The sequence below is a fragment of the Capricornis sumatraensis genome, chromosome 10 (genome assembly GCF_032405125.1).
Source record: "Capricornis sumatraensis isolate serow.1 chromosome 10, serow.2, whole genome shotgun sequence".
NCBI lineage: Eukaryota > Metazoa > Chordata > Mammalia > Artiodactyla > Bovidae > Capricornis > Capricornis sumatraensis.
In genome coordinates this window covers 103,525,329-103,667,673 of record NC_091078.1, presented here as the reverse complement: position 1 = coordinate 103,667,673, position 142,345 = coordinate 103,525,329, and the positions used below count along the sequence as shown (strand labels likewise).

General features: G+C 53.6%; 2 protein-coding genes and 1 pseudogene across 2 annotated transcripts; 1 reads left to right on the top strand and 2 right to left on the bottom strand.

Annotated features, from left to right (window-relative positions):
• Positions 1-31,797: 31,797 nt before the first annotated feature.
• WNT7A (Wnt family member 7A) lies at positions 31,798-95,907 on the bottom strand. The gene is made up of 4 exons (XM_068982875.1): positions 95,837-95,907; positions 91,023-91,249; positions 74,205-74,476; positions 31,798-32,277 (listed from the first exon to the last, which is right to left on the bottom strand). Exons 1-4 carry the CDS (start codon positions 95,905-95,907, stop codon positions 31,798-31,800), a joined length of 1,050 nt encoding a protein of 349 aa, XP_068838976.1.
• Positions 95,908-121,477: 25,570 nt separating this feature from the next.
• Positions 121,478-122,404, bottom strand: LOC138086977 (vomeronasal type-1 receptor 90-like). Its single transcript, XM_068981709.1, has one exon. It carries the CDS (start codon positions 122,402-122,404, stop codon positions 121,478-121,480), a length of 927 nt encoding a protein of 308 aa, XP_068837810.1.
• Positions 122,405-136,846: 14,442 nt separating this feature from the next.
• Positions 136,847-138,170, top strand: LOC138087813 (vomeronasal type-1 receptor 90-like; annotated as a pseudogene).
• The last annotated feature ends 4,175 nt before the right edge of the window (positions 138,171-142,345 follow it).

The following is a 142,345-nucleotide window of genomic DNA, read 5'->3' as shown; positions in this document are numbered from 1 at the left end:
CAAGTGCTCCCGGAGGCTGCGTGTGGGTCCTCTCTTCTCGGACAGAGGGGTGTCGGACCCGGGGGCTCTGTGGCCTCAGGGTACGTCCCCTTCCTTCTGGGGTGTGTGTGGGGGGTCACTCCATCCACCCTTGGGGACTCGCGGGGCCTTCCACCAGGCCAGCAGCATCACGGCCCCTCTCAGGGCGGGCGCCCCCCACCCCAGCCCATCCCACCCCACTCCGGCCGTGTAACCAGAGCCGCAGTGCAGGGAGCCTGGCCCGGGCCGGATCGCACAGGTATCAGCTCACCGCCTGGGTCCCGTTTCCCTTCACACGAGGGCGGCTAACAATGGCCGACAGTCCCCACAGGGGGCCCGGCCCCCCGCCCAGGGAGAGGCCCTGGAGAGCTATCGGGCCACACGATCTCGCCCCTTGGAGAGGCGGCCCTCCCCTGCCGACAGGGCGCACAAACGGGGCCTTCAGCGGCTGCCAGCGCCCGGGGAGCGGCCGGAACCGGCCCCCGTGCCAGCCAGGCCGCGCGGCTGCCTCTTCCCCTCCGTGTGAACCTGCCCCCCCACACCTGGGCCTGGGTTTCACCCCGTGAAAGCCCTTTGTTCCCAGACCTGGACGAAACTGGGCCCTGCCGGGCGAGGGGCTGCCCGCCTCTGCCCACGGAGCCCCCGAGGGCCCTCGGACCTCAGCCGGCGGGCTGGGGCAGCAGGCCCAGGAGGCAGGCGGGCTCAGGGCTGGGGGTACTGCTGGGCGAGGGGGCGAGCCTGCTGTCGCCTCAGGTGGCCTTGATTTTGTTGTCTCTTTCCTGCCCCCCAGACGCCGGGCTCCTTTGCTCTAGAAGTTTCTCAGCAGCGGTGCACAGGAGGCCGGGACTCGTGGTCCAGCCGGGCAGGCCCAGGCCTTCCTGGGGGACCCGGGAGCCTCTCTGACCCTGGCGGAGCCCTCTCGACTCTTCACCTGCGGATCCAGCTGATGGCGGCTGCTGGCCCCGTTGCTGCAGGCTGTGGTTTGCTGCAGGCACGCTGGCAGTTGTGACCTCAGGAAGAACTGTAGCCAGGTGTGAGGGGGTCCCCACGGGGACACGCAGAGGCCAGGCTCCCCTGAGACCTTCCCAGCCACACCTTTCAGGGGCGTGGGGAAGCACCCTGAAGACACCGGTTGCAGGCTGAGACTCAGGGTTCTTTTTGTTTTAATATTTGCTTGTCTGCACGGGTCTTCATTGCGGCACGTGGGGTCTTGGGTCTTGGCTGTGCTATCTTCTAAGTTATGGCTTGCGAACTCTTAGTTGTGGCACGCGGAAGCTAGTTCCCTGAGCGGGGATTGAACTGGGCCCCTCCCCCGCCAGGGGGAGCATGGAATCTTGGCTTCTGAGCCACTAGGAAAGTCCCAGGACTTGGGGCTCTTGAGGGAATTCAGCCCACGCAGTGGCCTGTCCCCCCAAAAGAACAGGCTGTGGGTCTGGGCGGTCCAGGTGCTGGGTGAGCTGGACGGTCCATGCAGTAGCCGCTTGCCCTATACGGCGACTCACATTTGAGAAAGAGGAAATAGTGTTTCCTCCATCGCACTGGCGGTGTTTCACGCGCTCCTGGCCGGTGTGTCCATGGCTGCCACAGTGTTCCACGTGGAATAGTCTCTGGGTGGCGTGGCCATCGAACCTGGGGGCAGTGGGCTAACACACACCTGCTGGGCACCTGCCATGTGCCAGGCCCCACCCTGGCTGTCTGCAAACCGGCAGGTCAGAGGCACCCTCTGAGCCTCGCTGCTCGCTCTCCCCACGTGTGTGTGTGCGGTGTGCACACTGCTGGCACCAGAGAGAGCAAGGCCCCAGCCAAGCTCCCAGCACACGGCAGAGGCACGTGGGGTAACACAGCCCTGGGGGTGATGACCCCCCAAGGGAGGCTCAGGCCAGGTGCTGGGAGCTGGTGTAGAGGAGTCCCCACAACCCTGGACGGGGGCAAGGGATGCTTCTGTTTCTCCGCCCCAAAAAGTGCAGGCTGGGCTGAGTGAGTGCCAGGGTTTCAGGTGTGAGGTGAGCACCCACGACTCTCACCACCAGTGTTCTGTGTGGGCCCGAGATGTGCTCCGTGCACCCGGGGACGGGGCGGCCACTACCTCCTCATTAGCAAGACGCAGCCCAGCCTGTTCATGGCTGTGGCAGGCGGGATAACGGCCCCCCGAATCAGCTGTGTCCTGGTTCCTGGAGCCTGAGTGTGTTAACCTCGAGTGGCAGAAGAGCTTTGAATGCGCGGATAAATCTAGGGTCTCGAGATGGGGGATGAGCCTCAGTTGCACAGATGGCCTGATGTCATCATCATGGCTTCATGAGGAAGGCAGGGGTTGAGGGGCCCCGAAGACGGAGGAAGGGGCCAGGAGCCAAGGAGCGCAGGTGGCAGCCAGAAGCTGAAAAGGGCAAAGGTCCTCCTCTCAGAGGCCCCAGAAGGGGCCAACCCAGCCAGCACCTGCCTCCAGCCCAGGGAAAGTGACTGCTGACTTCTGACCTCCAGACCTGGAAGCGGGTAAGTCCCCACTGTTTTCAGCCACTCAGTTTGTGGTTGTTTGGTACAGCAGCAAGAGGAGTGTGATACACGAGCATAGTGGTCAGCGTCACGGGTTTCAGCCCGGGCGGAAACAGGTGTGAGCGCCTTTTCTAAGTGTGTAATCTTGGGCAAATGGCTCTCTTTCTCTGTGCCTCAGTTTACGTTAGCTGGAAAATGGGTCTCCCAGTGATGCCCACCTAATAGGGTTCAGTGCAAGCAGGTTGTTCAGAAAATGCTCCCTGTTGGCATCGTCAGAATCTCTTGAAAGGCAGCGTGTGGTTTGTGATGGTGTGGTATCCAGAACAGGACCATCTGGGCTGTAGAAGTACTCTGTCTTGCCTCAATGTGTTTATCCGTGAAACTGAAGTAGTGACACGATACTGTGAAGACTGAATGAAATGCTCTGCATACCTCACTAGCGTAGAGGCCGGCCCCTGGTCAGCATTTTGTCGTTCAGTCTCCAAGCCACGTCTGACTCTTTGCAACCCCATGGGCTGCAGCACGCCGGACTCCTCTGTCTTCCACTGTCACCTGGAGTTCACTCAAATTCATGTCCATTGAGTCGGTGAAACGAGCCCCTTCATGGATCAGTGCCTTGTTGTGGTGAAGGGGCCGCTGTAACTCAATGAAGCTAGGAGCCATGCCACGCAGGGGCATCCGGCACGGACGGGTCACAGTGAGCAGTTCTGACCCAGCATGGTCCACTGCGGGAGGAAGTAGCAGCCCTCTCCAGTGCCCTTGACTGGAGAAGCCCGTGAACAGTAGGGAAAGGCAAAAAGACACGACACAGGAAGATGAAGCCCCCCGACCCCCAGCCCAGGTCTCCTCTTGGTAAGTGTTTAATCAATGCTAATTATTTTTATGGGTTTCCCTGGTAGCTTGGTTGGTAAAGAATCTGCCTGCAATGCAGGAGACTCAGGTTCAATTCCTGGGTCAGGAAGATCCCCTGGAGAAGGAAATGGAGAAGAAAATTATTATTATTATTATTGATGTCATTGGACACCCGGCCCCAGCGCCCCATCCTGGGAGCCCTGCAGGCCGGGCTGAGCATGTAACCAGGAAGACTGCCCGAGGTGCCCAGCCCGGGGCGGGGGCAGGGCAGGGCTGTGCTGGCTGGCTGGGCCTGGCTCTCTGCATCTCCACTTGCTCTGCACCCGTGCCCCTCAAGCTGTCCAAACACAGGCCGGGCGCCCCAGGAGGACCCCCAAGCAGCAGCCCTGGGAAAGGCTGGCGTCCGCAGTGTGCGGCTAGAGGAAGAGGAAGCGGCCCTTGTTTGCTCTCTCGCAGCCCCTGGAGCTCCCTTCCCTCTGCGTGTTTGCTTAGCTTCCCAGCAGCTGTCGGCTGTGGAGGGCTGGCCGCCCGGTGGACCCAGGCCCCAGAGCTCAGTCCTCGACTTTAGCTTCCAGACTCATCTCTTGTCCCCCTGCCTATCGAGAGTCATTGAGGAGCGGCCGAAGCCAGCGTTGCCGAGCACCCACTGTGAGCCTGGCCCCTTTCGCCGTGGCCCACGGAGGTCGGTTCCTCAAACCTTCCTTGGGACACTTTGAGCTGGTACCTTCTCTCTCTCCTCATCGACCAGCCAGGAAACTGAGGCACAGAGCCGCCAGGTAGAGCCCCAAGTTCTCACCACTCCTGGGGGTTAGATCTGATCTCCAGGAACCTCAGCCCAAAGCCGCCTGCTCTGTGTGGCCCCCTCTGAAGCTGTCACATAGAATCAGGGGCTCAGAATCATGTGATGGAGCATTTTAAAGCAGAGTTGGATACAGGAAACCGAAGACAGAAATTCTCAATGGCGCTATGAGATCTTAGAGGGAAACCAGAGATCTTTTACTGTCAGGCTCCTTAAGTCTCACTGCCGGGAGCCCCTGAATGTCCTGGGGTCCCCCACCTGTTCAGTCCTTCCTAGGAGGCCGGGAAAGACTGAAGGCAAACAGAGAAGGGGGCAGCAGAGCCCGAGATGGTTGGATGGCATCACCGACGCAACGGACAGGAGTTTGAGCAAGCTCCGGGAGTTGGTGATGGACAGGGAAGCCCGGCGTGCTGCAGTCCCTGGGGTCCCAGAGTCGGACACGACTGACCACTGACCAGCAACAAACACAGTGCATTTCCTCGCCCGGGCCCAGCATGGGGCTCTCTTGCCTCTCTAGCCCGCGCATCCTCCTCCTCAAAGCCCCCTTCCCACTTGTCTGCATAAATTAGCACCCCCGCCTCAGAGCATCTGGTGACAAAGAGTGCAGTGATTCCGCAAGGCGGTGCGGGCTTCCTGTGGATTTCACGGCTGTCCCGGAGTGGGAGGGGGGGCGGTGGGGGGGTGGAGGACTGTCAACCCCAGGCGTGGGCAGCTCGAGTTCCCTCAGCAGACAGCCCCCTCCCCACCTTGGCTGCGAAGGGACCTCATGCAGGTCTCACCTGGGAGGTGGGGGTGGCTTAAAAATCCCTTGAATTCCTCCAACAAAGGGCAGCTCACTTCCTCAGCGGCTCTCCAGGGCTGAGCCAGAGTCATCCTGGGGGAAGACCACCCCCCTTTTGGTGGTCCCATGAGAGTGTAAAAGCCACTACCGTTTGACCCAGAACCCCCACTTTTAGGAGGCAGGAAAGCTATGACCAACCTAGACAGTGTATTAGAAAAGCAGAGACGTCACTTTGCCGGCAAAAGTCCATCTAGTCAAAGCTGTGTCTTTTCTAGTAGTCACGTGCTGGAATGTGAGAGTTGGACCATAAAGAAGGTTGAGCGCCGAAGAATGGGTGCTTTGGAACTCTGGTGCTGGAGAAGACTCTAGAGGGTCCCTTGGACTGCAAGGAGATCACTTCTCTTTTCACAGAGGCTGCCCCCTGCTTCATGCAACTGAGGCCAGCTCCTTGCTTTTCCTGAGTCTGAAGAAGCCTCATGGTGGGGAAGGCGGGGGCAGCCTCTGTGGGCAGGAACCGGCCCAGAGGGAGCGACAGGCCGAGTCCTCAGGGTGGGGATGAGCGTGGCAGGTCAAACCAGCCTGGAAGCCCCAGCTTAGGCAGGCGGCTGGCCGGCCAGGAGAGGTGGGCTGCAGCAGGAGCCCAGCCCGGGGGCCCCTCTGGGCATGGTAAGGAGTTTGAATTTATTCCATTTTGATGACAAACCGTCACAGTGGCTGAAGGAAGGACCCAGAGGAGCAGGCAGGGGTGAGAATGCGGCCCGTCCCAGCAGGGAGAGCCGAGCGCAGCCAACCACCCGAGTCCAGACGCCCCGCGAACGTGGGACCCCTGCCTGCTTCCTAAGGAGACGATGCCTTGGCCCAGGGAGGCTGGTCAGGCCGGGGGCTCGGGAGGGTTTTCTGACCCTGAGGCAGCTGTCGTGTGTCTTGAGCTCCCGACCCAGTTCCCATCACAGGGGCGGATTCTGCACGGACGGTGGCTGAGAAGCGGGCAGGAGGTGGGCGTGCAGGCTACACTCTGTCCGTCATCAGGAGAAGGGGGCAGCAGAGGATGAGATGGTTGGGTGGCATCACCGACACAATGGACATGAGTTCAAGCAAGCTCCGGGAGCTGATGATGGACAGGGAAGCCCAGCGTGCTGCAGTCCATGGGGTCGCAAAGAGTCGGCCACGACTGAGCGAGGGAACAGGATCCCGGCATGAGGCTGGGCTCTGCCACTCAGCAGCCCTACGACTTCAGATCGGCCGCCCTTTTGCTCAGCATCCTCCAGCTTCCCATCTGTGAGATGGGCACTAGGCACCCACCTCAGCGGCCTTAGTGAGGTCTCCTGGGCCAACCCCTGACACAACTCTTTCTTCTCCTCCTCCCCACTCCGGGCACGTGGGAGAACTCTCCCATCACCACTGAAAATTCAATAAGGAAGGCTTCTCAGAGGGGCGGGGGTCATGGAAACTGGTTTTGCAGAATCTGAATCCAGGCCGTCACTCCGGCTGCCACGCCTCCGTTAAGCAGATAGTCCAGCAGAGCCGCAGACTCTCTCTACCTGAGCAATGCTGCCTACCGGGGGCCAGGGCTCCTGGGTGCTCTGGGCGGAAGAGCCGAGGTAGGGGAGAGGCAGGCTCCCCAGGGGGGTGTGGACAAGCCTGCACCCGGACCTGGGGGCACGTTGAGGGGTTCACAGCAACCAGGGGCCCAGCCCTTCTCTGAGCAGCAGAGCCACACCCACGTGACTGCCTGGGCAAAACCCTTAAACCTTAAACCTGGCACCCTAGCTCAGCCTGGACCCAAACCGAGCAGAGAGGCCAGGTGCTGAGCCACCAGCCTTCCTCGGGGTCAAGCTGGCCGCTGGGCTGGGGCGGCTGGAACCTTCTAACCCTCAGAGGCAGGGACCAGGAACCAGTGGGGCCCAGCTCACAGCCTGCCTACCACCCGGGGCTCCCGGGCAAGTGTCCCCCCCGGGGTGCCTGGTCACCAGATTGCTGCGACCGTGCAGCGAGCTGGTCGGGGCATTAGACACACAACGCGGATAAGCCCCTGGCATTGTTATTCCTGCAGATCCTCCGGGGAGCATGAGGGCTGTGGAATCCCATTCGTCAGGACCGTCAAGTCAGGAGAGCCCAAGTTTTGCTGCAGTAACAAAAGCCCCAAATCCCCAGTGGCTTTAGTGCAACAAAAGTGTCCTTTCCACCCATTCAACATGCCCCAAACGGGCTAGCTGTGGCTTTGCTGTGTGCCGTCGAGTCAGGCTGACGGGGCAGCCGGTGTCAGGAACGCTGCCAGTCGCTCTGGCAGAGAGAAGGAAGCAGGGGCTGCTGCCAGCTCCCAGGGTGTCCGCCTGGACACGAGACGCATGACTTCCCCTTCAAACTGGCCACTGCGGGTCACAGGGCCAGCCGCAAGGCAGGAGCGAGGCCGTGGACGCGCCTGAGGGGCGGAGAGGCAGCTCATGTGTGAGCAGTGCCAGTGACCGCCTGCCTGCCCACCCGACCTCCCCTATTCTTGTTCACTCGCTCAGTTGCATCCGACTCTTTGCAGCCCCATGGGCTGCAGCACACCAGGCTCCTCTGTCCTCCACTATCTCCCAGAGTTTGCTCAAACTCATGTCCATTGAGTCGGTGATGCCATCCAACCATCTCATCCTCTGTTGTCCCCTTCTCCTCCTGCCTTCAATCTTGCCCAGCATCAGGGTCTTTTCCAGTGAGTCAGTTCTTTGCATCAGGTGGCCAAAGGATTGGAGCTTCAGCTTCAGCATCAGTCCTTCCAATGAATCTTCAGGACTGATTTCCTTTAGGATGGACTGGTTGGATCTCCTTGCAGTCCAAGGGACTCTCATGAGTCTTCTCCAGCACCACAGTTCAAAAGCATCCATTCTCCAGTGCTCAGCCTTCTTTACAGTCCAACTCTCACATCTGTACATGACTACTGGAAAACCATGGCTTTGACTAGACAGACCTTTGCTGGCAAAGGACTGTTGGCTGTATGACTGACGTCCTTCTAAAAAGAGGAAATTTGGACACAGACATGCGTTGAGGGCAGACAGTGTGGAGAGGATCATATACAAGCTGAGGAGAGAGGCCTGAGCAGACAGTCTGCCACGGCCACAGAAGGAACCTGCCTGCTGATGCCCTGATTTGGGATTTCCAGCCTCCAGAACTGAGAGGTGATAAATCTCTGTAATTTAAGCCACCGAGCCTGTGGTACTCATACCAAGGCTGATAAGAGTCCTGTCTCATATGGAGAGAAGTACATCAGAGGAGATGTGCGCAGTGCTCGGAAAAGGGCCTCACTCCATCATCGATGAGGCCCAGGGAGGCTGAGCAACTTGCCCTGGGTCACACAGCTCCTGGGCGCCTGATCTGGTGACGCTGCTGAGCTCCAGTCTGAGGTCCCCTCCCGAGGGCGCTTTGCTGGGTTCCTGTCACCCTGGGCCCTCTTTGCCCATAGCTGGGGCTCAACCACACCAATCGATCATCCTTTCAGTGGTCAAGGGAAAAAAGCAAACCACCAGAGAAGGGGGCCAGGCTGGCGGAGAAAGGCTCTTCCTCAAGGAAGTAATTAGGCGCTGAGTGGAAAAGTGCCCCAGTGGGCTTAGTGATTCAGCATCGCCGAGTCCCTGGCGGGTGTGCAGCCCCGGCTGCCTTCCACCGGCAAGCGATGCGTCAGCACGTCCACCAGTGGCCGCCTCTCTGCCACCATCCAGGTGTGCTGGCGGGTAGGGGCCAGAAGCAGGTGGACTGAAGGCCACTCCAGGCAGAAGACCTTCCCCTGGGGAGGGGCCTGGCACCAAATCAAGCACTAAGTCACGGGCCCTAAGAGTTAAGCCTCAGTTTCCTTGTCTGTAAAATGGGTATCTCTCTGATGAGGCAGCTCCAGGACCTGTGGCCTTTCAAGAACCTGTTAGCCTGTGGCCCCTCCCCAGCCACGCCCCGCGGGAGATCAGAGAGGGTCAGGGCGAGGCTGCAGAGCACACAGTCCTTCCGGGGCACCCAGGGCGGGGGCAGGGGGGTGCATTTTTAAGGCTGGTGTGAGGATTGCCTGCGATGACCTTCTAAAGCCTTCAGCTGGGGGCTGGGCGCAGGAAGAACTCAACACCTGCTCCCTGTGTGTGGCATTCGCTGAGTCTGGGTGCGCAGAGGAACTGTGATCAATCATTAGCCGCGTGGCTAAGGCAGCAAGTCTCAAACATTGGGGGTCTCAGGGCCCCTTAGCATTTGGAAAATCATTGCAGGCCCAGAGCTGTTGTGTATGTGTGTATTGACATTCACAGCGATGGAAATTAAAGCTGAGAAAAAACAGAGGTCTTTACGCCTTCGTTTCTACATGACAACGAACCCGCTGTGCTTACAGAAATGATGCACTGTTTTTAATGAAAAATAGCTCTGTCTTAAAACCAACAAAGCAGCCCAAAGAGCGCCCTTGTGTTTCACTTTGCAGGTCTCTTGAACGCGAGGTTGACACAAGGCCAGCTGGGTTCTCACACCTGCCACGGCTTTGAACCTCTCGCGAGATCACACCTCACGTAGCCTCTGGAAAACTCCGTGGAACGCCTGCCTGCGAGAAGGTGAGGGTGAAAATGCAAATCTCTTACTATCGTCAAGAAAGTGGTTTTGACCGTTTGTTCTCCGATCCCCTGAGAGGTTCCAGGACCTCGCTTTGAGAATCACTGTCTGGGACTCCTTTGGGGAAGCCGCCCCCCGCCCCGCCGCCCCCTGAGCCTCACCCAGCCGCGATGGCGGTGGGGCTGCCCCAGGCCTGGGAGTCGAGGTGGTGGCCCGGGTGCTGCGCGCTCCGGAGGGCCCTCCCAGCTGCTGCCGGCGCTGAAGGCAACGGGGTGTCCCGCCGGTGTCTGCGTGCATCCCCCCATCTCTCCAGGTAAGAGGGGGGAGCTGTGGTTGGAGGCCTGCGTCCTGGGCTGAGAGCCGGGGCTTGGTAGGGGTGAGGCGGGATGGGGAGCAGGGCTCGGGCCTCAGAGGTGGTCTCTCCTTGCGCCCATACAGACACACACGCACACACCGTGCACACACTCGCTGGGGGCCTGCACAGAGCGAGTTCCTGGGACCGCAGGTGAACGGCCTCCCAGGTGATGCTGGTTGCCTGGTCCGTGTCTGGCCTCTGGGTGGGTGTGCATCTCGTGGGTGGTCCTGGAGTCGGGGGACCTCCTGTGGGGGTCTGTCTGGGTCTGGGTGGGGCCATGTGGGTGTCTGGTCTGTCCCTTGCTGTTAGCCCTCTGGTGTGTGCAGTCCCTGTGGGTGTCTGGCTCATCCCGCGTGTGGCCGCGGGTCTGTGCATGCCTGCCCATGAGCACATGTGTGACACGTCCTTTGCGTCAGAGGCGGCTTGCTGTCCTGGGGGCTGAGCCAGGGTGACTGCAGGCTCTCCCCTTGTCTCCAGCACATCCTTCTGGGGCCAGGAGCGTCGTCCTGGCGACCAGTGGCCACCTTGTCAATGGAGCAGATGGGCCTGTGACCGCGTCCGGGGGCTCCAGCTGTCCCTGCCACCCCCCTGAGCAGCTCCCAGGAGAGGCCACCTCTGTCCCCCAGGCCTGAGCCCCAGAAGCCCACCTGGGCCTGCTGTCCCCCAGCCTCGGCCTGGGTAGGGGCCTGGCCCGTCTGGGAGTGGATGCGCGTCTTCACTCTTCCTTTGTTATTCCTGTTTTTATTTTTATTAAAAATGTGTTTTTCCTGAGACAGTTGGTAGACAATATTATGTAAGTTTCACGTGTACAACATAATGGCTCACGGTTTTTACAGGTTCCACCCCGCTTACAGCTATTATAAAACAGTGGCGGTACTCCCCGCGCTGCGCATGGTGTCTCTGTGGCTCATTTATTTCATACACAGCCCCTGTCTTGCCCTTCCCCACTTCCCTCTCCCACGAGTAGCCAATCGCTTGTTGTCTGTATGTGCGAGTCTGTTCCCTTTTTGTTACACTCACTAGCTGTATTTTTTAGATTCCACGTATGAGTGATATCGTACACTATTTGTCTCTGTCTGGCTCATTTCACTTAGGGTAATGCTCTGCAAGTCCATCCATCTGGCTCCAAATGGCAAACTTTCATTCCTCTTTATGGCTGAGTAGTATTCCTCTGTGTGTGTGTGTGTGTGAGTGTGTGAGTGTGTGTGAGTGTGTGAGTGTGTGTGAGTGTGTGAGTGTGTGTGTGTGTGTGTGCGTGTGCACGCACATAGATGTACCGTCTTCTTTTCTTTTCTTTTTTTTTTTTTAGCGTGTCTTCTTTATCCCTTCATCTACTCATGGACACTTAGGTTGCTCCATATCTTGGCAATTGTAAATAGTGTCGCTACGAACACTGGGGTGCGTGTATCTTTTTTCAATCACTGTTTTCATTTTTTTTTAGATGTGTACCCAGAAGAGGAACTGCTAGGTCATATGGTAGGTCTCTTTTTCGTTTTTTGAGAAACCACCGTATTATTTTGCAGTGTCTGCACCAATTCGCGTTCCCGCCAAGAGTACGCGAGGGCCCCGTTTTCCTGCGTCCTCACCGACGTTTGCTGTTGGCAGTCTTTTTGATGACAGCCGTTCTGACAGATATGAGGTGCTAGCTCATTGTGGTTTTAATTTGCATTTCTCTGGTGATTAATGGTCTTTCGTGTGCCTGATGGCCGTCTGTATATTTTCTTTGGAAGAATGTCTATTCAGGTCTTCTGCCTGGTTTTTTTGTTTTTTTTTTTAATGAGATCAGTTTTTTTTTTTGTCTGTTTCCAGTATAAGCTGTTTATATACTTTGGATATTAACGCCTAATCAGTCATATCTGCGAACATTTTCTCCCATTCGGCAGATTGTATTTTCATGTTGCTGATGGTTTTCTTTGCCATACAAAGGTTTTTACATTTAATTAGGTCCCATTTGTTTGTTTGCTTGCTTTAGGAGACAGATCCAAAAAAAAGGTTGCTGCCATTTATATCAAACAGTGTTCTGCCTGTGTGTTCTTCTAGGAGTTTTATGGGGTTTGGTCTTATATTTCAGTCTTTTAATCCATTTTGAGTTTCTTTCTGTATATGGTGTGAAAAAATGCCGTTTCATTCTTGTACATGTAGCGGTCCAGTTTTCCCAGCACCACGCACTGGAGAGACTTGTCTTTCCTCTGTTGTGTGTTCTTGCCTCCTTGTTGCAGGACAGTTGGCCACCAGTGTGTGGGTTTATTTCTGGGCTGTGTATTCTGTTGTGTTGATCTGCGCCAGGACCAGACAGCGTGGACTACCGTAGCTTTGTAGTATCGTCTGAAGTCAAGAAGCATGATTCCTCCTGTTCTTTCTCAGATTGTTTTGGGTACTTGGTGTCTTCTGCGTTTCCATGCAAATATTAAAATTATTTGTCCTAATTCTGTGAACCATGCCCTTGCTGTTTCGACAGGGATTGCCTTGAATCTGCAGATTGCCTTGAGTAGCGTGGTCACTTTAACACTCTGTGAATATTTTAAATGCTTGACTTTGATTGGAGTCGAGTCGGTTTACAGTGTTGTGCTGTTCTGACTGCGCAGCGCAGCGGCTCTGTTACACATGCTCCTCTCTTTGGGCTTCCCTGGTGGCTGAGCGGTAAAGAGAACCTGCCTGCAATTCAGGAGACTTGCAGGGGAGGCAGGCCTGATCCCTGGGTGGGAAAGATCCCCTGGAGAAGACAGTGGCAACCCACTCCAGTAGTCTTGGCCTGGAGAGCCGCATAGAGCCTGGAGGCCTACAGTCCATGGCGTCGCAGAGTCGGACGCAGCTGAGCAGCTAAGCAACACCTCCGGATACACGTGCTCGTTATTTTCAAGATTCTCTGCACATCTCGGTTGTCACGGAACACTGAGGCGCGTTCCTGGCTGGCTTCCTCTCTTACATGTAGGGGTGTGTGTATGTATATCCCAAGCTCCTGGCTTTTCCCCTCCACCACATTTCCCCTTTGGTAACCATAAGTGTGTCTCCTCTCTCTTGAAGTCTGTTTCTGTTTAATAAACAAGTTCAGTGGTGTCTCTCTTTAAAAAATCGTGTTCCACATATGAGTGATAGCGTGTGGCACTCTAACAATATTAGCCCTTCCAGCCTAAAATGTGCCCTCTTTCGTCTGTGTGTCTCCAGTTTTTTCATCAGGCTCTCACAATCTCCTGAGTACAGGCCTTTTGCCTCCGTGGGTAGGTCTATTGCCCGGGGCTTTAACCTTTTTGATGCAGTGGTAAATGGGATTGTTTCCTTAAATTCTTCCTATAGCTTGTTGTTAGTGTCTAGAAATGCCACCGATTCCTGTGTGTTAACTTTGTATCCTGCAGCTTTGCTGAATTCACTGATTAGCTCTAGTAGTTTTCTGGTGGCGTCTTCAGGATTTTTCTATGTATAGGATCATGTCATCTGCAAACAGTGAACATTTTACTTCTTTCCCAACTTGAATTTCTGTTCTCTTTCTTCTCTGAATGTCATGGCTAGGACCTCCAGAACTATGCTGAGTAAAAGTGGTGGGAGTGGGTGGGCGTGCCCGTCTTGTCTCTGCTCTTAGAGGAGGCTCCTTCGGGTTTTCAACACCGAGAACGCCGTTTGCTGTGGGTCTGTCATATATGGTCTTTATCATGTTGAGGGCGGTGGTGATGGACAGGGAGGCCTGGCGTGCTGCAGTTCATGGGGTTGCAAAGAGTCGGACACGACTGAGCGACTGAACTGAGCTGATGTTATTTCTATACCCGCTTTCTGAAGGGTTTCTTTTTTAATCATAAATGGATGTTGAGCTTTGTCACAGCCTTTTCTGCATGTAGTAAGATGACCACGTGACTAATTCAGTTCGTCGGTGTGCTGTGTCACGCTGATCGGTCTGTGGATCCTGAAAAAGCCTGGCGTCCCTGGGATAAGTCCTGCTTGACCACGGTGTCTGACCCTTCATTGTCCGATCCCGTCTGCCACTCTTTTGTTGAGGATTTTTGCGTCTGTGTTCATCAGTGACATTGGCCTGTAATTTTATTTTTGCGAGATCTTTGTCTGGCTTGGGTGTCAGGGTAAGGCTGGCCTTCGAGAATAAGCTTGGAAGTGTTCCTTCCTCTGTGATTTTTTTTTTTTCAATAGTTTGAGGAGGATAGGTGTTCACTCTTCTCTAAGGGTTTGGTAGAATTCACCTCTGCAGCCATCTAGTCCTGGACTTTTGTCTTTTGGGGAGTTTTAAAATTACTGATTCAATTTCGTTACTGGTAATTTGTATGTTTATACTTTCTGTTTCTTCCTGACTCAGTCTTGGGAGATGGTACATTTTTAGGAATTTGTCCATTTCTCCTAGGTGGTCCATTTTATCAGCATTCTTTCTTAGTTAACAAATATTAACCCTGAGCTCCGTGCTGGGCACTGGAGACCAGTGCCATAAAGACGAAGGCCTGCCCTCAGGAAGTTTGACAGCATGTTAATTAGACCCCCTGCTTCCTCAGTCCTTACGATGCACTAGGCCCTGTGTTTTGCAATTTACATGCATTAGTTCAATCACTGCGATAATTCTGTCACCGCTCCCACTTTATAAACAGAGACAGGCAGGCACAGAGAGGTTATGTCGCTTGCCCTAAGTGAGTGAAGTCGCTCAGTCGTGTCCAACTCTTTGCGACCCCATGGGCTGTAGCCTACCAGGCTCCTCTGCCCATGGGATTTTCCAGGCAATAGTACTGGAGTGGATTGCCATTTCCTTCTCCAGGGGATCTTCCCGGCCCAGGGATTGAACCCAGGTCTCCTGCATTGTAGACAGATGCTTTACTGTCTGAGCCACCAGGGAAGGCCCTAAACCACACAGCAATAAACGGCAGAGGCAGGCTTGAACACAGGGTATCTGCTCCAGAGTCCGTGCTTTTAACCACCACTATACTGCACAGCCTCTAGGAAATGAGAAGTAACGTTTCAGATAGGGTACACGCCATAACGAGACAAAAATGGAGGATGAGGGGTGCTGGAAGCCAGGGTGCTTGGCGCTGTGTCCTTGAAGTGTTGGCATTTGAACTGAGTCTTATGAACCCAAAAGAGCCAGCCACGCGGAAGTCAGAGGGACAAGCATGTGCAAAGGCCCAGAAGCAGAGCAGAGCACGGCCTGCTGGGGATGGACTCGCCTGGCTGTAGCTGGGAGGCTGGCTTGACAGAGCCTGGGTGGAGGCAGAAAGGCCTGGGAGGAGGCTGTGACTTCCTCAGGGGAGAGATGACGGCAGCTCAGTGAAGAGGGTGGGCAGACAGAGGGGCTCCCCAGGGAAGCAGGGCCGGAGCTTGGTGACGTGTCGGAGGCGCCTGCTAAGGTGGCTGGAGGAAGTTCACGGCACTCTGTGCCTGGCGTCAGCGCCCTGACCTGAATCCACTCTCTCTTCCTTGAGCCTCCGTGGAGCCGGTGGAGGCTCGGGACCCCATGTGTGGCTGACGTGGGACAGCCTCGACCAGATCCCTCGTTCATTCTCCTCCTGGTGGGGGGGCTGGTCCTTGAAGCTGTCAATTCTTTTTCCCCTGAGACTGTCTTCCTCTGAACCTGGGGATGAGCAACCTCCTAGGGGCTCAGGGAACATGTCGCGATCTCTTCTGAAGCTGGAGGGCTCGGCTGCAACCCAGGTGGATAAAAGGATTCCCCTGACCCGGGTCTCGCTGAGGGCGTCCCTTGAGTGGGGGGGCAGGGAGTCTACGAGGATTGGGGTCCCTGGGCCTTCTGCTGGGCACAGCCCATTCCCGTGAGGCCTCGGGAAGGCCCAGTTCCTGCCCCGGGGAACCTTAATTGCAGAAGACACGTGAGTGCGTGCACACAGACGTGTGCTCACGTATGTACATCTGGACGACACATGGGAACTTGATCCTCCCAACCCGCGTGCGGATGACCCTGCCGCCTCTGGGGTGCCCTGTGACGGGAAAGGGCTCCCCCAGGAGGTGTGAGTCCTGGCCTTGACGGTCCCTCTGCTGTGTGGTCTGGGGTAGAAGCCCACACCTCTCTGGACCTCAGTCTCTGTCTTGAAAACAGGAGATTTGGTGCACATCCTAGGCCAGGTGCTGCTTGCACGAGTGCCACGCTCAGCTGCAGTCAGGCTTTGCGCCTTCTGCGTGGTGCTTGTCAACATGCAGAAAAAGGAGGAGGCTTTACCCTGAAAACCTGCATACTCAGCCCTTCTAGAAAAACCGCACGGTCTGGCCACAGGGTGGCCCACGTCCCCACGGGGCCGCAGTGGGCCCGTGCTGAGCCGCTCACCTCCTGCAGTTTGTTACACGCGGACCCTCAACACCAAAGTCCTGGACTTCCTAATTCTTGATTTGGCCTCTTAGGATTTGCACCTATTTAAAGTCTGTTTTGTTGAAGAGCCACTTTAGAAATAAACCAAAGAGGGGAAAAATACCTTTGCCCAACACGGAGCCAAATACTGATTATCGTATGCCGTGTTGGAGGAACCTCATCCTTGTGGGGAGAATGTCAGTAACAGTAGCAGTGGGGTTTTTAGATTTTCACTGGAGTGTAGGGGCTTTACAATGCCGTGTTGATCTCTGCCGTACAGCAAAGCGAATCAGCCGTGGGTATCCATGTATCCCGTTTTGGATTTCCTTCCCGTCTAGACCCCCACAGGGCACTGAGTCGAGTCCTCTGTGCCACGCAGCGCGTTCTCCTTAGGACCTGTTTTGTGTGCAGGCGTGCTAATGTGCTAACCCTAAGCTCCGCCCACTGCACCTCCCCGTCCTCCCTTGCTGTCCATGTTTGCTCGCTAACTCCGTGTCTATTTCTGCTTTGCATGTATGTTCATCTGTTCCGCTGTTGTAGATGTAACGTACATATACGTGTGTGTGCGCTGATATACGGTGTTTGTTTCTCTTTCTCACTGAACTTCACTTTGTCTGACAGTGTCTAGGTTCATGCATGGCTCTGAAAGTTGACCAGCTGCGTCCCTTGTTAAGGCTGAGTCATATCCCGTTGTATTAGGTGCCCCATCGTGATTGTCCATTCATCTGCTGATGGGCATTTGCGGTCCTTGCACGTCCTGGCTATCGTAAAGAGCGCTGCATGAACACTGGGCTTCGTGTGTCTTTTTGAATGACGGGTTTCTCAGGGTATAACCATCCAGTAGTGGGATTGCTGAGTCAATGGTAGCTTTATTTTAAATTTTTTCTGGAACCTCCACACTGTTCCCCATAGTGGCTGTCTCAGTTTACATTTCCACCGGCAGGGAAAGAGGGTTCCCTTTTTCTCCAGTAAATCCTCTCCAGCATTTGTTGTTCATAGAATTTTGGGCGATGGCCATTCTGGCTGGGGTGAGGTGGTACCTCATTGTGGTTTTGATTTGCGCGTCTCTAGTAATGAGCAGTGTTGAGCATCTTTTCCTGTATTTGTTGCCCGTCTCTGTGTTTTCTTTAGAGAAATGTCTGTTTAGGTCTTCGGCCCAATTTTTGACTCTGTTGTTTGTTTGTTTGATATTGAGCTGCATGAGCTGTTTGTACTTTCTGGAGATCCAGTTCAGTTCAGTTCAGTCGCTCAGTGGTGTCCGACTCTCCGCGACCCCATGAACCGCAGCATGCCAGGCCTTCCTGTCCATCACCAACTCCTGGAGATGAATCTGTGTCAGTTGCTTCATTTGAAAATATTTTCTCCCATTCTGATGGTTGTCTTTTCATCTCTTTTTTAATATAAAATATATTGATTGCTGTCTTTTAAAAAATAATTTTATCTAGTTACTTTTGGCTGTGCTGGGTCTGCATCACTGCACATGGGCCTTTTCTAGTTGCAGCGAGAGCAGGAGCTAGTCTCCAGTGGCGATGCGTGGACTCCTCGGTGCAGTGGCTCCTGTGGAGCGCGGCTGCGGGGTCCTGTGGAGCGCGGCTGTGGGGTCCTGTGGGGCGCGGCTGTGGGTCCTGTGGAGCGGTGCTGCGGGGTCCCGTGGAGCGCGGCTGTGGGGTCCCGTGGAGTGTGGCTGTGGGGTGCTGTGGGGTCCCGTGGAGCACGGCTGTGGGGGGCTGTGGGTCCCGTGGAGCGGTGCTGCGGGGTCCCGTGGAGCGCGTCTGTGGGGCTCCTGTGGAGTGGTGCTGTGGGGTCCCATGGAGTGTGGCTGCGGGGTCCCGTGGAGCGCGGCTGTGGGGTCCCGTGGAGCACGGATGTGGGGGGCTGTGGGTCCCGTGGAGCGGTGCTGCGGGGTTCCGTGGAGCGCGTCTGTGGGGCTCCTGTGGAGTGGCGCTGTGGGGTCCCATGGAGCGCGGCTGCGGGGTCCCGTGGAGCGCGGCTGCGGGGTCCCGTGGAGCGCGGCTGTGGGGTCCCGTGGAGCACGGATGTGGGGGGCCGTGGGTCCTGTGGAGCGCAGCTGCGGGGTCCCGTGGAGCGCGGCTGCGGGGTCCCATGGAGTGTGGCTGTGGGGTGCTGTGGGTCCCGTGGAGTGTGGCTGTGGGGTGCTGTGGGTCCTGTGGAGTGTGGCTGTGGGGTGCTGTGGGTCCTGTGGAGTGTGGCTGTGGGGTGCTGTGGGTCCCATGGAGCGCGGCTGCAGGGTCCCATGGAGCGCGGCTGCGGGGTCCCGTGGAGCGCGGCTGAGGGGTCCCGTGGAGCACGGATGTGGGGGGCTGTGGGTCCCGTGGAGCGCAGCTGTGGGGTCCTGTGGAGCGCGGCTGCGGGGTCCTGTGGAGTGTGGCTGTGGGGTGCTGTGGGTCCTGTGGAGCGCGGCTGCGGGGTCCTGTGGAGTGTGGCTGTGGGGTGCTGTGGGTCCTGTGGAGCGCGGCTGCGGGGTCCCGTGCAGCGCGGCTGTGGGGTCCCATGGAGCGCTGCTGCGGGGTCCCGTGGAGCGCAGCTGTGGCTCCCGTGGAGCGCGGCTGCGGGCGCACAGGCCTCACTAGTTACGGCTCTAGAGCGCGGGCTCAGTCGTGGCACAGGGGCTTCGTTGCTCTGCGGCGTGTGGGATCTTCCCAGACCAGGGATCGAGCTGGTGTCCCCTGCATTGCAAGGCAGACTCTTCAACTGCTGGACCACTAGGGAAGCCCTATTGCCTTTTACAGTGTCGTGTTCATTTCTGCTGTACAATGTATGAAGCAGCTGCATGAATACATATGTCCCCTCCCTTGGGAGCCTCCCGCCCACCACCTCATCTCCCTCCTCTCAGTCATCACAGAGATGACCTCCCTGTGTTATACAGCAGTTTCCCACTCAGCTCAGTCGTGTCCGACTCTGCGCCCCCATGCGCTGCAGCCCTGTCCATCACCAACTCTCCCGGGGCTTACTCAACTCATGTCCACCGAGTCGGTGATGCCATCCAACCATCTCATCCTCTGTCGCCCCTTTCTCCTCCTGCCTTCAGTCTTTCCCAGCATCAGGGTCTTTTCCAATGAGTCGGTTCTTTGCATCAAGTGGCCAAAGTTTTGGAGTTTCAGCTTTAGCATCAGTCCTTCCAATGAACACCCAGGACTGATCTCCTTTAGGATGGACTGGTCGGATCTCCTTGCAGTCCAAGGGACTCTCAAGAGTCTTCTCCAACACCACAGTTCAAAAGCATCAGTTCTTCAGTGCTCAGCTTTCTTTATAGTGCAAACTCTCACATCCATATGTGACTACTGGAAAAACCATAGCTTTGACTAGATGGACCTTTGTTGGCAAAGTAATGTCTCTGCTTTTCAATATGCTGTCTAGGTTGGCCATAGCTTTTCTTCCAAGGCTGCAGTCGCCATCTGCAGTGATTTTGGAGACCGAAATATAAAGTCTCTCACTGTTTCCATTGTTTCTCCATCTATTTGCCATGAAGTGATGGGACCAGATGTCATGATCTTAGTTTTCTGAATGTTGAGTTCAGAGTGTGAACTCAAAAAGCCAACTTTTTCACTCTCCTCTTTCACTTTCATCAAGAGGCTCTTCAGTTCCTCTTCACTTTCTGCCATAAGAGTGGTGTCATCTGCATATCTGAGGTTATTGCTATTTCTCCCGGCAATCTTGACTCCAGCTTGTACTTTATCCAGCCCAGCGTTTCTCATGATGTATTCTGCATATAAGTTTAATAAGCAGGGTGACAGCATTGACATACTCCTTTCCTCATCTGCGGGCAATGCCAGACACCTGGGTTTGATCCCTGGGTCAGGCAGATCCCCTGGAGGAGGAAATGGCAATCCTCTCACAGTGGATTCACGCATAGTCACCGTGCACTGTGCTCTAGAACGTGACAATGCTTTCCCACCAGCTATCTATTTCACATGTTAGTGTGTGGACCCTAGAAAAATGGTGCTGATGAAGCTATCTGCAGGGCAGGAATAGACACAGATGTAGACAGTGGACTTGAGGACCAGCGGGGAAGGAGAGGGTGGCACGAATCCAGAGACTAGTCCTGGCATGCACGCACTGACGTGTGTGAAGTATGCAAACAATAAGAAAGAGAGCACCCTGACATGAGTGAGGCGGCTAGCGAGACACTGTTGCGCACACAGGGCGTTCATCTCAGCGCTCCGTGAAGACCACAGATGACCCAGTTTGTGCCTTTTATGGCTGCGTAATATTCCACTGTGTACATTCGTCTGTTGATGGACATCCAGGTTGCTTCCGTGTCCTGGCTGTTGTGAATAGTGCTGCAATGAACCCTGGGGTACATGCGTCTTTTTCCGGTTTGCTTTCCTCAGGGTGTGTGCCTAGGAGCGGGGTTGCTGCTCATGCGGTGGTTTTATTTCTAGTTTTTTCAGGAACCTCCAGACTGTTCTCCATAGAGCTTATATCAGTTTACACTGCCGCCATCAGTGAGAGAGGTGCTCGTTTTCTCCAATAAGTGCTCGCCAGCATTTATTGTTTGTAGATTTCCAGATGACGGCCATTCTGACCAGTGTGAGGTAATATACCTCTCCATAGTTTTGATTTGTGTTCCTCTAATAATTAAGGCTGCTGCTAAGTCGCTTCAGTCATGTCCGACTCTGTGCAACCCCATAGGCGGCAGCCCACCAGGCTCCCCCGTCCCTGGGATTCTCCAGGCAAGAACACTGGAGTGGGTTGCCATTTCCTTCTCCAACGCGTGAAAGTGAAAAGTGAAAGTGAAGTCGCTCAGCCGTGTCCGACTCTTAGTGACCCATGGACTGCAGCCCACCAGGCTCCTCTGCCCATGTTTTTTTCCAGGCAAGAGTACTGGAGTGGGGTGCCATTGCCTTCTCCAAATAATACTTAAGGATGTTGAGCGTCCTTTCATCTGGCCATCTGTATGTCTTCTTTAGAGAAGAAGTTTAGGCCTTCCGCCCATTTTTCAATAGGGCTGATGGTTTTGTTTTGATACTGAGCTGCATGAACTGTCTGTGCATTTTGGAGGCTGATTCCTGTCTGTCGCTCCGTTTGCCAGTCTTTTCTCCTTTTCAGAGGAGCATGTGTCGTTCATCGTCATGGCTTTCTTTGCTGTGAGAAAGCTTTTAAGTCCCGTTTGTTTATTTTTGTCTTTATTTTCGTTACTCTGAGAGGTGGGTCAGGAAGATTTTGCTGTGATTTATGTCCAAAAGTGTTCTGTCTGTGTTTTCCTCTAAGAGTTTTATAGCGTCCAGTCTTGCATTCAGGTCTTCAGCCCACTTTCGTGTATGGTGTTAGGAGGCGTTCTTATTTCAGCCTTTTACATGTAGCTGTCGAACTTTCCCAGCACCACTTACTGAAGCGACTGTCTTTGGTCCAGTGTATATTCTAGCCTCCTTTGTCAGATTAGGTGATTAGAGCTATGTGGGCTTATCTCTGGGGTTTCTGTCCTGTTGGATTGACCTGTGTGTGAGTTTCTGTGTCACTACCAGACAGTGTTGATGACGGCAGCTTTGTAGTCTTGTCTGAAGTCAGGGAGCCTGACTCCTCCAGCTCTGCTTTTCTTTCTCAAGATTGCTTTGACTATTTGGCATCTTTTGTGTTTCCATACAAAGCGTAAATTTTAAAAATCTAATCCTGTGAAAAATGCCATTAGCAATTTCAGAGGGATTACCCTGAATCTGTAGATTGCTTTGGGTAGTATGGTCATTTTTGCAATATGGAGTCTTCCAATCCAGCAACATGGTATATCTTCCCATCTGTTTGCGTCTTCAGCAGAAGCTTATAGTTTTCCAAGTACAGGTCTTTTGCCTCCTTAGGTAGGTTTATTCCTAGGTATTTTTTTTTTTTTTTTGCAATGGTAAATGGAATTGTTTCCTTAATTCCTCTTTCTGATCTTTCATCGTTAGTGCATAGGAAAGCAGGAGATTTCTGTGCATTAATTCTGTATCCAGCAACTGTACCAGATTCATTCATTAGCATCGGTAGTTTTCTGGTAGCATCTTTAGGATTTTCTATGTAAAGTATCATGTCATCTGCAAACAGTGACAGTTTTCCTTTCCAATTTGGATTTCCTTTATTTCTTTTTCTTCTCTGATTGCCATGGCTGGCCTTCCAAAGTGATAGTGAATAATAGCGGTGAGAGTGAGCATCCTTGTCTTGTTCCTGACCTTAGAGGAAATGCTTTCAGTTTTTCACCATTGAGAGTGATGTTTGCCGTGGGCTTGTTGTATTTGGTCTTTATTATGTTGAGGTACAGGAGACAAGGATCAAGACCATCCGCAAGAAAAAGAAATGCAAAAAAGCAAAACGGCTGTCTGAGGAGGCCTTACAAATAGCTGTGGAAAGAAGAGAAGTGAAAGCAAAGGAGAAAAGGAAAGATATACCCATTTGAAGGCAGAGTTCCAAAGAATAACAAGAAGAGATAAGAAAGCCTTCCTCAGTGATCAGTGCAAAGAAATACAGGAAAAATCAATAGAAAGATCTCTTCAAGAAAATTAGAGCTACCAAGGGAATATTTCATGCAAAGATGGGTTCAATAAAGGACAGAAATGGTATGGACCTAACAGAAGCGGAAGATTTCAAGAAGAGAAGATACACAGAAGAGCTGTACAAAAAAGATCTTCATGACCCAGATAATCACGATAGTGTGATCACTCAGCTAGAACCAGACGTTCTGGAAAGTGAAGTCAACTGGGCCTTAGGAAGCATGACTAAGAACAAAGCTAGTGGAGGTGATGGAATTCCAGTGGAGCTATTTCAAATCCTAGAAGATGATGCTGTGAAAGTGCTGCACTCAATATGCCAGCAAATTTGGAAAACTCAGCAGTGGCCACAGGACTGGAAAAAGTCAGTATTCATTCCAATCCCAAAGAAAGGCAATGCCAAAGAATGCTCAAACTACTGCACAATTGCACTCATCTCACACACTAGTAGAGTAACGCTCAAAATTCTCCAAGCCAGGCTTCAGCAATATGTGAACCGTGAACTTCCAGATGTTCAAGCTGGTTTTAGAAAAGGCAGAGGAACCAGAGATCAAATTCCCAATATCCGCTGGATCATGGAAAATGGAAGAGATTTCCAGAAAAACATCTATTTCTGCTTTATTGACTGTGCCAAAGCCTTTGACTGTGTGGATCACAATAAACTGGAAAATTCTGAAAGAGATGGGAATCCCAGACCATCTGACCTGCCTTTTGAGAAATCTGTATGCAGGTCAGAAAGCAACAGTTAGAACTGGACATGGAACAACAGACTGGTTCCAAAGGAAAAGGAGTACGTCAAGGCTGTACATTGTCACCCTGCTTATTTAACTTCTATGCAGAGTACATCATGAGAAACGTTGGGCTGGAAGAAGCACATGCTGGAATCAAGATTGCTGGGAGAAATATCAATAACCTCAGATGTGCAAATGACAGCGCCCTTATGGCAGAAAGTGAAAAAGAACTAAAGAGCCTCTTGATGAAAGTGAAAGAGGAGAGTGAAAAAGTTGGCTGAAAGCTCAACATTCAGAAAACTAAGACCATGGCATCTGGTCCCATCACTTCATGGCAAATAGATGGGGAAACAGTGGCTGACTTTATTTTGGGGGGCTCCAAAATCACTGCAGATGGTGACTGCAGCCATAAAATTAAAAGACGCTTACTCCTTGGAAGGAAAGTTATGACCAACCTAGACAGCATATTCAAAAGCAGAGACATTACTTTGTCAACAAAGGTCTGTCTAGTCAAGGCTATGGTTTTTCCAGTAGTCATGTATGGATGTGAGAGTTGAACTGTGAAGAAAGCTGAGCACCAAAGAATTGATGCTTTTGAACTGTGGTGTTGGAGAAGACTCTTGAGAGTCCCTTGGACTGCAAGGAGATCCAACCAGTCCATCCTAAAGGAGACCAGTCCTGGGTATTCATTGGAGGGACTGATGTTGAAGCTGAAACTCCAATACTTTGGCCACCTGATACAAAGAGCTCATTGGAAAAGACTGTGATGCTGGGAAAGATTGAGGGCAGGAGGAGAAGGGGACGACAGAGGATGAGATGGTTGGACGGTATCACCGACTCAATGGAGATGAGTTTGGGTAGGCTCTGGGAGTTGGTAATGGACAGGGAGGCCTGGGCGTGCTGCAGTTCATGGGGTCGCAAAGAGTCGGACACGACTGAGCGACTGAACTGAACTGAACCGAATGTTGCTACTGCAGGTTCCCTCTGATTTCTGTTTGCGTGGGGTATCTTTTTTAGCCCCTCACTTTCAGTCTCTGTGTGCCCCCAGGTCTGAAGTGGGCGTCTTGTATGGGTCTTATTCTTGTATCCATTCAGCCAGTCCATGTGTTTTGGTTGGAGCATTTAATCCATTTCCATTTAAGGTAATTATTGATATGTATGTTCCTCTTACTTTTTCCTTAATTGTTTTGGGTTTGCCTTTGTAGGTCTTTTTTTTCCTTCACTTGTGGTTCCCACTTGAAGAAGTTCTTTTAGCATTTGTTGTAAAGCCAGTTTGGTGGTGCTGACTCTTTTTTAGCTTTTGCTTGTCGGTAAAGCTTTTGATTTCTCCACCAGATCTGAATGATATCCTTGCTGGGTAGAGTAACCTTTGGTTTGTCGGTTTCTCCCTTTCATCGATTTAAATATATCTGGCCACTCCCTTCTGGCCTGCAGAGTTTCTGCTGAAGAAATCAGCTGATAAACTTTGGGGGATTCCATTGTATACTATGTGTTGCTTTTCCCTTGCTACTTTTAATACTTTTTGCTTTGAATTTAGTTTTTTTAGTTTGATTAATATGTGACTCGGCGAGTTTCTCCCTGGGTTTGTCCTGTATGGGACTCACTGTGTCTCCCAGACCTGTGTGACTGCAGTGGGCCTGTGCTGAGTGACTCACTTCCCTCAGTGTTGTTACACCTGGGCCCCGACATCTGAGCATTCAACACCACAGTCCTGGATTTTCAAAGTTTTGATTCAGGTTCTTATGATTTTGGCCTTTTTAGAATCAGTTTTATTGAAAAGCCACTTTAGAAATAAACTCAAGTGGGAAAAAATACCTTTGCCCAACACAGAGCCAAATATTTATTGCTCTACACTGTATTTGAAGAGTCTCACCCTTATGGGGAGAATAGCAGTTACAGCAATAATTAATAATGCTAATATTTAGCATTGACCCATTGCTCTGCTCCTGAAATGGCCACTGTAGTTGTTACTGGGAGAGAGGACCTTCACAACAGCCCTGTGAAGTAGGGATTGTTCCCCACTTTTCAGGTGAAGAAGCTGGGGCTCAGCACAGCTGAGCTGGGCATCTTGTAGAGAAGGCAGGCCCCAGGGCTTGGGAATTAATATTATTCTAAGGTGCCACAACTATGGTGTTGGAGAAGTCTCTTGAGTGTCCCTTGCACTGCAAGGAGATCCAACCAGTCCACCCTAAAGGAGATCAGTCCTGGGTGTTCATTGGAAGGGCTGATGCTGAAGCTGAAACTCCAATACTTTGGCCACCTGATGTGAAGAGCTGACTCATTTGAAAAGACCCTGATGCTGGGAAAGACTGAAGGCAGGAAGAGAAGGGGACGACAGAGAATGAGATTGTTGGATGGCATCACCAACTCAATGGCCATGAGTTTGAGTAAACTCCAGGAGTTGGTGATGGACGGGGAGGCCTGGCGTGCTGGCCTGACCCCCTGGCATGGGGTCTCAGAGTCGGACACGACTGAGCGAGCGGACTAAACTGAACTGAAGGTGCCACATGAAGGCTGGCCTTGTTCTCAAAGGCCTGGCTGCCCTCACGCCAGGCCCATTCCTTACCTGGAGAGATGGAAGTCACGGGGTGACTTCTGATATCATGCTGTGTGATTAACATTAAGTGGTCTGGGGAGTGCGGTCAGAGCCTCCCCTTTCTCAGGCACTGTGAGACCAGGAGCAGAAGAACCACAGGACTGGGGTGCCTCTGCTCATGGTAGATGCTGTAGGTTTTCCAAGGCAGAGAGAAAACTGTGACCTGGGGTGAGGTGCAAGAAACTACCATATGTTTCCTCTCCCCAATCCCACCTATCCACCCATTCATCGATCCATCCACCTACCCTCCCACCCATCAGCTCATTCATCCACCCACACTCATTCACCCAACCATCTACCTATCCATCCATCCACACATCCATCTACCAACCCAGCCTCTTACCCCTCCATCCATTATCCAACCATCCATCCATCCACCCACCCACCCATCCATTATCCAACCATCCATCCATCCACCCACCCACCCATCCATTATCCAACCATCTATCCATCCACCCATCCACCCATCCATTATCCAACCATCTATCCATCCACCCATCCACCCATCCATTATCCATCCATCCATCCACCCACCCACCCATCCATTATCCAACCATCTATCCATCCACCCATCCATTATCCAACCATCTATCCATCCATCCATCCACCCATCCATTATCCATCCATCCATCCACCCACCCACCTACCCACCCACCCATTAACATCCATCCGTCCATCCAGTTGGGCTTCCCAGGCAGCTCAGTGGTGAAGAACACACCTGCCAAGCAGGAGGCATGGGTTCCATCCCTGGGTCCAGAAGGTCCCCTGGAGAAGGAAATGGCAACCCACTCCAGGATTCTTGGCTGGAAAATTCCATGCACAGAGGAGCCTGACAGGCTTCAGTCCACGGAGTCACAAGTTGGACATGACTTAGTGACTAGCAGCAGCAGAAGCTATTTACTTATCCAACCCCCATCTACTGACCCCTTTATCTGCCCATCCATTAGCCATCTATCTATTTGCCCATTCACTCACTCATCCATCCGTCTGCCTATCCACCCATCCATCCACCCATTCACTGACCCACCCATCCATTATCCACCCACCAATCCAGTTTACTCATCCATCCATCCATCCACACATCCACCCATCCACTTATCCATCTGCCCACCAACCCATTCACTCACCCACCCGTTATCTATCCATCTGTTCATCCACTGATCCATCCATCTACCCACCTACTTACCTGTCCATCCATTATCCATCCACTTACCCATCTTCCATCCACCCACTCATCCCTCCATCCACCTACCATTCTAGTGACCCTCCCACTTACCCACCTATCCATTAACCATCCATCTGTCCATCCACCTATCCACTCTCATCCATCCATCCATCTCCCCATCCACTCACCCACCAACTTACCCACCTATCCATTATTTATCCATCTACCCATATACCCATCTACTCACTCATCCATCCATTCATCTTTCTACCCACCCACCAACCCACTCACTTATCCAACCACCTAGCTACTAATCCATTCATTCATCTATCCACCCACTTACCTAATCATCCATTATCCATCCACTTATCCATCCACCATTCATTCACTCATCCATCCACCCATCTGTCTTCCCATGCACCCCCTACCCACTTACCCACCCACCCATTATCCATCCACCTATCCATCTACCCACTCATCCACCCATCTAGCCATCCACTGACTCACCCACCTACCCACCCATCCATCAACTTACTCATCCATCCATCCAGCTATCCATCTACCCATCCACCTACCCACCATCCTTTATCCATCCACCTACTTACCCATCCCCACCCTTCAGCTCACTCTTTGTCTACCTATTCACTCACTCATCCATCCATCCATCTACCCATCCACCAACCCACCCACTTACCCATCTGTCCATTATCCAACCATCTAATTATCCATTTATCCATCCACTCACTCATCCCTCCACCCACCCATCAATTAACATCCGTCTCTCCATCCAATTGGGCTTCCCAGGTGGCTCAGTAATAAAGAATCCACCTGCCAAGCAGGAGATGCAGGTTCAGTCCCTGGGTCTGGAAGGGTCCCTGGAGAAGGAAATGGCAGCCCCCTCCAGGATCCTTGCCTGGAGAATTCCATGCACAGAGGAGCCTGACAGGCTTCAGTCCATGGAGTCAGAGTCAGACGTGACTTGGTAACTAAAAAGCAGCAGCTTCCATCCATCCACTCATACGCCTGGTCATCAGCTCACTCACCCATCCGCCCATCTACCCACCCACCTCGTACCCACCCAGTATCCATCTATCTGTCCATCCACTCATACGCCTGGTCATCAGCTCACTCACTCATCTACCCACCTACCCATCCACCCACCCATCTCGTACCCACCCATTATCCATCTATTTGTCCATCCACTTGCCCATCTTCCATCCACTCACTCATCCATCCATATATCCATCTACCCATCCAGTGACCCACCCACGTACCTACCTATCCATTATCCATCCACTCACTCATCCATTTCCCACCCAGCCACCCACTTACCCACTTATCTATTATTTATCCATCTATCCATTCACCCCTCTACTCACTCATCCATCCATTCATCCATTTACCCATCCACCAACCCACTCACTTACCCACTCATTATCCATCCATCCATCCACTTATCCATCCTACTAGCCAATCATACATCCATCTATCCACCCACTCACTTACCTATCCATCCATTATCTATCCACTTACCCATCTTCCATCCACTCACTCATCCCTCCATCTACCTATCCATTCATCCACCTATCTATCCACCCATCCCTCTCCCCATCGAGTGGCCCACCCATGTGCCCACCTATCCATTATCTGTGCATCCACCTACCTACCCACACACTCATCCATGTACCCATCCACCTACCAACCCACCTTTTATCCATCTGTCCATCTACCCATCTCCTCACTCACCCATCCATCCGTCTACCTACCCACTTACCTACCCATCCATTATCCATCCATCTTTCTATCCACTCATCCACTCACTCATTCATCCATTCACCTATCCACCTAGTGACCCACTCACCCCCCTGCCCATTACTCACCCATCTATGCATCCACCTATCCGCTCACTCGTCCAACCCCACCCACTTACTCACCCATCCATTACCACCCACTTATTCATCTACCCACTCACCCATCCATCTAACCATTCACTGACCCACTCATCCATTACCCATCCGTCTTTCTATCCACCCATCCACTCACTCATTCATCCATTCACCTATCCACCTAGTGACCCACTCACCCCCCTACCCATTACTCACCCATCTATGCATCCACCTATCCACTCACTCGTCCAACCCCACCCACTTACTCATCTACCCACTCACCCATCCGTCTAACCATTCACTGACCCACCCACCTACCCACTCATCTATTATCCATTTATTCTTCCTTACCCACCCATCTACCTATTCACCCATCCACCTCTTCATTCACGGATCCATCCACCTACCACTGACCTCCCACCTACCCATCCATCCACTATCCATCCGTCTATCCATCCATTCACCCATCCATCTAGCTATCCATCTACCCATCCACTTACCCACTCATCCATTATCCATCCATCTTTCTATCCACCCATCCACTCACTCATTCATCCATTCACCTAGCCACCTAGTGACCCACTCACCCCCTACCCATTACTCGCCCATCTATGCATCCACCTATCCACTCACTCGTCCACCACCCACCCACTTACCCACCTATCCATTCAGTTCAGTTCAGTTCAGTTCAGTCGCTCAGTTGTGTCCAACTCTTTGTGACCCCATGAATTGCAGCACGCCAGGCCTCCCTGTCCATCACCCATCCATTACCATCCACTTATTCATCCACTCACTCAGCCATCCATCTAACCATTCACTGACCCACTCATCCATTACCCATCCGTCTCTCTATCCACCCATCCACTCACTCATCCGTCCATCCACGCATCTCTTTTCGTGCCTACACACCCAGACACCCATGTAAAGACGACAAAAAAGGTCCAAGGGAAGAAGTCAACTGTCCAGTCATTTTATTTGTCCACGCTGTGACCCAGGCCCAGCGCTAACACTGGGGGGTCTGACACCGCCTATAGACACTGAGGGGCTCCCAGTGTGTGGGGCTAGGGGACTCAGAAGTATCTGAGCTTCAACAGTGTCTGTGGGCACAGAGTTCACAGGGGCCATCTCTTCTTGGTGGCGCAACACAATCGCCAAAGATCCCAGCAACCGGCACCACACCACAAGCTCTCACCCGCAAGCAGATACCCCCGGGACCAGGTCAACAGGCACACAGCACCCTGAATCTCCCAGGCACGCGGAGAGAGAGACACAGAAAGCCATGTACACGCGGGAGCACACAAGACATATACGTCGGCACCCGGAAGGTGCTCGGAGGGGCGGTCACACGACAGTGCTGAGCATCCCTAGTGTGTGTGTGTGTGTGTGTGTGTGTGTCTCTCTCTCACACACACACACACACAGGGAAATGCAAACAGACACATTAGAACACCCACAGCCTCCTGGAGGAGAGACTTCCAGGTTGAGAGGCACTGGATGTTGGCGGACCCAGGGCAGAGGCCTCATCCACATCTTTCTGCGCCCTGGGACTATGCCACCCAGGAAGCCTTGCTGCTCGGGGGAGCCCCTCGCCTGGCTCTGCTGCCCCGTAACCGAGGACGCCCAGCAGTGGCAGGGCATCCTGAGGAGGAGCGGGCTCCCTTGGCTGACTTCTGCCAGGCAGTTATGTGTCCCTGTGACAGTCACGTGGGGCCCAGGACACGAGCCTGTGCTCCACACGTCTTTGCTCAAGGCCACCACTCAGGGGCCCTGCTCAACAGGCCAGGGCCAGGGACCTGCCTCCTTCTCGGGGAAACTGATGATAGCACAGCCCAGGCGTCTGGGGCAGCTCCTGCCCACTTGGCCAACAGGGCTGGAGAACCCAGCCGTGCAAGTCAGGGTCTCCGTGGGGCCTGACCCCACGCCCAGGCCCGGCCCCTCCTTACCCCAAAGGGAGTACCGGGATTAAGAAGAAGCACAGGCCGTGGAATGATACAGGCAGACTCAATATAAATAAAATATTCATATAAAAATAGTCTCTTAGAAAATATTCTCTCTTATCCAGTGGCTCACTTTCTAGAAGGTGGGAACTGCTGGGGGGGTTAGCATTACCTTTCCCCCCTCTCTCTCTGTTCCAAACTGGACTTTTCTAACGGGGAGGTTTGAGCTGGGGAGGACTGCAGGCTGGGAACCGTATTCTAGAAAACGTCTCCCAATTCCAGACCAGCTCAAATCTCTGGAGAATTAGCAGCAAACAGCAAAAAAAAAAATTGTGTGTGTGTGTGTGTGTGTGTGTCTATATACGTAGAAAGGATGTCTGCCCTTGCACTTGGGCATCTAGTGCGGCAAGGGGTCCTCGCGAAATCAGCTAGGAGAAAGGTCTGCCTGAAGAATCACCACGCACAGTTCTACTCCGCTCCCTGTCCTGGCGACAGAACATCCCACAGGGAGAGCCAGCGGTCCACGTTGATTGCAGAAAACGGATCCCGACGAGGTGGAAGGGTTCTTGTTTAATTAAATTAATTAATATTATTTTTTTTAATATCAGAATAAATTGTTAAATATTGCTATTACTGTTGAGGCCCCCGGGGTCCAGTGTTTCAGGCTCTGCTCCGGCCGAGGGCGGCATCTGGGTGCGGCGTGGATGATGACTTGGGGTCCGGCAGGGCCCCCCGCCTCCACCAGCCCAGCAGACAAGACGAGCTCAGCAGCGGCTACGGAGGTTGGGGCGGGGCCCGCGGCGGGGAACGCGCTGGCCCTCCGCCGCCCCGCCCCGCCCTGCGCGTAGCCCGGGGGGTCGCCGCCCCGCGCTCACTTGCACGTGTAGACCTCGGTGCGCTCGCTGCACGTGTTGCACTTGACGTAGCAGCACCAGTGGAACTCGCAGCTGCACTGCCACACGCGGGCGTACTGGTGGGTGTTGTAGCCGCGGCCGCAGCACATGAGGTCGCAGCCGCTGGCCTGGGGCGCCGTCTTGTTGCAGGCGCGGCCCTGCGTGCCCGCGCTGCCCGTCACCGGGTCCTCCTCGCAGTAGTTGGGCGACTTCTCGATGTACACCAGGTCGGTGTCCATGGGCTTGCGGTAGGACAGCGGCTTCTTGATCTTGAGGAAGGTGGGCCGCTTGTTGCGGCTGGCCCGCACGGGCTCCACGTGGACCGCCTCGTTGTACTTGTCCTTGAGCACGTAGCCCAGCTCGCGGAACTGCGGCAGCGTGGTCCAGCAGGTCTTGGTGGTGCAGGAGCCCGACACGCCGTGGCACTTGCACTCCAGCTTCATGTTCTCCTCCAGGATCTGCGGGGGCGGCGGGGAGAGCACAGCTTGTCACACAGGGCCAGGCGGGGCACCCCCGGGGCCACCCCCCACCCGCCCCGCTGCCCCGCCTGGCTGGGTCTGGCCTCTGCTTTTCTTTCTGGGGGGCTGCCCTGCTGGCTCAGCTGGTAAAGAATCCGCCCACAATGCGGGAGACCTGGGGTTGGGAAGATCCCCTGGAGATGGGCAAGGCTACCCACTCCAGTGTTCTGGCCCGGAGAATTCCATGGACTGTATAGTCCATGGGGTTGCAAAGAGGCGGACACGACTGAGCCACTTTCACTCGCTGTCCTTCTGGGGCCGGAACCTCAGACCTGGATGCAAAGCCTCCCCGGGACTCGCCTGCCCTCCCTGCTCCCGACCCCGAGGGGGCCTCACACCGCTGCTTAGATCCATGCAGGCCCATCTTGACCACACGTGGGTTCTCTCAGGGCTGCGCCGGCTTAAAATCACTTCGGAACCAACATGTGAAAGCCAGGAGGAGACTTTCAAAGACAGGCTGCCTGGTGTCCTGCCAGGCCAACAGAACAGGTACCCGGCAACTCCGAAGTGATGCTCGAAATTATTTCATAACCAGAGCAGCTGGGCGCTGACCTGCTGGCGTGGGAGCTGGCCACAGAGGCCAGCACGGCAGTCCAGCGGCGTCTGGCTCACCTTGGCCAGCTCGGCCACCCGGGCAGTGATACCTGGAACTCTGCCAGCCTCCGCCTCCCTCCCGGGCCAGCAGCCCTCAGCTCGCCCCAGTCCTTACTGCTCCCTGGAGCTGCAAGGACCGGTTTCAGTCCCAGATCTAGCATGAACCTGCTGAGCGCCCTCAGGCAGCTTGCCTGTTTCCTCGTGTGCAGAACCAGGGTGATGGCTGTACTTCATTATAACCCTCCAGTGAGATGCTGGTCAGAAAGGAGAGAGGGTGGACTTCTGAGACACACAGGAAGCTCAGCTGTCTAAGACACAATGTGGCGCGGAAGAAGCCGGGTGCAGAGAGGATCTGCCACGTGAAGGCAGCGACAGGAAGCTCCAGGACGGGCAAAGCTAACGGCTGGGCTCCGCGCCATCTCTTTCTACAGAGACAGGCTGAGACGGCCCGTGGCCTGGATGTTGCTGGCCCCTGCTGCGGACATGGCTGACTCTCTGCGACCCCACGGACTGCAGCGCACCAGGCCTCCCTGTCCTTCCCCATCTCCCGGAGATTGTTCAGACTCACGTCCATCGAGTCGGTGATGGCATCCCCCCATCTCATCCTCCGTCGCCTCCTTCCCCTCCTGCCCTCAGTCTTTCCCAGCATCAGGGCCTCTTCCAATGAGGCAGCCCAACAATTGAAGAAGACAACGTTTACCAGTAAGCCCCCCACAGGACAGGATATTTATATTGCTATCTAGGTTGGGTTTTTTTTCCCCCCAGTTTTTATCTCCTTCCCTCCCTCATTTCTGTCTGTTGTTCATTGGTTTAAACTCTGTGTGTGAAAAGGCATCTTTGGAGTTAAAGTGTCTCCTCCTTCCAGGCCATCTTCAGCCTGATGTCATCCTAACAGGCCCTTGCAGCTGTGCGCCAGGCAGGGGATGGGCATGTGCTGGTGGGCACCGTTTCTGGGTCATCACGTGTGAGCACGTTTGTGGTCCTTCATCCACACTGCCTGGCTGCCTTTGCCTGCTACGGTGCCAGACTAAGGGAGGGAGGCAGGCAGTGGCCTGGGCACACTCTGGGTCCACGCGCTTATGTTGTTTCGTTGCTAAGTCGTGTCCGACTCTTTGCAACCCCACAGACTGCAGCCCACCAGGCTCCTCTGTCCATGATTCTCCAGGCAGGAAGACTGGAGTGGGTCGCCATTCCCTTCTCCAGGGGATCTTCCCGACCCAGGGGTCAAACCTGCGTCTCCTGCACTGGCAGGTGGATTCTTTACCACTGAGCCACCAGGGACGCCTGTGCACTGGCGTCTTATTTAACTCTGTGGGGTTAGTAGGATTCCACTTAGCGAGGCAAAAACCAAGGCTCGGCTGACTCCCAGAGTGGGTCTGTGAGGTGTTTGGAGGCCAGGGTCTTGTTGTCGAGGTCGCGAGTCACGTGCTTGGTGGCTGAATACTTGCCGTGTGACCTTGGGGTTGTCATTCCCCCTCTCTGAGCCTCAGCTGCCTTCAGTGAACCTGGAGTGACGGGACCATCTTCTCAGACAAGAGTTAAGGGGGCTGGGATAGAATCTGATGTTCCCAAAGTAGCCATTAGTTCTGCCTCTGGGTTGGGCCTGTGGGGGGACACAGAGGCGACCAGGTCAGATCCCTGTCTCCAAGGACAGGCCTGTGTCCAGGGTCCTCTCGGCTCCAGACGCTCCGAGTCCAAGAGGTGATTGGTCACGATATTCAACAGAAGGGAAGCCCACGGTGTCTGCACTCAAACATGCCAGCGAGGCCGGGGCAGCAGTGTTCTGGGGCGCAGCTGAATGCCTGCTTCCAGGACACTGGCCGTGTGACCCCCACATGGTGCAGCTGGTGGGGGGCAGCCCCCAAGTCACACAGACGCCCCTGTGCTCATCAGTGAGCCGACGGTCCCCAGGTGGCACCCTTCCGTGTTGGCCTAAAAAGCAGAGGTGTCGTGTGCGTTGGGGGCAGAGTTCAGCAGGCGTTTCTGGGGCCTGATGCCCTGGCTGGTGGATCTTAGAGCATCAGAGCCTCCCACACAGATGCCTGGGGTGAGGGGCACTCAGAACAGGTTCTGACGCTGAGCAGGGGTGAGGACGCGGAGCGCCTGGCTTGGAAGTGGCCCCCTTCGAGGGGCTTGCCCTGGAAGTCGCATGCTCCCAAACAGGTTCAGGGATGTTCCTGCCAGCAGCATTCATGATGGCTTTGTGGGCACGATCTGATGTCCGTCCATGGTAAGACGGATAAACGGAGGTGAGTGGGCTCAACGGGGCCCTCGAGGGCAGGGGCCTTGAACAGCCACAGCGGCAGAGGTCAACCTCGGAACACGAGGGGGAGGGAAAGGGGCAGTCGTGGGAGCTCTGCACGGAATGACTGCGTGTGTATCAAGTCCAACGGCGGCAGAGCTCGACTGGAGAGAAAGGGTCACAGATATACCAAGACAGTGGTTGTCCCTGGGGCAGGAGGCAAGGGACTGGGGCTGGCTAGGGTCACCAGGGGGCTCCTGGGGTCCTGGCAGCTTTCTGTTCCTTGATGTGGGCGCTTTCTCTTTATTCCTTTAAACCCTCGTGGATGAGCTGAGAGCTTTTTCTTGTACGTGAGCTGCGCTTGCGATTTATAAAAATGCAGCGGGCGCAGGAGCCCGCAAGCACATGGAGAGAGAACGCACGTCAGCAGCTCTGGGGAAGCACAGGATCAGCGCCGCGGTGAGACAGCACGCACCACCCACCGGGGCGGGCGAGAGGAACGGGAGGCCTGCTGCTGCAGCCCGGTGTGCAGAAGTGGGGCCTTCACATGCTGCTGGAAGACGTGAGCGGGCGAGCCCCCGGAGACAGCCTGGCAGCTCCTCCGTGGTAAACACATGGCTACCGAGTGACCTGGGACCATGCTCCCCACACCTCATCTCACAGGCTGAAATCCTAGCCCCCGAAGGGAGGGTAGTGGGGGTCCTTTGGGAGGGTCTTCAGTCACAAGTGAAGCCCTCATGAATGCTACTGGTGCCTCGTGAAGGAAGCTCCAGAGAGCCCCTTCCAGCCCAGGAGGACAGAGAGAAGGTCCCGGCCGAGAGCCAGGACGTGGGCCCTCGCCAGGGCACAAGCCGCACCTCGGGCTCCCCACTCCCAGAACGGGGAGAAGCACGTTTCTGCTGTCTTGCTCCCATGCCGCCCAGCTGGGGCGCTCTGCTGGAGGTGCCCAGGCACCCTGAGACACCCAGCAGTTCTCCCTAGGTGTTGGGTTGGCCACAGAGGTCATTTCAGTTTTTCCGTAAGATGTTAGAGCAAGGACAATGAGACATCTGTTCATCACCTGTGCACACCTGGGTCCATGCTTTTATAGGGGGTGTCTTACTTGACTCCACGATTCCACTTCACAAAAGGCAAAATCTAAGGGTCAGCTAACTCCTAGAGCTGGTCTGTGCGGTATTTGGAGGCCACGGTCTTACTGCCGAGGGGTGCGAGTTGAGTGGTTGGTGGCTGCTTATTTGCTGTGTGACCTTGGGCTTGTCACTCCCCCTCTGAGCCTCAGCTGCCTTCAGTAAACATGGAGTGAAGGCAATTCGATCTTTTGTGCCAAAAGTTGCAGGGAGGGTGCGTGGCAGGGTGGCTGGGAGAGAATCAGATATTCCAAAAGTTGCCATTAGTTCTCTCTCTGGGCTGGGCTTCCGTGGGTGCTGGGGCCGGAGAGGTGACCAGGTCAGATCCCCATCTCCAGGGATGGGCCCGTGTCCAGGGTCCTCTTGACCCCAGATGCTCGGCCTTCAGGAGGAGGTAACCCCGGCGAGTCAACATACTCAACAGAAGGGAAGCCCCCCCACACACATCCACATAAAAAAAACGCATTTAACAGTGTGTACAGCAGCATCCTTCACAACAGCCGCAAAGTGGAAACGACCCAGACGAGCCCTGACGGGCGAAGAGAGAAAACGTGGGCTGCCCGCACAGCAGAGTGTCACCCGTGAAAAGGGACGGGGCGCCGACCCCGCCGCAATGCACCCTGGTCACGTGGCACTCAGTGACCGACGCCAGACCCACGGGACCAGGTCCGGTCTCATTGCGTTTACCGGCGACGTCCGGGAGAGGCAGCGCTGTGCAGACAGGAGGCAGGCCAGAGAGGTGGGGGGCGAGTGCTGGAGGGCGCAGGGCTCTTCTGGAGGTAAGCTGACTGCGGGGATGGCTGTGCACACATGTGACGGTACCAAACAGTGCTGAACTTGCCCTTCAGGTGAGGGCCACGCCACGGTGTGCGCAGTAGACTGTAACTAAGCTGGCTTTAAAAAAAACAAGTTCTTGGCTGGTTGTGAGGAGGCACTGGGTGACACCCAGTGTGTCCCTGGTGGTGGCCCCCCGGGCGGCGAGCCCCAGTGCCAGGGCCAGACGCCCAGGCGACCGCCGCCAGCTCACCGCCTCCCTCCTCCTCTGGGGCCACCACGGCCTGCGGCCCTGGCAGAACTTACATGGGCCCCTGATCGCATGACACGCAGCCCGTTAATTAACCCTGCAGAGTCTGCATTTTGAGAGCTCGGGGATCGCATTAAGTCTGCATTAAGCTGGGCGGAATCACAGCCGTGCGGGCCAGGACTGGTCACTCGGACGGGCACCGAGCCCTCTCCCCCAGGCCAGGGGGAGTGAGCAGAGGAAACGCCTGTGGGACAAAGCCAGGCTCAGCTGCCAGCGTCTGAGCCACCGGGGCGGGGGCCCTCTGGGGCCCTCCCGCTTGGGGCCTGGGCTGCAGATCTGGGTCAGGCAGTCACGGGTCTGTGCGCCTTCCCCGCGGCCTGACCCATGGCTGGCGCGCTCAGGAGACGGCCAGAGAGAAGCCAGCAGCAGGTGCCTTCACACCCTGGCACAGCTGGTATTCCGGGCTCGAGCACCCAGCCCGAGCGTCTGGGGTCCTGGGGGCCCTGCATCGCCAGATGGAGGGAAGGGGAGGGGCAGTGGGGGGCCTGGAGCCGCCCGAGTGGACCGCTGTCAGTATTTCTGCCCGTGGCTGCACGTCTGGGTCCTTCCTGGCTTAACGACCGGGCCCATGAGACTGCCCGGGCGATGCCGCATTGGCATCCTTGAGGCAGAGACCTCTCGGGACGAAAGGAAAGGCCACTGAGGAAGCAGATCGTGAGGCCCTCGAGCTCTCCTCCTGCCCCTCGCCCCGCCTGTCACTGCCGGTCAGGCAGGGCAGGGACTGGCCTTCATGGAAGTGGCTCGGGTGAAGAGCGGGGCCTCACCTGGTGAGTAACGTTGAGCCACAGAAGCTGTGCCCTTGCAAAGAGCACGTGGGGAAGCAGGGCGCAGGCAGCCGCCTCAAATGAGAGAGTAAGCGAGACGAAGACGGTGGAGCTGGGCCAGGGGTGCGGAGTGCGGGGACGGGGGGCAGGTGGCTGCGCGACACCACCAGGCTGGACATCCTCTCGGAAGGAGGGTCGCTCCAGCAGAGGCAGAGGCCCAGGGCAGGCCAGGGCGGGGCAGCACAGGCCCCTGAAGGACAGACACTGCGGCCAGTGGCCGGAGGGCCCGAGGCTTCCACCGAACAGGGCCAGGGCCGTGCGGAGCCCAGGAGGAGGGCCTCCCGCAGGCTCTGCTGACCACGCCAAGGAGCTGTGGCTTGGTTTTTCTGTTTTTAGTGGAATATGATGTGTGTTCCTGGTGTACAGCACCATCCATCAGCCATACGTACCGAGTGATGTGGGTGGACCTGGAGCCTGTCGCAGAGTGCAGGCCGTCAGAAAAACACACGTTTACGCACATGTGTGGAGTCTAGAAAAATGGCGCTGAAGCCCTGCGGGAGGGCAGGAGTAGAGACGCCCCTGGAAGGAACGGGCTTGTGCACGCGGTGGGGTAGAGACAGGGTGGGACGCACTTCGAGAGCAGCAATGGTGTGCACACACTGCCGTGTGCAAAGCGGGTGCCGCACAGCATGAGCGCTCTGCTCAGCACCCTGCGATGACCTAGAGGGCTGGCATGCGAGTGGGTGGGAGGGAGAGAGAGAAGCTCCAAGAAGTCCCACATTCACTGGGGAAATTTGAGAATAGTGAGGATGGCCCCAGTGCATCCTTCACCCCATTTTGCCCATGGCTAACACCTCACCTCAGTGTTCTTGCCTGGAGAATCCCAGGGACGGGGGAGCCTGGTGGGCTGCCGTCTATGGGGTCGCACAGAGTCGGACACGACTGAAGCGAGTTAGCAGCAGCAGCAGCAACACCTCACCTCAGCATGATGTACACTTATTAGCATGGTAAATTAATGAATGAGCTAAGGGTGTCCCTGGTGGCTCAGCTGGTGAAGAATCCACCTGCAATGTGGGAGACCTGGGTTCAATCCCCTGGGTTGGGAAGATCCCCTGGAGAAGGGAACAGCTACCCACTCCACTATTCTGGCCTGGAGAAATCCGTGGGACTGTATGGTCCATGAGGTTGCAAAGAGTCAGACACGACTGAGCCACTTTCTTCTTATAATGTTCGCTTATTCAGTGAAGTCCGTACTTCATTCAGATGCCCTGGGTTGGTACCTTCTGTCCCCTTCCTGTTCCAGGAGCCCATCCAGATCACCCCGTGGCCTTCAGTCCGCCTGTCTCCCTGGGCCGCGAGATGGGGTTTTGAGGACAGGACAGCCAGTGGCGGCCAGGAGCAGGATTTATGATTTGTAAAAGTCTGCTCACTGGCTATAACAAAGGCACCACTCGCTCCGGTCCCGGGCGACTGTGAGAGAGAGAGAGAGTCCAGGGGTGTCTGGGAAAGTTCTGCACCTTCTGCTCAGTTTCACTGTGAACCTAAAACTTGTCTGAAACATAGTCTTTAAAAAATCCCAGGCGAGAGGCTGTACGCAGGGAGAGTCCCTGGAGTCCGGACTCGGTTGATTCTGCTGCTGACGGGCTGGGGGACCTCCCTGGACCTGGGTTTCCCCATTTCAAAGTCAAGAGTTTGAAGTAAATGATTTCCAAGGCTGCTTCTGACCCTAAGAATCCTGACCTTGTACCAACACTGCTCTTCAACCCAAAGTGTTTTGAGGGGTCTGACGCCTGCTGAGAGATGGACACTTCCATCCCATTTCACAGGTGAGGAAACTGAGGCTCAGAGAAGGAAAGGGACTCAAGACCACAGCGCAGGCTGCATCGCCTCCATACGTCTGTCCAGAGCACTCCCCACCCTCTGCCTCCCACCCCGCCCCCCAGGAGACTGGCCCGGAAGGCTACACCCCTGAGCTGGCTCTCGCTCCTAGGGGTGAATGGTCTGGCCCCAAGCACAGCTGCCTCAGGATGAATGCAGGGGGCTCTGGCCAGTGGAGGCCCCGGAGGGAGCCCCGGGGGCAGAGCCAAGTCCTGGTTCTCATTCCTCCCGCCCCTCCCCGCCGGCCCCGTGGGGTGGCCGCGTCCCCCTAGCCAAGGTCACAGGTCGCAGCTCCCACGTGCTCTGTGCACCCACTGGGTTCCAGCAGCCCGACCCCCTGGCCCACCCGGCCTGAGGAGTAACGGCCCCCCTGCCGCCAGCCCCAGGGGCTGCACCCTCCCTCTGGGCTCCCTTGCCTGCGTCCTCTCTTCTATTCGCCTCTCACTTCCCCGCAGTGTAATGCACAAGCCACACAATCCACCTCCTAAACGTGCACACGTCAGTGGCTTCAGTACACGCAGAGCGTGCAGCCGTTACTGCTAAGCGCAGAGCGCCCCATCACCCGAGAGCGAGCCCATGCTGCGCAGCAGTAGTCACCCCAACTTCTCCCTCCTCTCGGGCCCTGGCAAGCGCTCAGCTGCTTTCCCTCTCTGTGGATTCTGTTTGCCTGTCCTGGACATTTTGTGTAAATGGGCTCATACAGCGTGTGGCCTTGTGTGTGTCTAGCTCCCTGCACTCAGCACAATCCCTTCAAGTTCAGCCCCGGTGCAGCAGCTGTCAGCACCGCATTCCTTTTCACGGCTGGATAATATTCCCTTGCAGGGCCGTGCGGCACTCGGTCCGCCCAGTCACCGGCCGTTGGTCTGCAGGCCCTCTGGTTAACGCTGTCCTGGATTTCCTAGTCAGAGCGTGCCGGCCGCCCGGCCTTGACCTGGTGCTACACCCTGGCTCCTCGTGGCAGGCCTGGGCACCTGCCGCCCCTCGACTCCCAGCCCACGCGCTCTCCCCTCCGTCCACCTCTGGGCCCTGCACCTGCCAGCCCTCATCTGGAAGGCCAATCTTTACTGCCTTTATGGAGGCTCGACCCAACAAGTCCACCGCAGAATATGTACCCTCCGGGGTAGGCGCATGCATGTGTAAAATGACAGCCTCAGAGAGGTGTTATCTGCGATATCAAAAGGCCGAAAGGCTCTCGGATCCACCAATGGGACCGGTTCTGCGAATCACGGAGCTCTGATGAACTGGAATGTCCTGAACTGCCAGAGAGGACAAGGTGGCCCTGTGCTTCCCAGAGATGCACCGGTGGAGACAGCAGGGGTGTGCAAAGCATGCGGGCACGCGCTGTTTGTGCGAGATAGACTGTGTGTGCCGGAGAGCACAGAGCGCGCGCCCCGAGGAGCAGGAGACGCTGGGAGGAGGAGCTGCCTCCGGAGAGGACACCCAGTACCCTCCTTGCCATAGGATTGTTCTTGGCGCCATCTGAATATTCTACCAGGTTGGAAAAACGTCACCTCCTCCACAGAGCCTTCCCTGATTGCCAGGACAGTCACGAACTCCCCCATGGTTTCCATCCCTGTCCTGGGTTGTTGGGTAATTTTCACTTGTCCCTCTGGTGACTGTGTGCCAGTTATTAAATAGCCTCTGGCGTCAGACCAGCAGCTCCCTGCGGTGGACACGGAGCTGTGCCACCCAGACTCCCTGCCTGTAGCGGTGTGCTGGTAAACCGGCTCCCAAGAGAAGAAGAAGCCCAGTGTGGGATAAATGCTCCCACACGGCCAATTTGAAGCTACTAGTGGTTTAGCAGTCAGCTTGCATATCTCCAATATTTAATTCGGGCGGGGTCTTGTAAGTGCCAGGAGCCAGTTCCAGCACACCACGGGACTGGGCAGCCTCCAGCTGTGAGACCCTGCAGGGTCCGTCCCAGCCCCACATACCTGCCGCCTTCCCCACAGCCGGGGACAGAGAAAGGCGGGGGTCCCACGGTCTGGCCGCTCTGGCGCTCCCACCGAGGCGCTGCAGGCACACTCGTGCCCCACCCTGTTCCTCTCCACCCCCTCTGTGTGCACGCGCTCACTTATGTCTGACTTTTCATGACCCCACGGACTGTAGCCCGCCAGGCTCCTCTGTCCATGGGATTCTCCAGGCAAGGATACTGGAGCGGGTTGCCATTTCCTCCTCCAGGGGATCTTCCCGACCCAGGGATCGAACCCGCGTCTCCTGCGTTGGCAGGCAGATTCTTTACCACTGAGCCACCTGGGACCCCCCCTTCACTGATTCCTCATGAACAGCTTGGACCAAACTCCATCTCAGCCTCTGCTCCTGGGGCTGCGAGAACGAGGAGACCCTTCCCCCAACAAGCTGTGACACTCCTAGGGGGGCTGGGGCCAGGACACGCCCCTCCACCCCCAGCCTCGGGCAGAGAGCCTGGCGCGGCGTAGGTGTCGGCGGCCGCGAGGGGAGAGGAGGACCCGCTGAGCGTCTGCTTCCGTGTGCATTCCTCATTCGTCGTGCACCGAGCACAGGCTCTCCTCTGCTGCGGAGGCCCCGGGGGTTCCGTGAGACAGACACGGGCCGTCCTGCCTTCCCTGAGCCTGAGGACCCAGACGGAGCAGCCCCGGAATTAATACCGCCCCCAGATCAAAGTCAGAGAGTGCTGTGAGGAGGGAGACAGAGAGCAAACAAGACTCGACCCGGGAGGAGCTGCTCTGTGTACAGCAAGGACCTGAAACTAAGCAGGACACGCGAGAATCCGGCCAACTCAAGGCGACACAGAGGAGGAGACACAGTCCCCCCAGCAACGTGGGACAAATGACACAGAGGAGGAGACACAGTCCCCCCAGCAATGTGGGACAAATGACACAGAGGAGGAGACACAGTCCCCCAGCGCGAGGCTCCGGGAGGACAGCAACGTGGGAAAAATGAACGCAGAACACTCTCTAACACCATGCTCTAAAGCAAACCCAAAATGGATTAAAGATCTAAACGACAGACTGGATACTATAAAAGCCTTAGAGGAAGACATGCGGAGAGCACTCTTTGACGTAAATCGCAGCCGTATCTTTCTGGATCCATCTCCTAGAGTAACAGAAATAAAACAAATGAGACCAGGCTAAACTCAAAAGCTCTTGCACAGCAAAGCAAATCACGAACAAAATGAAAAGACACAGGAAATGCAAATGAAAACTACGAGGAGGTATTACCTCGCATGGGTCAGAATGGCCATGATCCAAAACTCTACAGGAATTCCTGGAGAGGGTGTGGAGAAAAGAGAACCCTCCTGCACTGCTGCTAGGAATGTGAATGAGTGCGTCCACCATGGAGAACAGCATGGAGGTTCCTCAACAAACGGAAAATAGAACTTGCCCTATGACCCAGCAGTGCCACTGCTGGGCATATGGCCAGAGAAAACCCTAACTCCAAGAGACACACGCCCCCCAGTCTTCACTGCAGCCCTGCGTAGCTCAGGCAGGACACGGAAGCAACCCAGACGTCCATCGACAAGGACTGGATAAAGGAGGTGCAGCACGTATACACAATGGAATGTTACTCGGCCGTAAAAAGGAACAAAATCGTGCTGTTTGCAAAGACAGGGATGGACCTAGGGACTGTCGTGCAGAGTGAAGAAAAACATCGCATAGTGTCACCTATAGGTGGACAGGGAGGCCCGGCGTGCTGCGATTCATGGGGTCGCAGAGTCGGACACGACTGAGCAACTGAACTGAACTGAACTGAACTGATAGGTGGAATGTAGGAAACTGGTTCGCATGAACCTATTTGCAAAGCAGAGATAAAGACGCAGGTGCAGAGCGAATGAATGCGTACCACGCGTGCAAGATGGGGAGGGACGGACTGGGAGGTTGGAATTCACGAATACACACTGCTGCGTGTAACGTGGATGACTGATGCGAACCTGCTGTGCGGCCCAGGGAACTCCAGTCCGTGCCCTGTGGCGACCTAAACGGGAAGGAGGTCCAGAGCAGGAAGGGTCTGTGTACGTGTGGAACTGATTCACCTTGGTGTGTGCGGTAGAAATTAACACAACCCTGGAAACCAGCTATACTCCAATGAAAATTTTTTTTTTTAAACATAAGGACAATCTGCAGAATGGGAGAAAATACTTGCAAACAGTGCAGCTGACAAGGGGTCCATTTCCAGAATTTACAAACAGCGCGGGGGCTTCAATCTTAAATAAAACAACCAACGATCCCATCCAAAACTGGGCAGAGAAACCTAAATAGACCTTTCTCCACGGAAAACACACAGATGGCCAAGAGGCACATGAAAAGATGCTCAACACAGATGATTACTAAGAGAAATGCCAATCAAAACTACCCTGTGATATCACCTCACAGCAGTCAGAATGACCATCATCAAATAGTTTACAGACAGTAAATGCTGGAGAGGGTGTGGAGAGAAGGGCGCCCTCCCACACCGCCGGTGGGAGTGCACATCAGTACATCCACTGTGGAAAAAATATGGGGGTTCCTTGAGCAGCTAAAATCAGAGCTGCCCTGAGACACAGCGTCCCACTACTGGGAGTGAATCTGGATGGAGAAAACCGTAATTCCAGAAGACGTGCACCCCAGTGTGCACTGCAGCACTATTTACAGGACACGGAAGCAGCCCAGACGTCCCCCAACAGATGAATGGATAAAATAGATGGGGTACCTATACACAGCGGAATACTTCACTCGCTCAGTCGGGTCCAGCTCTTTGCGACCCCGTGGACCGCAGCACCCCAGGCCTCCCCGTCCATCACCAGCTCCCGGAGTTCACTCAGACTCTGTCCATCGAGTCGGTCATGCCATCCAACCATCTCACCCTCTGTCATCCCCTTCTCCTCCTGCCCTCAATCTTTCCCAGCATCAGAGTCTTTTCAAATGAGTCAGCTTTTCGCATCAGGTGGCCAAAGTATTGGGGTTTCACCTCCAACATCAGTCCTTCCAGTGAATATTCAGGGCTGATTTCCTTTAGGGATACTACTCGGCCATAAAAAATGAAATAATGCTATTTGCAGCAACATGGACCTGGAGATTATCGTGCTGAGTGAAGACCCACAGAGAAAGACAGAGACATACGATACTGCGTATGTGTGGAGTCTCAAATATGGCACAAATGAGCTTGTTTACAAAACAGAAGCAGAGTGGACTGATGGACACCAATGAGGGAGGGTGGGGGAGAGGCAGCCTGGGAGTCTGGGCTGGGTGTGGACACCCTGCTGTATTTAAAATAGATAACCAGCAAGGACCTGCTATATAGCACAGGGAACTCTGCTCAGTGTTCTGTAAGAACCCAAATGGGGAAAGAATCTGAAAAAAGAACGAATGTACATATACCTGAATCACTCTGCTCCACCCCCGAAGCTAACAACAGCATTGTTAATCAGCTGTACTCCAGTATAAAAAAATTTTAAAGAAAATTCACGCTTGGAATAATGTGAAAAAGTTTCTGTGGCACCTGAGAGAACGTGAAAATGCAAAGGAAAAGAAACTAAAATCTTCTCTAAATAAGTGTGTTAGTTGCTCAGACATACCGACCCTCTGCGGCCCCCTGGACTGCAGCCCGCCAGGCTCCTCTGTCCATGGGATTCTCCAGGCAAGAATCCTGGAGCGGGTTCCCATGCCCTCCTCCAGAGGATCTTCCCGACCCAGGGATCGAACCCAGGACGCCCCCCACTGCAGGCGGATTCTTTCTTTACCACCGGAATCACAAGACAAGCCCTGACATAAAAAAATAAAACTATCAAGGACTGCCCTGCAGAGCGGGGAACTCTGCTCACTATGCTCTAATAACTTAAATGGGAAAAGAATTTGAAACATAGAAACATGCCTATGTGTAGGTGGGTGATTCTGCTATATACCTGAAACTAACCCAACACTGTGAAGCAACAATATTTCAATAAAAAGTTTAAAAAAGTTGAACTTAGGGAGATGGAAGAACTGCAGTGGAAGCCAGGGAACGGCCATGCCAAGGCCCGGAGGTGGGCGGCATGCAGACAGCCCCCAGCAGGAGCGGGAGGAGACCGGGCTGTATGGTCAGGGCAGGGGCGCTCCTGATGACCTGCGGGCCCAGGGGTTCCCGGAAGGGGCCTTTCTGCAGGGAGGGATGAGGTCTGGCTGACCCCCTGAGAGACAACCCCAGAGAGGGTGGAAATGAGATCAGAGAGGCAGAGTGGAGGGCGGGGAGGCCGTCCCCATCACCCAGGCCGGAGACGCTAGAGGCCCGGACGGAGGCGGTGGCAGTGGGGGGAAGGGGAGGTGACACCCGGTGGGGGGGGGGGGCGCAGGGCCCCGGGGAGACTCACGGGCCCCTGATGGACATGGAGGCCGTGCACTGAAACCAGGGGCCAGGCCAGGAGCCGGGCTCGGGGAAGGGCACGTGTCGAGGGCGTGATGGGGACATTTCAGACTCAGTGAGTGGTCAGGAAGAGGGGCCTCTCCGGGAGCAGAAATCTGAAATCTGGCCCCGGTCAGCTTGAGCGACCACAGCGGACGATCCTGGTCAGGATCCAGTCACTTCCAAAGACTTGATAAAACGTCGATGAAAACAGCCAGAAGTAGGACACCCACCTCTATCCTTTCGAGTGTTAAAAAAGAGATTACAGAAGCAGAAGAAGCGAGAGACTGAGAAAGACGACCGCCAGCTATGAATTAAGAGGCTGCTAAAAGGGCAGCCACCCGAAGCCATATTAACAGAGGTCCAACGTTCATAACATAGGAGGAGACAGTCTGGCTGTGTGACGTTCAGAACTGGGCTATGCCCCCACCAAGGACAGACCCAGAGAGCACGCGTACATGAGGGGGCTGGAGAGTCCAGGCTGACAAGAGCTGGAACTGCCCCCCACCCCGAGAAGGCAGATTCTGGGGCCCTGGGCACTGCCCCCTACACTCTGCTGGCCTGTCCTGGGGCGGGGTGAATGGGAGGGGCTGTGTGTCCAGGGCTCAGAACCCGGAGCCCAGCTGCAAGGGGGTCGCAGGCAACAGATCCCAGCTCCGTGTGGGGCCAGGCGACCCCACCGCGCTAGCCAGCACTGGAGGGGCCACGAGAGGTGGGGACCTCTTGTCTTGGGAGGTGGGGGGGGCGGCAGCTGGGGTCTGTAGGGGGCATTCCTGAACCAGGTGGGGCGGGGCCGCTTTTAACCTGCTCTTCTGTCCCCCAGCCCAGCAACCAAACCTGTCTGGAGTAGTAGGAAGGATTTTCTGCACCGCTGGAGGGAGAGAAATCAATCTCTCCCTGACAGGTCCCCCGGGAAGTGCCAACAATGTACCAGGTGCTGCCCAGAGCCCGGAATTACCAGGGCAGGGCTCCCAGGCCTGGGAGGGGCCTCGGGAGAAACTCGCTCCAGAAAAAATTCCTGATTCATGACACCCAACAGATACTCTCGAGGCTGGCCTCCTGGGCCGGCCCAGACTTCGGGGCTGCCTGGATGATCGGGGGGTGGACTTCCTGGAGGAGGAAGGGGTGCTCCGGGGAGGGGGGGCAGGCAGTGACCGGGGGCCTCTGTCAGCCTCCACAGCATTGAGAGAGGCAGCTGAGCACTGAAACCAAAAGCTCTTGGCCAGTGTTGGGCTCCACTGCCCCCTCCACATTGCAGCCCTCGCCCAGGGAAATTCGCGGCCCAGGACGATTTCCCCACCTCGTGGTGACCGGCCCTCCTCCAGGAATGCACCTCCATTCATCCCTACGTGGCCCTGCCCAGCCCAGCCCTCCTGGGGCCTCTGCAAATGCCACCTCCTCCTCCTCCTGGGAGCGCCCTGCCCTTGCCCCACCCAGCCCAGGAGGACTCCTCCAGCACGGACCTCTCCCACTCCTGACACCCTTCTCTTTGTGCCCTTGTTTACCGCCAACCTGCGTGGCCTCCAAGCTCTGCAGACGTGGATTCCGCAGTGAGGCTTCCTCCAGCCACGGAAACTAAAGGGGCCCCAGCCAGTCCTCACTGCCACTTGCCACCAGCCATCCCTCCAGTTCCCACTGGTCACTGCTAAGTCCGGGCTTGTGACTCAGGCAGGCTGGGACCAATCAGAGGGAGTCCTCGGGGTTCAGCGAGAGACTGAGAAAGATCGACCGCTTTAGATGACCCCCAGCTCACTGTGAACTAAGAGGCTGCTGAAACGCAACCATCTGAAGCCATGTTAACACTGGTCTAACCCTCGTAACGCAGGAGGAGATGGCCTGGCCGTGTGGCTTTCAGAACAAGAGCTGTAATTTCCCACCAGAGGAGCAGGAGAGGCTACAGAGGGCAGAGCCACGGACGAGCATCTCGCAGCCACGTGGTCTAACCGGGAATGCAGAGCTGAGAAACAGAGAGAGGAGGCGGGGTGTGTGGACACGGTTCCTGGGAGTATCATTTGTACCCTGCATCAAGCTGGCCCTGAACCCGCTACCCCGGGACCAGTTGCTTCCGTGAACTAATGAGTTCCCTTTTTGTTTTTAAGCTGGCTTGAGTTGGATTTCTGTCCTTGTGGATTAAAATGTTGTACCTGGCCGAGAGGGCCTTTTGCCTGTGCAGCGCGATGCTTCACGTAAACCCCAAAGCCAGTCCCTGGTTGGCTGAAGTCACAGCAGGAAGCAGAGCTGAGAGGCTCGAACATCTCCAGCTTCAGTCCATCTGAGCCCCGCCTCGCCTGTTGGCCCACCTGGCGGCTCTGCAGGGAAAGCTCGGTTCTGGACTGTCTGTGCCCCAGCTGGTAAGCAGTGACCCAGGCAATCAGACTCAGTCTCAGCACAGCAGTACGCTGTGACGAGAGCAGCCTGAAGCAGGGAAGCAGGCGCCAGAGCGAGGCAGCCCAAGAACCTGCTGCAAATCCCACCTCCGGCCACCACACGCTGGTGGTGGCAGAAATGGCCAGACACAGGGCACGCTGCCTGCCTGTCCAGCCCCCTGACCACAGCGGGGAGAACGCTGGACCCCACCTGATAAAGAGAGACCCAAGAACGCAACTGCTGTTTTCTATCTTTGGATGCTGTGGTGTGAAAGTGTGATTGCAGGAGCTTAGGCAGCCACATTGTGACCCAAAGGCGAGAGAACCAGAGGCCAACAAGGTAACAAGGGCAGATGGAAAGATGGAAACAGCTTGGGCCTCGCAGAGTCTGCAGAGCCTCTGAAAGAAACTATCCAGACTTTCCTTTTGCAGGAAAAAGCCAACTCCTGTCTTCGAAGCCACACCTAATACGGTATTCTGGTACTTGGCACCTCACACCTTCAGCGATCTGCTCCTTGCACCTTCAGAGATCGGCTCCTTGCACCTTCAGAGATCGGCTCCTGGCACCTTCAGAGATCGGCTCCTTGCACCTTCAGAGATCGGCTCCTGGCACCTTCAGAGATCGGCTCCTTGCACCTTCAGAGATCTGCTCCTTGTCACCAAGCAGGAGCAAGTCTCTCCTCAGAGGAAAAGGTGGAGATTAAGGAGAGAAGGGCGGGGCTTCCCTGGTGGCTCCCAAGGCTGGGGGCCCTGGGTTCGATCCCTTGTGGGGGAAGTAGATCCCACAGGCAGCAACCAAGAGTTCACACGCCACAGCTGAAGATCCCTCACGCCACAGAGAAGATCAGAGATCCTGAGTGCAGCCAAATAAATATTTTTTTAAAAAACCTCTTTGAGTTTTCTTTGTTCGGCACAATGAATGCTGGGGTGAGCTGGCACGGGGTGGGGGTGGGGGGGGCAGGGTCGTGGGGTGGAGGGAGCAGGCAGGCCCAAGTCCTGGTTCTGCCCCTGCATTGCTATGTGGCTGCTGGCAAGTCCCTGTCCTTCTCTGGGCCCAGACCCCGGGCTCCTCTGCCTCCAGGACGAAGGCCCCAGAGGGAACTTCCCAAGAGAGGAGACAGGGACACAGGGACAAGACGGGCTCGTTCTCCCAGGTGTCGCTGGGGCGGGAGGCAAGCTCTGGCTGGTGCAGGAGCAGAGACAGGAGTGAGGGGGCGAACATCCCCCCCAAGGTGGGGGACACTGTGAGTGCCCACTGCGGACCGGCCCCTCCCTCCCGCACCCGGACACCTCCCCTGTCGGAACCCCACACCCAGCTCCTGCCGCCTGCCCGGGTGCATCCCACAATCGCAGCCTCCTCCCCGCGCGCCGTCTGCTCTGGCCCCTGCCTCAACCTTGCCTGTCCGTGTGGACACTGCCCTGGCCCCTGCCGCATCCTTGCCCATCATCCATGTGGACACTGCCTCCTCCCATGCTCAGACCCCAGCCACTCCCTCCCGGCAGATGACCTGGCTTTGGAACCTTCTCCAAGCCCCGCCACGGCGGCCAACCACCTGGGAGAGGCCACACCAGTCGGGGGGAGCAGAGAGCAGGGGGCAGGGGGCGGAGCTGCTGGGTGTGGAGGCCTCCTCTCCCAGGGCCGGGCTGGACCAAGGGAGGGGACGTGGGCAGGGGGATGGTCCCTGGACCCCGGCTGCCCGTCTCCAGGCAGCGTGTGACCCACACGGCCTGCTGCAGGGAGGCCAGCGCAGGCCCCTCCGCCTCTGCGTGTCACCCAAGGTGTCCCTCACTGCGCGTGCTAGGGCCACACCCTGTGCCGGGCACCCCGTGCCTACTTCCTAAGGAGCCCGACAAGGTGGGGGCCCCCGCTGGAGTCAAGGCCGAGGGCCTGGGTAGGCCGGGCACCTCTGTGCCCTCTTTATATCCCCTGAGGCCGACCTGTGTACGCTGCACCCACAGACGCCCTGTGCCCAGCCTGGGGCCAGGCCCAGTCGGGGTAACCCTAGTTGCCATCCCGGGTGCTGAGGCGCCTTGGTGCCCCCTGCGCCTGTAAGTAGCCCCTTCATTCAGTTCCCCAGTGCTTCCCCAACTGTGCTGACCACCAGGCCCCACCTCGGCTGAGACCCAGGGTGAGCCGCCCCCGCCACAGGCTTCAGTTCTGTCTCCGTGTTCGAGGGGACATGGCCCGTGGTGGCTGCGTCAGGACCGGTGACCCACGGCGGGGTGCCGGGTCCAAGGAGCCCTAGGAAGGGCAGCCGTGTGAAGGGCACCGGTCACAGGGCTGGACGGCGCAGTGGGTGCCACAGCGCCCACCCAGGCCCTGATCCAGGACCGAGCACTCACCACCAGCTGCTCAGGGTGTCAGCCTGTGAGGCCACAGCCTCCTGGAACCATCCTCCAGGAAGACCCCTGGAGGGGGGCGTGGCCACCCACTCCAGATTTGTGCCTGGAGAATCGCCTGGACGGACGAGCCTGGTGGGCTGCGGTCCACGCGGTCGCGAAGAGTCCGACACGACTGATGGGAGTCAGCACACGCAGGAGCCCCCACGCCCGAGCCCACGGCCCCTCGTCAGGGCGGCCATGGCCAGTGCCTGGTTGATGCTGGGTCCCCTGCCTCCCGCTGGGGACAACGCTAAAGGGACGCTCGGAGCCCAGAGCCACTCCCAGGACCCACTGGGGCCTCTGCAGCCATGGCATCCGTGCCTGGCTTCTCTCCCGCTTCCAGGGAAACGTGCGGCGGGTGAGGGTCCACGTCGGGGGCCCCTTCCAAGGACCCTGATCTAGGGCACTGTGGAGCCTAGGGGCAGGACGCCACCCCCCAGACACAGGAGGTGCCACGGGTGTGAGCGCCACCCTGGGAGGGGGCTGCCGGCGCCCCCGTCTCCTGCCCCCCGCCCCCCCACTCCCACTCCTTTCTCCACTGCCCCTCCTCCCCACACGTCGATCCATCATGAGCAGAAAAGCTTCACTTCACTCAGCCGCAGCTGTGTTCCTCTGGGCGACTCAGATGAAAGAGGGGGAAAGACAGCTTTTTTTTGGTAAACACGTGGAGTATTTTCTCCTTGGTCACATTCTTTGAGTCACTCTGGATGCGCTGACTCCAAGCAAGGATTCCTGCATGCCTCCGGTGGGGACGGCTGGGGAGGCCGCGTTCCACAGAGCAGGGCTGCTGGAATGCGGCCGGGTCGGCCTGGGGAGGGGCGCGGACTCCGGCCGGGGCCTCGGAACGAGCAGCGTCAGCTCTGTCCGCGAGGGAGACGCTCCCGGGTCTGGACTGGAACCTGCTGAAGTGAGTGTTGGCCGGGTGACGGCCGCTCAGACGCCACCCCTGGCTCCCTGTCGTCCTGGGGCTGAAGCCTGGGGCCTGCCAGCCTCTGCCCACGGAGGGGTCTGGGACGAACTGCTTCTCGGGGACAGACGGCCCTCATCGCAGACTCATCTCTTTCTTGACTCTCGCACACTCAGAGCACACGCGCCACCACCTCCCGTGCAAGCTTGGTGCCCTGGGGCGTGGACTGTGGCCCCAAGTGAGGCAGTCAGGTACCCCCAAGTATAGGGTGAGGGGCAAGGAGGCTGATGGGAGTGAGTGGAGCCACAGAAGCGCGCTCCTCCCGACGTCTGACACCACTGGACTGGCCTCGGCATTCATTCATTCCTTCACCCGTTGTTTAGTTGCTGAGTTGTTGTCCAACTCTTTGCGACCCCATGGATGGCACCCCGCCAGGCTCCTCTGTCCATGGGATTTTCCAGGGAAGAAGGCTGGAGTGCGTTGCCACGCCCTCCTTCAGGGATCTTCCTGACCCAGGGATGGAACCCGCATCTCCTGCAGTGCAGGCAGATTCTTTACCGCTGAGCCACCACGGAGGCCCGTCCATTCGCTCACTCACTCGCTAATTTCAACTTTCTAGCACGTGTTCATTGAATCGCTGCCCCAGGCAGGCCTGAGGTCAGTGACCGGGTGGCAGAAAGAGCCCAGGCCCCGCTCACCAGAAGCTGACGTCCTGGGCGGGGAGGTGGCCGTGCACCCGACTGTCACGTGGGCACGAGGCTGACACCGCCCTCCCCCGCTGGCAGCTCTGAAGAGGAGTGCCTGCTGGCCCCTCCTGTGCTCACGGACCCCCAGCAGCGGCCCCGGCACCCCCACGGCCCGACTGGAAAGTGCTTCCAAGAAGCTCCTGCTTCCGCGGGAGCAGCCGAGTCAGGTGGGGTGTCATGCTGTATGGAGGGGCTGTTCCGGCTGCTCCGGGTTTGGAGGGGCTTGGGGAGGACCTTGGAACAATGACGATGGCTGCTGGCCGAGTGCTGGCTCCGTGGGTTGCCGCTCCCCCTCCTGCACCCCCGCGGTCGCTGCTGCCTCTTTGGCCTCATCCGCAGCTCCTCTGTCCACCCTGATCGCCCTAGGTTCCTTGCGGCTCCTCCCGCACCCCCGGCATGCTCCTGCCTCAGGGCCTTTGCACGGCCCGCTCTCCCCGCGGCTCCCACCCCCGCTTCTTGGGGGCCTTAGGCTCAGATCTCACCTTTGCCAGGACTGTCCCTGACCCCTGCCCTGGCTCGCCTTGCTCCCCGCGGACATCGGTATCTGACATAGCACACATTGCAGGCCTCGGCTTCTCTTGTTTACCACGGGAGCGCCGCCTGCCCAAGGGCAGGGACCCAATCTGTGCACTCCTGCCGTGGCCCCGGCACCCAGCCTGCCATCCAGAGCAGGCCCGGTGCTCAGTAACTGAGTGAATGGCTGAGAGCAGGCCCGGCTGGAGTCAGGGGGTGGTGAAGAAGCGATCCCTGCGCTGACACAGGACGAGGAGGGCCAGGCTGGGCGCAGAGGACGAAAGGGCAGGCCAGGCGGAGAGAACAGCATGGGAGAAGGGAGCCGGGGAGCCCCAAGCTGGGGAGGAAGCCGGTGGTCCAGCTGCACGGCCGCCCGCCTCCCACGGGACGGGGACTTGGCATTGCAGCAGCTCCCTGAGGACACCACGTGGAGGACAGAGCCGAGCAGATAAGGGGAGGAGGAGGAGGATGCGGCTCAGCCAGGGGCAACTGCAGAGGGAAGCCAGGAAGCAGAGATGCTGGAGAACCGCTCGCCTCCCTCCAGGGGCAGCCCCCACGGACTCAGCCTGCGTCACAGCACCTGCTGGGCTGCGTGGCCCCGGCCAGCCCTGCAAAGAGGCAGGGCCAGACCACCCAGGGTGCAGGTCCTGCCTGCGTCCATCCAGACCCTCCTTCTGTCTTGACCCAGAGACCTGGGCTCCTTCAGGGATGGCTCCGAAGAGGATGGACTTCAAGGACGTGTGGTACCTGGACACAAGGACGGTGCAACACTCAGACCAGAGACGTGCGTCCTCACAAAACCTGTCCACGCGTGTTCACAGCAGCACTGCACCAGCAGCCAGAAGGTAAAACAACCCAAACGGCCAGCATCGGACAAACAGATAAACAAGACGTGGTCTGGATGGCAGGGGAGTATTACACAGCCCTAAAAAGGGACGGAGTGGAGACCTCCCTGGTGGTCCAGAGGCTGAGACTCTGAGCTCCCAAGGCAGGGGGCCTGGGTTCGATCCCTGGTCAGGGAACTAGATTTCACATGCTGCAACTAAAAGGATCCCACACGCCACAGTGAAGATCGAAGATCCGCGTGCCACCCCTAAAACCCAGCGCGGCCAAAAGAACTTAAGAACAGCTTTTCTAAAGGGGTGACGCGCCGACACCGGCTACAACATGGATGGGCCTTGACAACGTGATGCTTGGTGACAGAACCCAGGCCCCCAAGGGCACAGACTGCAACGATTCCATCTGCTCAGAAGGTCCTAAATAGGGGAATCCATAGAGACAGGAAGCAGACTGCTGGCTGCCTGGGGCTGGGGTCAGGGAGCCACCACGGACAGGCGTGGGGGCTCCTTTCGAGGCAGGAGAGAGTTCCAGAATGGACTGTGATGATGGCTGTGTGGCTCCAGGAAGCCCTCTGTGCACACTTTGCACCAGGCCGCTCTGAACCACTCCAACCCTCGGGGCTTCAGCACCTGCACTCCCCACGGCCTGCAGCACCCTTCCTCGGTTCCTCGTCTGTCCTGTTCAGGAGGCATCCAGAGGGGGCCGAGGTGTTCAGCAAGCATTTGCAGAGTGAATGAATGAATGCGCGAGTGAATGAATGCATGAGTGAATGAATGAGTGCACCAGTGAATGAATGAGTGCGTGAATGAGTGAATTAATGCATGAGTGAATGAATGAGTGCGTGAATGAGTGAATCAATGAGTGAATGAGTGAGTGCATGAATGAATGAAGGCACCCTGGCTCGGGAGCCCGGATGGCCTTTTCCTTCATGGTGGGGTCTAACAGGCCCCCGACTTGGTCCACAGAAGACCAAGCTGAAGCCCCAGGGAGCAGACTTCCCAGAGTACTGAGACAGCACCCAGGTCCTGTCTGGGACCTGGTACCCTCTGTGCCCTTGGCCACCCCCAGATGAAGGGCCTGGGCCCCTACGAGGTCCTGCCCGGGTGGCCAGGCATGGCTGAAGGCCTGTGAGTGTCCCCGTCCAACAGCGGAAGCGCCCTCTGCATCAGCATCCAGGCGAGGGTGGGCCCGGCTGCAGCCCCTGCTGCCCGGCTGCAGCCCCTGGAGCCACGGCGCAGGGACACCTCCCCTGAGATCGCCTCTTTCCTGTCCCCGCTGGAGGCAGGTTTTTTCCAGGCTGATGAGGGAAAAACACCCCGGGTTATCTCTGTTCTGGGGCAGTTTCCAGCAGCGGTGGGGGGGCTCTCCCCATGCCAGGGGCCAGGCGTGGTGCGGGGAGAGCCGGCTCCTTACTGCTCTGTGGCGCCGGGTGACCAGGCATGACTGAAGCCCCCTGAACGCCCCCGCCCCAGAGCAGAAGCTCCCTTTGTGCTGGTGTCCAGGAGGGCTGTCGGCGCAGGTGGGCGGCCCTGTGTGCCTGCTGGAGCTTGGGAGGACCAGGAGGTCCACTGAAACCATATCACACTGAGGCCCTGGTGCTCTTATAGCAGAGAGGAGAGGCATCAGTGTCCTGACTTGGAGCCCAGCTCTGCCGCATCCTGGCCGGGTGATCGGGGGACATTTAAAATCCCTGGGGGGCCTGGTTCAACGAGAAGGAACAGCAGAAGAGACCACAGCTGGGGCAGGGCCCCGAGGGGCTCACCGCAGCGGGGAGCTGGAGGAGGGGACCTCCGCACGTTTGCAGGACTATTTATTTCCTGCAGAGGATGCCAACCAGCCCGGGGATGCAGGCAGTGATGCTGGGTTCTTCCCGGTTGGCCTGGGGACAACTCCCAACTAAGAGTCTGTGGGGATGGAGTGAACGTCCAGGAGGGAGTGAGCGCCCTGTCACCAGAGGTATTCAAGCCAGACTGAGATTGTGCAGTCCAAGAGAGGAGCCCTCTGCCACACACGCCTCTGAACTGGGGCTAGTCTGACGAGATGTGCTCTGGGTGTAAAGTGATGGCCAGATTTCAAAGGCCCGTTATGGGAGGAGAGCAGGAAGGAGAGATGAGTCAGCCCTCCCCGCGTTTTCGTACTGCATGCGTGCTCAGCCACTTCAGTCATGCCTGACTCTGTGTGACCCTCTGGACTGTAGCCCGCCAGGCTCCTCTGTCCATGGCATTCTCCAGGCCAGGATGCTGGAGTGGGTTGCCATTCCCTCCTCCAGGACATCTTCCCGACCCAGGGATGGAACCCGCGTCGTCTCCTATGTGTCGAGCATTCACTGGCAGGCGAGTTCTTTACTCCTAACGCCACCTGGGAAGCCCACTTTCATATTGATTGCATGTTAAATAAATGACAGTATTTTGCACATATTAAAAATATGATAAACTTTAATGTCACCTCCTCTCACCTTTTTGATGGCGCTGCTAGAAAATTGAAATTACCTATGTGGTTCATATAAGTTTCTCTCGGACAGCACTGGTCAGAATCCCTGAGCAGTACCTTCGCACATCCCTCAGGTGATGTGTGTGCGAATGAAAATCTGAGACGCCCTGCAGGCGCCTTGACCCAGGGTCTGGGGGACTTGGCTGTGGGGGTCTGAGAACGAACAGCCTGAACTCCAGCCATGTTCCGTGGAACAGTCAATAATCGATCCCTCGGCCCCCAAGTCACACGTTTGGTCTGTAGTGTCCTTTCTGCCAGCTGGCTCTCACCAAGAACAAACACAAACTTTCAAGAGAAAGAGGCAGTTAAGCAGGGACTGGGCTCTCCTCGAAACGAACCACGTCCCAAATCCACCGTTTGCTGGCATCCTGTAACTCGGTGAAAAACTCACTCAGTCACGTCCAACTCTTTGTGACCCCGTGGAGTATACAGTCCGTGCAATTCTCCAGGTCAGGATACTGGAGTGGGTACCCTTTCCCTTCTCCAGGGGATCTTCCCAACCCGGGGATGGAACTCAGGTCTCCTGCATTGCAGGTGGATTCTTTACCAACCGAACCACAAGGAAGCCCAAGAATACTGGAGTGGGTAGCCTGTTCCTTCTCCAGCGGATCTTCCCGGCCCAGGAATCCAGCCAGGGTCTCCTGCATTGAGGTGGACTCTTTACCACCTGAGCTCTCAGGGACGCCCTGTAACTCAGTAAAGCCTGGGAAATAATCTCAGAAAACAACTGAAAAATGGATCTGCATGTTTAAGCTGTAAATAAATAAAACACGTAACCAACTCTCCCTAAATTCCTCCTCCTTTTTCTCTCTGAAAACTTGGCCCCGAGGTGTTCAACGGCACTAAATATACAACTGGTGAGCAAGTGAGCCACTCGAGGTGCCGGGGCCCAGGGCTGCTTCACGCTGGAGCTGTAAACCACGGGGAGCTGGGCGCTGGAATCAAAATGCCGACGGGCCTCCCGACGGTGAACAGGCCGAGGGAGGAGCAGGGCTGGGACCTGCCAGGGGAGTGGGCAGGGCGGGGCCTCTCTGCACGCAAAGCAGCCCAGGCTCAGAGTCTGCCCTTGGTTTTCCGCGACAGAAGCCGAGCCACACACACTCCTTCCAGGGTCCAGGAGGTGATCTGCCCGTCGTGCCCACCCCAGACCCCAAACACGCCGTCTGGGACCTCACCTCCTGTCTCCCTCAGTCAGTGAGCAACACTGGCCTCTTGGCCTCGAGCTCTTACACTTGCTGTTCCCTCTGGCTGGGGTGCTGTTCCCCGCGCGGCTCGCTTCCTGACCTCCCATTCAGCAGAGGCCTCCCCTGACTCCCTAGTAGAAAATGCTCCCCCGCCTCCGGTCATCTCTGCCCGCTCACCCTGCTCTCCCTGCTCATCACACCACTCACTTCACTGACAGTAGAGTCTATATATATGTGATTATTTGCTTATCCCCTGCTTTCCCTCTGGAATGTCAGCTCCATAAAGGCAAGTACCATTTAATCCCAGAGCTTAACACAGTACCAGACACAGAAATAGGTGCTTGATAAACATTTGTTGAAAGAGTGAATGCATGGATTTCCATCCCTTTCTTTCAGCTGGCCTCGTGATCTCACTGGGATAATATCCAACTTGCCAGCGGTGAGCTCAGCTTTTCATGCGTCCATTGAACACAGCCTCCTTCCAAATATCTATCCATCCATCCATCCAACTGTCTATCCATATAACTGTTCATCCAAACATCCTTCCAAATACTTCCTATCTATCCTTCCTTCCCTGATGGCTCAGTGGTAAAGAACCCGCCTGCAGTGCAGGAGACCCCGGTTCAATCCCTGGGTCAGGAAGATCCCCTGGAGAAGGAAATGGCAACCCGCTGCAGTATTCTTGCCTGGAGAATCCCATGGACAGAGGGGCCTGGTGGGCTACACGGGGTGGCAGTCAGACATGATTGAGTGACAATGACAACATTCTACCCTTCCAAACATCTATCCATCCATCCACGTATCCATTCACCTAACCATTTTCTAATATCTATCCGTCTAATCATAAATATAGAACTGGGGAAGAAGTGAACCACCCCGGGGTGCCGAGGTTATTATTCATCCATGTCTATATCCATGCCGTGCCCATATTATTCATCCATCCAACCAACCATTCAGCCATCCACCTAACCATCTCTTAATATCTGTCCATCTAATCACACATCTGTGTACCCATATAACCATTCATCTGCCCATCCTTCCAAATACAACCTATCGTCTATTTATCCACCCAACTATCCACATATAGAATTGATGCTCTTGAACTTCTGTGTTGAGTGTCCCTTGGACTGCAAGGAGATCCAACCAGTCCATCCTAAAGGAGGTCAGTCCTAAATATTCATTGGAAGGACTGATGCTGAAGCTGAAACTCCAATACTTTGGCCACCTGATGCAAAGAACTGACTCACTGGAAAAGACCCTGATGGTGGGAAAGACTGAAGGTGGGAGGAGAAGGGGATGACAGAGAATCAGTTGGTTGGATGGCATCACCGACTCGATGGACATGAGTTTGAGTTGGTAAGCTTGAGTTTGAGCTCCGGGAGTTGGTGATGGACAGGGAGGCCTGGCGTGCTGCAGTCCATCGGGTCGCAGAGAGTCAGACACAACTGAGCGACTGACCTGAACTGATCCACATAATCCACCTGCCCAACGGCTCAGTCTCCCACCCCCCCCCGCCCCCACCAAACCAGCTCCCAGACGCTGGGGCCTCCCACTGCCAGGCCCCACCGTCTCCCGCCCTCCTTCACCGAGTTCAGCTCACGCTGCCGTGACCCCACGTGGTAATTCACTCTTTCCCTGTGCTGTTAGAACATCGGCAGCTCGGAAGCACTGGCTTGAGCAGAGGGCTGGCACGTAGGAGACGCCAGTGAACGTTCGCTGAATGAGCATATCTTTCTTTTCTCCGTATTTATTTGTTTTGCATTTCCTACTCGACTGTGAGCTCCCTGATGGCCAAGACCATTTTCTAGTCATCTGCTGCTAAAATCTCGCACCTGACTCACAGAAGGTGTGTTATCCGTACCGAGTGAATGAGTCAGTGATGTACCCGAGAGAAAGACTCTGGCAAGAGGAAAGATTCTGGAGCCATACTGCCTGCAGGCAGATCCTGGCTCTCTGTTTATTTCCTTTTTAAGCGGTATGACCTTGGGTGAGTTAACGAACCTCTCTGTGTCTCAGTGTCCTCGCTTGTAAAAGGGAGGTCACAGTACTTCCTTCCTAAGTCAGACGGAGAGAGACAAACACCGCATGACATCACCTATACGTGCGATCTAAAGTAGGACACACGTGAACAGGTCCACGACACGGAGGCGGACTCGCAGGCAAAGAACGGCCGTGGCTGCCAAGGGTCGGAGGAGGGAAGGATCGGGAGTTTGGAATGAACAGACACAGATTGAAAGGCCCTACTGTGCAACCCAGGGACCTATGTCAATGTCCTGTGATAAACCACAGTGGAAAAGAATACGAAGACGACTGTGTATATGCAAGCTAATGACTCTGCTATGCAGCAGAAATTAACACAACATTGTAAACCAACCACAGTAGTTTTAAAAATAGTGCTTCACTCGGCTCTTAGGAGATTCTTATGACTTAATATACATCGAGTACTTAGAGCAGAGCCTGGAGTAAGACAAGGGTGGGCTTCCCAGGTGGCGCTAGTGGTAAAGAACCCACCTGCCAAGGCAGAGATGCAGGAGACGAGGGTTTGATCCCTGGGCTGGGAAGATCCCCTGGAGGACGGCATGGCAGTCTGGTCCAGGATTCTTGCCCGGAGACTCCCATGGACAGAGGAGCCTGGCGGGCAACAGTTCACAGGGTCGCAAAGAGGCAGACACGACTGAAGTGACTTAGCAGACACAAGCACTCACACAGGCGGAACAGAGTGAGCAAAGGGAAGGAGGAGATGAGGTCAGAGGGTCCCTGGGGTCCGGGTCGCGAACAGCCTCACTGGCGCTTGTGAAGACCAGCTTCTGCTCTGAGCGAGCTGGGGGCTGATGTAAGGCTGGGAGTGGAGAGTAGATAAGGTAGCTTCCCTGTGACGGGCTTCACGCATGGTCCAGTGGTTTAAGAGTGCGCCTCGCAACGCCAAGAGCACTGGTTCGATCCCTAGTCTGAGAAGACTGCACACGCCTTGGAGCAACCGAACCCGTGCGCCACAACTGCTGAGCGCTCCCTCCGGAGCCCGCGAGCCCCGGGACGGGGGCCCACGTGCGCCTGGAGCCCACGTGCGCCTGGAGCCCACGCCCTGAAGCCTGCGCACCCCAAATGGAGAGCGGCCCCCGCTGGCTGCAACTGGAGGAAGGCCACGCACAGCTACGGAGACCCAGCACAGCCCCAAATAAATCAACAAACATTAAAACACCACCACCACCTTCCATTTGAAGAGGCTGCCGGGGCATGCTGGCAGCAGGGAGACGCGTTAGGAGGCTGCTGTACTACACCAGGGAGGAGGCGATGAGGTGTGGACAGTGAGCGCCATGCGAGAAGGCAGAGCCCGACGTGCCAGACGTAGGGAGTGACAGGGGTCGGGACCAAGCCCAGGTCTAGGGCCCGGATGGTGGGGAGGATGGGGCTGCTCCCCCAAAATGGGTGGGCAGATGGAGGCAGGGGCGTGTCTGTGGGAGAAGCAGCCACAGTGAGGGCTGGGGCGGGTGGGCTCCGGGCCAGCAGACCCCTGGAGCGGGGCGGGGGCAGCTGAGGCTCGAGTCTGGACAGACGTCTGGGCAGGAGACCGGGTTCCACAGACAGTTCTGCAGCTCCTGGATTGTGGCGGCGCCTGGGTACCTCTGGGGGGGCTGGGAAGGGCCGGGACACAGCTCTCTCCTGGGGGCGCTGCTCTGACACCCCCAAGACCCAGGGGGACCTCACCTGTCATGGAGCAGGGAGGACCCGTGCAGCGGGCTCTGCCCCTAGCGACCCCCTCGCCTCTGTCCAGTGAAGTGACCAGTCTCCTCGAGTTCCTGCACACCTCCTCCCCAGGTCCCCAGCAGGCCACGCAAATGGTCCATGGGAAACACGGAGCTTCAGAGCTAGAAAGAGCCTAAGGAATTTTGAATATAGGAATTACAACCCAACTGGGGCTTTAAAATGACCACGGCAGCTACCACCACTGACCACGGGAAAAAGCATGTTCACGACAGCAGCCGCTGTCCTCCAAGCGCCCGTCACAGGAGAGCCCGGGCCGCATCTTCACTCTGCACGATGGCTCTGGGGTGCAGGTTATCACTGCCTCTCTCCTGGGGAGGAAACCAAGGCTGAGGCGGGCAGCCCACCCAAGGTCACATGGCGAACCACAAAGTCAGGATTCTTCTGACCTCTTTCCTCAGCCTGTGATTCCCACCTCCCAGTGCAGAACAGAAGCCCAGCGTCCCCTCTTGGGTCAAGAGCTCGGTGTGGCGAGGAGACTTTGATCTGCCCCCGACCCAGGACTCGACGCCCTGCAGAACCAGCCAGCCCCACAGGCCAGAGCCTCTAGTAGGTCACCTGCAAAATGGGCACAGTTACCCCCGCTCGCCTGGAGGAAAACCATGAGGCTTGACCAAGGAACCGTGTTAGAAAGTGAGGTCGCTCAGTCGTGCCCAACTCTTTGCGACCCCATAGACTGCAGCCCGCCAGGCTCCTCTGTCCATGGGATTCTCTAGGCAAGAATACTGGAGTGGGTTGCCATTCCCTTCTTCCAGGGGATTTCCCCAACCCAAGGATCAAACTGGGGTCTCCTGCACTGCAGGGGGATTCTTTACTGCCTGAACCACTACGCGGCTTTGCAAATTATAAAGTGTCTTACAAACACTGTTAGAGTCATTATTTCAAAATAGCACCAATCCTTAGGTCTAAAATACACACACACAAAGAGACACACACACAGACGCAGAGACACACAGACACACACACAGACACACAAATAGACACACACATACACACACACACATACACACACACACAGACACACACACACACAGACAGACAGACAGACAGACAGACACGAGACACAGAGGCTGGGCAGAGCGCGGGCTGGGAGGCAGGTAGCTGAGAGGGGAGCTTGCTGCCATGTTTTCTGCCTGGGTGACCTCAGTCCACCCCTTAACCACCTGTGCCTCCACTTTCCCCATCTGTAAAATGGGAGCAACAGCGCCTTCCCCGGGGGCCGGGGCTCATTTCTGGAGACCAGTGGCACTAGGCCAACACACAGTGCGACAGATCTTGCAAGGGGCGCGCTGAGCAGCGGAGGCTGGGCTGGCCCTGTCCGCCCGCAGCGGGCCCTGCAACGTCCCGGGGTGGCCCTGAGGTCAGGTGAGCCCCCGACCTGCAGCAGCCCTCGAGCCGGGGCCTTGGCTGCCCGTCTGCAAAACGGAGCTCACAAGGACCACCCCCCGCAAGGTGGTCAGGCCGGTGAAACAGACGCCCTCGTGCAGACAGAGCACAGGGCCCGAGTCTTGAAGGCGCGCTGCAGGGCAGGGCTTGAAGAAGCCCGTTGTCAGCCCAGGGGTCCTTCTGGGGGACACAACAGCACCTCGATTGCTCCTCAAAGGACACATGAGTGTCAGGATCAGGGCAAGTGACACTGCCGCCCGGGTGCCAAGCCCCCCACCACCCCCGACTCCGCTCCCCCTCCCCGGCCTGGGCAGATTTGATAACACCCGGAGTCTCACTCCCCCCGCAGGGCACAAAGGTGGCAATTGTCCCTGGTGGGCGCCTTTTGACTTGGTCTCGCCGCGCTGAAATCGAGCCCCTTCTGCTGCGCCCCACCTGGGAGGCCTCACAGGGCCTCGCCAGACCGGCCCCTCCCACTTTGGCCGGTTTCAAATGTGTGTCCTCCCTACCCCGCCCCTGGAGGGCCCGTAGCCACGCTGGGGACGACTTCCAAGGGGACTGCCACCCTCGGCCCCTCTACAAGGCCCTCTCCTCGGCTGGCCAGGGCCCAGAGAGGTGGCAGGGTTGCGCCCCTTGCTGCCAGACCTTTCCGGGTCCCCCGAGAAGTGACACGGAGGTGTGAGCCCAGTGCCCACCACCCCAAGCCAGCCTGTCCACCGGGCCTTCCTGCCCGAGTCACAGGCCACGTGGCCGCCTAGCCTGGGAAACACAGACTGAGGGGCATGCTTCGTCTTACTCATTGGCAATGAATTCAAACTTCAGTGGCCACGCAGGACCCGCGGCGGCCACGCGGGACCCGCGGCGGCCACACGGGACAGCAGCGCTAGAACACTTTCAATGCCTTTGCTCTTCCAGCCCTCATGATACGAAGCGATCGTCATCACCGTTCTGCAGAGGGAGACGCTGCGGTACAGAGAGGCGTGTTCAGACGCCCAAGGTCACACAGCCCGGAAACAGGAAAGCTGAGCACCATCTCCAGAGCCCACTCCCCACAGCAGGCCAAGCCAGGCTCAGCCCAGCCCCTCTGCTCCACAGCTGTGCGCAGGAAGGCAGGGGACAGGCCCTTGCAACCCCCGAGCCCCCCAGGACCCCTTCTGGACAGCGGGCATTGCACTGAGGCCGCCCCACCTTGCTGAGCGCACCCACTGGGCGCCAGCCTCCAGGGTGGGCTCCTGGAGGTGCTGAGGTGGTTCTCACGCCAGCTCAGAGGGACGGGAGGAGTCAGCAGAGGTACAGGATAAGGGTCCCCAGCCAGCTTCCCTAGGCTAAGCCAGCCCAGAGGTCCCACGATGGCAGGAGGCGTGCCAAGTCCCTGCACGGGCCTGGGTACCCCTGGCACCTCCTTGTCCAGCTCCTGCACGCCCAGGACGGTCCAGACCCCTCTCCTGCTGGCGACAGACAATGGGCGCAACTTCCTCTCCACAGGGCCCTGCTCCCTCCTGACCCAGGAGAGTCCTCTCCCAGGACGAAGGCAGGGCTGCCCCAGCGCTGCAGCGGCCAGGACAGGAGAGGACAGGGGGTGCCCAAATGACCTACGATCCCCAAACGTCAGACACTGGGGCCTTCTGGGGGGCGGGGGACCCCAGAGCATCCGAGGTGCCCCGAACAGGGGACTGGAGAATCTCAGGACAAGGTCTTGGAACCACGGGACGGAAGAACCAGGGAGAAACGCGTCTAGGTCCAACAGGCCCTGGGGCAGGAGAAGCTGTCAGAGGTTAAGAGCCAGACCCAGAGCTAAGGGAGCCCTGCCTGCTGTGTGGCCTGGGTTGTGTCTTGACCTCTGGGCCCCTGTTTCCCCATTTGTAAGATGGAGATGGCAACGGACAATGAGAGCCTCACGGGACCCGTGGGGATGAAGCCGGTGAGAACGCAGAACCGGCCCCCCACCTTCTCCCAGCAACCAGGCACCTGCCCTCTGGCTCATCCCATCACCAGAGCTGCAACCGGCAGCCTCTTCCCAGCCTCCTCTGCCCTGTGGTCCTGCCTCCTGGCCTACCCACGCCCCCACCCCAGGCCCCTCGCTGACCGGGGGGACAGTGACAGCCTCCCAGAGGTCACCGGCCTCAGGCTGAGGTCCTAAGCTCCTCCCAATACCTCTGGGCCTGCCTGTCCCCACCCAGACTGGGCTGGGAGGGGGTCTCAGCAACCCAGGGCTAAGCGGGGTGCTGAGGACCAGGCCCCGCGGAGCTGGGGGCCCGGAGACGTCTCCGTTCTCCGGGGAAGGGCTGGCGCTGCCCCCGCCCCCCATCACCTCCCTGCCCTTCCCACTGCTATCGCCGCAGCAGCATCAGCCACCGGACCTGGCTGTGCCCTGCCCCCACTGCGTCACCACAGAGAACTGGAAAACAGCCCTCAGGCCTCCCGGGCATCCACCCCCGGGCCCCCCCGAGCTCCGCTCCAGCCCCTCCTCGCAGCTTCCGCTCTGGACCTGCCTGACTCCTTCCTCTGGGCCTGCACATCCCAGCCTGGCCATCCCAGCGGGCTGTCCCCGAGGACCTCTCAGCCCACAGCAGCACCCCGTCCAGCCCACCCCCTACTTTGGCCGGTCACAGGGTGGGGAGGGGTTGACACAGCAAGGGGGGACCGAGCTGGGAGCTGGGCCTGGGCGCAGGGTCGCTGTGATGGGAACCACCTCCCATCTATTAAGTGGGCAAAGTTCTCAGCGCCGTCTGGAGACCAGGGCAGTAGAGGCTGGGGACCAGAGTAGGGGCTTCGGTTTTTGAGTTTTACTTCGTAACAGACACGTTAGAAAGATATTTAAAGCTATGTGTGTATGTTAAGTTGCTCAGTCGTGCCCAACTCTCTGCGACCCCATGGACTGTAGCCCGCCAGGCTCCTCTGTCCGTGGGATTTCCCAGGATAGAAACCTGGAGAGGGTAGTCATTCCCTTCTCCAGGGGGTCTTCCCGACCCAGGGACCGAACCCGGGTCTCCTGTGCTGCAAGGCAGATTCCCCACCATCTGAGCCCCCAGGGAAGGCCCCCCAAAAGGCACATTCAAATGTAAAACTACAAAGCTTTTAGAGAAAAAAAACACAGGGTAAAATTTTCGGGACCGAGGGCTCAGCAGAGAGTTCACCGCAAAAGCACTATTCGTAAAAGGGAGAACTGATCAATTAGACCTTATTAACATTAACAACTTCTGCTCTGCCAAAGAATCTACGAAAAGGAGCAAAGGACAGGCATAAACCAGAGCAGGGGGCACCGCAAACCGTGTGTCTGACAGAAGATTAGCGTCCAGAACATACAAGCAGTTCTCAAAACTCAGCAGCAAAAAACCTAATCGAATCAGAAAACGGGCCCAAGGCACGAAGAGACATTCCCTGGGAGAGGATGTTCATTCATCAAATACACACGTGGAAAGATGGTCCACGTCACTAGCGACGAGGGAAACAGTCGTTAAAACCACAGTGAGGAACCGCACACACCTCTCAAACAGCAAAACCGAAAGCCAGTGGTAACCCCCAGTGCCGGAGAGAATGCAGTGAAACGGGCTCCCTGGCACAGCGCTGGCAGCCACCTAGGACCACAAAGCCGCTCTTCGAGAGTGTAGCCCTTCCTCACAAAGCTCCACACACCACTGCGGCCCTGACCCCCAGAGGCCTGGAGCTGTGCGTTCTCACCAGCACCTGTCCACCAGTGCTCACAGCTGCCTTGTGCACCATAGCCCCCGCCCGGACACTACCAGACAGCCTTTAATGGGGGCAGGGTTCCAGACCGTGAAACCACACTCCGTCATAGAAAGGAGCAAACTCTCCATCGACGCAACAAGTTGAATGGATCATGAGGTGATTATGCTGAGCGAAAAAAGCCAATCCCAACTGGTTACCTACCGTGCAACTCCATTCATATAACAACCTTGAAATGATGAAAGGGAAATGGACAAGAGATTAGTGGCTGCCAGGGGCTCAGAAAGCCATAAAGACGGCTGAGCGCCGAAGAATTGATGCTTTCAAACTGCGGTGCTGGAGAAGACTCTTGAGAGTCCCTTGGGCTGCAAGGAGATCCAACCAGTCCATCCTAAAGGAGATCAGTCCTGGGTGTTCATTGGAAGAACTGATGCTGAAGCTGAAACTCCAATACTTTGGCCAGCTGATGCAAAGAGCTGACTCACTGGAAAAGACCCTGATGCTGGGAAAGATTGAAGGCAGGAGGAGGAGGGAGACAGAGGATGAGACGGTTAGATGGCGTCATAGACTCCATGGACATGAGCTTGAGCAAACTCCGGAAGACAGTGGAGGACAGCGGAGGCTGGTGTGCTGCAGTCCACTCTTTGTCTGTGGCAAAGACAGGGACATGACTGAACAACAAGGTCTGAGGAGGGAACAGGCAGGGTGGGAAGCAGCTCCGGCTGCCGGAGGGAAGCGCAGGGCCACGCAACGTTCCGTGTCCTGACTGTGCTGACCCACACCCGGCTGGGATGCCGTGTTAACTTTACGAGCTGCCGGGGAACACCGAGCAAAGGGCACGCGGGAGCCTTCTGAATTCTTACAACCGCACGTGGGTTGACATCTCAACATAAATATATTAACGTAAAAACACAAGAAATCCATTGAAGTTTTACTGTGAGGTACGCAATGAATACATGTTTGCTCTAAGTATGCCCCACACAACATTGGAGACACATTTGTACTAAAAAACCCTTCATTATCTCCCGTTGGACTGGGAGGCCTGTTCTTTATCTGGGGACTCCCCCCGGGTGAGAGGAGATGCCTGGCACATCACTCGTCAGTCCGCACATACTGCCTGAGCGCTTACCGTGTGCCAGGCCCCGTTCTAGGCACGGAGGAGACAGCTGCACACTCAGGCCGCCCCAGCCCTTGCGGTGCTGATGTCGTAGTGGGAGGAGACGGGGGACAGAAACACCAAGTGTGTGCTTAGTCACTCAGTCGTGTCCGACTCTTTGCACACCTCTGGACCATAGCCCGCCAGGTTCCTCTGTCCAGAGGATTTTTCAGGCAAGAATACTGGCGTGGGTTGCCATTTCCTCCTCCGGGGGATCTTCCTGTCCCAGGGGATCGAACCCACATCTCCTGTGTCTCCTGCACCGCAGGCAGCTTCTTCACCCGCTGAGCCATTCAGGGAAGCCCCGAGCAGAGACGTAAAGAGCTGTGTGAATAAGATGACTTCACACGGCAGTAAGTGTGACACAGAAAGCAGGACAGTGAACAGAGCAGAGGTGGTCAGACAGGTGGAAAGTCAGGGAGGGACTCCCTGGGAAGGGGACCTCTGAGCAGAGCCCAGCAGGAATTAGCTATGCAGACTTTTGAGGGAAGGGCATTCCAGACCGGGGAAACAGCACGTGCAAAGGCCCTGCGGCAGGAACACAAGCTTGGTGGACTCCCGGAGCATACGGCTGGGGACACAGCTGGTGTCCAGTCGGTCCTAAGCACCTTGTACTCTTCCCATCGCCTCACGTCAGAACTAGAAGACCCTTCTGACACTCAAGGTCCCGCCATGGAGGACACAGAAGGCCTGGAGGGTCGGGGTTTGCCCACAGCCACCCTTGGTCCACCTCCCTCAAGTTCCAGCTGGAAGCTGTCATATCTGGAAACGGAAGAACCCACACGGGCACCAGACCCGGAGCCGGGAAGGACACGGAGGCCCTCGGAGGCCTCCCCAGAGCCCAGCCTGGGCGGCCGGCCGGACCCAGGGCAGGTGGGACCTGGCTGGGCTCAGGCCCTCGGCGTGCCACCTGACCACTCCATCCGATCAAATATGCAAGTGGCCCTCAGGACAGCAGAGAGGAGCATAGCTGAGCAGCCTTATCTGGGCCCCGCCCCAGCCACCCGAGGCCAGCGCCCTGCCGTCCTGACTCCCGGGCCTCAGGGCAGGGTGGGAAGCCCGCTCCTGGGAGCACCCAGACCAGACGGGGCAGGGCAGGAAGGGACAAGACCAGCACCCTCGGCGGGCAGGGGCTGGGCAGGGACCGGGAGGTGACTCCCGTCCGGGTGGAATTCCATCTCCCTGAGCTCACCTCCCTTGGAGCGAGCAGCACATTCCAGCGGGGCCAGCCCCGTCCCGGCCGGGCCCCCATCCCCAGGGCTGCCTTCTCGGGGCTCAGGCACCACCTGCCCAGGAAGGGCCCCCAGAGCTCCCCTGCACGCGTGGCACTTAGTGTCTAGCGAGGCCTCGAAGGCACACCTGGCCCAGTGCAGGAGCGTCACGGAGGTGCAGAGACTGACCCCCAGGCCCCCAGCAGAAAGCCGGCTCCAAGCGCAGCAATGAGGGGCCATCCACAAGGCCAACCTCCCCATCTTCCGCAGCCCATACATTCCTGCCCCAGTGCCCGTTTCCCCAGGGCTGAGCCGGGCTCTGGGCCCTCCCAGCATAATCTTCAGGCTAGCTGTCCTGCTAAAACCCCAGAGTGTCAGCTCTCACCTCCAGTTGGTGGCTCCCAGAAGTGGCTCCAACCAGGACCTCCCAAGCCCAAGTGCACCCCCATAACCATCACCCCTCATGTCCAGTCTCCCCCCGCCCCAGAGCCTGACTGCAAGGAGGTGGGCTCCTGCTCATCCACCCCAGATGCAACCCAAGCTGGGTTCCCGCCCTTCCCAGCCCCTAAACAGCAGTGCTCCCCTACCCACCCATGGGCCCTGCAGGGCTGGGGCACCTGCTGCCACCCCACCCCCCTGCACTCTGCTCCCCACCTGGTCCCAGAGACCTGCCCCCGGCACCCCTCCTGCAAAGCCTCTGCAAGAACCGCTGCCCAAGGGGGACGCTTTCTCCTGGGCCTGCACTTGACCCCAGCCCCCTCTGCAGCCCCATCACCCACGGGCACCTGTCCCCACGTATATGTAGTCTGCCCCAAGGGCCCATACTTTTGGAGGACTTCACACCCCTGTAGAGTTTTCCTGGCGGCTGAAATGGTAAAGAATCTGCCTGCAACTCAGAAGACCTGGGTTCAATCCCTGGGTCAGGAAGATCCCCGGAGGAGGGCATGGCAACCCATTCCAGTATTCTTGCCTGGAGAATCCCACGGACAGGAGAGCCTGGGGGGCTACAGTCCAGGGGGTCACACAGAGTCAGACACGCCTGAGTGACCAACACCATGCTTTTACAGCGGCCGTGACTTCTCCCTGAACTGCCTCCCTCCCGCCTGCCTTGTCCACGTAGAGGACTCCTACGTATCCTTCAAAGCCCTGCTCGTGGGTCCCTCCTTTTTGCCCCAGAGGTGTCCGGACTTCTCCAAGAAGAAACTGCTCCCGCCTCTGAGCCCTTACGAGCCTCCTGAACAACTGCGTGCCTCCTGCACCATTCAGTCCCGAATCATCACTTTTGCTCCTCTGCCCACCTCTCTCACCAGACTGAGCACCTTGAGGGCAAAAGGAACGGTGAGCTCATCCCCTCACTGCCCCAAAGGTGGGAAAGAGATGACGCAAAGCCACAAAGATCCCAACACCATCCAGAGATTCCAACCCACTGCTTCGGATGCCTCTCTCCCTCCCAAAGACCTTGATTTCAAACCCAAAGTGTGAGAGTGTAAACATTCTACAGCCCCAACCTCAACAAGTCTGTGATTTCAACCCCAAAATACAGTGACCCTAAAATTCCAAAATATGTGTCCTGGTGCTGGGAAAAATTGAAGGCAAGAGAGGGGGACGACAGAGGATGAGATGGTTGGATGGCATCACCAACTCAATGGACATGAGTTTGAGTGAACTCCGGGAGATGGTGAAGGGCAGGGAAGCCTGGCGGGCTGCAGTCCATGGGGTCACAGAGGTTGGGACATGACTTGGCAACTGAACAACGATGACAAAATTCCAGCAGCGACTCTGCTTGGAGCATCGCATCCCCAGAGGATCTGCTGGCTCTGTCTTCTCACCTGACCCCTCTGACTCACACTGCTGACCACACGACTGCTCGAGACAGCAGGTCACGGGCTGCAGGGGTGCCCACCCCCCACCCAGCACAGCCCCTCGGACACATCTGCAGGTGAAAGCCTGGCTCAGCGTCCCCCAGAGCAAACTGGAGACTCGGTGATCCCTGCGTGTTATTCATCATCAGTCAGCTGGGGCGGGGGCGCCCCTGCAGCCCCAGGGCCACCCCTCGTGGGGTCTGCCACTGCCCCGGCCCCCGGGACGCACACCGCGTCCCCCTCCCCCCGTTCTCTTGCCCCGGCTGCCAGCAAGCCCAGAGCCCCGTGGTCAGGTTGAGTCTTGTCTCCTCTCAGCAGGGGGAGGGAGCCGGCGATAAACACATCTGCGCCTCCTTCCAAGATGCTCACCAAGACCTCCAGCTCCACCGTACCTGCGGCCCACGGAAGCCTGGGGTGGGCAGAGTCTCTGGCGCGGGGTCCCATACCTGCAGGCTGCAGGGTCCTGGGGGTCCTCCAACTGCACCCCCGCCAGGCCCCAGAATAAACGGAGGCTCATCATGCTGTGTGACAGATGAGGACACCGAGGCCCGCAGAGGGCTGGGCTCCAGGCTGAGCCTCGGCTTCCCGGGGCGAGGCCCTGGTCCTGGCCGCTGGGATCTGGGTCCGGGCACTTGGGGTGCCTCGGTTCCGGGACTGAGGTGCCAGGCAGGGAGACCCCCTTCCTGCCGTGCTCCGGCCGAGTGGCGTGGGCACTGCCCCGGGGAGCTGAAGGCTAATCAGGACGCGCTCCAGGCCTCAGCTTGCACCCCCAAACCACAAAGCAGCTGCACTGGTGGCTGATCGTGTGTGCTGGGGAGCCCCAGATTCTACCTCTTTGCTCTGGAAAATACAGCGTCTGGCTGAACGGCCATCCAGGAAGTCACCCTCAAGTGTCCTCTCAAACCAGGGTGGAGCTGGGTGGCGGCGGAGGGGGTGCTGTGGGGGTGCCGGGGGCACCCCTGAGCTCAGAAGCGTCAAGTCAGCCCCAACCCGCACTCTGCCAAGATGCCCAGATCCCACTCCTGACCCTAGCCACGGCCTCCGTCTCTGTGATTCCGCCCTCCCCCGCTCCAGAACCATCAGGGGCTCCCCAGGGGCCGTTGAGGACCCACCCCGTCAGGCCATGTGGACACAGAGCGCCTCTGTCCACCAGGCCCTGGGGTGTAGCTGAGAATGTGACATATGAGGTCTCTGTCCTCATCAAGCCTGGGCTCTGGGAGGGGGAGAGGCCCCAGAACGAGGCACCATCCGGGAAACGGCTAGGAAGGGGCTGAAAGGGGGCACAGCGGAGCTGTGCAGTGAGGGCGGAGCAGCTCCGGGAGGAAACTCACTGCTCTCACCTCCCAGGCCTGCAAAGCGACCACACACCCTCCCGGCCGCTGTTACCCCCTCAGGGACCCACCAACCAGCCAGACTGGGCCCCTGAGCTGACCCCAAGCCCCCTCCTCTGGGCCTTTGACCATGACCTCTCCCCACGAGACCTGGCTAGCCTCCATCTCTCTTCTCCACGGAGCCCAACCTCACTCACTTCCTGGGGTCCACCTACTCCAGGAAGCCCCCTGAGGTTGATCTCACGATGTCGGACAGCTCCCGTCTGCTGCCTCATCCCGGAGCTGCTCTGAAGAGCACGCACGGCCTTCTCGCCTGCTGGAGCTGGCAGCTCAGGGAACCGCCTCCCGCCTGATGTGCATGGCCCTGCCAGGTGCTCTCTCCTTTTGCCCTCACCGTGGCCGGACCAGGCAGCCACATGGGAGGAAACACGGAGTGGAGGGAAGCCACTTTGCCTTCTGCTGTCCACCCCTAGGGATGGGAGCTTCAAGGTTAGGAGGGAGCCAGTGACCTGTGACTTCAGCCCTAAGAAGTGCTCCGACCGTAGCAAGTGGGAGGGACAGACTGCCCTGGGCAGGCACTCCGGCACAGGGCTGGACCAGCAGGGCCTTCAGGCCAAACCCCCACCCCGCCATCATCACCGGGTACAGACCAGCCGAGCACCTGCCTGGTGACTCACCATGGCCAGCCGGAAGGCTCTGACACAGTGGGAGGGACAGACAGCTGCTGGGGCCTCTTCCTTGTGCACCTGCAGGGAGCCCGGCTCCCCTCTGAGACGGGTGGGCCACCCCCAACATCGGTACCAGACGGCTCCCTCCTACGCCACACGTACGCACCGTCTGCAGTCACACCCACCCTGTGCTGAGGGCCAGCCCTGTGCCAGGCGCTGGGAAGGGCTCCCCTGCCGCCTCCCCGTCCCTCTTCTCCCTGGACTGAGGACACTCCCGCCAGCCCTGCTTCCTTCCCGGGAGGAAGAGAGCGGCGAGAGCCCTGCTCAGAACCCTGGGGGCCCACTGCCAGCCCACACAGTGCAGAGGACGCCAGCCCGCCAGCCAGACTCCAGGCTTCACATTCTGGCTCTGACCCTGAATAGCACGTCAGTCAACCCCTCTGCGCCTCAGTCTCTTCATCTGCAAAATGGGGTGGCAGTGCTACCGTTCACGGGGATGCCATGAGGACGAAGGGAGAAGACCACCGGCCCCCAGACACGCTCGAGCAAAGCAAGGCGCCCTGGCAGCCAAAAGGGCCGTGCCAGGCCCCCTCGCCAGGACACGTGTTTGAGCCCCTGGAGTAACCTTCTTTCTCTTCTCCCTCCTGCACATTTTTCAAGAGTCACTGGTGACGACCAGTTTTGAAAACAAACAGCGAAAAAAGAAGTGCTTGTGCATGAAAATCTGGGTCTAAAGCAGAGGCGGCGGCCACTCTGGGACACCCCAGACCGCCTTCCAAGCTGAGCCCAGACTCTCGGAGGGCGTGAGGAGACAGTGAAGAGGGGGTGGCCCCCTCCATCCTTCTGAGCTCCCGACCTTGGTTAAGCTGACCAAGGACGTGTTACCAGCCCTGGCATGCACCCCAGAGGGATGGCTTCTACTGAACTCACCTCCACTCCCGAGGCCCCCGAGGCCCACAGTCGGAGTTTTCACAGCTGCTTTTGTGGATCCCAGGACTAGAGTTCATATCCACCCCTCATCCCATCTTGCTGAGTTACAGTGTTCTAACAGGGACACAATTACTCATCCTTGTCGGTAACTGACAAGTGTCATTCCACACAGGACCCCCAACCAGCAGCGAATCAACCACGGACTCCAGCTGAACCAGGCTAAGGGCAGAGCCCTGCGCCCCATCGCCAGCCGCTAACGAAGAAGCCGTGTTGCGGCCTCTGCCCTGCGCCCCATCGCCAGCTGCTAACGAAGAAGCCGTGTTGCGGCCTCTGCCCTGCGCCCCATCGCCAGCCGCTAACGAAGAAGCCGTGTTGCGGCCTCTGCGCCAGCGCCGCCCGGCTCCCCGCCCTGGCTGCCCACCTTCCGGCCTGCCTCGTTATTGTGTAAGTTCATGAGAGTCCGGGCGTTCTGCTTGATCTCCCGGGCGTCCACAAAGACCTTGGCGAAGCCGATGCCATAGCGGATGTCGGCAGAGCAGCCACCCCACTTCCAGCCCTCGTCCCGGTGGTACTGGCCCTGCTTCTCCTTGTCGCAGCCGCAGTCGCTCAGGTTGCCCTGGGTGCAGGCTGCCGTGATGGCATGGGCCACGCCCGCGGCGATGATGGCGTAGGTGAAGGCGGCCTCCCGGCTCCCTGCGGGGATAAGAGCGGAAACACTGGGCTCAGGTCCAGGCGTCCGGGGTGAGGAGGCAGGCCGAGCTCTGCTGGGGTCCACCAGGACCAACCCAGCACCCGTCCCTGGCCCCCAGAGCCCACCCCTCACGTGCACCCCCATTCGATCCCCAGTCACTGAATGCCCGGGGGAGTGGACAGGGGCAGCAGAGGAGGGGGGCACCTAGTTGCCTGGCCCCTGTGACGTCAGAGGAGGGACCCCCAGCATACCGATTACCACCCCACTCTCCACGCTGATGTGGCTGTGTGCACGCGTGCACACACACACACAGAGGCCCTGGCGACCGTCAAGCAGCACTTTGAACACCCGCAGTGTGCAAAGGCTCTGGAGCCACAGGCCTGGGCCGCAACCCCAGAACATCAGTCTCTCAGCTGCCGCCACCCCTTCCCTGGGTCTCGGCCTCCCCTCATAAAGTGGGGACCCCAGGGAATAAGAGATCAGAGTTTATTACCGGTGTCTGATGGCGGAGAACACCTGCTATGAAACTGAGTCAAGCCTGTGAACGTGAACGGAGAGTGACGGCTCTTTGCCACTTTGAGCCTTCAGGTAACTGATAAAAGGACCTTTTGCAAAATGCAGTGTGCAAATTTATCCTTACACTTTAATATATATTTTATTGTTGTTTTTTGAATAGTAACGTTTAAATACAACTACTTAATAACTCTACCAAATACAATAAAAGCAAAATTTTCAGTCAATAAATAAGTAAGGATTAAAAAGAGAGATTAGAGTCTGTCCGCAGCTCTGGGCGCCCACCTGGCCCACGGCACCTGCCTGAGCAGCAGCTCCTGTCTTGCTCCTGCTGTGCCCGGGTCACCTGCAGTCCAGAGGTCCAGCCCACGAGACTGTGAGCATGTGCAGACAAGGCTGGGACCTGCTCCTCAGCCTCCGTCTGACACGGACATCAGGGCTGGGGGTGGTGGGGGGAAGGGTCCGCCCGCTGGGACGGGAGGACAGGCTGGCATCAGGGAGCGGGGTCCTAGGGACCCCACTCAAAGTGGCATCGAGTCCTCACTCTCCATTCACTCTCACAGGCTTGAATCAATCGTATAGCCCGTGGGCTCTACCATCAGACACTGGTCTAAACTCTGACCTCTTATTCCCTGGGATCCCCACAAGAAAGGCACTGTGGCGGGGTCCCCACCTTACAGGGGGGAGGCCAAGACCCAGCGCTGAGGGGTTGCTTCCCCAAACGCTTCCCCAGCTACGTGGAGACAGGGCCTGGCCTGGAGGGCGGCTGGAGGCCCCATGGAAGGAGGTACATGGGCCCAGCAGGAGGGTGCTGGGGTGGTCAGCGGGGCGCAAGGGTGCTGCATAGCTGGGGGCCAGGAGACAGACCCAGCGGGGGGAGTCACTCGGGCTGGTGACTCAGCCTCCCGGCCCCTCTGGGTCTGAGAGCAGTACTGACTGCCTGGGAAGGAGAGGAACCCAGGCCCGACGTGTGGTGTGGCCGCTCAGAGCCAGGATGGGTGGGGGTCAGGGAAGCCCCTGGAGGAAGAGGCCCTGGGGGCAGAGAAGCATTTCAGGATCTGGGATGGGGTGGTGGCTGAAGTAGGGGCTGGGGAGGTGGCGGAGGCAGCAACCCCCAAGATGCTTCAAGCCCCGGGTCACTGTCACCTGACTCAGGCAGGCCTTTTCTCACACGCCCCCCCCCCCCCACCTTCACTGCACAGCCCTCCACCCAGGCTGCCAGGCCACGAGCACCCTAACCCCCAGCCACCTTCCCCCGCCGGCCCCACTCCACCAACCCTGCAGACACGGAGACCTATCCACCTGCCGGATCCACTGCCTCTCCGTGCCACGGCCAGACCCTGGCGTTCCACGACAGCCCTGCTCACACAGGGGCTCCGGAGCCCTAGCACTCGAGTCCAAACCCCAGCTCAGCCACGGAGTGACCGCAACGCAGACAAGTTCCTCCTCGTCCTGAGGCTCCAGCTCCAGCTCACGCTACCGAGCACCAGACCCACAAGGAAACGACACACGGGAGGGGGCAGGCGACAGCGAGGTCAGAGCTTCCCAGACAGCAAAGAATCTCCAGGGGGAGGGAACAGAGACGTAAGACGGGGAGGAGAGCCCTGTTCCGCCACTTTCTGGCTGTGAGACCTCAGCCGGGTCACCTAACTGCTCTGTGCTCCAGAGCCTCCGCTACGAAATAGGAGAACGACCACCCACTTTGTCAGGGAGGTTGAGAGGACTTGGCAGAATTAACAAAGAATTTAGCAGAGAGCCTGGCATGAGAAAGAAAGTAGTTTGACCCCATGGACTGCAGCCCGCCAGGTTCCTCTGCAAGAACACGACAGTGCGTTGCCATTTCCTTCTCCAGGGGGTCTTCCCAACCCAGGGTTCAAACCCAGCTCTCATGCACTGCAGGCAGACCCTTTACCAGCTGAGCCCCCAGGGCAGCCCCGCGTGAGAAAGTGACCCCGGGGATCAAACTGATTACAATTCCTACTGGTGATGTTAGTTAACAGTCCCTTAGGAGGAAGCTGTGAGGTAAGGAGGAGGAGTCTTCATTTGTTGAAGAAACCGGGGCCAAGAGAAAAGTCTGGCTCGTTCAGGCCACCCAACCGGTGTGGCGGCAGTGCGGAGCTGTGCAGACCAGGTGCTGTCCCCGGTGACCAAATGCCCGCAAAGTGCGGAGGCCCGGCTGGCGGCCTCGGCAGGTGAACGGACACTGCGTCTCCTTTATCTGCCCCAGAGCAGAGCAGCAAATTGAGGAGGAGTGGGGCGCTGGCCTGCCACTTGAGACTTGCCCTGCTCCCCAGGTTCATCCCTGGGGCGGAGTAGGGCTGGGGACAGTGGGCGGGGCTCTCCCACTCAGTGGGCGGGGCTGGAGACAGGAGGCAGGGCTCTCCCACTCAGGGTCCCAGGCCTCTGAGGCTCCTGTGCAACACGTGGCAACCCAGACGCTCAGGGAGGACACTTACCCAAACCCAACAGCGATGCTGATGGCTTCTGTTCCCACCAGGATGCCCCCAGCACATCCCGGATGGGTGGGAAGGGCGGCTACCCCTGCACACGCACAGCTCCCCTGAGTTCAAGGTCACCGCCTGACCAGGGTGAAGTCTATCATGGGCCATGGCCTCCTCTCTCCCCCCACCCCCAAGCTGGCCCTCACCTCTGCACCCATGGCCCCTGGGAAATAAAGGGACCATTACTCTTAGCTTCCGAGCTCCCAGGACCCAGGAACCGGCTGCTCAGGTCCAGATGCGGAAGGGCCGCTGCTGACTCCTGCCATCGACCTTGACCTAGGCCTTGCCCCCAGTGTGAGACTAGGACTGCCCAGCCCCCCTACTTCCCCTTCCTCACTGACCACCAGGGAAGCTGCCCTGGGCAGGGGGCTGGCCGTGTAACTCTTGCCAAGCCTGTTCACCTCTCGAGGCTTCTATTGCTGCGTCTGTGAAATGGGTGTAAGAGCATCTGTGAGTCATGGGCTGGCAGGAGGCTGACTCACTGTACCTGGCATGGAGTGACTGTTCCGTACACAGTTGATACCACCGCTGTGACTGTTATTAAAGATCTTTCTTTAAAGAATATACGTATTTGGCTGTGCTGGCTTTCAGCTGAAGCACACGGAAACTTTAGCTGTGGCATGCGAACTCTTAGTTGCGGTGGGCTCTTAGTTCTCTGACCAGGGATTGAACCCGGGCCTCCTGCATTGGGAGGGCAGAGTCTTAGCCACTGGGCCACTGAAGGACACGGCCGCCTCATGCAGAGGCCGGTGTGTGGGAATGACCCAGCGTCCAGCTGCCCGGCCAGACTTGGGGTTCCCGGCCTGTTTGGCTCCCACTGTTGACAGCCCCCATGACAGCGTCTGAGGGAGGGCTGAATGAAGGAGCAACTCCACCCTGCCAGAAGCTGGGCGACCCTGGGCAAGTCACTGAGCCGCTCTGAACCTCCGTTTCCGTATCTGTGAGTCTCAGCCACCTGGCCCGTGGCTGGTGCATGAATAAACGGGGGCGAGTGTTATGATGATTGTAACAGATGGAATCCCAGGCCTCCCAGGAGGAACGGAGTGAAACTCCCCCCGTCAGCATTCTCCATCGCCCTCCTGCCATGTCAGACTTGTCTGCTGGCTGTTGCTCACGCCACACCGACCACTCCCGCTGCCTCTGAGCTTCACCCCCTACAAGGCAGCGCCGCGTCGTGTCCCGAGGGCCTGCCGCAGAGCGGGCGTTCAGTACATCATCTGTTTAGTGAATGAATGAAGCCAGGCTCCCAACAGTGGCCAAAAGCCGAGGGCGCTTCGTTGAGCACGTATTACCAGCTCGGCACTTTGGGGAAGAGCTCTGCTCAGCTGTGCATGGGGAACCCAGCTGATTGGGGTCCAGAGAGGCTCTGACCCGGCAGGTGCAGGGCAAGGACGGGCCGTGCCTGTTTGGCACGACCTCCCCGTCCCCCAACTTGGGGCATCGGCACAGAGTCTGCCCGAGGCCTGGGGTTTGGGGGCTTTGGGGATGCAGGGAGAGACTAGAAGCGAAGGGACCTTGGTGAAGCACCTGCTGTGCTCCAGACCCACACTTGAGGCTGGTTCCCAACGGCCCTGTGGGCGGCCACCATCCTCCATTACCAAGGAGCAGGACACCGAGGCTCTGAGAAGCAAACCAGCCCGGACTGGGATTCCGGGCCCCGGTCGGTCAGCAGGGTCCTTCCTCAGTCCCGGCTCCCTCCTCCCTTCCTGGCTCCTCACTGCACGGGAAAGCCCAGGGTTGAGAGAGATTCCTTTGGCATAAGGCATCGACCCCAATCAAAATGCCTTTATTTCTGCCGTTCAATGGTTATCGGTTAAAGCATCAATAAATCACTTATGAGACCCATTTAAACGGGATGGGCTGCTGAGAACAGAGCTGACGGCAGAAAGAAGGCAGATGAGGATCCCCGAATCGTAAACCCTCAGACTCTCCGCGTGAGAGGCCACCTCACACGCTGCCCGCCCACGCCCCCTCCGCCCGCCCAGGCGCACAGCAGTTCCTGACTGTGTCTGTGGGAAACGGGGGCTCGGGGAGCGGACTTGCCCAGGGGCAGCCAGGATGCCAACACGGAGGTCACAGGCCACCTCGAAGGACTCCCCCAGCCCCGACCACGTGCATGCTCCTGGGACGACCCCTCTTGGCCTGGGGAAGGTCCTCCAGTGGGGCGGTTTCCCAAAGCTGTGTGTGTGAGTCTCCCTGGACACACGTGCACACGTGTCCTCAGGGGCCTGCTCTTTACTGCTGCAGAAACGGGATGAGGTGGCAACCCACTGGCACCCGCATCATAAGAAGAAAAGCAAAGTCATGAAATGCTTCCTGTCTGCCAGGCTCTTTCCTAAATGCTCAGTGCAGATCGACTCACCTCATTCTGGGCCCCCATGAGGTGTGCAGTGTCGTTACCTTCATTTTACAGATGTGAACACTGAGGCCCAGAGAGACGGTGTGCTCTGACGAGGACCCAAACCCAGTCACGCTGGCCCCAGAGTCTGACCCTCTCTCCTGCCTTGATGGCAGGACACCCACTCCAGTCCCTGGCCAGGCCCTTCCCAGATTCTTCCTCGTGGGGCCAGTAGGCTTGGCCACCACTGACCGTCCCCTCCAAGGGCAGACTCAGCCCCTCTCGCCTTGACCACCCCCCCGCTCTGGCCCCTGAGCAGAGGAAGAGCCTCCATCCGCCTTGCCTCTCCTTGCCCCCCGACCAAGTCAGTGCCCTGTTCCTTCACTCCACAGCTATTTCCTGAGCACCTCCTGGGTGGGGGTTACTATGCTAGGGGCTGAGGAACCTGAGGGCGGGATCAGGTGAGGCCTTGCCTTCTGGGGGGACAGACAGCAAGACCGCCTCGCCCAGGCAGCCCAGGGCTCTGCAGAGTGTAGGACAGGGAGATGATGGGGCAGGGCGCTCTGGGGCGGGGCTTCTGCACAGGCAGAGAGGGCTCCCGGGCCACCAGCGTCAGGCAGCCCTGCCCCAGCGCGGGCAGTGGTGGGAGCAGGCATGGGAGGAGATCCTGCCAGGCCCACCGCCCGGCCTGGGCAGAGGGCCCTCTGTCTTCAGAACCAGAGAAAAGTACCTGGCGCCACAGACATAAAGCCCAAGGTACCTCCTGGACCCAGAGCTTCACAGAGGCTGGGAGACTTGCCCAGGGTCACCAGTGACTCAGCGAGACCTGAGGGTTAGGACCAGGGTCTCCTGGCTACCAGCAGGAGTCCTGCCCTTGCTGCCGCCTCTGGCTCCTCCACGAGGCCACCAGCATCTGCAGGTGATTTTCCAGCCAGAAGCCCAGGTGGCCTCAGCTCTGAACTTGGCTATGATGGAGCCTCTTCGTCCCTCCCATCTGCTCCCTACTCAGCGGGGTGACCCTCAGCAAGGACTCCGGCTCCCCAGCCTCAGCTTCCCCGCCTGGGAAGTGAGAACCGCCCGGAGGACATGACCCAGCTGGCCTGAAGATGAAACGAAACCTCTGTGTTCAGAGAAGCCCAGTTCCCTGGGAGGTTCTTCGTAAAGACTGGAGTTATCAGGGAGATGAACCCGGGGAGCCCGGCTGACGCCCTCCCGCATTCCAGCTCCGTAATGATCCCGGCGGGGACAGAGGAAGTGAACTGGTGTCCAAGCCTGCCCAAAAGATTCCATTCCACCGCCCTGCGCAGCCGCTGCAAATGGTTTGCACCGGAATATTATCTGGGTGTATTTACGGTATCTTACTGGAAACCACAAAGTGCACTGTATTTTTTTTTTTCTCTTTTGCTATTTAAAGCTGATGGGTCAGAGAGTGAGCAATCTGCAGTGACACCGGCCGAAATATATGAAGATTTGGAAAACATACAGATGGAAAAAGGTGGCCTCTGCCAGCCCCGTGGCACGGTGCTCACAGCCCTCTCTGGGCTCAGAATGCCACACCTGGCTGTCTCCGAGCGGAGGAACTGGGAGACCCCTGGATGAACGGAAGAGTGGGGGCTTCAGGGGCACGTGTCTTGGCTGAGCCCAGCTGACAGGTCGGGCCCACAGAGCTGATCTCCAGTCCCCAGCCTCCGCCCTTCTCTCCTGCCTCCACTGCAACCAAGCATCTCCTCCCAGTGAACAAGGCTGGAGCGCACTGCTGCTGCTCGCCAAGGCCCGACAACAAACCTGCAGAAGATCATTCAAACACCTGAGGTTTTTGTTTTTTTTTAATACTCATACAGTGCAGTAAATTGGCCCATAGGTGTATCAGAATCTAATTCAAAATAGCCATACAATTGACGGATACTCGCTCAGATGGTAAAGAATCTGTCTGGAATGCAGGAATTCCTGGGTTGGGAAGATCCCCTGGAGAAGGAATTGGCAACCCACTCCAGTATTCTTGCCTGGAGAATCCTATGGACAGAAGAGCCTGGTGGGCTACAGTCCGTGGGGTCGCACAGAGTCGGATATGACACAGCAGTTAACACACACGGGCACTATATCTCCCTATGGTTTAATTACACATACATTTACGAACAAAGAAGAAATGCTCAAGGCATTCCTTCCTTCCTCCAAGCCTTTCTGCCTTCAGTTTGCAAATACCCTTCCTCTCCCACTGACCTGGTGACAGGCCACGTTGCCCAGTGGTCGCAGAGCAGGGCCCGGGACAAGGGAGTGCCGATCCAGCTGGGTTGACATGCCAGCTCCACTTCCCGGGGGTGGGGCCTGGGGTGAGCTGTCTGACCTCTGAAGGCCTCAGTTTCCTCCTCTGTGAAATGGGAATAATAAAGCACCTGCCTCCTAAGGGTGTCAGGAAAATGAAACAAGCCCAGGCACCAGCCACCAAACCAAGAGCACGCCTGGAAGGGGTGGGTAAGCAGTGGCTCCTCCTAGGAGGGTTTGTGGTTATCGTCTCCCTCGAGGCGCAGCTCGGGGTCCCCTCCGAGGGGCCTTCCTGACATCCTCTCCGTGGCTTGTGGCTCAGCACCTTCACCATCCTTATTCTGTGTTGAATTCAAAGATGAGTTCAACACAGAGGACCCAGATTACTCATCTGTGACGCCTCAGCAGTTGAATGAATGAACATGCGTGTAAAGGCGTGCGAGAGTGTGAGAGTGTGAGGAAAGCTGGCAAGAGAACGTTTTAACAAAAGAGTCATCTCAAAGAATAGCGTCAGGAGAGCTAAAACCCAGGATGAACTGAGGCTTGCAAAAAAAAAAAAATGCACATGAGACAAAAAGTCCTTTGTCAGCTGCGTTCTGAACAAGAATAGGGAAAGAATAGGTCTTTTGCTCTGCCAAGATGGCGTATTGTTAAGAAATGGCAGAGAGAAAGTGGAGCTGGCCCGCCCCTTGCTTCTGTGTGTCTCTCTGGAAAGGTCTTCAAATCACCCCTCCAAGTGGTCATCCGCTCACCAGACATGGGCTCCGTCCACCCGCCCAGCCCAAGATGGGGGAAAGATAGAGCCATTGTGCAAGGCATGCAGATTCCCAGACCTGGGCACCCCGGGGAGAGGGCCGAGCTGCTCTAGACCACTCGGGAGGAGAAGCAGTGAAATGGGACGGGAGCAGAAGCCCAGAAACACATCCATGTTGCCTGGCTGGTAGGCAGAGGAGGGTGGCCCCCAGCGCCTGAGTCCTAGGTCACCAGTGCCCTTCCCTGGAAAAATTCCACAGGGGCGTACCAAACAGGAGGTCGTGAGTATTTGAAAAAGAATGCAGCCGTCCCCAGGAGCGCATGTCAGGAAATCACCGTTTCTCTGTTGACGATAATGCTGGACTCCTAGCAGATTTCTATATGTGCTAAGAATCTGATCGTTCCCACATCCTGTCTTTTCCCCAGACACAGGGGAGAGAGGGTCTTCAGAGAGCTCTCCCCACCCCTATCCCCTGGCAGACCCTGCAGGAAGGATCCTTCCCCACCCCTGTCTCCAGCCCCTTTCTGCCCCTGCCGTCCCCCAGCATCCAGCCGGTGCCCAGGTCACTCTGCCCACCCCTGTCCCCCAGTGTCCAGCCGGTGCCCAGGTCACTCTGCCGGGGCCACACCTGCAGGCCTCCTGTGACTGCCCCTCCCCACCACACCCTTCCTCTCCCGGGTTGCGGTGGCCCATTCTAGGTGACCCAGCGGGCAGCCTTCCACTCTCCAGCCCAGTGCCATCGGCCCGGTGCCCAGCCCTCTTCTAGCAGACTTCCAGGGCACACTTCAGCCCTGACTTTGCTGTCTGTCCCCAGCAGATGGTGGGCACCCCAAGGGCAGGCCCGATGGCTGATTCATCAGCCACTTATCACACGGAAGATTCCAGTAAATATCTGTGGGGCCAATGAATGAAAGAGTGGGTGGACACACGGGGCGGGGGAGTCCCACGAGCACTTAAGTCACATGAATTCAACCAAATGCACCTGAAGCAGAAGTAAACTTAACATACCGTACGGACGGGGCTGCAACCTGGTGTAAGAGTGTGGAGAGCCCTCGGAAAACTAAAAACACCACTTCCTGGTGGTCCAGCAGCTAAGACACAGTGCTCCCAAGACAAAGGGCCCGGGTTCCACCCCTGGTCAGGGAACCGGATCCACGGGACGCAACTAAGCGTTCACACGCCACAGCTAGAGACCCTGCATCACGCTGTAACTGAGGCCTGGCACAGCCAAACAAACAAATAAATGTGTTTAAAAAAAATTAAAAATAGAACTAGCATATAGCAATTCTACTTCTGAGTATGTAGCCAAAGAAAATGAAAGTGCTAACTCAAAAATATTTGCACCCTCAAGTTCATCACAGCACTATTTACACTAGCCAAGACATGCAAATACCCTGAGAATCTACTGAGAGACGAACGGATAGGGAAGTGTATGTACATACAGGGGTGTGCGTGTATGCACGTGTGTGCACGTGTGTGTGCGTGTGTGTGTGTGTGTGCGTATGTGTACATGAAAAGAAGCGAAGGTATTAGTCACTTAGTCGTGTCTGACTCTTTTGCGACGCTATGGACCTAGCCCACCAGGCTCCTCTGTCCATGAAATTCAGGAAAGAATACTGAAGTGGGTTGCCGTTCTCTTCTCTATGGGATCTTCCAACCCAGGGATCAAACCCGAGTCTCCTGCACTGCAGGCAGATTCTTGACTATCTGAGCCACCAGGGAAGCCCAGATATAAATACATATATAAATATATAAATACACACACACGTATATACATACAGCAGGATATTACTCAGCCACAAAAAAAAGAAAGGGCTCCCGCCATCTGCAACATTCTGGATGGACCAGGAGGGCAGAGAAAGACAAATACTACGTGATCTCACTTATATGTGGAATCTTAAAAAATTATGAAAAAAATACTGTGCGAATCCTTTGCACACAGCACACGCTCACTCTGTCTGCCGTACATATGCACACAGGAACGTTTCCTGTACTTGTATAGAGAACCAGGTATTCCGAATGTTGTGGCTGATTTAAGGGACTTTGGAGAGTGGCACTGGCTGGAACGGATCTCACGGTCCACATCAGACACGGGGACGCGGCCCTGCTGTGCCCTTGGGGGAGGATGCTGGGCTTGGGGGTGGGTGAGTACACTTTCGTGGATAGTCCAAAAGCCCTGGGACGAGCATGGCCCATCTATGGGGTCCCCAGAGCACTGTTTCCTGGGGTGGCTGCCTCGGAAGAGCAGTTCCAGCAGACTGTCAATGAGCCTGAGGTCTGGGGAGACGGGAGCCCCAGGGAAGCCTACTCAAGGTGCTCTCTTGTCTGCAGGACTTCTCAGAGCCTCTATTGCAGGGAGAACAGCATGCTGAGGTCCCAAACTGATCATCCGGGGGCCCTCCTTTTCGCCCCAGAGCAGCAGGTGGGGGTGGGGAGGGCTAGAGACCTGCGTTCCCCAGAACAGACAGAGGAACAGGTCCTCTTGAGTCGCGCCTTGGTGGGAGGGCGGTCTCCCCTAGGCAGTGACCTAGACGACACTCATTCTACCTGAAGCAATGCAAACGTGGGAAGAGAGCTAACAGAAAGCTGGGCTAAGACGGGTCAGAACAACCGCAGGCAGGACTGAACCATCAGGGCTGCATTTCGGGTCAGAAACAGAAAGCATTCACTCAAAGAGGACAGAGCGCGTCCCCCGTGCATGGTGCGCCCAGACCTGGGCCAGAAGATGAGCAAGACCCTGGAGGGCTCAGAGCGGCTGGGGGCGGAGGGCAGAGTGGAGCGGCCCTGCCCGGGAAGCAAGCCTGTCTCCACGTGTTTCCTGAGCACCTACTGTGCGCCGGGCCCTGGGGTCACACAGAGAAGACGGTTGACAGGCCCATGCTCCGTGGACTGATGGCAGACACACACGGCAGTCACTTCTGAAAGCAGTAAGTGCTGTAAAGACAGCAGCACAGAGTGACCTGCGGGGAGGCTGTCACAGCCAGGTGGTCAAAGGCGGCCTCCTGGAGGAGGTGGCATCTGGGTGGAGGCCTGCACAGTGCTGGGCTGTGCAAGGTCCCCACCACTGCTCAGCAGCTTGGCCCTGTCGCCCTTCTGCCCTGACCCGTGTTCCAGAAGGGCCTGGGGTGGGGGTCTGCACCGTTCCTCGGGGCTGCACGAGCAAGCAAATAGAGAACGTGCCCTGGCGTAGCAAGTGATGCAAAGAAAACCACAGGGCAGGGCAATGAGGGGCGGGCAGTCTGCACCGCGCAGCAGGCCCTGGCGAGCGGTGGGCACGCGAGCCGAGGGTGGAAGCAGCAGAGGGCATCCAGGTTGGGGACCAGCTGGGGCAAAGGCTCCGAGCTGGGAAGGACTTGTCACACGTGAGGGTAGGGGGGGAGATGGGGTCAGGATGCAGGTCATGGAGGTCAGCAAAGGACCGGGGGACTGTTGGCATCTTGTTCTCAGAGCAACAGGGAGGGTTTTACAAACGGAGATGCCATGGTCTAAGCAACCGAGAGGACAGACTTTGCTGGGGGCCGTGTGGCTGGCGGGTGGGGGTGTAGGGCAGTGTATTAGGGGCTGATGGAGTCGGGCGACAGCTCTCTGAAGATGGAGATTCCAACCAGGAGGTGATGGTGGAGGTGGGGAGAAGTGGACAGACTCGGCGATGCGCTCCGCAGAATCAAAACGGGCAGCTCAGGTTAGAAATGGGAGCAGCAGCCTCTCCCCTTTCTATCCCACAGCTTCTTGTCCTGGAATAACCAGGAGTAAAGTCCAGAACCCCCAGTTCCTTGACTTTGTCTTCATAGCAGAGAGGCACGGGGGCCTCCTGGGAGGGTGAAGGGACGCCCCCGAAGGCCCACACCCTCCAGGTGCCAGGGCCTTACGTCCAGGGGGTGCTGCTGCCTGCCTCCTAGCAAGGTGGGCCGTGGGAAGTGGAGACTGGTGCTCGCTTGGACGCCCCACGGCCCACTGCCACCACCAGCCTGTTGGATACATAGCGGCCTCAGGAGTCGTATGTCTGTTAGGACCACACAAGCAAGAACCTCTGCAGCCACAGGAAACTTGCCAGTACAGTCTGCTGCTGCTGCTGCTAAGTCACTTCAGGCGTGTCTGACTCTGTGCGACCCCAGAGACAGCAGCCCACCAGGCTCCCCCGTCCCTGGGATTCTCCAGGCAAGAACACTGGAGTGGGTTGCCATTTCCTTCTCCAGTGCATGAAAGGGAAAAGTGAAAGGGAAGTCGCTCAGCCGTGTCCGTCCGTCTGTTAGGAGCACACAAACAAGAGCCTCTGCAGCCACAGGAGACTCGCCACCCATCTCGATCTCTCCACAAAACCTCCATGTGACATGGTCAGCCTCCCCCTGGTGCTGAGCTGAGATGCAGGTGCGAGAAACCAACAAGGTGATGGGTGAGGAAGGGCCGCCTTGACTCTGCCCACTGCCCCCCACCCCCTCATCAAGGCTCAATAAGATGAAAGATGGGGCTGAAGTCCTTGGGGCCCTGCCCAGGGACTGCGATGCAGCCCTCCCCTCCTACCCACGACGCGACCACGTACAACCTGATGGGAAATGGGCGACAAGAATGAATGGGCAACTTACCCAGTATTAAACCTGCTCGGCCCGCAAATACAGGAGCAGATTGCAACCCCTTGACTTCAAGGATATGCAAGTCATGGTGAGAAAACATTTCACATTGCCCCGCAGGCAGCGAGGAAGACCTCTGGGCGATCCCTAGAGTGGCTGCAGGTCAACGCTGCGGGCTGGGGGAGCGGCACGTGCGCAGTCACCGGGGCAAGCAGCTCTGTCCCCACCTGCGGTCACCAGCAATTCCGTGGCTCACTATAGACGCCAGAGACACACTCAGAGGCCCCGGGACGTGCACACAGGAAGGCCTGCGGGGGCCCTGTTAGCAACAGCCCAGACACCCCTCAGCCAGTGTGTGGGCACACAGATGGGGTCCACTCACCACGACTGATATGAATCAACCACGGCCACAAGGGGGACTTCCCTGGCGGCCCAGCGGTTAAGAATCCGCCTGGCAGTGCAGGGGACGCAGGTTCAAACCCTGGTGGGGGGAACTAAGATCCCAGCTGAGCCTGCGCACCACAGCTACTGAGCCCTAGCACTGTGCAGCCCAAGCACCGCAAACAGACGGTCACGTATGGCAACGAAAGATCCCGATGCCGCACCTGAGACCCGACGCAGCCAAATAAAACATATGTTTTTTAAAAAAACAGCTACAAGGAACGATACATATGAGCTCTGACAGTGGCGATGGGAGAAAAAGTAAATTCCAAAAGACCGCATATTACGTGATGCCTTTCCTCTGTAAAATTAAACACAACTCAAAACAATGTGCTTCCAGGGAATCTATCAGTAGGAGATAAATCAGACATCAAGACTCAGGAGAGATAAAGCGTGGCTTGGGAGGTGGCAACAGAAGTCGCCTGAGAAATGCTCACAAGGGTATAAACCAAACTTGCTCTCCTTGTCATCTTGGTGGATTCGAGGGGGAGTTCATCATTTTAATTAAGCAGAGGAAAAGCCTGGAGTGGGGGCTGCATGCTTTCCTGGGTCCCCCAGGGCCACACTGCTGATAAACCTGATGAAGGGTCACAGAATGCCTGGCGTGTAAGGCCCTTGATAGCTGGCCTGTGGTCTCACCTGAGGCTCCTGATCCCTGAGGCCGAAGACCCCTGCTGCCCCTCCCCTTAGCAATCACACATCCATGTCTTTTCCCCGAGGTTCCCTCGGCCTGGGATCCCATTCACTGGCCAGTGAAATTCCTCCCACCCTCCAGGACCCAGAGCAAAGCCATCTCCACTGTCCCGTCCGCTCCCTCCACCTGGGCGTCTCACCTCTGAGCACCCAGCACTCCTCATATGCTTTTCCCTAAAGTGCAGACCATCCTGCTGTCTGGTTGCTTGTTAAGGGCTCAGCTGTGTCCCCCAAACTTCATATGCTCAGCGCTAACCCCCAGGACCTCAGAACGTGTCTGTATTTGGAGGCATGGCCTGTAAAGAGGGGGTTAAGTTACAATGAGGCCACTAGGCTAAGCCATCTTCCAACCTGACCAGTGTCCTTAGAAGAGGAGATTAGGGCAGAGACATCAGGGCACCTGCAAAGACCAAGTGAGCACACAGGAAGACGGAGACCATCTACATGCCAAGCACAGGGTGGGGCCTCAGAAGAAGCTGACCCTGCCTGGGCCCTGATTGCAGACCCCATCCCCAGGACTGTGTGTGGGAGCTGCCCAGCCTGCGGCCCTTGCAGCCCTGTTGCCCGCGGTCCCTGTGATGGTTTGGGATGGACGGACGCTCCTGAGTCAGGCCCCAGATTCAATCAGAGTGAGTCCCAGGTCGCTTGCAGGCCTGTCGCTCTAAAACTGCAATCCCAGGGGTTTTCTTGGAGCCTCTGTTTGCTTAAAACCCCCGAGGCCACCTCTCCAACTGGAGCCTCCTCTGCAAGAATGCTCCTTGCCCCAGGCCTCCGCTCCTGCTGGGAATATACTGGTAGTATAAATGAGAAGTGCAGACTGGTGGTATCTGCCCCACCCCCGACCTCAGCCTGCAACAGACCCCTCAATTTCGCAGCTCTGGGCAGCTGGGGAGCTGCTGGCCAGCAAGGCCTCCTTCATCCTGGGACTCCCTACGCTGGAGCCCCACTATCGCACCACGCCTGGCACTACCACAATGCCACCAACGGGCTAGCTATTCCAAGACTGCCAGTGAGACTGGGATCAGCCCAGCCCCCAGGAGGCCATGCCACTCGCTGTTGCTGACCTTGGGCAAGTCCCCCGAGCCTCAGTTTCCCCATACGTAACACCTCACTTGTTAACAAAGATCCAGCTAAAATGCCAGAGCCCAGGCCTGGGTCCCAGAAACAGGGGGAAGGGGGGTGGGCAGGAAAAGGCGAGAAAAGCATGAGGGACCACGAGCGAGGGCTCAGAAGACGGCGGGAGAGGAGATGAGGCGCAAGGGATGCATGGTACCTCGGTACCTCGGTGTCGCGTGCTTGGGGAACAGGGTGAGGCTGGGTGGGTGGGAGGATGAGAAGGTGGGAATAGGTGAGGACCGGGGGCCGCGGTAGATGGATAAGCAGGTGGGGTTTCATCCTGAGGCCGGGAGAGCCTCCCAAGGAGGCTAAGCGGGAGACGACAGATTCCAGTTTCCATTTACAAGGGACACGAGGTCTTCGGGGCGGCCGGTGGCAGGTAGGAGGCTGGGGGTGCCCAGGGAGCCCCGAGGCGCTTCTGAAGGCTGGGGTGAGGACACGGGGCAGTGGGCAGATCCGGCCGGATCTTTCCAACATGAACTCAGTTTGCTGCTGTCAGGGCCGTGGGAGATGGAGAACCCAGGGATGCTCCTGGAGCAGTCGAGAGGGCTGGGGTGAACCACTGTGGCCCAGGGACCCCAAGCTGACCTCACTTCCAGAGAAGTGCCCCGCTCCTCGGCTCAGCAGTGGGCTTGCAGGGTTCCCGGCCCCACCCAGGTCCAGACGCACAGAAATGAGAAGATACACAACGCGGCCTTCCCCACCCAGTGCATGCCTCCCGGCCACCAACACCGCTGCGATGCCCTTTCCACCAGGCTTCCCTCACGATCACCTTGGAGGCCGGACGCGCGGCCCGGCGCTGTGTGTGTCTGTGTGTGTTTAACCGCACAAGGCACTACTCCCATAAGACAGGGGCTGGAGACCCGAATGCCCACAGAGGCCAGGCAGCTCGTATCAGGGCCGCGGGCGGGCATGCGTAGGGGCGGGCCCTGGGGGGTGACTGGGCTGCCCAGGCTCCATCAACAGGGTGCTGTGTTCTCAGCTGCAGCCCATCATGAGCTCAGGGGACACACGTATAAGCTATCAGTAGCTCTTCCGAGTTTTGCAACAGCAGCCAGAAGTTCATGTGTTTTTGGTGAAACGGATAACTTGAAGATCTGGGCGTCAACTTGCAGACCAGTATCAGTGCTGTATCAGCCAGTTCGCCTTTGGGCCCCTGGTCTGCAGCTCCGCCGTGAACAGATGGTGGCATGGGTGCAAACCAGAGAGCTGACCCCCCTCACGGGCTCTGAATTCTGCACCTGTGGGGTCCCATAGCTGGGGCGTTCCACCCTGGGGCAGGGGATCCTGGAGCAGTTCCGAGGCCTCCTGGTCTCCCCACGGCCTGTCAGACCCCGCTCGGGGCGCCCAGGTAGCACATACCCACTTTGAGCTCCTTGCCGAAGACGGTGCGCTCCCCCAGTGCCGAGCAGTTCCAGCGGCCGTTGCGGAATTGAAACTGACACTCGTCCAGGCCCATTTGCGAGCCTTCTCCTATGACGATGATGGCGTCGGGCCGGCTCTGGCAGATCGCCCGCTGTCTGGGGGCCAGGCCTGGGATCTTGTTACAGATGATGCTTGCGCCCAGAGCTACCACCGAGGAGAAGCCGCTGGAGCAGGGGACACAGAGAGACGGAGCGTTAGGCCAGCAAGGTGCAGGGGCGGGGCACAGCCTGCAGACCCTGCCTGGGTGTCCAGCCCTGCCTCCCCCCACCGCTCCCATCCCAGGCCTCTCAGCTTCTGACACTGCACGCCCAGCCCACGTTCGCGCGTTCGTCATTCCCATCAGCACTTGTGTATATTCAATATTAGGCGTAATTTCCTTTTTAGACACAAAGAAAGATGATGCTGGTCACAAACATACTTCCACACGAACTCGGCCAGTTGCCTTTGCATCTTTGGGAGGATTCAGTTGAGACGAAGTTTAGAATCATGCAAAATGGAACTGATAACTGTTTAGGGACCATCTCTGTGTGATGAAACTGCAAAGGTAACCCCTCAGTTTCAGGAAGCAGTTGCCTCTAATAGGGCAGCGGGTGCACAGATATTAAAGAAAAAAACATTTAGACGTGTTATGTATGTATTATGGATGTACGTGTTTCATTATACGTGTTATGTATGTATATGGATGTACGTCTTTCATTATAAACACAGCTTTAAAAAGTAACTCTAAAGAGAAAATGAAAAAGACAGAAAAAGAAACAAGAAAAAAAACAAAAAATTTTAATGGGAAAAGTAGAAAAAATAAAATAAAAATAAAAAGCAATTGTGAATAAAAGTTGCAGTCTTTCCTTCCTGCAGGCCCATGGAGTATGTGGATCCCACTCCAGACACGAGTGGCCTAGAGCACGCTCACGACCTTGGCAGAGAGGTTCCTGTCCTGCTCACTCACTCGCTGCACGGGTCCATACCAGACACCTGTCAGGGCACCAGGCTCGGACAGGCGAGGCCCTGCCCTCGAGGGGCCACCAAAGCCCACAACGCATGCACCAGATAAACACAACAGGCCCTACAGCGATGCCCACTACTGAGAAAATAGTGAAGACGCTGTGACAGCAAGTAGGGGTGGGCTTGGGAGGGGAGGGGCCGCTTCAGCTGGAGTGGTCAAGGAGGGCCTCCCTGAGGAGGTGGCAGTGCAGTAGAGCCCTGAAGGGTTGGGAACCAGCCGTGGGAAGGTCTGAGGCAGAGTATTCCGGGGGGCATCGGGGGTGGGGTGTGGCGGGAACAGAAGATGCAAAGTCCCGAGAGGGGGACAAGCTTGGGATCGCCAAGGAACAGAAAGAAGCCACAGAAGCCAGCTGGGAACCAGGGCTCAGGGAAGGGAAGAGCCTGGAGAGAGGTGATGGCTGGCGGCGGGAACTTTCTCCATGCGCCACGAGGCACGGGAGGGCTGGAAGCCGGTCCCTGGCAGGGTCCCCCCACCTCCAGCCCTGGGCGGGAGAGCACTGCGGGACTCCAGGACGAGGCAGGGAGCGTGGGCAGGCCAGAGGTGGCGGTGGCTTGGCCTTGGTGGCAGTGGTGTAGGGTGGCTGCAGATGAAGCGACCCAGCGCTGTGGAGGGCTTGGGCAAGGGCACAGAAAAGAGGCGACCGTATGAGTCACGGGCGTCTGGCCTGAGTGTGGGGCCGCTTCCTAGCATCCAGGTAACCCCAGAGAGGCTCCGATGGCAGCGCAGACCAAGGAGCCAGCCCTCCCCTTACACAAAGATGGCCCACTTGTCTGGAGCTCCCATTGTGTGTAATTCTCGAAAGGCCATCAAGCATCCTCTGGATGAGAAGACCTCACTCGGGTTGTAGTAATGAGCTCCTGTTGACACAGCCAAGGTCAGTACCCCGCCAGCCGAGCGCCTCATCCTTCCTGCCCAGCCTGGGATTTGCCAAGGGGAGGGGCCCCCACTGTTCTCCAAGCGTTCTCCACCTCTGCCCTCTTTCCTGCCGCCCCTGCCACACACCAGCCCTCCTCCTCCTGCCTTGGGTCCTTGATCCTCGCCGGTTCCTCTCCCGAGAAGCTTTTGCCCCCTGAGCTTCACGTGCTTGGCCTCTTGCCATCAGCCACGTGACCTTGAGGGTCCCCTCTCTGACCATCCCGCCTAAGGGAACCTGCCTCCCCACGCCATCCCTCCTAACTTTCCATCCGAATCATGAGCCTCAGAAACGTCTCTCAGGCTGCGTGCCTGCCACGTAGAGGCACCCCCAGCCTTGGATGCATCTGTGAGCTTTGCAGGATGCCTACTATACGCAAAGGCAGCGTGGCCTGGCCACCACTCACACTGGACCACGTGGTCTCTCTGAACAGCCCTCCTGGGCAGGGACCGTCACCTTCATTTCACGTGTCCACTCTGCACAGCTGAAAGCCGAGGCTCACAGAGAGTGAGACCTGGACACTGACAAGTGCTCTCAGTCACTCGTCTCAGCCACTACAACACAGAGCTAGAAGGCCTGCAGCATTTGAGGAAGAGGCACAGCATAAAAAGAGCAGGTCAAGCAGAGACGCTCTGGCCCCAAGACAGCAGATGCCTCTGAACACCTAGCTGACCACTGGGAAACCCCCTCCATCAGCAGAGAGTGAAATTATATATTTGGGGAAAAAAAATTCACAGGCACAAATAGTCTCAAAGCTAAGCGTTCAGGCCTAGGGTGCCACCGAAGCTTCCTTCACCTAGGAGCTGTGTGACCTTGGGCAAATTACATCTCCTCTCCGCGCTCGGTTTCCCCATTACTAAAATGAGGGTATTAACTAGGCCTCATCTCAAAGGGAGGCTGAAAAATTAAACATGGGAAGTGCTCCCAAGGTGTCAGGCACACAGTGAGCACTCAATAAATGAGCTGCTGTAGTAGTTACGGTTACTGGGTCTGATTGTTCCAAAAGGCTGGTGCCTGAGTCACCGGAACTATCCAGATAAGAATACACAGGTGCCTTGCCATCCCTCGGAACCAGAAGGCCTCTCACGAGAGAGCTGTGAAGCTTCACCTTTCGTGCCCATTTTACAGATGGATAAGCCGAGGTGCAGAGAGCAGCAGGGCCTGGCCCCAAGCCACCCTGCCACTCCCCGCCTGACCTGGCCCTCTCTCCCCACCCCAAAGGGCGGCCGCGGGACGGAAGGCTGGCGCCCTCCGTGGCTCCAGTGCTCTCTCCCTCCGTCCCTCTGGGCAGCTGGGTCCCTGCGGGGACTGTGAGGTCTCGGCGCCGGCGGCGGGAGGGCAGGCGGGCGGGGCGGCCAGGGGAGGTTATTTTCTGTTGTTTTCCCTTTCTCTCTCCGCTCCCGGGTCCCTCCGCCCCGTTTCTAATTAAAAAGGAGATAAAGCCGCACGCGGCCAGCGCCAATCAGCCCCACCGGCTTCCTGGATGCGCGCGGGGCGGTGGGGCGCGGGCCAAGATGAAGATTAAAGCAGGGGGAAAAAAAAAAAAGCAAAGCCACCCAGACGCGGGCGAATCAATAACACTTAAAACAGCCGCAGGCAGGCAGCGCGCGAGCCCCGCAGCCGCCTCCCGGCCCGCGGTCACGGCTGGCAGCCGCCTGGTCCGCTCCGTGCGCACCTGCTGGCCGCCGCGGCCGGTCAACTTGCGAGATCGCCGGAGCCGCGGGGCGGGGAGGCGGGGGAAGCGAGTGACAAAACACAAAGGATCCATCACACACACACACACACACACACACACACACACACACATACCCCGCCGCAGACCCTGCAGTCCGTCCCCTCCCCAAGCGGAGCTGGGGGCGCCGCTCTCGTGAAACCTGCCGAGGTGGCCCCGGCGCGCCGGAACCCCCCATCCATCCCTGGAGCCCCCACCCTCACGCTTCACGCGCACTATCTCCGAAATACAAAGGGTGACTGGCCCTGCAAACGCAGCTCCAAGTCGCGTCCCGGGCCGCCCCCTCCCACCTTCCAGCCCGAGCGCCGTACCCGGCCCACCTCCCAGAAACGCCAGGGTGAGGCGGGGAGGGCCGCTCGGCGGACGCGCCGGCCGCCTCGGGTGCCCAGCTTTAGGGGGCGGGCTGTCCCGCCTCTCGCCGGCGCTGGCTCGCGAGCTTGCGTCCCTGGGTGTCTCGGTCCATCTCCAGCTCTACCCTTGTGTGCGTCTGCTCGGGTGGCTGGCGCTGTCCCCTCGGCCCCGGGGGTCTGAGGGTTCCTGGAAACGCGTGGTGCCCAGGCTTCTGCTTTGGCCCAGCGAATCGTGCCTCCCTGCGGGTACCTGTTCCCTGCTCGCAGACCCGCCCCGCCTGCCACCCGGGGACTGCCCTGCACTAGGAGCGGCTGTGCCCGCCCCTCTGTGGACACTTTCTCTTGGGCTCTGGGGGCTGAGCTCCCTGGGAGCTGCTGTGGTCCTGGCTGGTGGTCCCATGACCCGGTCCGAGTGTCCCTGGGAGGCGCTGACCCTTTGCTGCAGGGGACCCTCTTCAGAGTCCCCCGCGCTGGAGCGTCCCTGCGGGTTGTCCTTGGCTTGGGGTCGGGGGAGGGGGCTTCCTCCCTCGGGCATTCCGAGGACGGCCGTGTCTCTGGAGCTGTGCGCGCCCCTGGGGCTCGCGCCGGCGGGGGCCCTCTGTGCGCCCACCATTCCCGCACCTCACCCACCTCCGCCTATCTGCGGAGCCAACGAAGTTGGCGGCCGGCGGCGGCTCGCGAGCGGCTCAACCCCTCCCCGAGACACGCCAACTTTGCCGGGACGCGCGTGCAGGGGGTGCGAGCGGCCCTTACCCGATCCGGAGGTAGACCATGCCCAGGCTGAGAAAGAAGTGGCCCAGGCAGCGCCGCGCTTTCCGGTTCATAGTCCCCGCTGGCCGCCGGGGCCGCGGGCCGGGCCGGGCTGATCCCGCGGGCCGGCCTTGGCGGGGCAATCCACATAGCCCGCCCTGGAGGCGCGGGCCGAGGCTTCCCGAGGCCGTCTGTCGTGCGCCCGTCCGCGCGCTCGGCGCCGGAGCCTCGCCGGGAGCGCGGGAGCCACCGAGCCCCGGGGAGGAGGGAGGAGCGAGCGCGGCGCGGGGCGACGCCGGGCTGCGCGCGAGCGGCCCGGGCGAATGTGCGAGGCGCGGGGCGTGCGGGGGCGCTGCAGCCGCCCGCCCCCGCCCCTCCCACCGTCCCCCGCCCCCGCCCCGCCCGCCTCCCCGGAGCGCCCGCCCCGCGCCCCCGCGCCCGCGGGACAGGGCCGCCTGCTCCGAGCGCGCTCGCGCTTGCCCCACGCGCTCCCGCGGCGCCCCCTCCCGGCTCCGGGGCGCCCAGCCGGGTGGGGGGCAACGGGAGTCCGCACGAGCCGCCCCTCCGGCGCCAACTCGCCGACTGCGGGGCGAACGGACGCGCAGGGACGGCCCTCCGGTTGGGGGGAATCGGGGCTCGGCCGAGAGCCCTCACTCGCGCCCGGGCCTGCCTCCCGGTCCCTCCGAGTGCTCGGAGCTGGGGGGCGGGGGGTCGTGGAGAGCTCACTCCCCTCTCCCCAGCTTCGGGGGAGGGCGCCCCCTTCCGCAGGGCTAGTGGCAGAGGAGGATGACTTGGCTCAGCGGATCCCTCCTCACCCCCGTCCATTCGAGGCGGGGCGGCAGGTGGGTGCCCAGGTGAGACAGCCTCCGCTGGAACCCCGCTCCTGGAGGACAGTCGGAGCCGGGCGGAGGCCTGGACTCCCCGCTCGCAGCCCGGACGCGGGGCGCGCGAGCCGCCCGAGGGCTCCGGGCGCAGCCGGCGGCTCAGCGCGCGCTCGCGGCGACACCTGGCGGGCGGTGCAGGTAGGCCTGGCTCGCTCGCGGGGACAGCGTCCAAGCTGACCAGAGGTCCTGACCCCTTCCCATGATACGCAGCCCAGTCCAGTGAGCTAGGGGCTTTGGGACTCAGATTGCAACGAAAGAAATCGAGGCTCAGGGCAGCGAAGGTGTTTTCCCAAAGACACCAGCTGGAGGAGTGGCCGAGCCAGATTGCAAACAAGGCGTGCGTGACTCTAGTGAACAACTCCCGGCTCCTCAGGGTTATCACTTCTGAACCGCTTTGCTAAATCACACAAGGTCAATGAAAACCACGATTCTAGCGTCCATTCCCATTGCACAGATGTCTGCGCCACGCCCCAGCGTGGGTGCGGCGGGTATTTTAAGGAATAAGTACAATATCCTTCTCTCCGAGCTGGTGGGGGAGGCAGACCCGAAGTAAACAAGTGCATAATTGGAGACGTCAGAGGGGCAGGTGCAGATGATAAGACAGAGTGATGGTGAGAGACAGCTCTGGGGCTGGAGGGTTGATTTTAGACGTGAGACCTGAAGGGCAGGGAGGAGAGGGTCCAGCAGTACAGGAAGCAGAAGGCAGGACAGAGGCTCACAGGTGGGCAGGAGCCGCAGGAGGGGATGAGGGCTGTGCTCCAGAGAGAAGGAAGGCCAGCGAGGCTGGAGCAGGGAGATGGGGTGCGGATCCCGTGGAGCTCCATGGGCAGGCGAGCAGCCATCCTCTGCCTGTGTTTCTCCCAGCCCTGAGCAGCCTGCCTCCAGAAGGCCCTCAAATGTGCTCTTTCTTCTCTACACACACTGTCATTCTTAGACCAAAGACACACCCAGGTCACAAATAGTAGGGGACATTCAGAACCAGGGACTGGGTCACAACCAGGACGTTGGGGCAGGTGGATCAAATAAACAATTCAGCGTCTGCCCTCCAGAGGCAAGTAGTTTGAGGACCAGTTTAATCATCACATAGGTAGTACGTGCTGCATGCCAGGTGCTGTCATCAAGAACATCAGCATATTAACTCATTTAGTCCTCTCACGATACTATGAGATCAGTGTTACTCTTCTTGCCAATATGAACGGAATGCTGGAGGGAGTGGGGTAGGAGGGCTGCAAAAGGTGAGGCCCAAGAGGAGGTCTAGGGATAAGTTCAGGGTACAAGCTTCAGGAGATGGTGAGGGACAGGGAAGCCCGGGGTGCTGCAGTCCGTGGGGTTTGAAAGAGTCAGAACGGCTCAGCGACTGCACAACAAGGAAAGTGAATAAGTGTGGGCCTTCTCTGAAAGAGAAGTGGGGCTGTGGCAGGCTCCGGTTCGTGCTTCAGGAGGCACATGGCAGCTGTTACAGGACCAGTAGAGGGAGGCAGGACATGGGGTGGGAGGTTGTTGGGAGAGAGGGCTCAGGGTGGCAAGACTCAAGGAGACCAGTGGAGGCAGACAGTCTGAAAGCAGGGAGATGGGGTGAAGAGGCCCCAGGATGGCCTTCTGCCCTGGGAGGCACGGTGGTTGATGAGGACAACACGGAGCCGGGCAGGAGAAGCTGGTCTGAGGCCCATGAACTTGGCTTTGGAGGTACCGAGTTTGATGTGCCTGTAGGTCACTGATCGGACAGGTGAACGTGTGTGCCGGGAGAGAGGGTGTGGGCTTCCGAGGGTGACTGAGGTCTCCGCAGCCAGCAGCCGGTTAAGCCAAGGCAGGGATGGAATACTGCCTTGAGGCAGAGAGGCTGAAAGTGAACGTGTAAGTCTGACTCTTTGCCACCTGGTGGACTGCAGCCTGCCAGGCTCCTCTGTCCATGGGATTCTCCAGGCAGGAATACTGGAGTGGGTTGCCATTCCCTGCTCCAGGGTCCCGACCCAGGGATTGAACTCGGGTCTCCTGCATTGCAGGCAGATTCCTTACCATCTGAGCCACAGGGGAAGCCCCCAAAGAGAGGCTGAGTATGCTGGAGAGAACCAGCTAGGGGCAGGAGCAGCAGGAGCGGCTTGGGAGTCACTGAGAGAGCCGGGAAGGAGCAAGGAGCCTGCAGGGCCGGAGCCTGCAGGGTCAGATCCTGCCAGGGAGGTGAGGGCATTTGGCATTTAGAGACACCCCCTCTTGAGCCGCCTGCAGCTGGCCTGGGGCAGGGGGCTTTGGCGCCCCCTGCTGGAGTCAGAGAGAGGCTGCTTGGTTCCCAAGGGCTGCAGTAATGGGTCCTAACACATCCGGTGGGGTGCTTGCCAGACCAGCTCTTAAGTGTGGGCTTTTAGAGGGAGTCAAAGCCTGGCTCCACGTTTGTCTCTGTGACCTTGGGGCAGGTCCTCGCAGCTCTCCTTGGCACTCCTGTAAACTGGGGGTGGTAACAGTTTCTACCTCCGAGCATCGTGAGGTTTAAGACACTCACGGAAAGTGCTCAGAAGGTGGCCTGGAGCACAGTAACGGCCGTGGACGCATTTGGGATGTTAAATCAATGGGGGTGGCCACAGATGCCACTCGGTGACACCACTGATCAGGAAAGGACATTGTGTGTAAGACAGTCTCTGCCTTCATTTGTGCTTACGAGAAAAATGTCAGCAACGCAAACCAGAGGCAAAGCTTTCATCACTAAAGTATTTGGAGGGCGTGGAGATTCCCAGGAGCCAGGCTCCCAGTGACCTGCTGCCTGGGGCAGCCTGTGGTGAAAGTCAGGGCCTTTCCAGCAGGAGGAACGCAGAGCCGTGGGGCATGGGACAGGGCGCTCGTGTGGGAGCCAGAGAGTGACATTCTCCTTGGTCACCACTCTGTGTGGCTCCGAAGAAGTCACTGCATGTCACCTCCTCTGTAAACCGGGGTGAGGATGATAACGCTCCCTCGGGAATTATATGCACTCGTGTATGTGAGCATTTAGCAGAGCGTCTTGTAGACATCAGGCACTCAGCATGTGATAGCTCTTTGATGCTGATGAAGATGATTTCGGTGATAATACTGTATATTGGGACCCAGCCCTTTAGGACCTTCAGGAATCTTAAAGGTCATCTAGATCAGTGTTTTTCAAACTTCCAGGTGCAACAGAATGACTTGCTTACAGAAAAAAAAAAGGGGGGGGCCAGGTCCTCTCCTGGATTTCCTGGTGGAGGTGGGCATCGCTTCTCTGCTCATAACCAGCTCCCAAGGTGCCAGCCAAGTCTGGCTTGATTGGAGTCCAGGCCTCACGCAGAGCCCACCCCTCTCTGGACCCGTCCTGGCTGAGTGGTGGGCACTGTGCCCAGAGCTCTCACCAGGAGGCAGCTCACTTCGACTCAGGTAGGGGAAGAGCAGGTCTCCACCCTTTCTGGGCCTTGATGTCTCCAGCTCAGACACGGCTGCCCTGTGTCTGCATCTCCCCCAAAGGAACTTCTGCAGACACTTAGTTTTCCAGAGACAAGCTCAAGGGTGCAAGAGTGAGACTTTTTAAATTGTCTTATTTCAGTGCAATAGAACATCCACAGATCTTGGACGAATCGGGATGACAGCTTTCTGACTGAAGGCCACCCTCCGCTGACTGCCCTGCTTGAGTTTATCTCTGTGTTGACTGCCATTGACTATATTTAATCTGTAACTTGCTGACTTTAGAAGAGCCTAGACTTAGTTTTATGATAGTATATACTAAACAATGTAATACAGGCAGACCTCTGAGTTATCGTGGGTTTGGTTTCAGACCACCAGTGATCCAGACAGTAATGCAAATATCTCAATAAAGCAAGTCACAAGAATTTTTTGGTTTCCCAGTGCATATAAAGCTATGTTTATACTGTACTATACGATAGTCCGTTACGTGTGTGATAGCATTATGTCCAAAAAAAGTACACACTTTAAAAATACTCTGTTGCTAAAAAATGCTAACCATCATCTGACCCTTCAGTGAGCTGTGGCCTTTTTGCAACAGTAATGTAATGGCCACCCATCAGAGATCACCTTAACAAATAGAATAATGTTGAAAAAGTGGAAATATTTCGAGAATTACCAGAATGTAGCACAGAGACCCAAAGCGAGCAAATGCCATTGGAAAAATGGGTGTTGATAGATTTACTGAACAGAGGGTTGCCACAAACCTTCAATTTGTAAAAAAATAAAAATAAATCTTTGAACCACACTACAGCGAGGCATGCCCGTAGCAAACATTGGTCAAGTGGACATTTGGTGGAGGGGAGAAGCACACAGCCAGCCTTCTCAAGCTCAAGAAACGCTCCCGGATTGTTTCTGAGGACTGCCATGGCTTGTGAGCCCATAGGTGGAGCCTCACATGGGATTTTCCACTGACCTTGGGGGTAAAGGCATTGCAAGGCCGTTGCACACTCCAGGGTGTGGGAGGGGATGGGGAGCTTGGAGCTTGGTGGTACCGGAATCCCGCTTGTCCCTTCTGGACTCCATCCTTCCCGTCTGTGTGCTGAGCAGTTTGGGCAAGCCTAGCGCATCTTGCAGAGGCTCGTATAAGACCTGACGCCTGCTTTGCCATGAGGAGTCTGCAGCCAGTGGTTTTATCTGTGAGACTTCATGTCCAGGCCAGAGTGCCAGGAACAGGAGGAGCTGGTGGCAACAGATGAAGAAGCCCCCTTCAGAGCCCATTTCTGCCCGCGTGACCTCGAACGAGCGACTAATCCCCAAGGCTCTGTTTTCTCCTCTTCCTGCCACAGGCGCTCATCCTTCTGCCGTCAGGTCCCTGAGAAGCCCCTTCTGGAAAGTACCTGGAGCTATTCTTACACACATCTGAGTGCTCCAGCCACACGGGCCTCACGGGCTGCTGGCAGCTCACGTGGGCTTCTGGTCACCTTGGGAGGAAGGTGCTTATCACAATTCCGCCCCCAAGGTCTTCCTCAGGATAATCTGTCCCTGGTGATTCATCTCATGGGCTGGGTCCTTCCTCTCGGGCCTGAAATATCTCCCTCCCTCCACCATTCCTGGGTCAGGCCTGTGACCCCCACCCCCCTACCATGTGACTTCCTCCGGGGACTGGCCGTGGGCCCCTGCCCGCCAGCCAGTCCTCCAGTGCCTGGCTGCAGACCCATTTTGGGCCTGACATATCAGGCACAGTTCAGTTGGGGCGGAGGAAACCCACAGCGTGTTGTGCTGGGGAAAAAGTGCATTCCTATGTCCGGCCCCCACCCTGGTCCAGCCGCGCCTCTGCCTTCAGTGGGCTGGGCTTCCGCTGCACATCCTGGCCCAGCCTGGCCCTTTATCACCCAGCTGCCACGTGGTGCCCTAACCCTCGGGCACATACATCTCCAGGGAGGCTTCCGGCCTGGCTGGGGCAGAGGGCTTGGCCAGTGTGGAAGCTTCTCCCCAAGTCTGTGGAAGTGATCTTTTTCTGGAGCCAAGGACAGCTCTTTGGAGAAGGTCAGGAGATGGGCACACACCTCCCAGCTCCACGGAGAACTTGCTCTGTGACTTTGGGCAAGCGAGTCTACCTCTCCGGATCTTAGCTTCCCCAATTTTAAATAGAAAATACCATCTCCAGTTGCTGTGAGACTAAAGAAAGTAATACAGGTACACTGATGCCCAGGTTCTACCTCCAAGCAGTAAATCAGCATTTCTAAGGAGTAGGTCCCAGGCATTGTACACGGTGAAGGATGGAAAAAATGGTGAATAGCCAAAGCTTTAAAGCAGACCAACATGGGTTTGAATTCTGGCTGTTATATAATGATGGCGCCTGGAATAGATCCTTAGCCTCTCAGAGCCTCCGCTGACTCGTCCATCACATGGGAAAACAGTACTCACTTCCCAGTGAAGTCATCAAGAACTTCCCTGGTGGCTCAGGCGGTAAAGCGTCTGCCTACAATGCGGGAGACCCAGGTTCGACCCCTGGGTTGGGAAGATCCTCTGAAGAAGGAAATGGCAAACCACTCCAGTACTCTTGCCTGGAAAATCCCATGGACGGAGGAGCATTGTAGGCTACAGTCCATGGGGTTGCAAAGAGTCAGACACAACTGAGTGACTTCACTTTCTTTCCCGGTGCTGGTAGGAGAGTTAAAGGGAGTGATTGCTACCAGCTGCTTGGCACTTTGGGAAGCACTCAAGTGACCCTGTGTGGATGGACCCTTATCCAGTCCCCGCTAAACAACCAACAAGTCTGTGCCTGACCCACAGCTGGCATTTCAAACATCTGTGAGTGAATGATGAGGCTGTTGTGACTACAGATTAAAAAGTGATAAAGAAACACAAGTTACCATTGAAGATGAAGCTTCTGTCTTTTGACTAAAAAGCTACATTTCCCAGCATCGTCCACAGAACTCTGTTCTGGCCAGGGAGACACGGGTGCAAGTCTCCAGGCTCCTGGTTCCTTGGATTCCCCTTTCTTTGCTGACCTCTGGCCACCATCTTGAGAAGGGTGGCAGACTGGAAAACAAGAAGGATCAGGGGACGTGGTCGAGCTGCCATTCCAGCGCAGGCTGCCCAACTCTGGGGTTTATTATTTTCCCCCAAGTGAAAGAAACTTGGCATAGACCCCTGGTTGGGAACTTCTGTTTCTACAATAGGAAAGGAGATGCTTTGAGCTTCCTCATTGTCCTACTTTCTGTCCACAGCTCTCAGCCTCCAGGTAAATCTAGGACAAGACTAGCAGCCTGTGTCACTCATTCCTTCCTCAGACCTCTGGGGCTGGGTTAGGGGCACCACAGGGAATCTGCCCAGCTCTGACACTGAGCCTTGGGGAAGAATTCGCCGTATGTCTTGTCCAGCCCCTTCTGGCTTCCCCAGAAGGTTCAAGGAGAGACAGTGACTCTCCCCTTCCCCAGATGCCAACCTCGTACCAAAAGCTCCTGTCTCCTGGGTAGTCTTTGGAGTCAGGAAAATCTAACTCAGAATCTTGACTCCTCCACTGATCTGCCATAGGCAACGTGTCTTTGAACAAAGCTCAAGGTTCACATTCGTCAGTTGAGACTGTGCCCACCAAGAGATAAAACTAAACATGGAAGTCAGAGGGGGAAAAGCCAAGGTAACAAGGCTAGAGGTGAGTAATTCTCCCAAATAACCCAGAACTGGCACTAAATATCCAAGGGAAGGGGAGGTGGCAGAGTAAATGTAATATTAAAGACCTGGGCATTATGGAAACAATAGCTCAACAGCAGAATGTTGGGTGTGGACATGAGCAAAGTGTGAGGAACTTACGTTTTTAATCCTTCATATTAGGGAAAAGGGCTTCCCTGGTCGCTCAGGGGGTAAAGCGTCTGCCTGCAATGTGGGAGACTTGGGTTCGATCCCTGGGTCGGAAAGATCCCCTGGAGAAGGAAATGGCAACCCATTCCAGTACTTTTGCCTGGAAAATGCCATGGATGGAGGAGCCTGGTAGAGTACAGTCAATGGGATCACAGAGTTGTACATGACTGAGCAACTTCACTTTCATAGTAGGGAAAAATTGAGCCAAGAGCAAAACGTGTAACTTAAAGAGAATGACCCCCAACTTCCCAATGTTCTTCATAATCTTGGGGTGGGGGGGAATCTTGGAGGAAATATCTGTTATGGTAGCAAACAATCAAATTAGCAACTGCTTCTATTTAAATTATTTTGTTAAATTCAAGTATAATAAGCTTAATATATTTTAAAATTTAGCAAATAGTGGGATCCCCCTTCACATAATTCTTTCTGATTCCTTTTGCCCTCCCTCCCTTCCATCCAATCTCCCTCCAGTTTTTTCTCCTCCTTGCCTCCTGCCATATATAGGCCTACAAAGATATCTGTGATGATGTTGCTAATATTAATCTTGGACATTTGGGGTACTAGAATTTGCTATGACTACCCCTACCCCCACCCCCAATTTCTGCAGCATTTTGCTACCTAGCTTGAATTCTTTAGAAAGGCATTTAGCAATTTTATGAAGATAAAATCATTTCCCCCCAAAATTAACGGCACCTAGTTAGTAGGGTTTGTGAGCACTGAATAAGATGACCCAGGGGAGCACCTGGCATAGCGTGGCCCCCAGATCCCTGTCCAGTCACATCATGTCCTGTCCCCCTGCTCCTCTTATGTGGAAGCCCCATTCTTCTCCCTTTGACAAACTTCTATTCATCCTTCAAAGCCGACTCCAATGTGAAGAATTTCCTGACACCTACGTCCCATTAATCAGATCCTCTACTTTGGACACAGTCCAAGCAGTGACAGCTCAGCGTCCCGGGGTTAATGTTCAGAGGTCTTGGGTACTGACTTCTACTGTTTTTTTGGTCTTCAGGCCTCCCTTAATTCCCCAACCTTTCAGTATATCCTTTCAAACAACTGTTTTCATTTGAATTCCTAAATCCAGTTTCTGCAGCTTGCAATTCAAGTACCCACCTGTTGCCCTGCCTCGCCAGCTTTGAGTTCCAGGCTAGGAAAGGTTTGTGGCTGAAACTCAGTGGAGGCTATGGACTATCCTTCCCTCAACCCAACCTTCTCAAGGACACGGACTGGGACTGACAGCTGTGCAAGCTCATTCTTCCAGGTCCCGGGCAGGGGCGCCCACAGGGAGTTCTTGCTTGTAAAGGAACTGGTCTTTTCCTGAGGACACTGGCGACTTGCTGGAAGACACACAGCTCTGGACGCCAGGCAGCGGGCCGGGCCTCCGCGCGTGTCTCCGCCCTCAGGGCCCGGGCTCTGGCTGTCCTGTCCCCGGCTCTCCCCTGCGTCCACCCTCCGCCCAGCTCACAGAGCAACACGCGCTCCCCGGCTCCCCAGCCCCGCCGCGAGCCCCGGGACCACGCGCCCATCAGCGGCTCCAGTCCGCAGACGCAGAGACCGAGACTCGGCGGGGAGGGGTCGGCCCCAAGGTCCTCCGGCGGCGATGTGGGGGCCTGGACGCGAGCCGAGGCCGCGACGGCCCGAAACCCGGGGGCTGCCCCTCAGCCCGCGCGGCCTCTGCGGCGTGGTGTACGGCCGGCTCCCTCAGAGCGGCCCGGCCGCTGACGGGTGGGCAGGGGCAGGGGGCTCCTCGGGTGGCCGGAGAAGGCGACGAGGCTGCGGGTGGAGACGGCGGTGCGGGACACGAGCCGAAGGGGGGCCAAAGAGGGCCGAGCCGGACCGTAGCGCCCAGCCAGGGAAGCGCGCGGGTCGCGATTGGTCCACGGGTCGATGGCCGCAGAGCCCGTGGGCCGAGCGGAGCCGAGCAGGCGGACAGAGCCTGTCGGGCAGAGCCGAGCGGGGCCGAGCGGGGCCGAGAGGGGCTGAGGAGAGCCGAGCGGAGCCGAGGAGAGCCGAGCAGGTGGACAGAGCCCGTCGGGTAGAGCCGAGCGGGGCCGAGTGGGGCCGAGCGGAGCCGAGCAGGTGGATAGAGCCCGTCGGGTAGAGCCGAGCGGAGCCAAGCGGGGCTGAGGAGAGCCGAGCGGAGCCGAGAAGGTGGACAGAGCCCGTCGGGTAGAGCCGAGCGGGGCCGAGTGGGGCCGAGCGGAGCCGAGCGGAGCCGAGGAGGTGGACAGAGCCCGTCGGGTAGAGCCGAGCGGGGCCGAGTGGGGCCGAGCGGAGCCGAGCAGGTGGACAGAGCCTGTCGGGTAGAGCCGAGTGGGGCCGAGCGGAGCCGAGCAGGTGGACAGAGCCTGTCGGGTAGAGCCGAGCGGAGCCGAGCAGGTGGACAGAGCCTGTCGGGTAGAGCCGAGTGGGGCCGGGCGGGGCCGAGGGGAGCCGAGCGGAGCTGAGGAGAGCCGAGCGGGGCCGAGCGGAGCCGAGCAGGTGGACAGAGCCTGTCGGGTAGAGCCGAGCGGGGCCGGGCGGGGCCGAGCGAAGCCGAGCGGGGCCGGGCGGGGCCGAGCGGAGCAGGGGAGCCGAGCGGAGCCGAGCGGGGCCGAGCGGGGCCGAGCTAGTCCCCGGGAGCGAAGCGGGTGACCGCAAGGGCGACTGAGTGGGTCCCGCCTAATGGAGGCGGTGGCGGGACTTGTTAGGGGTGAAGCTGCTCTGGCAGTCCTGCGGTCCTTCGCGTTTAGACCTCACCTTTTCAGGCTAAACAGGGGAAGCGGGGCGCTTCGTTCGCCAGGCCCGTGAGTCTTTCCCGGTTTGCACAGCTCGGGCTCTGGACGGCGGGGACCTTGTGCCCTGTCTGCCGGGACTGGGTGTCACCTCTCTGGGCGGGGCCCTCGGGTCCGGTTACCCTGGGAGGGGTTCTGGGGGACAGGTCCCCTGGGGCTGAAATTGCCCGTCGGGCCGTCCGGAGAAGCTCGTCCCCGCCCGGTCGTCGGGTGGATGTGTCCCCGGTCCGGGGCGGGGGTGGCACGGACAGCCGACCCCAGCCGAGCCTGGGCTGCGCCGGCGTTTGGACCTGAGGCGGGAGGCGCTCCCTGGGCTCCGGGCGGTGAAGGAGTCGGAGTCGGAGGACGGCCTTGGCCCGGGCGGGGGGAGACCTCACTGAGCCCGGTTGTCACCTGTGAGATGGGTGGACACGCCCTCCTGTCGGCACGTTCAGAAAGAGGCTTGGGGGATGCTCGGGGTAAGGACTTCGGCAGTATTATCCTGTGGTCTGTATGTGGTAAGATGTCACCCCTTTTAATTCCTAATAAAAAGTGTTACGTGCCAGGCACTGTTTAAGCCGGGGTGGGGTGGGGGGCATAGACACGAACGTAGAAGCCAGTAATCCCTGCTTGTGTTCTGGTGGGAGGCAGCTATTCCTGTGATCTGGCCCCAAAATTGAGGCAGAAGCACAGCTTGGACCAGCTGTCCACGTGGCATCTGATCCTTTCTCACAGTCCGTGCCTGTATTCCTAGGATGGTTTGTTCTAAAACACACATGTGATCGTGTCACTTCGGTGCTAAGAGCCCTTCAGTGCCAATGAGATAAAGGCCTGGCTCAGAGCTGGCCCAGCCTGCCTTTCCAGGCGCGTCTCCTTTCCCTCCCCGGATTTTCAGGAACGCTTGGCCACATCCCTCTTTGCCTTTTTTTACCCCCTCTTGTTTAGAATATTTAAAAGTGCTCGGCTCAGTGTTGACACGAGATGGCGCCAGAACTGTGCGCAAGGCTTTCTCTAGCGCCCGCTGAACATGGAAACTGGCTTGGTGGTTGGGCCTTTTAGAAAGCCACTTAAAACTTGTTTTATTAGCAGCTTGTATCTTTTTAGCACACCTCTCAATGAATTTTATGTATCTAATTAATTTTCCAGATATGAACATAAATGGGCTTCCCAGGTGGCGCTAGTGGTAAGGAACCTGCCTGCCAATGCAGAAGACTTAAAAGAGATGCGGGTTCGATTCCTGGATCAGGAAGATCCCCTGGAGGAGAAAATGTCAACCCACTCCAGTATTCTTGCTTGGAGAATCCCATGGGCAGAGGAGCCTGGAGGGCTACAGTCCATGAGGTCACAAAGAGTCACACACGAATGAATGGAGGTAGTGTGCCTGCACCCACAGGCTTGAACACATAATAGCTTTTTCTCTCACAGCTCAGCAAAGAAACCTAAAGCTGAAAAACAGGTGTAGTTGAAGTTAGTTCCTCATGAAGGCTCTGAGGGGTCTGTCCCATGCCTCTTTCCCAGCCTTCCAGATCTCCAGTAACCTTCGACATCCTTCCTTGGTGCTGTTCTTCCTGAATGTCTCTGTGTGTCCTCTTGCTTCTTATAAGGAAACCAGTCAGTGGAGTTAGGACCCACCCTGGTCTAGTATGACCTTGTCCTAAATAACTGTATCTTCAAAGACTTCATTTCCAAATAGGATAACCTTCTGAAGTTCTGGGTGAATTTTGGAGGTTATGGTTTAACCGATTATAAAACTTCTATATTTGAAGGGGACACCATTCAATCCATTAAACTCCCATGAATGTAGTAAATGTGGGAAATCCTTCAGCTATAGCTCAACTCTTTTTCAGCGGTTGTAAGAACTCTGTTGGGTGCAGACAGTGTAGGAAAGTCTTCAACTCTAAATGATCCTCGTTAGGAATTGGAGAATTCATCCTGGAGAGAAGTCATCTATGCTGCTGCTGCTACTGCTGCTAAGTCGCTTCAGTCGTGTCTGACTCTGTGCAACCCCATAGACGGCAGCCCACCAGGCTCCTCCGTCCCTGGGATTCTCCAGGCAAGAACACTGGAGTGGGTTGCCATTGCCTTCTCCAGTGCATGAAAGTAAAAAGTGAAAGTGAAGTCGCTCAGTCATCTCCAACCCTCAGCGATCCTGTGGACTGCAGCCTTCCAGGTTCCTCCATCCATGGGATTTTCCAGGCAAGAGTACTGGAGTGGGATGCCATTGAATGGCGAAAAACTTTTCAAAATAACCTCTCTCTTATTCAGTAAGAAAAATTCATAATGTATATAAATCTTCTGAATGTAATCAATATTTATAAGCTTTCAGATGCTTCATTAACCACAGAGACTGCACACTGGACAGAAATCCCAAAAGTATAATGTCAACAAAACTAGCTGGGAAGTAGAGCTCATTTACCTCAAAGATTTCATACTTATTAATATATTTTTATGTTGATACTAAGGTAAAATTGGCATATAATGTTATATTACTTTCAGGTGTACAACGTAATGACCTGTTATCGGTATATATTGCAAAATAAGTTTAGGTAACATCTGTTGCCATACATAGTTACAAATGCTTTGTTTTCTTGTGATAAGGATTTTTAAGGTTTACTCTCTTATTGCAAATCAAAACCACAATGAGGTGCCATTTCATGCCAGTCAGAATGGCTGCTATCCAAAAGTCTACAAGCAATAAATGCTGGAGAGGGTGTGGAGAAAAGGGAACCCTCTTACACTGTTGGTGGGAATGCAAACTAGTACAGCCACTATGGAGAAAAGTGTGGAGATTTCTTAAAAAACTGGAAATAGAACCGCCATATGACCCAGCAACCCCACTGCTGGGCATGCACACTGAGGAAACCAGAATTGAAAGAGACACACGTACCCCAATGTTCATTGCAGCACTGTTTATAAGAGCCAGGACATGGAAGCAACCTAGATGTCCATCAGCAGACGAATGGATAAGAAACCTGTGGTACATATACACAATGGAATATTACTCGGCCATTAAAAAGAATACATTTGAATCAGTTCTAATGAGGTGGCTGAAACTGGAGCCTATTATACAGAGTGAAGTAAGCCAGAAAGAAAAACACCAATACAGTATACTAATGCGTATATATGGAATTTAGAAAGATGGTAATGATAACCCTGTATGCAAGACAGCAAAAGAGACACAGATGTATAGAACAGTCTTTTGGACTCTGTGGGAGAGGGAGAGGGTGGGGTGATATGGGAGAATGGCATTTAAACATGTAGATTATCCCATGTGAAACGAACCACCAGTCCAGTTTTGATGCATGAGACGGGGTGCTCGGGGCTGGTGCACTGGGATGACCCAGAGGGAGGTGGGAGGGGGAGTTCAGGATGGGGAACACATGTACACCTGTGGCGGATTCTTGTCAATGTGTGGCAAAACCAATACAGTATTGTAAAGTAAGATAAATAAAACTGAAAAACAATTAAGAAAAAAAAAGACTTACTCTCTTAACAGCAGTCAAATTGCAATATAGCATTATTAACTATAGTCACCATGCTCTACATTATATCCCCAGGACTTACTTGTTTTATAACTGTAAGTTTATGCCCTTTGACCCCCTTCACCCATTTTGTCCCCCTTCACCCATTTTGTCCCCCAACCCTCACTTCTAGTAATCACGTCTGTTCTCTGTAGAGAGCTGAGGTGTGGGGTTTTTTTTTCTTTCTTTCTTCTTTTTGTTTTTTTTAGATTCCACATAAAGTGGAACTACATAGCATTTGTACAATCCTTCTCTGACTTATTTTACTTAGCATAATGCCATCAATGTCCATCTATGGCACAAAGACAAGATTTCATTCTTATTATGACTGGATAATATTTCATTATATATATCTCATATATATATCACATTTAAAGCATCTATTCATCCATAGATGGATACAGGTTTTTTCCCCTTATCTTGGCTACTGTAAATAATGCTGCAGTGGACATAGATGGACAGATATCTTTTCAAATTAGTGTTTTTGTTTTCTTCGAGTGAATACCCAGAAGTGGAATTGCTGGATCATATGGTGGTTCTATTTTTAATTTTCTGAGGATCCTCCTTAGTGTTTTCCATAATGGCTGAATTTTTTTTACCACTTGAGCCACCTGGGAAGCCACACTACCCTTCCTAATGCACTAAATTTATCAGAATGTGTGCACGCCCCTAAGTCCCTTCCCATGCACGAACTCATGCATGTGAATAAAAATCAGGTGAGATACGTGTAGGTGGGAAAATCATCTGGAAGTCACTAAATTTCTGTTGTGTTCAAACCTAATTATTTTATTAATTTGGAAAATGTGAAACTCACATAAACATTCAAAAGTTGATATTGTTTGATAGTGGTCATGTATGGATGTGAAAGTTGATCTGTGAAGAAGAATTGATGCTTTTGAGCTGTGGTGTTGGAGAAGACTCTTGAGAGTCCTTGGACTGCAAGGAGATCCAACCCATCCATTCTGAAGGAGATCAGCCCTGGGATTTCTTTGGAAGGAATGATGCTAAAGCTGAAACTCCAGTACTTTGGGCACCTCATGCAAAGAGCTGACTCATTGGAAAAGACTCTGATGCTGGGAGGGATTGGGGGCAGGAGGAGAAGGGGACGACAGAGGATGAGATGGCTGGATGGCATCACCGACTCAATGGACGTGAGTCTGAGTGAACTCTGGGAGTTGGTGATGGACAGGGAGGCCTGATATGCTGCGATTCATAGGGTTGCAAGGAGTCGGACATGACTGAGCAACTGAACTGAACTGAACTAATACCAAACTAAAGATAAAAATTTATAAGACCATCAGCCTTCAGGATAAAGTTTATAATTTTTTCCATATTAAATAATTCAGGTAACAGAGTAAAAATTCCATATATTCGAATGGAATAGGAATATACTAGAATATGGCACCCCACTCCAGTACTCTTGCCTGGAAAATCCCATGAACGGAGGAGCCTGGGAGGCTGCAGTCCATGGGGTTGCTAAGAGTCGAACATGACTGAGCGACTTCACTTTCATTTTTCACTTTCCTGCGTTGGAGAAGGAAATGGCAACCCACTCCAGTGTTCTTGCCTGGAGAATCCCAGGGATGAGGCAGCCTGGTGGGCTGCCGTCTCTGCGGTCACACAGAGTCGGATACGACTGAAGTGACTTAGCAGCAGCAGCAAGCTATAACTTCAGTTATATTCTTCAGTTATAACTGGAAGTTATAACTTTCAGTATCTTCACTTTTAAACAACAAATTTAAAAAGATGTATTTTTATGAGGGTCATATACCACATATTATCAAACTAGAATTGTTACATATTTTAAGTAACATTATTTTACTTATCACTAAGACTTTTTTAAAAAATTTCCCAATCAAGCTGTGTCAGTTCAATGATTATAATATCCAGCATGAATCAGAGATGTTGAGATGTGGGTCGTAAGTGAGTCGTAGAGCTGTTCATCTACATGGTAATTCGGTAATATTTCCTTACGTATAGAGAGAAAGAGCATTGAATTTGAGCCCTAATTCACAAAATGAAGTCTTTCTCATTTTACCAAAAATCTGAAATAGTGATGAAATATGAATTGGACCTCTTTCTGTAATTTTGTGCTTCTCATTAAATCCATTTTTGAAGTCTGATCTTCTGATGTAACAAATGTCTAATATTTTCAGCATCTGTGCGGTGAAGGTGTGGCATCCATTGATCATGTTTACCCCTTAAACTTGGTCACATTATCCTGATTCTTTGTATAGTGAATAACTTTAAATTATATTTAGACATTTTGAATGTTGTATTGCATTTCAGTCCTGTTCTCTCCCTTTTGAGATGTTTTGCTGTAGAAGGCAGTTAGCCTGGTATGGTGCAGCCTGCGTGTCCAGGTCCGCTTCTGTGTGTTGGATCCACGAGCTCTTGTGGGTGTAAGCTGTGTGTGTTCGGGGTTAGGCTGACACACATGTAGGCACACACATGGAATTAGGACCCCTCTGTAGGTCTTCCCCTCTGGAATTCCCTCCCACACTCTCTGGCCCTCAAAGGTGTCTCTTCTGTATCCTCCGGCCAGATGGTGGTGGTTCCTATTACTACTGTCAGGCCAATTCATGGGTGAAAAAAAATCCGTGAGAGAGAAGAAATAGGAACCTTTTTTATTTTTATGTATTTTTAAAGTCTTTTGACCTCTGCTCATGTTTTAATTCCCATACTTACTTCTTTAATGTTTTTCATGCTTATGTTACATATGTGATCGTTACAGGATCTGTACTTTTAGAGATACATAGTTCTTTCCTCTTTAATTTCAACAGATACTTGATTTTTCAGTGTACTGAAAATTTAGTGTTTTCCCCTCATATATGGCTCATCTTCCTCTGGAGAATGTTCTATGATTGAATTGATATTTGCTTCTTTCTTGCTCTGGAGGACTAACAACTGGAGAATATATGTTCTTTATCACATATGTTTGTTAATCTGAAGTCAAAATTAACATGAAGGAAATTCATAATTTCATAATTCTAGAAATTAAATGAAAAGGTAAAAAACTGAAGTGAAAATGCAGTGCAAATGTTTCAGTTGGGCTATGGTGAAACCCATTGCTCTTGCTAATTGCAGATAAACTCTCTGGACAAAGTATAAAAGACAACTCTGAAGATCTCTGAAAAGTAAACAAAAACTGGGTCAGTTATGGAGGGAGCATTTTGGAGATGCGCACTGCATGAGGGTGTTTCCCATTTCTTTTCTCAGAAACCATGTTGTTCTGACAAAGAGCAAACAGGAGGAGGGGCCTCTGAGAGTCGGAAGGAAATTGTGATTCCTGCTGCAGTGAGAATGAGCCTTGAGGACACTGCTGAGTGACACACTGCTGCTGCTGCTGCTAAGGCGCATCAGGCGTGTCTGACCCTGTGCGACCCGAGAGACGGCAGCCCACCAGGCTCCCCCGTCCCTGGGATTCTCCAGGCAGGAACACTGGAGTGGGGTGCCATTTCCTTCTCCAATGCATGAAAGTGAAAAGTGAAAGTGAAGTCGCTCAGTCGTCTCCGACTCTTTGCGACCCCATGGACTGCAGGCCACCAGTGACATAAGCCAGACACAAAAGGACAAATACTGACTGATTCCACTTTCATGAGGACTTAGAATAGTGAGTGTCACAGAGGCAGGAAGTACTGATAGGGTGGTGGGTGCCAGGAGCTGGGGAAGTGGATGGGAAGTTGTGTGTAATGGGGACAGAGCTTCAGTTATTCAAAGTGCAAAGAGTCCTTTAGATGGGTGGTGTGTGCTTGCACAGCAGTGTGTCTAGTGTGTCTGTACTTAATGCCTCCATACTATACATTTAAACATGGTGAACATGTTACATTTTTTGTTTTGTGTATTTTATCCCAGCTTTTCAAAAGTAAATGCATTGACCCTATGTTTATTTTACCTGACATTAAAAAGAAACTTCTGCTCAGTCTTTATGTGGCGTCTGTCTCACTCTGTATTAAAGTGTTCCTGTCTTAGGACACAGCTAATGTGGACTTCCAAAAATCATTCTCCATCTTTGCGTTTATTTGGATGCTTTCGATGACTTTAACATTTTGGGATCTATCGTGTTTTACGTGTTTTCTATTTTTCTCCTCTGTTTATTTTTCTCTCCCCTTTGCTTTCTTTTAAATTATTTGAATAATATATGCTTTTAATTTTTATTTTTTTTGGCTGCACCGTGTGCATGTGGCATCTTAGTTCCCTGACCAGGAACCAAACCTCTGCCCCTTGCGTTAAAAGCACAGAGTCTTAACCACTGGATCGCCAGGGAGTCCCAGTTGAAATAATATTCTGTTAACAAGTGATATTTTGGCAATATGTCTTTGAACATTTTTATTTGCTGCAGCCCAGGGTATTACAATATACATATTTAATTTTTCCAATTAGTTTAGAATTAACACAGTAGCACTTCATGTAATTTCTCACAACCTCAGTACCCTATAGGTTTATCACAGCACCATTGCTGTTACATTTATTACATATAATGAAACTCCTGCTAGTCAATGTTATACATTTTGCTTTAAACTGTTTTGTGTATTTGAATGAAAATCTGAGAAGAGATAAAAGTAACCTTTCCTAGGCACCCAGGTGTTTACCATTTCTGGGCTCTCCTTTAATTTCTGAGGTACCGTGTTTCCCTTTGGCATGAAGTTCTTCAGCATTCCTCCAGGAGCCGATTGGTTGGCAAATCCTCTCAGTTGTACATTGAGAATTAATTCATTTTACTGTTTTTCCTGAAACATATTGTTTCTGGGTATAAAACAGGGTTTTTCGTCTTCTCTTTTTCCCTTGTGGCTCTTAAAAATATCTTCTACTGTCTTTTGATGTCTGTTACTGCTGAGAGAAGTCTATGGTCATTTGAATCATTGTTTCCCAATATGTATCTACGATTTTTATCTTTAGTTGAATCATGATCTGCCCAGGGATGGTTTTCTTTTAATTCTTCCTGTTTGAAGTTTGCTGAAATACATGTTTGTAATCACAGTTGGGTAGTTTTATGACGATCATCTATTTATTTTTTAAAATATAGTAAGTCATTTGTTATGTTTACTCTTTACATTTTGGAAGTCTTCCAACATCTTATCTTTCGGTTTTATTGAGATATAATCGACACACAGCACTGTAAAAATTTAAGGTGTACAGCAAATGATTTCAGTTACATACATCACGAAATGATGACCACAGTAAGTTTAGTGAACATCCATCATTTCATACAGTACAAAGTTAAAGAAATGGAAAAAATGTTTCCCTTGTGATGGGAACTCTTTTTAGTCTCTTAACAACTTTCCTATGTAACATACAGCAGCATTAATTATATTATCATGTTGTATATCTCAAGTACTGACCTATCTTATAATTGAAATTTTATACCTTTTAAGTACCTTCATCCCATTCACACTTCCTGTCCTCCTGCTCACCTCTGGTAACCACAGATCTCCTGTCTTGTTCCATGAGTTTGTTTGTTCAGTTTTGAAGTACAGTTGGCCTGCAGCACTATATTAGTTCCAGATGCACAACCCAGTGACTTGATATTTCCACACATTTCAAGATGATCATCACAGTAATCTAGTTACCATCTGTCAACATACCAAGATATTATGTAATTATGACTACAATCTCTACACTGTGCATTTCATCCCTATGCCTCATTTATTTTGTGACTGCAAGCTGGTACCTCTTATTTCCCTCACTTATTTCTCTCTTTCCCCCCCTTCCCCTCTGACAAGCACCTCTTTCCCCCCTTCCCCCCTGGCAAGCACCTGTTTCCCCCCCTTCCCCCCTGGCAAGCACCTCTTTGCCCCCCTTCCCCCCTGGCAAGCACCTATTTGCCCCCCTTCCCCTCTGGCAAGCACCTGTTTCCCCCCCTTCCCCTCTGGCAAGCATCTCTTTCCCTTCCTTCCCCTCTGACAAGCACCTGTTTGCTCCCCGTGTCTATGGCTCTGCTTCTGTTTCGTCAGATTTGTTCGTCTGTTCTGCTTTTTAGGTTCCACATATAACTAAAATCGTGCAGTATTTGATTTTCTCTGCTGATTTATTTCACCTATAGCCTCTTGGTACAGCCATGCCTTGTAAATGGCAAGACTTCATTCTTTTCTTATGGCTGAGTAAGACGCTATTGTGTATATATAAACCACATGGACACTTCCGTATCTTGGTTATTATAAAAATAACGCTGCAATGAACATAAAGTGCGTGTATCTTTTCCAATCAGTTTCTGTGTCTTCTTTGGATAAATATCTCGGAGCAGAATTGCTGGGTTGTGTGGAAGTTGTCTTTTTTTTAGTTTTTTGAGGAGCCTCTATACCGTTTTCCACAGTGGCTGCAGCAATTTGCATTCCCACCATGAGGGTTCCCTTTTCTGCACATCGTCACCAACACTTGTTATCTTTTCTGTGTTTAACAATAGCCAGGTGTGAGATGATATCTTATGGTTTAGATTCACCTTTGCCTGACATTGAGGATGTTGAGCATCTTTCATTGTGCCTGTCGGCCATCTGCCTGTCGGCCATCTGCCTGTCGGCCATCTGCCTGTCTTCCTTCGGAAAATGTCTATTCGGTCCCTCTGCCCGTTTTCTAACTGGGTTGCTTATTTTTTGATGCTGAGTGGTATGAGTTCTTTGTATATTTTGGATATTAACCTCTTATCTGATACGGCACCGGCAAATACTTTATCCTGTTCAATAAATGGTCTTTCTGGTTTTTTGCACAGGGTATTTTTAGTTTGCAGTCCTATTTCTTTACTTTTGCTTTAGTTTCCCTTACCTGAGGAGAAATATAAATTTTTTTTTTTTTTTGCTAAGGCCAATATCAAAGAATATACTGCTTGTGCTTTCTTCTAGAAGTTTTGTGATTTCACGTTTTATAATTAACTCTATAATCCATTTTGAGTTTACTTTTGTATATGTTGTGAGAAAATGTTCCAATTTCATTCTTTTACATGTAGCTGTCCAGTTTCCCCAGCACCATTTATTGAAGAGACTGTCTCTTCCCCATTGAGTATTTTTGCCTCCTTGTCCTAGACTCATTGACTATAGGCGTATGGGTTTGTTTCTGAGCTCTCCACCATCTGTATGTCTGGTTTTGTACTTGTACCAGGAAGTTTTGATTACTACAGCTTTGTAGTATGGTCTGAAGTCAGGGAGCATGATATCTCCAGCTTTCTTTTTTTTCCCCAAGTTTCCTTTGGCTATGCAGGGTCTTTTGTGGTTCAGTATACATTAAAATCCTAAAGGCTTACTTGTTTTAATTCTTCAAAAAATATCATGAGTATTTCGATAAGAATGGTATTAAATCTGTAGATTCTTTTGGGTGGTATGGACATTTTAACAATATTATTTCTTCCAATTCGTTAAGACAGAATATCTTTCCACTTCTTTGTACCATCTTCAGTTTCCTTCATCCGTGTTTCACAGTTGCCAAACTATAGGTGTTTCACCTCCTTGGTTAAGTTTTTTCCTAGGTATTTTTTTCTTTTTGATGTGATTTTGAACAGCATTGTTTTCTTGCTTTCCCTTCCTATAGTTCATTATTGTTATAGAAAAATAACAGATCTCTGTATGTCAATCTTGTGTCCTGCAACTTTACCAATTCATTCATTGGTTCTAATAGTTTTTTGATGGAAACTCTACTGTGTTCTCTAGATAGTATCATGTCATCAGAAAATAGTGGCTTTTTTACTTCTTCCCTTCTAATCTGAGGGCTTTTTATTTCTTGTCTGATTGCTGTGGTTAGGACTTCTAATACTATGTTAAATACAAGTGGCAGGTGTGGGCATCCTTGTCTTGTTTCTAATTTTAGAGAAAAAGATTTCAGCTTTTCACCATTGAGTATGCTGTTAGCTGTGGGTTTGTCATAACCTTTATTTTATTGAGGTTTGTTCCCTCTATACCCAGTTGGATAGGAGAGTTTATTATGAACGGATGTTGACCTTTGTCTAATGATTTTTCTGCATCTATTGAGATGATTGTGTGATTTTTTTTTCCTGTCCTTTTGTTAATGTGGTGTCCTACATTGACTGATTTCTGGAATATCGAACCATCCTTACATCCCTGGGGAAAAAATCCTACTTGACCATGGTGTGTGATTTTTTTTTAATGTAATGTTGAAGTTGCTTTGCTAATATTTTGTTGAGGACTTTTACATCTATATTTATCAGAGATATTGGTCTATAATCTTTTTTTTTTTGTAATCCCTTTGTCTGCTTTTGGTAACAAGGTAATGATGGTGGCCTCATAGAATGAATTTGGCAGTGTTCCCTCCTCCCACATACTTTCGAATCATTTGAAAAGAATAGGCGGTAGCTCCTCATCAGAGTTCGGTGGAAGTTCCCTGTGAGGCATCCTGGTCTCGGACATTGTTAGTGTTTTGACTACTATAATTACGGTATAGTAGCAATCAGTCTTTTCAGATCGTCTGTTTGTCCTGATTCAGTGTTGGAAGATCATCTGTTTCTAGGAATCTATTTCTCTTTGGTGGCCCAACTTATTGTCACATGACTGTTCATAGAGTTCTCTTATGACTCTTTCTGTTTCTGTGATATTAGTTATAACTTTCCCTTCATGTATTATTCCATTTATTTGGGTCCTCCCTCTTTTTTTTAAATGAAGGTGTCTAAAAGCTTACCAATCCCAAACAACAGCAATGCCAAAGAATGTTCAGACTACCACACAATTGCATTCATTTCACATGCTAGTAAAGTAATGCTCAAAAATTTCCAAGCCAGCCTTCAACAGAACGTGAACCGTGAACTTCCAGATGTTCAAGCTGGTTTTCGAAAAGGCAGAGGAACCAGAGATAATTGCCAACATCCGTTGGATCATCGAAAAAGCAAGAGAGTTCCAGAAAAACATCTGCTTCTGCTTTATTGATTATACAAAAGCATTTGACTGTGTAGATCATAACTATTGATTATACAAAAGCATTTGACTGTGTAGATCATAACAAACTGTGGAAAATTCTGAAAGAGATGGTAATACCAGACCACCTTACCTGCCTCCTGAGAAATCTGTATGCAGGTCAAGAAGCAACAGGAAGAACTAGACATGGAACAACAGACTGGCTCCAAATCGGGAAAGGAAAACATCAAGGCTGTATATTGTCACCCTGCTTATTTAACTTATACGCACAGTACATCATGTGAAATGCTGGGCTGAATGAAGCACAAGCTGGAATCAAGGTTGCTGGGAGAAATACCAGTAACCTCAGATACACAGATGACGCCATCTTTATGGCAGAAAGTGAAGAGGAACTAAAGAGCCTCTTGATGAAAGTGAAAGAAGAGAGGGAAGAAGCTGCCTTAAAACTCAACATTCCAAAAACAAAGATCATGGCATCCGGTCCTATCACTCCATGGCAAATAGATTGAAAGACAATGGAAACAGTGACAGAGTTTATTTTGGGGGGGCTCCAAAATCACTGCAGATGGTGACTGCAGCCATGAAATTTAAAGACGCTTGCTCCTTGTAAGAAGAGCTATGACCAACCTAGACAGCATATTAAAAAGCAGAGACATTACTTTGCCAACAAAGGTCAATCTAGTCAAAGCTATGGTTTTTCCAGTAGTCATGTATGGATGTGAGAGTCTGACTATAAAGAAAGCTGAGCACCAAAGAATTGATGCTGTGGTGTTGGAGAAGACTCTTGAGAATCCCTTGGGCTGCAAGGAGATCCAACCAGTCCATCCTAAAGAAAATCAGTCCTGAATATTCATTGGAAGGACTGATGCTGAAGCTGACTCTCCAATATTTGGCGACCTGATATGAAGAACTGATTCATTAGAAAAGACCCTGATGCTGGGAAAGACTGAGGGCAGGAGAAGGGGACAGTAGAGGATGAGATGGCTGGATGGCATCACCGACTCAATGGACTTGAGTTTGAGCAAGCTCTGGGAGTTGGTGATGAACAGGGAGGCCTGGTGTGCTGCAGTGCATGGGATCACAAAGAGTCAGACATGACTGAGCGACTGAACTGAACTTAAAAGCGTACCAATTTCATCTTTTAAAAAAAGGCTTTTGGTTTCATTGATCTTTTCTCTCCTTTTTTTTCTGTCTCTGTTTCTGCCTGATCTTTATGACTTCCTTCCTGGTGCTGTCTTTGGTCTTTGCTCTTCTTTAACTTTGTTGTTCGACACCTTGTTTGATTTACCTGATATATAGTAGACTGTATGAATTTGAAGCATACCAATGGATTCTATGGATGTGAGAGTTGGACTGTGAAGAAAGCTGAGCGCCGAAGAATTGGTGCTTTTGAACTGTGGTGTTGGAGAACACTCTTGAGAGTGCCTTGGACTGCAAGGAGATCCAACCAGTCCATCCTAAAGGAGATCAGTCCTGGGTGTTCATTGGAAGGACTGATGCTGAAGCTGAAACTCCAATACTTTGGCCACCTCATACGAAGAGTTGACTCATTGGAAAAGACCCTGATGCTGGAAGGGATTGGAGGCAGGAGGAGAAGGGGACGACAGAGGATGGCTGGATGGCACCACCGACTCAATGCACATGAGTTCGGGTGAACTCCGGGAGTTGGTGCTGGACAGGGAGGCCTGGCGTGGTGCGATTCGCAAGAAGTCGGACACGACTGAGCGACTGAACTGAACTGAATGAATTCTTTTCAGTGTGTATTAAACATGTAAAACAACTGTCACAATCCCCCAAATCTTCTTCACGCCATTTGTAAATCTTACTCTGCTTTCCTTTTTGCCCCCATGCATTCCCAGACAGTCATTATATCCTTTCTATCACTTTACAGTTCGTTACTGGGTAAGGGGTTTAGTTCTTAAGACTGGGATTTGAGTGAAACTCATGAATTATCTCAAGGAGATATGCTGTTAAATGACCTGCCATGTATTTGTGAGCTACATGTGTCAAAGTGAAGAGACTTAACAGACAAAGCCTAAGTCCACATATCTCAGCTAACACAGAGAGCACAGGCTGTACACTGTGATGAATAATTTTGAAGTCAGCACCTTAAATCCTCTTTTAAATGGCTCATTCATTGCAGAATGGGCTTCCCAGGAGGCGCCGGTGGTAAAGAATCTGCCTTCAATGCAGGAGATCCATGTTCGATCCCTTGGTCAGGAAGATCCTCTGGCGAAGGAAATGGGTTCCACTCTAGTATTCTTGTCCGGAGAATCACATGGACAGAGGAGCCTGGTGGGCTGTAGTCCATGGGGTCGTAACAAGTTGGACGTGACTTAGCAACTTTCACTTCCATTGCAGAATAATTACATATTTAATGCCATCTCACCCATATGTATTTTAAGACCTTGATTATTCGCTTTTCAGTACTGATTAGCACCAAAGGACTGATGCTGGCATAGCCATTTCCCACAAGCATCTGGACACACATACGCACAGAGTCGATATCCCACAACATTCTTGAGAACCAAGAGACAGTTATGTCCAAAAAGTACATGACCACAAAGAGACTCATGAGGAATAGAATGGTCTGGGTGGCCTTTTCTTCTGGGGATGCTTTTGGAGAAAGCTTGGTGCTCTGAAGATGCTGGGTCTGCCTCTTATGCCTGTACAAGAGAGTCACCATGTATCCACTTGAGAGGGCCATGAGCCCCAACAAGCAGATGTCTTGAATGGTCCTCAGTACAAACTGTACATACCTAAGGAAGTGAATCACGGGGCGAAGTGAGCAGGATTCAGTGACACGTAGAAGATGGGCTGAGGTCACGTTGGGGGTGGCAATAGTGGACAGTAAGAAGAAACCATTGATGAACATGTTGAAGACCCACAAGAAGAGAGTGCAATACAGATTGTGATGGGATGGGTGAAGTTTGAGCTTGGCCAGACGGGAGTTTCTGGGGCTGAGGGTGATGGCCCAGAGGACACTCAGCAGGCAGGTGGCACAAATGGAGAGGCCCCTCATCGAACTGTACAGGTAGACAACCAACTTACATTGGATGTCATCCCAGGTTTTCTGAGACCCGAAAGTGTCTGCAGCCATAAATGCCACGGTTAGTAGCATGACTGTGTGGATTAGGGCCAAGTGACCAATGGTCAGGTCAGTGGACTTGGGTCTGTGCTCAAGAAGGAAGTTGTGGGCATGGAAGAGAAGAAGGATGGTGTTGGCCAAGATCCCAATGGCAACTTCAGAGAAAAAGGCGTTTCTTATGTCAATGAAACTGGAAAGTCTATTTTTTTTCATCTTTGTGGAGGAAAATAAGCATGTAGTAAATACCTGTGGAGAAACTCAAGGAAAATGCTTTATCACAAATATGACCAATATCAACCACCTCAGCTGGCACTGTTGCCACCATCTGAATAGGTGGGTTGGGCTCCCCTGGTGATCCATTGGCTAAGACTCTGAGCTCCCAAGGCAGGGGGCCCGCATTCTATCCCTGGTCAGGGAACTAGATCCCACATGCCTCAACTAAGACCAGGTGCAGCTACATAAATGAATGGATATTAAAAATGAACAGGTGGGTTGATCCCAGTTTATGCTGCTGCTGCTAAGTCACGTCAATCGTGTCTGACTCTGTGCGACCCCATAGACAGAAGCCCACCAGGCTCCCCCGTCCCTGGGATTCTCCAGGCAAGAACACGAAGTGGGTTGCCATTGCCTTCTCCAACGCATGAAAGTGAAAAGTGAAAGTGAAGACGCTCAGTCGTGTCCGACTCTTCGCGACCCCATGGACCGCAGCCTTCCAGGCTCCTCCGTCCATGGGATTTTCCAGGCAAGAGTACTGGAGTGGGGCGCCACTGCCTTCTAGAGCTACACTATTACAATCGTTGATCATACATCACACTATACATTTGATCAACTGCTTCAAGTCTAGTCATCATTCCCGGTGAAGGCTCAGGCATATACTTGGTAATACAAGAAATAATAATCTTGTGGAACAAGCAAAATACAAGTGGTTTAGTTAATAACATTAGTGGGATTAAAAGTAAATATTTTAGCCATGAGCCTCCCACACCAGTTTTTTTTTAAAGATTGTCAAGACTGGGGAATGGGTCACCGAGAGCAGAAATCTGATTTTTCATGTGGTTCAAATGTGTTACATTAAAGGATTTATCAGGTACAAAAATGCAGCATTCAGTTTGAATTAGAGCACAGATATCTCCCTGAGATGCTCTAAGGTGTCGAGGGTCTTGCAGTTGAGTAGCACTGCCTTTCTCATCATAGAGATCTCAGAATTCAACAGGCTAACAGCCCGGTTACTATCATTTGAAGCTTATGAAAGTTGTCAAGGCTTAGATATGGTCAATTACATCCTCCAACCCCATTGAAGGCGCACACACATGTACACAAGCTGCTAAATGGTCATACCAGTAGAATACAGATCTTTGACCCATTGGGATCATACCAATGGTAGATAGGTTGGGGTTACCTGTAATTTGTTAACATGTATGACCTTAAATTCATGGGAATCCCAGGCTACACCTTGTATCGTCCCTGTAGATGTCAAGGCCATAAATTAGTGCCACAACTAAGACCAGGTGCAGCTACATAAATGAATGGATATTAAAAATGAACAGGTGCCTTGATCCCAGTTTATACTTTACCACGATTCGTGCACAAGACTGCTTTACCTATCCCCTGCCCAGACACCATCCCCAAGATTCCTCTGGTCTCACTACTTCCCAGGATTCACTGGCTTGTGTATCTCATTGCTGTACTTGCATAGTACCTGAGATTTCCTCTATAGTGAGAAATAGTTTGCCTTTTATCTGCAGAAACGTGATATAAGGCTACATATATAAAAAGAGCTCTATCGTTTTTGTTGAATTAGAATGAGGAGAAATGCCTACAGGTGGACCTCAGTTCCTCTTAAACAAAGGGTGTCAGCTGGATCGCCATGCACAGAGCTGTTTTATCTCGGTTCTGTCTTTCCTCTAGCTTATTGATTGTCAGACCAAATATACAAAGACTAATGTTGACAGGCACAGTCCCTGAAGAGGCAGCTTGAAATTAAATGTGTGATTGGACATTGAGTGCAAGTGTGGCTCCAAGCAGCCACTTTACGTCTGAGCCTCAGTTGTTTATCTCTTGTGTAGAACACAGTAAACCACATTACCTCTATGCTAAAGATATTATGAGAATAAACAGATTAAGCGTGCCAAATGGAGAAGAGTGTATGGTGCATAAAAGTCTCTATGGAAATGTTAGATACTGTTTTTAGTATTATCTAGTTCCTCATACATATGACTTGGGAGAGTTGGTGCAGTTCTCTTAATAATTCCTTAGCCCTGCTCCTGCCTCAGGGGAGAGGGGAAATCACTACCAAAACTGTGGACCATTTAAAAAATCTCTGTACAGAGTGCCCTGATGGAGTGTTGCTCTTTTTTTGGAATCCTCCAAGGTAACTTCACATCCTACATATATTTCATTATCTAACCTGAAAACACTACTTTACGACTCTTTGAGTTGTCAGTCATTAGCAGGAACAGATTTCTTTTCTCTCCGCCCTTTGACATGTGGTACCAGGGTGGTAAATATAACAGCAGTTTAAATAGATTCTAGATTGTTTTCTTTGTAGGTTTTAATTAGAAAACTGGTGTTCACCCCACCCTGAAGGAGGTTTCTTTCATAGGGCTTCAGTACAGGAGTTCAAGCCTACAGGTGTCCTTCAACCAAGCACTGCTATCTCGCTAGTCAGGAAGACCAAGCATACAGTTTATACTCAAGAGTTTGGTGATAGCCTATTGGGATATTTTATCTGTGTGATGCACATATTTACCTTAAGTCAAGCCTTATAAATATGAGGTACATAGCATCATAAAAAGGCTTTAGACATTTTCACAGGTCTGTTATCTGTAAATTAAGAGTATAGGGCTATAATATTTTCACAGGTACTTAGCAAGAAGTTCTAGTATGTTTAGTTGCACTGAACATGCTGGGCTGTGTTTAGTTGCTCAGTCATGTCCAACTCTTTGCGACCCTGTGGACTGTAATCCACTAGACTCCACTGTCCATGGGATTCTCCAGGCAAGAACACTGGAGTGGGTGTCATTCCTTTCTCCAGGGGATCTTCCCGATGCAGGGATCGAACCCAGGTATCCCATGTTGCAGGCAGATTCTTTACCAGCTGAGCCACCAGGGAAGCCATGAATACTGGCATGGGTAGCCTATCCTTTCCCCTGAAATTGAACTGGAGTCTCCTGCATGGCAGGAAAATTCTTTACCAGCAGAGCTACCAGGGAAGCCCCAGATTATCTCTAGGTTACTTATAATACTTAATGTAAATGCTGTGAATCTAGTTGCCAGCATGTGGCAAATTCAAGTGTTGCTTTTTGGAATTTTCTGGAATTACAGAAAATATATTCCACCCTAGTTGGTTGCATCTGTGGATATGAAACCCACACATACAGAGAACTGACTGCATTATGAAGATATGTAGCCATTTCTGTGCTAACATAGTGTTTTTATTAGAAAACATCCTGGAGGATTTGAATATTTCATAGTCACTAAAAGAAGAGAAGAAAGGACGTGTGCACTTTTTCATCTGCAACAGGATCATAACAGTGCACACTTCTTAGTGTGGAGATGATGCGTAAGTAATACGTTTAATGCCAGCACGTAGGAATTAAGAGCATGTATATTGGTTTATCATTATCTTGTAGGTCAGCTTCATCTTTGTTGTTACATTTCTCATCCATAAATCAAGTTAAAATGGTCCAAAGGTGTTTATAAGACGGAGTTGATCACGTACCACTCTAGTGGGTTTGGGGCTGCGGGTATATTGGGTATATTCTCTACCTTGAGGGTATATTCCCTACCTTGAAGCACAACTTGTTGCTGGAAAACTGCGAAGAGAACTGTAGGGAAGCATCTAGCACTCTCAGGAAAGCCCAAGCATCAGCTAGATGTCAGTGCAGTGTGCAGAGCATCTGTGACGTGCGTAAACCCCAGAAGAATACGGAAGAAAAACCTGGAGAGTACGTGAGTTGATGGATGGCAGCTATTTCCCAGAAAACATGGGTGAGAATTATCTATTGATTTTCCTAAGTGAAAGGACTGTGAAGTCCAATCTCAGGTGCTCACTTGAACCACAGTATTTATAATGTAAATATTTTTTACCTATAATGAGAAGAGTAATTATTTTCTCCAATTAAAGGAATATTACAACCCCAGAGGCGCTACATGTCACAAATATTAAGTTGTCAAACCTCAAGAGTGCAAAAGAGTCCTGTGTAAGGGTTGGTTTCCCTAATCAACCAGTGGCAAAATAAGAGCAGAAAGGCTTTCTTGCTAAACTGCTTTCACTTTCATTTATCATCACAGTCTTGGTATTTTAGTTACAAGAAGGGAGATTGGTTCACATTCATCTGTTTATTACTATAAATGCATGGTAAGATACAGTTTGAAAAGTAAAATGTAGTTCTCACCACAGGAAAAAAACATTCTGTAAATATTTATGGTGATGCATGTCAACTAGATTTATTGTGGTGATCATTTTACAACATACAAATATCAAATCATATTGTACACCTAAAAATACTAATATAATGTGTGTCAATATGCCTCAACTGAGAAATCACAAAGAAAAGAAAAAGAAAATGTAAGACCCAAGCATAGAGATGAGGGTTATAATTTTCTTCCTAATGAAATTTGTTCTGGCATATCCATACCAATGGAAATCTTTTAATGAATATGAAATAATATATGGATTAAAGATAAACAAATGAACCCAGTCTTTCTCCTCACAGATTTCTGGGAGATAATATCCTTAGACAAGCATAGGAAATCTCTATCATCATCATCACTTTATTTTCTTAATTTTTAATGTAATTGCAGCCTCATTTGCACTGTTCTGTGATTTGAGGTTTGGTAGCTGCTAAAATGTAGGTTTAAGTGCTGACACCATTAAAATTTGTGGTATTAACACAAGACAAAAAAGGGTTTCATGAAAAAATACTGTAGATATTTTACAGTTATGCAAGGGTAAAGTCTCTTTATGAAACAGTTTTTTGAACAAAGAACCTAATTTCCTCACAAGGAATCTAAATTTTAAAAATCATACGAACTACAGAAGACGCAATAAATATGATAGTTTCAGTTGCTTTGTGGAGAGAATTAAAATTGAGTATATTTAATTAAAAGCCAGAGCTAAAACCTACCCTTTCATGACAAGTACACATATGAATTAGTAAAATTTCAGTCTAAAATGAGTGGATAATGTAATCATATGTAACTTGAGAACTGATACAGTTAATAAATGAAAGTCATTTTATTCAGAGAAATTGAATGGGTACCTAAAATTAATTGACTACTCATTTGAGAATCAAATAATTTTTATGAGTCGTGCAATTAAGTGATAAGCGTATTTCGAATGCTCATATTGTGCTATAGAGAAAGCAGGCCTCTGAGCTGTGGTAGCTGGCTTAGCCGGATGCCTAATCTGAGGCTACCAGAAAGCCTCACTGTAGACCTGATTTCCTCCTTCCATGCCCCGTCTAGATCCTACCCACGCCCCGATTCTAAGTGTGTGGAATAAAGAGGCGCTTACCCAGATGGACGTGTAGGGCGATCTGTGTATGTGAGAAGGACCCGCACGGTTTTAAGGCAAGGAGGTCATTAGCTCATCTCTCTGCAGGCCTGTAATTTTAGTGTCTGTAGAAATGTGACAGGACCTGTCTGGGGACAACAGAACCATCCTGTCCCCAGTGGAATGTTTTACTTATCCCCTGACTTTATTTTCTCTTGGAAAATAACAAGCTGGGAAGATCTGAGCTCAAAACTTTTCCACCCATTCCCTTGCCACAGGTGTGTGGAGGGGCGAAAGGTCCCAGTAGCAAGTGCTCTCATTTTCGCGCTGAGATCACATTGGTGTTATCTCACTGCGGACTCTGTCATGTCGCCCTCGGGGTGAGAGGTTTCTGGAGCCTCACATGCGTTCACAGCGGCTCTGTGTGTGCCGCACAGCGTGTGATGGGCACCTTCTTCCCAGGGCTGATTTTCAGGAGAGCACGTGCTTTCTGGGTGTTATTGTCCTTCTATTCCATGATTCCTATTCTATCAGTTTCAGACTGAGTCAGTTGCTAAGTTGTGTCCAAGTCTTGTGACCCCCATGGACTGTGGTCCACCAGGGTCCTCTGTCCATGGAATTCTCCAGGCAAGAATACAGAGTGGGTAGCTGTTTCCTTTTCCAGGGGATCTTCCCAACCCAGGTATCAGACTTGGGTCTCCTGCCTTGCAGGCAATTCTTTACCAGCTGAGCCAGCAGGGAAGCCCAGTTTTGGATGAAATAAGGTATTAAAGTATCCCTATGGCCATAGGTGAAGACAGCAGAAACCCTTTGGAGCCAATTTCTTTTCATTTTCCACAATTTCCTAAAGTAGTCCCCAAATGTGATATAAAGACCCATCCTCTATATGGTAATGGCCCTTTCTGAGATGGAATACACATTCTGAAAAGATCTGGGAACCTTTTGTGTTCTGTGACTGAGGCACTGGGAAGCCCAGCTCCTAATTCTTCTGGGGCAACAAGCAAGAACTCTATTGCTATGGCCCAGTGTGGGGCTGTCGGTAGATTCTGGCAGTAGAAGTACCTCAGAATTCAGGGACATAGTTTGTGAAAGTGAAAATCCCACACAGTTGGATCTTGAGTGATTCTTAGCTTTTCTTTTTCAATTCATTAGGAAGGGAACCAGAAAAAAAGACCAGTTTCTGCCCATTCAAAGCAGTTAAAAAAGAAAATTAAAAAGCTCAGGAAAACAATTACTATGTACCTACAGACAGTAGAGTCTGCCTGCAGTGCGGGAGACCCGGGTTCTGTCCCTGAGTCAGGTAGTTCCCCTGAAGAAAGAAATGGCACCCCACTCCAGTACTCTTGCCTGGAAAGTCCCATGGATGGAGGAGCCTGGCAGGCTACAGTCCATCGAATTGCAAAGAGTTGGACACGACTGAGTGACTTCACTTTCACTTTACCTAGACTAAGTACATACCACTGATATTTGATAAACTGAGTCTTCATAAAAAAAGGACCATAAATCATCCCATGTCTTTCAGTGCTGTGGGCTAACCCAGACCATGACATGTGAGGTCCACCATGTAGGTCTGCACTTGCTGTCTCCATTCAGAAGTGTGGAAGCTTTATCTGTGGTTGCTAATCAGACATACTGAACAACAAGGGAAACCATGAAAGGGAGTGGGGGTGGTAACCACACAGGCAAAAACAGGGAACTTCTCTCCCCCCACCGTGTCAACCAGACACCACCTGCAGACGTGCCAGTCAGCTACGCTTGACTTTTTCTTGTGCACTGTCCGTTAGTTAGTTAGTTCAGTTGCTCAGTCGTGTCCGACTCTGCAACCCCATGAATCGCAGCATGCCCGGGCGCCCTGTCCATCACCAACTCCCAGAGTTCACTCATACTCACATCCATTGAGTCAGTGAAGCCATCCAGCCATCTCATCCTCTGTCATCCCCTTCTCCTCCTGCCCCCAATCCCTCCTAGCATCAGAGTCTTTTCCAATGAGTCAGCTCTTCGCATCAGGTGGCCAAAGTACTGGAGTTTCAGCTTCAGCATCATTCCCTCCAAAGAACACCCAGGGCTGATCTCCTTTAGGATGGACTGGTTGGATCTCCTTGCAGTCCAAGGGACTCTCAAGAGTCTTCTCCAACACCACAGTTCAAAAGCATCAATTCTTCAGCGCTCAGCTTTCTTCACAGTCCAACTCTCACTTCCATACATGACCACTGGAAAAACCATAGCCTTGACTAGACGGACCTTTGTTGGCAAATAATGTCTCTGCTTTTGAATATGCTATCTAGGTTGGTCATAACTTTCCTTCCAAGGAGTAAGCGTCTTTTAATTTCATGGCTGCAGTCACCATCCGCAGTGATTTTGGAGCCCAAAAAATAAAGTCTGACACTGTTTCCACTGTTTCCCCATCTATTTGCCATGAAGTGATGGGACCAAATGCCATGATCTTCGTTTTCTGAATGTTGAGCTTTAAGCCAACTTTTTCACTCTCCTCTTTCACTTTCATCAAGAGGCTTTTTAGTTCCTCTTCACTTTCTGCCATAAGGGTGGTGTCATCTGCCTATCTGAGGTTATTGATATTTCTCCTGGCAATCTTGATTCCAGCTTGTGCTTCTTCCAGCCCAGTGTTTCTCATGCTATACTCTGCATATAAGTTAAATAAGCAGGGTGACAGTATACAGCCTTGACGCACTCCTTTTCCTATTTGAAACCAGTCTGTTGTTCTGCCGGGAGCCAGCACGGGAGATCCCACCCATGGCAAAGGTCATGCGGAAGAGGCCTGACGGGCAAGGTGGATCAAGACTCCAGGGGTCCCCTAGATCTGCTCGAGCATCTACCCCGGAAACCAAAGTCTGTCTATTATACTACACTCTTCTGACATTAACAGGGGCTATCCCCGACCACCTTTCTCTGGAAAATTAACTTAGAGCTCCAGTTAATAGTCTCTTGCATATAAAAGGAGTGTCTCAGCTCAACCCTCTCTGCTGGCAGTCTAGCTTGTGTGACAGGTTTATACACACTCTTGCTGCTACGCACATGATTGTTTATAACTTCTCAACCATAAACAGCACAGAGAGTTTGGAGTATTTTGAAAGTCTTAGTTAGCATAGGGTTTTTCTAAAGATAAAAATCATGTTGGTGAAGGGTTTCATTGCTGAGTTAATGATTGCCTCCATATCCTTAGGCACCTGGGAGTATGTTAATCAATGTAATTGGAATGTAGAAAAAGAAATATAGTAGTTTTGATGTTAGCAATACTAGACTTTTGAGTTAATGAATTTTCTCTTTGTTATAAATCACTGTACTCCTCTTTCTTTGCTATAAATCGTTGTATCCTTGCTATGTAAGAATGTAACTTTATCACCATCTTAGGACTAAGTAGATCTTAAGGGAAAACAAGTTTTCTGATTGACTAAGCTTTATCAATAGAAAGAAAGATGTGGCCATAAAATGTTAATCGGTCTTCAGACCAGAAGATATTGTAAACTAACATAAGACCCTTGTAAGAACAAAGATATGCAAAGAACACTGTCTTTAGATAAGGGTCAGAGCAGCTGACCCTGCGTGACTCTGCTTCTTACATTTATCTCTGTGTACAACTTAAAGTATAAAAATAAAGAGACGGACCAGGACCAGGACCAGTTCCACGAAAGCCTGGTTTCCCCGTGTCGTCTTTTCTTTCTTACTCTCCTTTTCAGGCTAATTCCCCTCTGGAGCACAGAGGTCTGGCGTGTTTACTTATTTGCCTGGGCTTTTAAGACCTGAACAGGAAGGCGCCCTGCCTCTTCACTCCTCCGGGAGACCAGGAGGGCGCCTGCAGCCTACGTAAACGGTGCAAGTCTCTTGTCTCGAGATTTTATTGACTTTCTGTGTAAACAAAGGAATATAAGCCTCTTTCTCTCCTCTATTCTCTTAACTGCAAATTCTTTCCTTATCTCTCTCTAAATTTATATATCTCCCTCTCCTCGCCATCCACGCTTTGGATACCCTGGACCCAACCGGGGTTGGACCCTGGTAGTTCCATGTCCAGTTCTAACTGTTGCTTCCTGACCTGCATATAGGTTTCTCAAGAGGCAGGTCAGGTGGTCTGATATTCCCATCTCTTTCAGAATTTTCCACAGTTTATTGTGACCCACAAAGTCAAAAGCTTTGGCATAGTCAATAAAGCAGAAATAGATGTTTTTCTGGAACTCTCTTGCTTTTTCCATGACCCAGCGGATGTTGGCAATTTGATCTCTGGTTCCTCTGCCTTTTTGAAAACCAGCTTGAACATCTGGGAGTTCACGGTTCACGTATTGCTGAAGCCTGGCTTAGAGAATTTTGAGCATTACTTTACTAGCGTGTGAGATGAGTGCAATTGTGCGGTAGTTTGAGCATTCTTTGACATTGCCTTTCTTTGGGATTGGAATGAAAACTGACCTTTTCCAGTCCTGTGGCCACTGCTGAGTTTTCCAAATTTGCTGGCATATTGAGTGCAGCACTTTCACAGCATCATCTTTCAGGATTTGAAATAGCTCAACTGGAATTCAGCTGTGAAAAGAAGAGAAGTGAAAAGCAAAGGAGAAAAGGAAAGATATAAGCATCTGAATGCAGAGTTCCAAAGAATAGCAGGAAGAGATAAGAAAGCCTTCCTCAGCTATCAGTGCAAAGAAATCGAGGAAAACAACGGAATGGGAAAGACTAGAGATCTCTTCAAGAAAATTAGAGACACCAAGGGAACATTTCATGCAAAGGTGGGCTCGATAAAGGACAGAAATTGTATGGACCTAACAGAAGCAGAAGATATTAAGAAGAGGTGGCAAGAATACACAGAAGAACTGTACCAAAAAGATCTTCACGACCCAGATAATCACGATGGTGTGATCACTCACCTAGAGCCAGACATCCTGGAAAGTGAAGTCAAGTGGGCCTTAGAAAGCATCACTATGAACAAAGCTAGTGGAGGTGATGGCATTCCAGTTGATTATAAGTTACAGAGCCCCATTTTGTCACATGTTTTATAGTTGTTTATATAATTTTGTGTAAACTACATTTGAGACTGAAGCATAATTTGATATTGTTTATTTCAGAGGAAATGCAGACTCTTGGCTGCCTCTGTTAGGAAGAGGGCCGGGTCATTCAGGTTCCTCGCGCAGTAGAGTTGAGGTGGGCGACACCGCAGCTTTCATCATGTCCAATACGCCTGCCATTACCTCAGCTCTCGACCTCGAGCTCTTTATTTTTTCCTATTTTTTCTTTTATTTCCTTTCAGTTCACTTTTAATATTGACTCACAGCTTGGAACATAAACGAAGATTTTGAAATCACAAACTATGTGAGTACTAATACTCAGAATCTGGTAGTACATGCTCCACCTGAGAACTGACCTAAGGGTGTGGGTGTCCGTCAGATACTGGAGGTGGAGGACACACAGAGCCCCCTGGAACTCGCCGGAGGGACCAGGAGTCTCTCACCCCAGAGGACATTACCAAGTTGAAAAGAGATTATTTTAATTTGATCTTAGGATCAAAATGAGAGCACTAGTATTTTCTACCATGACTGTTGCCCTTCTGATCCTTCCACTCAGATGTGGCAAGGGAATTCACAGAAAAGTTTTGAGTACAGACCTCCCCGGATATTTATTTTCCTGGAGAGAATGAATTAAAATTAATAGACAAGTAAAATGTTCCACTGGGGACAGCGTGGTTCTTCTGTCCCCAGCTGGATCTTGTCACCTTTCTAGACACTAAAATTACAGGCCTGCAGAGAGATGAGCTGATGACCTCCTTGCCTTGAAATTGTCCCAGTCCATCTCGCATACACAGATCACCCCACACGTCCATCTGGGTAAGTGCCTCTTTGTTCCACACACTGAGAAGCAGTGCATGGATGCGCTTGTAGGCAGGCTGGAGAAAGAGGCAAATTTGGTCTAATAGTGATGTTTTTTTCAGATGAGCCATTCTACTCTAACCATCTCCCAGGTCAGAGGATGGTTTTCTCTTTAATGGAGTGGGGAAATGTTCTTGTTAGTGTAGGTCATCCTTTAAGTTGGTGACTCATAAAAATAATGGGTCTTTTCATGTGAAATACTAAATTATTTAATTGCTGATATGTGTTTTTTCCCTGAATAAAATTACTTTTATTTACTTGCTATTTCAGTTCTCAAGGAAGAGATTATACTGTTAGAGTATTACTAATATAATAATATTTTCCTTAAAGGAAAAAATTTTTAGCTCTGATTGCGTTTTCATTAAATATGCTCAGTTTCATTTCTCTCATTTTCATAAATCAATTAGAGCTTTTAAAAATAAGTGCCCTCTGGGGTTTGGGTTATTTAAAAAAAAGAAAAGCTAAGCATTTAGAAGAAAACCAGATTCTTTGTTTGAAACATCACTTTGTAAAGAGAGTTTAACCTCACATTCCTCCAAAATATTTGCCACTTTTTTCTCATGAAGATCTTTCTTGTCCCAGTTTCACTTTCATAAGTTTCAAATTACTGTAGATAGGACTGTGCTCTAGCAGTTAGGGAATTTCAAATCAGGGGACAGTGAAAATGATTCTGGGATTCCATGAAAAATAAAGAGAGCACAGTGCTGATGGTAGGCGTGTCCCCGGCTTGTCTGCTGAAGGCCTAACGCAGAATCAACAGTGTTTGGTGAGGAAAAAGATTTTGTGTCTTCTCTTTTCTTCATAGGTTATTCATTTTAAAAATATCTGTTCCCTTTCATTTCGGGTATGCCAGAACCCATTTCATTAGAAGGAAAGTTTGGAACAAAAAACATTTTCATCTGCCCTGACCTTTATGCTTGAGTTTTAGATTTTTTTTTCCAAACTATGTCTTGTGAATTTATTATGAGAGAAGTGTGAACTGATCTTTTTTTATTACTGAAATACAAAGAAGAGGATGATTAAGTAAAAACTCTGAAGCAAGAAAACCAGACCCATTCTTACGTAGGACTTTCTGGGTTTGTGATAAAGCACCTCTGGGGTTTTCCTTTGTGTTTGGAATAATGATTACTCTTGTTTTGCCTTTTCACAGAATAGATGTAAAAATATCCATGCTGTAAATACCCAAACAGCCATGGGCAGGCAACCACCCTGAGCTATACTTTGCAATCCTTGAAATCTGTAAAAACAGTAGGTAATTCTCACCCATGTGTTTTAGGAAACTGCTGCTGTTAACATATTCGACCGTACCTCAGGCTTCTCTTTTTCATCCTCCTGAAGTTCATATGTTTTCAGATCTGTACCATCACTGACACCTGGATGGTGGTGATTTTGCTTCCTTGACCTTTCAGGCTCTTTCTCCATTGTTCTCTTCCCGGTTCTCCAGCTAGGAGTCGCCACAAGGTGGAACGTGTCTTCTAGCACACCCGCAGTCCAAACCCACACACATGGCATGTTGTCACTCTCTCCTCCCAGAGCCTTTCTGCTCATCCCTACTTTGTAACAGAGGATAGCAGCGTTGGAAGTGAAGGTGCTGCGCCATTCAGCGGTGAACCGAGATGTGCTCTTTCACATGTCTGCGGCACACTGCACACTGCTGAACGTAAAGGGGGTTTATGCCTTATCTGCATCCCAAGGAGTTACTCTGCTTGTATAGCGCGAGCACAGATGCTCTCTCCTCTCCTTCACCCTGCCATCTGTCCACAAGGGCACCACACCCACGTTTACCTCGGGCTCTGGTGCGGGGTGTCCTCTTTCCACGCACACTCATCGCTTCTCTGACCCCTGGCTCGAGTGAAATGACCTTAACATTCTTCAGTAGTGTGTGGCCCATTTTGACGGCACTGTGCATCACATGAGTATCCGTGTTCACATAATTGCACAATGATACAGTGTCTGAAGTGATTGCTTCCTTGATTGGGTGTTTGAAAGGAGCCTCAGCGGTGAGCCTCAGCCTGCGCCATCAGCTACAGCAGCTCCTGGTGGTGATTTTCCCAAATGAATGCCTGTGTTTCTCATTGACATGTATCGCTCCACTTACGCGTTGCTTTGTTTTCCTTGTTTTATCTGTTGTTTTGTTTCCTAATTTTCCCAAATAACTTTTCTTTCCTCTTTCTCAGCGTAGCAGCCTCTTAGAATGTGACCTGTTTCAGAATTTTCGTTTATGTTATTGTGCCTGTGACTTAGATCATTATGATCAAGCCCCTTTGAGGGCATCTCAGGTGTATAAATGAGATTGTTTGTGCTTGGTACGTTAGGCGAGCCTGATACCCTCTGAACATCAGTCACTGCTGAGAGGCTTATTTGAAGAGGGTCTCATAGATTACGCTGTTGACGGGAAAAGTTTCTGCTCTGTCACTACTCTCCTGAACAGTGGTGAGCAGTTCAAGCAGTAAGTGTGATGAAGCATGGATGTGCGAGGACACACCATAGGATTTATTTTAGCTTGTTTTAATGAAAGATTCATATTTTCCGGAATATGTTTGCTATTGAAGCACAGAAATAGATATATATCTTTCTTTTCTAAAAACATGTTTATTTATTTGTCTGCGCTGGGTCTTAGTTGTGGCACTGGGGATCTTTATCATATTCATGTAACAATAAACAGATAAATAAATATTTGCAGTGTGTTTCTGACTAATAGAGTTGTCTGTGAACCTTGAAGTCTGGATGTAGTTGGATGATTAGAGGCATGATTCCTTTTGTCTCTCCTGCACTGCGTGCCAGCTAATGTAAAGGGGTGCTTTTGATTGTGTTAATCTTTGTCATCTTCCTGGATCAATATTTTGGAGAAAGGAGATCAACTTTTCTGCTTCTACTATGGAATTTTCCTACAGAGAAAGAAGATTTGCCCGTGGTTTTAATAATGACTAGTGACTGTGAAAAGTAAAAAGTAAGGTAAAAATGAGCAACTGACTTCTATAAAGCATGACACTTAATTGTAGCGGTGCCGCTGGAGCCCGGCCCAGTAATGGGATACATTATCCACCGTGGGTGGGTTGCGCAGGGGTGGGCTGGGGGAGAGAAGCCTAATGACATCCAGGTAGGCGCGAAGGCAGACTTGAGCATCAAGTCCTTGGATGCATGAACCTGAAAACGGGTGCATTCGGATCAATCCACATGTCTTGATGATGGTAATAGTGCTGGTGGAAAATGGTGAAGGTAATATTTGTGGTAAAGAGAATTTTTCTTGCTTTTCTCTTCAGACGTTTACTATAAATAGATGTCCCCATAGAGATGGATAAAGATAAACCCTCCCGTTCTGTTGCTGTAAGAAATGCATTCTTCTGAGAGGTTGTTATTGGGATCTCAGCCAACACTATCCTTCTCTTCCACGTCCACACCTTCCTTCTCGAGCACAGACCCAAGCCCACTGACCTGATGATTAGTCACTTGGCCCTAATCCACACAGTCATGCTAGTAGCCGTGGGGTTTGTCGGTACAGACGTCTTTGGGTCTCAGAACGCTTGGGATGACATCAAATGTAAATCAGTTTTCTACTTAAACAGGCTGACAAGGGGCCTCTCCATTTGTACCACCTGCCTGCTGAGCATCTTCCAGGCCATTGAAAGGTCGGGCAAGGTCGGGCGTGTTGAGGCATGCCTGGGCATGCCCGGGCATGTCGGGACATGTCCCGGCAGAGTGCCGCAGACAAGCCCCGGAGGCGGGCTGACAACCAAAGCCGTCCAATCAGGTGCCGACACGGAGCCCTTGGACACCAGTCACTGCTGAGCCCGCGCTTTCTTCCTTATATGGGAGCCCGGCCCGGGCTATAAAACCCTTCCCCACCCCTCATACCTCGCAGACTCCCTTTGCTTCGCAGACCCCCTTCGCTTCCTCGCTTACCCGCCCCCGGGAGATCTGCCCGAGAGTGACCGCCCAATAAAGGCCCTGATCAACGGTCCATAGGGGTGGCTCTTTCTTCCCGCAGTGTTTCTTGCAGCCATCACCCTCAACGTCAGAAACTCCTGTTTGGCAACATTCAAACTTAAATCGTCAAATCACAACCTAATGTTGCTTTCTCCTCCTCTGGGTCTTTAACATGTCCATTAGTAGTCGCTATTTAGTCTCAACCATTGCCACACCCAATGTGACCTCGGACCGTTTTCTGGTTATCACTGAATCCTGCTCACTTTGGACCTTGAGTTACTTTCTCAGGTACATATATTTCTCCCTAGCGACCTTCTGGGATGTCTCTCTCCTAGGGCTCATGGCCGTCTCAAGTGGATACATGGTGACTCTCTTGTACAGGCATAAGAGGCAGACCCAACACCTTCACAGCACCAAGCTTTCTCCAAAAGCATCCCCGGAAGAAAGGGCCGCTGAGACCGTCCTGCTGCTCATGAGTTTCTTTGTGGTCTAATACTTTCTGGACTGCATGATCACTTCCTTCTCAGGAATGTTGAGGAAGAGTGACCCAGGTCTTCTTTTTGTCCAGATGCTGGTGGGCAATGGCTATGCCACCATCAGTCCTTCTGTGCTAATCCGTACTAATAAACAAAGGATCAAGTTCTTAAAATTCATAAAGGGGAAGGACAGTAAATGTCTAATTATTCAGTGATAGCTTCTCTTAAGTGAATCAATTCACTAGTTTTGGAATGACTAATGGTGGTATAGAGGATTTGCTGTCTTGAATAATTTAAATATATGGACTTATGCTTTTTCTCCTAAATGTATTTACTTTGTATTTGTGGCTGGCAAGTACCTAGTAGATAATGTAACTCTCCAACTATCTAAGAAGACACAAACTTCTAATCAGTCTCCTAAGAGACAGAGCTCTTAACACAGTTTCGAACTCTAAAGTGAGATGAAATAGAACAACCACTATCTGGATGCACAAAGGGCCAAGAAGAAACAAAAAGAAAATACAGCAAAGGGGCACACGGAAAATTCGGGGCTGATTGTGGCTGTAGAGACAGGAATAACCACCAGTCTAATATAGACGTGACGCCTGTTAAAGACATGCAAAGGACTCATAAAAATTCTAGACATGAAATGTTGAGAAATTGAAATTTAAAAATACTGTCCAGTTCTAGACCAGTGGAACCCATTCCTCTTGTTAATTGTGGATGATATATTTGGACAAAATATTTTTTCAAAACTACCTGAGAACTCCGATAAGTGCACAAAAACAAGCTAATTGTGGAAGAAGTCGTATCTGGGAGATGACAACTGCACAGGTGTCAGTTGTCCACTTCTTTTCTCACATGGACTTCTAAAGATCTCAAGAACTGACGACAATGATAACAGAAGTAATATACTTCTGGCCAGAAGAAACAGGCTAAAGGGCCTGTGAGGCCCAGAGACTGTTGGAGGGAAGCCCACAGGAAAGACCACCAGAGAAGTGCCTTTCTAACTCTATGTGTTCTTCAAGAGATGGGAATACCAGACCACCTGACCTGTCTCCTGAGAAATCTGTATGCAGGTCAAAAGCAACAGTTAGAGCTGGACATGGAACAACAGACTGGTTCCAAGTCGGGAAAGGAGTACATCAAGGCTGTATATTGTCACCCTTTCTATTTAACTTCTATGCAGAGTACATCATGCGAAACGCTGGGCTGGATGAAGCACAAGCTGGCATCAAGATTGCCGTGAGAAATACCAATAACCTCAGATATGCAGATGACACCACCCTTATGGCAAAAAGCAAAGATGAACTAGAGACTCTTGATAAAAATGGAAGAGGAGAGTGATACAGCTGGCTTAAAACTCAACATTCGAAAAATGAAGATCATGGCATCAGCTCCCATCACTTCATAGCAAATAGATGGGGAAACAATGGAAAAAGTGAGAGACTTTATTTTTGGGGGTTCCCAAATCACTGCAGATAGTGACTGCAGCCATGAAATTAAAAGACAGTTGCTCCTTGAAGAAAAGCTATGACAAACCTAGACAGTGTATTAAAAAGCAGAGACATGACTTTGCTGACAAAGGTCCATCTAGTCAAAGCTATGGTTTTTCCAGTAGTCACGTATGGATGTGAAATTTGGATCATAAAGAAAGCTGGGCACCAAAGAATTGATGCTTTTGAATTGTGGTGTTGGAGAAGACTCCTGAGAGACCCTTGGACTGCAAGGAGATCCAACCAGTCCATCCTAAAGGAAATCAGTCCTGAATATTCACTGGAAGGACAGATGTGGAAGCTGAAGCTCCAACACTTTGGCCACCTGATGCAAAAAACTGACTCATTAGAAAAGACGCTGATGCTGGGGAAGATTGAAGGCAGGAGAAGAAGGGGACGAGAGAGGATGGGATGGTTGGACGGCATCACCGACTCAATGTATGTGAGTTTGAGTAAGCTCCGGGAGCTGGTGAAGGACAGGGAAGCCTGGCGTGCTGCAGTCCATGGGGTCGCAAAGAGCGGGACACAACTGAGTGACTGAACTGAACTGAATTCTGTGTACGCCCCTCACAAGTCTCGGTACAACCGGGTACACACACCGGACAGACCTGAACCAACACAGCTGAGACCGGAACAGACCGAAGAGAAGATGAATCAGAACTTTCAGTTTTCCTCTAAAACAAAAGCATAAACGTTCCCCAGAGGACTATAACAGGACTGAAAACAGTACAATATTCAGAAGTCCAAAATACAGTTCAAAATTACTCAACATATAAAGAAACAGGAAAATGTAACCAATATACTAAGGCACAATAAACACATAGATGCCAAACCCAAGATAGCACAGATATTGAAGTTATAGACTCAAAGAAGCTCTCAGGAGCTATAAGTAAAATAACACAATTTGTCCATGCATCCACTTCTTAAAGGACACTGTAATTTGAATATCGTCTCCTCTACGCAAAACGCATCGTTTTCCCCTGATAGACTTAAAAATATTTCCTCTGCCTTTAGTTTTAAGCAGTTTGTTTGTTAAGTATTTGTCCTGTACGGGATCCACTGAGCTTTCTAAGCTGGCGCTTGCAAAGGCGAGGGTGTGGGTGGGCAAAATGGGTGAAGGGGATCAAAAGATACAGATTTCCAGTTAGAAAGCAGACGCAGGAGATGTGGTGTAGCGTATGGTGACTATAGCTAAGACTACTGTATTACGTATTTGATGACAGTTGCTGAGAGCAGATCTTAAAACTTAACATCACAAGAAAAAAATGCGTAACAATTATGGATATGAGTGTTAACTTACTGCGGTGATTGTTCCACAATATACGCGTGTATCAAATTATTGTGTTGCACACCTGAAACTAACATAATGTTGCACGTAAGCATGCTCAGTCGCTCAGTCGTGTCCAGCTCTTTGCGACCCCATGGACTGTAGCCCAGCAGGCTCCTCTCTCCATGGGACTCTTCAGGCAACAATACTGGAGTGGGTTGCCATGCCCTCCTCCAGGGGATCTTCCTGACCCAGGGATCGAACCTGTGTCTCCTGGGACTCCTTCACTGCAGGCATATTGTTTACCACTGAACCACCGGGGAAGCCCAACCTAATGTTATCTGTCAACTATATCTCAATAAAAAATAATGTACGTTAAATATAGCAGATTTAGGAGAATTCCCGGCTTGGCCACACACGACGTGAGGACCAGCTCTTGCCCGGTGAACACAGGAGACTGTACAGAGCCTTGATGGCCTGCACAAACTCCGCCTTCCTTTTAGTTTCCCTTTGAGGTCTCGCTGGCCCTTTCCAATCATCAGGTCAACCAAGTCCATGTTTAAAGTTTACACTCCAGTTTTAGTAAGTAGTGCCTGTCTCTTTGCAGCCCCATGGACTGTAGCTTGCTAGAATCCTCTGTCCATGGGATTTCCCAGGCAAGAATGCTGGAGTGGGTTGCCATTTCTTCCTCCAGGGAATCTTCCTGATCAAGGAATCGAACCCGAGTCTCTGCATTGGCAGGAGGGCTCTTTACCACTGCACTACCTGGGAAGCTGGGCTAGCCATTAGCTTCCCTTACTTTTTTTTTTGCCAGTGTTAACAGGTAAGTCAAAGTTGCTCAGTCATGGACTATACAGTCCATGGAATTCTCCAGGCCAGAATACTGGACTGGGTAGCCTTTCCCTTCTCCAGGAAATCTTCCCAACCCAGGGATCAAACCCAGGTCTCCTGCACTGCAGGTGGATTCTTTCCCAGCTGAGCCACCAGGGAAGTAGAGACGCTGTCTTATGCCGTGATATGCTGGTAGGGAGGGTCTCGGGTGACTGGCATCCAGTGTTGGCACACCCCCTCTGGGGTAATTTGGAGTCTCCAGGAGCTGGTGAATTTCTTTCAAAGAGCAAAGTTGGCCGATGTAGTTTCTGTCATGGTTTTTCTCTTTAATAATGAGAATATATCAGCTAATTACTGTAATCAACCTCCTCTATCTTCTGAAAGAAGATAAAACAATTAAAGCCCTAGCTAAAGCCTTAATTGGATCAAGTTAAACCCTTTCAGCAATAACGCTTCGTGGAGGCTGTACCTCCATGGGAATCCACCTGGGGTCTGGGGCTGGGGTTGCTCTGCGGGGTGGCAGCAGCCAGAGCTGCCCACTCCCTCTGCAGCTGTCCATGCACCTTGCGACGCCCGAGGGCCTAAAATCACTCACTGGAGAATATTCCATGATTGGCACCTGATAAAAACCCAGATTCGTATGGCCTCGGAAACTGAGAACTATACACAAAAAAGTTTTCATCCACATGTTACTTCTTCATCATTTTCTGAGGATGAAAGAAGTCTTTTACTTTGGGGACTCCCTCTTTCCCTGTGACATGACAGGTACTGTCAGACTTTTGATGCAACAGCAAGA

What these genes read in the sequence shown, in the direction of transcription:
- WNT7A (XM_068982875.1), bottom strand. Translation starts at nt 95,907, where the DNA reads ATGAACCGGAAAGCGCGGCGCTGCCTGGGCCACTTCTTTCTCAGCCTG. An exon ending in ATGGTCTACCTCCGGATCGG is followed by an intron (nt 91,250 to 95,836) that starts GTAAGGGCCGCT and finishes CCCCTGCTCCAG; the next exon opens with CGGCTTCTCCTCGGTGGTAG. An exon ending in CGGCAAGGAGCTCAAAGTGG is followed by an intron (nt 74,477 to 91,022) that starts GTATGTGCTACC and finishes TTATCCCCGCAG; the next exon opens with GGAGCCGGGAGGCCGCCTTC.
- LOC138086977 (XM_068981709.1), bottom strand. Translation starts at nt 122,404, where the DNA reads ATGAAAAAAAATAGACTTTCCAGTTTCATTGACATAAGAAACGCCTTT.